Below are 144,179 nucleotides of genomic sequence, written 5' to 3'. Positions count from 1 at the left end.
ATATAAGTATATACATATACAGTATATTTACAGGGAACACACAGTCCCAAAAGACCACAATGTAAAGGCACTTTTCAGTGTGTTTTTTTTTTTCTAACACTCCACACCCGCCAACTTTAGCCTCCAAAAACTGCTTAGTTAAGTTAAAAAAAAAGTGACATCACACATTTTTTGGGGGAGCAATTGGGTGACATTTAAAAGACCTTTTTGAGCGCTAATTACAATAACCAGCCACTTGTGATGGCTGGTTATTTATTGTGTACCGGTAAATGAGCGAAATTGCTAGTTTGTGAGCTTGTGATAAATTAACACTCCACTTGTAACCTAGCCCAAAATCTGGTATTACAAGTGGATGTTAAAAAAATGTTTATAGAATCTTAAGGCGGCTGAGATTTGTTTAGCGAGGGGCAGTCTGCAGAGCCTTAGATACAAGGTAATCACAGAGGTAAAAAGTATATTAATATAACTGTGTTGGTTATGCAAAACTGGGGAATGGGTAATTAAGGGATTATCTATATTTTTAAACAATACAAATTCTGGGGTAGACTGTCCCTTTAAGTCGCCTCCCAGTCTTTTCCTCTCGAGCAGCACGCTGGGCAAGTAAAAAGAGACAGCCTTTCATATTCAGCCCACTTCTCTCTATGTTAAACCCCTTCTTTTTTCTAACACCTGAGACCTCATATCTTTGAGCCCTTAACTTTTTTGTACAATCATTTTTTTAAATCTATTTTATCAGCCAGACCTCATGAGATAATGAAGGGACTGTCTGGTATTTGTCTAGTACTTTTGGGTTAGGCCTCAGTGCTTTGTCATTGGGATTGTGTCTTCAACAACAACAAAAAAGAAAATGAGGGAAAGTGGAATTATAATATATATAAATCTAGTATAAGAGCAGGGTTACTTAGGATTTAGACAGTAATAAATGAAGTCTCCTTCGAGGACAATCACATACATAGGTAGGTATGCAGAACAGCTTCCCACGCCAATCAAAACAATAGTTTGTACAAATTTTTCAAAGCTTTCATTAACCTTCTATTATGTCATGCCATTGAGCCACGCATAATTAGAATTAAAATAGAATCCTATATAATAAAAGGCCAAGTGTGTTTTTCCAAAGCTAACATGCGCAGTAGAGACTGTACGAGGACAAACACACCTGGCCTTTACCGCAGCGTGGCACGAGACAGCTTCAGGAAGCTCCAGCACTCTCAGCTGTTATGTTACAGCCGAGAGCTGGAGTTCCTGAAGCTTCAGGAATCTGCTGCATTTGGAGCAGGAGCACGATCGTTGTTCGGCTTCCATATGAGGGCAGATGCCTGATCATTACAGACGGGGACACTGTGTGTGTCAGCAGCTGTGGATCATGCAGGTTGGAGGGTTATGGGGGATCCTACACTGCAGAAAAATAAAGAGATAGAGCGAAAGGGATAGAGGGATAGAGATAGAGATATAGGGAAAGAGGGATGGAAGGATAGAGATAGAGGGATAGAGATAGGGGATAGGGATATAGGGATTGGGATAGAGGGATTGGGATAAAGGGATAAGGGGATAGGGATCGAGGGATGGGGATAGGAATAGAGAGATAGGGATAAAAGGATAAAAGGATAGGGATAGAGGGATAGTGACAGAGGGATAGGGACAGAGGGATAGGGATAGAGAGATAGGGATAGAGGGATAGGGATAGAGGGATAGGGATAGAGGGATAGAGATAGAGGGATAGGGATAGTGGGATTGGGATAGAGGGATAGCGATTGAGGGATAAGATGATAGGGATAGAGGGAAGGGGATAGGGATAGATGGAAAGAGGGATAGGGATAGAGATAGATGAGAGGGATAGAGGGATAGTGTGATAGGGATAGAGTGATTGGGATAGAGGGATAGGGATTGAGGGATAAGGAGATAGGGATAGAGGGATGGGGATAGGGATAGATGGAAAGAGGGATAGGGATAGAGATAGATGAGAGGGAAAGTGTGATAGGGGTAGAAGGATAGGGATAGAGGGATAGGAATAGAGGGATAGGAATAGAGGGATAGGGATTGAGAGATAAGGGGATAGGGATAGAGGGATAGGGATAGAGGGATAGGGATAGAGGTATATGGATAGAGATAGAGGGATACAGATAGAGGGATAGGGATAGAGGATATGGATAGAGATAGAGGGATACAGATATAGGGATAGGGGGATAGAGATAGAGGGAGGGATAGGGATAGTTGGATATGGACAGAGATAGAGGGATAGAGATAGAGGGATATTGATAGAGATAGAAGGATATAGATATAGGGATAGCAGGATGGAGATAGAGGGAGGGATAGGGATAGAGGGATAGGGGGGTAGGGATAGAGGGATATGGATAGAGATAGAGGGATACGGATATAGGGATAAAGGGATAGGGGGATAGAGATAGAGGGAAGGATAGGGATAGAGGGATAGGGATAGAGGGAGAGGGATAGGGATAGAGGGAGGGATAGGGATAGAGAGATAGAGGGATATGGAAAGAGGGATATGGATAGAGGGATAGGGGGATAGCAATAGAGAGACAGGGATAGATGAATAGAGGAGAGGGATAGGTATATTTCTTTACTTAAACATTTTGGCCCGTGTACACAGGCTTTAACACTAGGGGGCCAATTTATCATGTGTCTGGCAGACATGATCCGCTGTAGCGATCATGTCCGGCAGACATCGATAAATGCAGACAGCATACGCTGTTGGCATTTATCATTGCACAAGCAGTTCTGGTGAACTGCTTGTGCAATGCTTCCCCCTGCAGATTCGGGACCAATCGGCTGCTAGCAGGGGGTGTTAATCATCCCGATCATATGAGATTGGGCAGATTGATGTCCGCTGCTTCAGAGGAGGCTTAAGAGTTAAGGAGCAGCGGTCTTGACACCTGAAGGCTTGTGCGGAAACAAGGGGTATACTGCCCCATTTGGGCCATGATAAATTGGCCCCTAGTTATCTATATGTCACGCACATGGTTGAAAGGTTTATGAGGAAACTAAAGTATATATTTAGGCTTTTACATTTATGGTATAGAACAAGCTGATTGATCTGAGATGTGTACAAATTCTGTAAGATCTTAGCTGAAAATTGTTACTGGATACTTCCTAGATCTTGAGGTTTTGGGGTAGATTTATGAACTGTCTAGCAGACATGATTCTCTACAGCGAATCATGGCCACTCGGCATTGCTAAATGCCAATTGGTCGATTGCAGGGGCTGTCCATTATCCCGATCAGATTGGGATAATTTCAATCCAACACCTAAATGGTGGCAGACAGGTTAAGGAGCAGTGGTTTTATGACCGCTGCTTCTAAACTTCCGTTTCAGGTATCCTCTGCTTCATAAATGTAGCCCATTCTGTTAATTGTTATAGTTGCTTGTAATGATTCATAAATATATTTGTGTCAATTAATATTTGATATTTATGGATATTGTTTACTCTGTCAGGTAATCCAGATTAAGAGGCCTATTTATCAAGCCGTCAACCGCAAATACGCTGGAATGCCGCAGCATAATTGTGGAGAGCTTGATTCGCCTCATTTAGCAAAGCCTACGGACCGGGAAAAGTTGAAATTTGTGATGTAACATACGATCCTTATGTCATTACAGATGTTCCGAATGCAAATTCGGCACTATCTGACTACTTTTGCAAGTTATCAAATTTCTACCAGGTACGCTCGCCACTATTCCGGCCTAGGGTACCTGGTTTTCAATCCGCCTCCCTGGAGGCGGCGGATGCCATAGGAATCAATGGTAGTTTGAAAGCAGCGAAAGCTCATGTTCGCTGCTGCCCGATATCCCATTGATTCCTATGGGAGAATAATAGTTACGTTTACACCTAACACGCTAACATGTACCCCGAGTCTAAACACCCCTAACACCCCTACACCGCCGCCACCTACATTATACTTATTAACCCCTAATCTGCCTCCCCCTACACCGCCGCCACCTACATTATACTTATTAACCCCTAATCTGCCTCCCCCTACACTGCTGCCACCTACATTATACTTATTAACCCCTAATCTGCCTCCCCTTACACCGCCGCCACCTACATTATACTTATTAACCCCTAATCTTCCTCCCCCTCCACCGCTACCACCTACATTATACTTATTAACCCCATACTGCTGCCCCTACACCGCCGCCACCTATATAAAAGTATTAACCCCTATCCCGCCGCTCCCGGAGCCCACCGCAACTAAATAAATTTATTAACCCCTAAACCCCTGGCCTTCCACATCAGTACCACTTACTAAACCTATTAACCCCTAAACCGCCAGCCCCCCACATCGCCATAAACTAAATTAACCTATTAACCCCTAAACAACCCGCTAATTGTACATTAAATATTAACTCATCCCTATCTTATAATAAATTTAAACTAACCTTTAGATTTAAATTAAACTATATTAAACTAATAATTAACCTACCCTAACTATTATACTAAAATTACATTAAACTATATTAAACTAATAATTAACCTACCCTAACTATTATACTAAAATTACATTAAACTATATTAAACTAATAATTAATCTAACAATTGTACTAAAATCGCATTAAACTACCAATTAAATATATTATATATTTAAAAACCTAACCCTACTCAAATAATTTAAATCTACAATTGCAAATTACAAAGTTACAAAAAGCTAACAACTAAGTTACAAAAAATAACAAACACTTAGTTACAAAAAAAATAAACACTAACTTACACAAAATAAAAAATAAATGATCAAATATTTAAACTAGTTACACCTAATCTAAGAGCCCTATGAAAATTAAAAAGCCCCCCAAAATAAAAAAAACCATAGCCTACAATAAACTACAAATAGCCCTTAAAAGGTCCTTTTGCGGAGCATTGCCCCAAAGAAATCAGCTCTTTTACCTGTAAATAAAAAATACAAATACCCCCCAATAGTAAAACCCACCACCCACACAACCAACCCCCCAAATAAAAACCTAATCTATAAAACCTAATCTGCCCATTGCCCTGAAAAGGGCATTTGGATGGGCATTGCCCTTAAAAGGGCATTTAGCTCTTTTTCAAAAGCCCAAACCCTAATCTAAAACTAAAACCCACCCAATAAACCCTTAAAAAAAGCCTAACACTTACCCCCGAAGATCCACTTACAGTTTCTGAAGATCCGACATCCATCCTCAACGATGCGGCAGAAGTCCTCATCCAAGCCGGCAGAAGTCTTCATCCAAGCGGGCCAACGTCTTCATCCAACTGGGCATCTTCTATCTTCATCCATCTGGTGCGGAGCGGCTCCATCTTCAAGACATAAGGCGCGGAGCATCCTCTTCTGACGACGATTTCTTCCGAATGAAGGTTCCTTTAAATGATGTCATCCAAGATGGCTTCCCTTAGATTCCGATTTGCTGATAGATTTCTATCAGCCAATCGGAATTAAGGTTGAAAAAATCCTATTGGCTGTTGAAATCATCCAATAGGATTGAGCTCTCATCCTATTGGCTGATCAAATCATCCAATAGGATTGAGCTTGTGTGACACATAAAATATATGTGCACAATTGTATAATGTTTTATGACATTTTCATGCTTCATATTGAAAGATGTTTGTTTAATTGTATTTTTTTATATGGTGCTTGTAATAATTTTCTATGAAAATGCAACTCTCTGTTGTGAGAGCATAGGACTCCTATTTTGAAATAATTTACTATGAGAATGCAACTCTCTGTTGTGAGAGCATGGGACTCTTATTTTGACATGGACTTATGATCCTGAAGGATTGTGGGAGATTATAGGTGGAGCAATGAGACTGTTTTTGTTTTACCTCATAACCATTGAGGATTCTGTGAAGCACACACCCATTCTCCTTATTTCCTGTTTAACAGGTATGCCTAAAGAAATACCACACAAAACACTTCAGGTGTAAAAGAGATATTTTATGTACAGCTTTATTACATGTGCAAAATGTCAGATGGGAGAAAATAAGAGAGATATGTTAACATTTCTGTATTTAATGAATCAGTTGATCTGTAAATATGTCTGAGGTAATCAAAATAAGATTGTAAGGCTCCAGTTACTTCTAAATTATTTTATTAAAGGGCCATAATACCCAAATGTTTAAACACTTGTTTGTGATGCAGTATAGCTGTAAAAAGCTGACTAGAAAATATCACCTGAACATCTCTATGTAAAAAAGAAAGATATTTTACCTCAAAAGCTCATCAGTAGCCACATCCCATTGTAAAGGAATTCTAAGCAGCAAATCAGTATGTCTGTCCTGGGACAGCCAAAGGAGTGAGCTTATGTGCACTCTCATCTTATTTCCCTATTCAGCTTAAGGAAATCTCATGAGATCACAGTAAAAGAGTTCATGACCTCAGCTGCTTTTCATTTTTTTTTTGTTTTCTACCTGCAGCTGAGCAGTAACTGAGTATAACTTTTTACACAGAACTTACTCTGCTGAGCTGAGGATATTGTGAGGTAAAATATCTTCCTTTTTTACATAGAGATGCTCAGGGGATATTTTCCTGTCAGCTTTTTACAGTTATACTGCATCAGTTTCAAGTGATTTAGCATATGAGTATTATGTCCCTTTAATGTATTGTTCATTCCAGTTACTTCTAAATTATTTTATTAATGTATTATTCATTCCAGTTACTTCTAAACTTTATAATGTTAATGTTAATATATAGGGGGGTAGTTATCAAGCCGTCAATCTCAAATACGCTGGAATTCCGCAGCGTATTTGTGGCGAGGCTGATTCGCCTTAGTTATCAAAGGCTAGAGACCGGCAAAAGTAGAATTTTGTGACGTAAGCTTCGAACCGCCAGACTCAGTCCGACACAGATCGATTCTTACGTCACTACAGATGTTCCGCACACAAGTGCGGCACAATCTGACTACTTTTGCTAGTTATCAAAAAACTAGCAGGTACGCTCGGCACTTTTCCAGCCCTGCGTACCTGGTTTTCAAACCGCCGCCCTGGAGGTGGCAGATCCCATAGGAATCAATGGGAGTCTGACCATAGCGAAAGTTCATGTTTGCTGCTGCCAGACATCCCATTGATTCTTATGGGAGCTGTCTACACCTAACACCCTAACATGTACCCCGAGTCTAAACACCCCTAATCAGCCCCCCCTACACCGCCGCAACTAAATAAATGTATTACCCCCTAAACCGCCGCTCCCGGAGCCCACCGCCACTATAATAAACATGTTAACCCCTAAACCGCTGCTCCCTGACCCCGCCGCAACTATAATATATGTATTAACCCCTAAACCGCCGCTCCCAGACCCCGCCGCCACCTACATGATACCTATTAACCCCTATCCTGCCCCCCCTATACCGCCACCCTCTATAATAAATATATTAACCTCTATCCTGCCGATCCCGGACCTCGCCACAACTAAATAAATAGTTTAACCCCTAAACCGCCGCTCCCGGACCCCGCCGCATCCTATATTAAACTTATTAACCCCTTCCTGCCCCCCCCCCACCGCCACCACTGTAATAAAATTATTAACCCCTAAACCTAAGTCTAACCCTAACACCCCCCAACTTAAATATTAATTAAATAAATCTAAATAATATTTCTATTATTAACTAAATTAATCCTATTTAAAACTAAATACTTACCTTTAAAATAAACCCTAATATAGCTACAATATAAATAATAATTATATTGTAGCTATTTTAGGATTTATTTTTATTTTACAGGCAAATTTCAATTTATTTTAACTAGGTACACTATCTAATAAATAGTTATTAACTATTTAATAGCTTACCTAGCTAAAATAAAGGGATATTTACCTGTAAAATAAATCCTAACCAAAGTTACAATTACACCTAACACTACACTATACTTTAATAAATTACCTGTAAAATAAACCCTAAGATAGCTACAATATAATTAATAATTACATTGTAGCTATTTTAGGATTTATATTTATTTTACAGGTAACTTTGTATTTATTTTAGCTAGTTAGAATAGTTATTAAATAGTTATTAACTATTTAATAACTACCTAGCTAAAAGAAATACAAAATTACCTGTAAAATAAATCCTAACCTAAGTTACAATTAAACCTAACACTACACTATCATTAAATTAATTAAATAAATTAACTACAAATAACTACAATTAAATACAATTACATAAAATAACTAAAGTACAAAAAATAAAAAAAGCTAAGTTACAAAAAATAAAAAAAATAAGTTACAAACATTTAAAAAATATTACAACTATTTTAAGCTACTTACACCTAATCTAAGCCCCCTAATAAAATAACAAAGCCCCCCAAAATAAAAAATGCCCTACCCTATTCTAAATTTAAAAAGTTCAAAGCTCTTTTACCTTACCAGCCCTTAAAAGGGCCTTTTGCGGGGCATGCCCCAAAGAATTCTGCTCTTTTGCCTGTAAAAGAAAAATACACCCCCCCCAACATTAAAACCCACCACCCACATACCCCTAATCTAACCCAAACCCCCCTTAAATAAACCTAACACTACCTCCCTGAAGATCATCCTACCTTGAGTTGTCTTCAGCCAGCCAACCCACCGATGGAACCGAAGAGGAGATCCGGAGCGGCAGAAGTGATCCTCCAAGGGGCGCTGAAGAAGTCTTCCATCCGATGAAGTCATCATCCAGGCGGCGCTGAAGAAGTCTTCCATCCGGGCGATGTCATCTTCCAAGCGGCGCTGAAGAAGTCTTCCATCCGGGCGATGTCATCTTCCAAGCGGGAAGGATGACGTCCCTTCAATTCCGATTGGCTGATAGGATTCTATCAGCCAATCGGAATTAAGGTAGGAAAAATCTGATTGGCTGATTGAATCAGCCAATCAGATTGAAGTTCAATCCGATTGGCTGATCCAATCAGCCAATCAGATTGAGCTCGCATTCTATTGGCTGTTCCGATCAGCCAATAGATTTAATTAATATTTAAGTTAGAGGGGTGTTAGGGTTTGTGTTAGACTTAGGTTTAGGGGTTAATAATTTTATTACAGTGGCGGCGGTGTAGGGGGGGGCTGGATAGGGGTTAATAAATTTATTATAGGTGGTAACGGTGTAGGGGGGGCAGGATAGGGGTTAATAAATTTAATATAGGTTGCGGCAGGGTCCGGGAGCGGCGGTTTAGAGGTTAAACTATTTCTTTCATGTAATTAGCAAGAGTCCATGAGCTAGTGACGTATGGGATATACATTCCTACCAGGAGGGGCAAAGTTTCCCAAACCTCAAAATGCCTATAAATACACCCCTCACCACACCCACAAATCAGTTTTACAAACTTTGCCTCCTATGGAGGTGGTGAAGTAAGTTTGTGCTAGATTCTACGTTGATATGCGCTCTGCAGCAGGTTGGAGCCCGGTTTTCCTCTCAGCGTGCAGTGAATGAAAGAGGGATGTGAGGAGAGTATTGCCTATTTGAATTCAATGATCTCCTTCTACGGGGTCTATTTCATAGGTTCTCTGTTATCGGTCGTAGAGATTCATCTCTTACCTCCCTTTTCAGATCGACGATATACTCTTATATATACCATTACCTCTACTGATTCTCGTTTTAGTACTGGTTTGGCTTTCTACTACATGTAGATGAGTGTCCTGGGGTAAGTAAGTCTTATTTTCTGTGACACTCTAAGCTATGGTTGGGCACTTTTATATAAAGTTCTAAATATATGTATTCAAACATTTATTTTCCTTGACTCAGGATGTTCAACGTTCCTTATTTCAGACAGTCAGTTTCATATTTGGGATCATGCATATGAATACATCAATTTTTTTCTTACCTTAAAATTTGACTTCTTTCCCTGTGGGCTGTTAGGCTCGCGGGGGCTGAAAATGCTTAATTTTATTGCGTCATTCTTGGCGCTGACTTTTTTGGCGCAAATTTTTTTTTCTGTTTCCGGCGTCATACGTGTCGCCGGAAGTTGCGTCATTTTTTACTTTTTTTGCGCCAAAGGTGTCGGCGTTCCGGATGTGGCGTCATTTTTGGCGCCAAAAGCATTTAGGCGCCAAATAATGTGGGCGTCTTTTTTGGCGCTAAAAAATATGGGCGTCACTATTGTCTCCACATTATTTAAGTCTCATTATTTATTGCTTCTGGTTGCTAGAAGCTTGTTCACTGGCATTTTTTCCCATTCCTGAAACTGTCATTTAAGGAATTTGATCAATTTTGCTTTATATGTTGTTTTTTCTATTACATATTGCAAGATGTCCCAGATTGACACTGAGTCAGAAGATACTTCTGGAAAAACGCTGCCTGGTGCTGGATCTACCAAAGTTAAGTGTATCTGCTGTAAACTTGTGGTATCTGTTCCTCCAGCTGTTGTTTGTAATGAATGTCATGACAAACTTGTTAATGCAGATAATATTTCCTTTAGTAATGTTACATTACCTGTTGCTGTTCCGTCAACATCTAATACTCAGAGTGTTCCTGTTAACATAAGAGATTTTGTTTCTAAATCCATTAAGAAGGCTATGTCTGTTATTCCTCCTTCTAGTAAACGTAAAAGGTCTTTTAAAACTTCTCATTTTTCAGATGAATTTTTAAATGAACATCATCATTCTGATTCTGATAATGGTTCCTCTGGTTCAGAGGATTCTGTCTCAGAGGTTGATGCTGATAAATCTTCATATTTATTCAAAATGGAATTTATTCGTTCTTTGCTTAAAGAAGTCTTAATTGCATTAGAAATAGAGGATTCTGGTCCTCTTGATACTAAATCTAAACGTTTAAATAAGGTTTTTAAATCTCCTGTAGTTATTCCAGAAGTTTTTCCTGTCCCTGATGCTATTTCTGAAGTAATCTCCAGGGAATGGAATAATTTGGGTAATTAATTTACTCCTTCTAAACGTTTTAAGCAATTATATCCTGTGCCATCTGACAGATTAGAGTTTTGGGACAAAATCCCTAAGGTTGATGGGGCTGTCTCTACTCTTGCTAAACGTAGTACTATTCCTACGGCAGATAGTACTTCCTTTAAGGATCCTTTAGATAGGAAGATTGAATCCTTTCTAAGAAAAGCTTACTTATGTTCAGGTAATCTTCTTAGACCTGCTATATCTTTAGCGGATGTTGCTGCAGCTTCAACTTTTTGGTTAGAAGCTTTAGCTCAACAAGTAACAGATCATAATTCTCATAGCATTGTTAATCTTCTTCATTTGTGATGCCATCTTTGATATCATTAGAGTTGATGTCAGGTATATGTCTCTAGCTATTTTAGCTAGAAGAGCTTTATGGCTTAAAACTTGGAATGCTGATATGTCTTCTAAGTCTACTTTGCTTTCCCTTTCTTTTCAGGGTAATAAATTATTTGGTTCTCAGTTGGATTCTATTATCTCAACTGTTACTTGAGGGAAAGGAACTTTTTTACCACAGGATAAAAAATCTAGAGGTAAATTTAGGTCTAATAATCGTTTTCGTTCCTTTCGTCACAATAAGGAACAAAAGCCTGATCCTTCACCCACAGGAGCGGTATCAGTTTGGAAACCATCTCCAGTCTGGAATAAATCCAAGCCTTTTAGAAAACCAAAGCCAGCTCCCAAGTCCACATGAAGGTGCAGCCCTCATTCCAGCTCAGCTGGTAGGGGGCAGATTACGATTTTTCAAAGAAATTTGGATCAATTCAATTCACAATCTTTGGATTCAGAACATTGTTTCAGAAGGGTACAGAATTGGCTTCAAGATAAGGCCTCCTGCAAAAAGATTTTTTCTTTTCCGTGTCCCAGTAAATCCAGCGAAGGCTCTAGCATTTCTGAAATGTGTTTCAGATCTAGAGTTGGCTGGAGTAATTATGCCAGTTCCAGTTCTGGAACAGGGGCTGGGGTTTTATTCAAATCTCTTCATTGTACCAAAGAAGGAGAATTCCTTCAGACCAGTTCTGGATCTAAAAATTTTGAATCGTTATGTAAGGATACCAACATTCAAAATAGTAACTATAAGGACTATCCTGCCTTTTGTTCAGCAAGGGCATTATATGTCCACAATAGATTTACAGGATGCATATCTGCATATTCCGATTCATCCAGATCACTATCAGTTTCTGAGATTCTCTTTCCTAGACAAGCATTACCAGTTTGTGGCTCTGCCGTTTGGCCTAGCAACAGCTACAAGAATTTTTACAAAGGTTCTCAGTGCCCTTCTGTCTGTAATCAGAGAACAGGGTATTGTGGTATTTCCTTATTTGGACGATATCTTGGTACTTGCTCAGTCTTCACATTTAGCAGAATCTCATACGACTCGACTCGTGTTGTTTCTTCAAGATCATGGTTGGAGTATCAATTTACCGAAAAGTTAATTGATTCCTCAGACAAGGGTAAACTTTTTAGGTTTCCAGATAGATTCAGTGTCCATGACTCTGTCTCTGACAGACAAGAGATGTCTAAAATTGATCTCAGCTTGTCGAAACCTTCAATCACAATCATTCCCTTCGGTAGCCTTATGCATGGAAATTCTAGGTCTTATTACTGCTTCATCGGACGTGATCCCCTTTGCTCGTTTTCACATGCGACCTCTTCAGCTCTGTATGCTGAACCAGTGGTGCAGGGATTACACAAAAATATCTCAATTAATATCTTTAAAACCGATTGTACGACACTCTCTGACGTGGTGGACAGATCACCATCGTTTAGTTCAGGGGGCTTCTTTTGTTCTTCCGACCTGGACTGTAATTTCAACAGATGCAAGTCTGACAGGTTGGGGAGCTGTTTGGGGGTCTCTGACAGCACAAGGGGTTTGGGAATCTCAGGAGGTGAGATTGCCAATCAATATTTTGGAACTCCGTGCAATTTTCAGAGCTCTTCAGTCATGGCCTCTTCTAAAGAGAAAATCGTTCATTTGTTTTCAGACAGACAATGTCACAACTGTGGCATATATCAATCATCAAGGAGGGACTCACAGTCCTCTGGCTATGAAAGAAGTATCTCGAATACTGGTATGGGCGGAATCCAGCTCCTGTCTAATTTCTGCGGTTCATATCCCAGGTATAGACAATTGGGAAGCGGATTATCTCAGTCGCCAAACGTTACATCCGGGCGAATGGTCTCTTCACCCAGAGGTATTTCTTCAGATTGTTCAAATGTGGGGACTTCCAGAAATAGATCTGATGGCTTCTCATCTAAACAAGAAACTTCCCAGGTATCTGTCCAGATCCAGGGATCCTCAAGCGGAAGCAGTGGATGCATTGTCACTTCCTTGGAAGTATCATCCTGCCTATATCTTTCCGCCTCTAGTTCTTCTTCCAAGAGTAATCTCCAAGATTCTGAAGGAATGCTCGTTTGTTCTGCTGGTGGCTCCAGCATAGCCTCACAGGTTTTGGTATGCGGATCTTGTCCGGATGGCCTCTTGCCAACCGTGGACTCTTCCGTTAAGACCAGACCTTCTATCGCAAGGTCCTTTTTTCCATCAGGATCTCAAATCCTTAAATTTAAAGGTATGGAGATTGAACGCTTGATTCTTAGTCAAAGAGGTTTCTCTGACTCTGTGATTAATACTATGTTACAGGCTCGTAAATCTGTATCTAGGAAGATATATTATAGAGTCTGGAAGACTTACATTTCTTGGTGTCTTTCTCATCATTTTTCCTGGCATTCTTTTAGAATTCCGAGAATTTTACAGTTTCTTCAGGATGGTTTGGATAAAGGTTTGTCTGCAAGTTCCTTGAAAGGACAAATCTCTGCTCTTTCTGTTCTTCTTCACAGAAAGATTGCTAATCTTCCTGATATTCATTGTTTTGTACAAGCTTTGGTTCGTATAAAACCTGTCATTAAGTCAATTTCTCCTCCTTGGAGTTTGAATTTGGTTCTGGGGGCTCTTCAAGCTCCTCCGTTTGAACCTATGCATTCATTGGACATTAAATTACTTTCTTGGAAAGTTTTGTTTCTTTTGGCCATCTCTTCTGCTAGAAGAGTTTCTGAATTATCTGCTCTTTCTTGTGAGTCTCCTTTTCTGATTTTTCATCAGGATAAGGCGGTGTTGCGAACTTCTTTTAAATTTTTACCTAAGGTTGTGAATTCTAACAACATTAGTAGAGAAATTGTGGTTCCTTCATTATGTCCTAATCCTAAGAATTCTAAGGAGAGATCATTGCATTCTTTGGATGTAGTTAGAGCTTTGAAATATTATGTTGAAGCCACTAAGAATTTCCGAAAGACTTCTAGTCTATTTGTTATCTTTTCCGGTTCTAGGAAAGGTCAGAAGGCCTCTGCCATTTCTTTGGCATCTTGGTTGAAATCTTTAATTCATCATGCTTATGTCGAGTCGGGTAAAACTCCGCCTCAAAGGATTACAGCTCATTCTACTAGGTCAGTTGCTACTTCCTGGGCGTTTAGGAATGAAGCTTCGGTTGATCAGATTTGCAAAGCAGCAACTTGGTCTTCTTTGCATACTTTTACTAAATTCTACCATTTTGATGTGTTTTCTTCTTCTGAAGCAGTTTTTGGTAGAAAAGTACTTCAAGCAGCTGTTTCAGTTTGATTCTTCTGCTTATAATTTCAGTTTTTTTCATTATAAGATTTAAACTTTATTTTGGGTGTGGATTTTTTTCAGCGGAATTGGCTGTCTTTACTTTATCCCTCCCTCTCTAGTGACTCTTGCGTGGAAGATCCACATCTTGGGTAGTCATTATCCCATACGTCACTAGCTCATGGACTCTTGCTAATTACATGAAAGAAAACATAATTTATGTAAGAACTTATCTGATAAATTCATTTCTTTCATATTAGCAAGAGTCCATGAGGCCCACCCTTTTTGTGGTGGTTATGATTTTTTTTGTATAAAGCACAATTATTTCAATTCCTTATTTTTTTATGCTTTCGCACTTTTTTCTTATCACCCCACTTCTTGGCTATGCGTTAAACTGATTTGTGGGTGTGGTGAGGGGTGTATTTATAGGCATTTTGAGGTTTGGGAAACTTTGCTCCTCCTGGTAGGAATGTATATCCCATACGTCACTAGCTCATGGACTCTTGCTAATATGAAAGAAATGAATTTATCAGGTAAGTTCTTACATAAATTATGTTTTATTTAGTTGCGGCGAGGTCCGGGATCGGCAGGATAGGGGTTAATAACTTTATTATAGAGGGCGGCGGTATAGGGGGGCAGGATAGGGGTTAATAGGTATAATGTAGGTGGCGGCGGTGTCCGGGAGCGGTGGTTTAGTGGTTAATACATTTATAAGAGTTGCGGCAGGGTCTAGGAGCGGCGGTTTAGGGATTAATAACTTTATTTAGTTGCGGGGGGCTCCGGGGGCGCCGGTATAGGGGGTAGAACAGTGTAGTTTAGTGTGGGTGCTTAGTGACAGGCTAGCAAGAAAGCTGTCAAAAAGCCGAAGAGCAGCAAGATCGGATGAGTGATAATTATCACCGTCCGCTGCTCATACCCCGTACTTGGTGCGCGGCTTTTTGACAGCTTTTTTGATAACTTAGGCGAAATTTTGCAGGTCCGCGGCGGCGATGGTAGGCGAGCTTAGGCGGGCGTATTGAACCGGCGAAGGCAAGTAAAGTAGACGCGTTGATAACTACCCCCAAAATGTGTATTGGTAACAGCAATGTCTGACACAGAGACAGTTATTTACAGTTAAATGTATTTTATATGCAGATAATTTCAGATATATTATTGTCTTCTATTAGAAAAGATTTATTACATGTCCTCCTGTTATGTATGGCATTCCCTTGTATAGATAAGAATGTAAAGTTTGTGAGATTGATTTACATGAAAAGTGATAGAGGAATACTGTAGGGAAAAATGAATACGTGCATGTTTAATATTTATGATAAATAAGCACAAATTACGTTACTTGGTTATTAAGATTGCAAAACTTTATTGTTTAAATGTAATTACAAAACTTTATTGTTTGAATACAATTGCAAAACCTTATTGTTTGAATACAATTGCAAAACTTTTATTGTTTGAATACAACTGCAAAACTTTATTGTTTGAATACAATTGCAAACAAATATATGTTTAACAAATATAATCATTGAGGATTCTGTGAAGTACACACCCATTCTCCTTATTTCCTGTTTTAACAGGTAACATTTAATCTGCTTACTGGCCTCCTGAATGGGGTCTGTAACACTCACGTTCTATTGGCTATTCCAATCAGCCAATAGAATGCAAGCTCAATCCTATTGGCTTATTGGATCAGCCAATAGGATGAAAGCTCAATCCTATTGGCTGATTGCAACAGCCAATAGGATTTTTTCAACCTTAATTCCGATTGGCTGATAGAAATCTATCAGCCAATCGGAATCTAAGGGACGCCATCTTGGATGACATCATTTAAAGGAATGTTCATTCGGAAGAAGACGTTGTCAGAAGACGATGCTCCGTGCCGGATGTCTTGAAGATGGAGCTGCTCTGCGCCGGATGGATGAAGATAGAAGATGCCTTATGGATGAAGACTTCCGCCCGGTTGGATGAAGACGTCGGCCCGCTTGGATGAAGACTTCTGCCGGCTTCAATGAGGATTTCTGCCTCTTCGTTGAGGATGATGTCGAATCTTCAGAAACTGTAAGTGGATCTTCGGGGGTTAGTGTTAGGCTTTTTTAAGGGTTTATTGGGTGGGTTTTAATTTTAGATTAGGGGTTGGGCTTTTGAAAAAGACCTAAATGCCCTTTTAAGGGCTATGCCCATACAAATGCCCTTTCAGGGCAATGGGGACCTTAGGATTTTTAGATTAGGTTTTTATTTGGGGGTTGGTTATGTGGGTGGTGGGTTTTACTGTTGGGGGGGGGTATTTGTATTTTTTATTTACAGATAAAAGAGCTGATTTCTTTGGGGCAATGCACTTTTAAGGGCTATTTGTAGTTTATTGTAGGCTAGGGTTTTTTTTTTATTTTGGGGGGCTTTTTTATTTTCATAGGGCTCTTAGATGTGTAATTAGTTTAAATATTTGATCATTTATTTTTTATTTTGTGTAACTTAGTGTTTATTTTTTTGTAACTTAGTGTAACTTTTGTGTAAAACTTAGTGTAACTTAGTGTTTGTTATTTTTTGTAACTTAGTTGTTAGTTTTTTGTAACTTTGTAATTGTAGATTTAAATTATTTGAGTAGGGTTAGGTTTTTAAATATATAATATAGTTAATTTAATTGGTAGTTTAATGTAATTTTAGTATAATAGCTAGGATAGGTTAATTATTAGTGTAATATAGTTTAATGTAATTTTAGTATAATAGTTAGGGTAGATTAATTATTAGTTTAATATAGTTTAATGTAATTTTAGTATAATAGTTAGGATAGGTTAATTATTAGTGTAATATAGTTTAATTTAAATCTAAAGGTAAGTTTAAATGTATTATAAGATATGAATGAGTTAATATTTAATGTACAGTTAGCGGGTTGTTAGGTTTAGGGGTTAATAGGTTAATTTAGTTTATGGTGATGTGGGGGGCTGGCGGTTTAGGGGTTAATAGGTTTAGTAAGTGGTACTGATATGGGAGGCCAGGGGTTTAGGGGTTAATAACTTTATTTAGTTGCGGTGGGCTCCGGGAGCGGCAGGATAGGGGTTAATACTTTTATGTAGGTGGCAGCGGTGTTGGGCGGCAGATTAGGGGTTAATAACATAATGTAGGTGGCGGCGGTGTAGTGGGCAGAAGATTAGTATGTAATAACATAATGTAGGTGGCGGCGGTGTAGGGGGCGGCAGATTAGGGGTTAATAACATAATGTAGGTGGCAGTGGGCTCCAGGAGCGGCGGGATAGGAGTTAATAACTTTATTTAGTTGCAGCGAGGTCCAGGAGTGGCGGGATAGGGGTTGTGTATTCAGGTCTGCGGCCGCGATGTTAGGCAATGTCAGGCGAGAGTATTGGTGCCGTTGAATGCAGCACAGTTGACGGCTTGATAAGTAGGCCTCTAGATGTTGTCAGAGGTTACAAGATAATTGGGGCATACAATACCTACACTTAAAAAAATAATTATGTTATGTATATTTTAACACTTTACTTCAGGTCTCCAAAGGTGCTAAATTTTCCAGTGCTATTTTGTGCTGCATTGGTGTGCAACACTTAAAGGGACATGAAACCCAATTTTTCTTTTTCTTTCATGAAAGTACATACAGTTTTAATCAACTTTCCGATGTACTGCTTTTATCAAATTTTCTTAGTTGATCTCCTTTATTAGAAAGTATATCAAGGTATGCTCAGGAGCATCTATTTACTACTGGGAGCTAGCTGCTGATTGGTGGCTACACATATATAAACGAGAGAAGAGACAGATGCGCCACATGGCCCAATATTGTTTGATCCACAAAGATTATACGATCAGGTTGTGTTATATTAGACTCACAATCTTAGGAGCACTCCAGTTAGTGCAATGGGAGCAGTCTGGGATCTATAACAGTCACCCAGCAGACCGACCTCTTGGAGTAAAGATGGATAATCTGTGATGAAAATACAAGAAGACACAAAGGTGCCTATATGGCCTAGTACAGTCTTATACCAAGGAGCAGTAGTATATGTGGTAAGATATATACTCACAATAGGTGATGCATCTCCATTGATGCTATTCAGACAGGAAGGGATCAATACAGTCACCCAACAGACTATGACAAGGCTTCCAAAGGAGGCAATCAGCAAAAGTCCAGTGGACCAATATAGATCCAAATAATACACAGTAGCAAGTGTTTTAGATAAAAAAGTATTAAACTTTACTAACAAAGATTAAAATCAAGCATCACGTTTCTCAGCAGCTAGCTGTTTCATCAGGCTTATAAAATATGACTTAAACACTTGCTATATTTGAACCACATTTCTATTAGTATGATTAGCAACACCCGTGAGAGGAGTGGCTAGAGGCAAATCCCTCATGGTTGAGCCTATCAGCATTCAATATATAAAAATGACAGACATAATTCAAAACAAACTTAAATGTTAATACATCACAATTAAATCTATCAGCATTCAATCTATTAAAATGACAAACATAATTCAAAATAAACTTGAATATTAGTATATATTCACAATGTAAGTTTATATTTCTCACAGTTGTTATCCTATGGATATTCATTATACAAAGGCCATTGTTTGATATCTCCAAATAGTGTGACAGTTGTTATTTATCGGTTGTGCAATGTATTTTAAAAAGTTTAAACCAAAAATCCCTATTGGTGGAATAAAACTGAGGACTAGATGTCTTTCATAACCCTTCAGCTTTTTCTATACTTACTTGATAAAAATCTATATATCGATGTCTAAGTTGTCTGAGTAATGGCGTGTTTTTATACATGCTAGCATTCCCTACTAGTCATTGCGCATGTGTGTGATGTCATCCGTCAAACACTGTGCTCTATTGTATCTCCAAACGTGTTAAGACACTGTAATGCACCGATGCCGCGTGTAAATATAACCCAACTGTGTTATGGACTCTCTAATGGGTCTGATCTTACTCATAATGACTTTTTTAGAAAAGGTACTGTATGTACCGATATAGAGCGTCGTACCTTTAGGATACCGGGATTTGAATGGTCAGGATAGGCTGTGTGCAGACATATCAAATCAGCCAATCACAAGTAGAAGCTTCACGGGGGGTATGTCTATCGGCTAGCGAATCAGTTCTAGATGTATACACGACAACAGGACTGTGATATAATTGTAAACATATGGCTTATGTCAAAAATAAATATTGACCCAACTTACCAACGTGATAGTGACTGGAGCTTACATTGAAAAAAGTGTCAGTAATGATTCCGTAGCGAAGTGACTGCAAAGTATATTGTATTATACTGGCTGTGTGTAGACGTATCAAATCAGCCAATCACAGGTCGAGACGTCACGGGGGGGTATGTCCATTGGCTAGTATTTTCTATATGTAATTACGTCAAAGGGACTATAATGTGATTATAAACATAAGGCTTATGTAAAATATATAATATTGACCCAACCTATCAGTGTGATATTCATGCCTAGAAATTAAACTAAAAAGAGTGTCAGTGTTAATTCCGTAGCGATCTAACTACAGGGTGTATATATCTCTAATGTGAAGTGTGATCAGTTAGACTAAACTCAGGCTCCAACGTGATAAAAACCAGTGTATCTAAGTGAAGGAATATATAATGAGCTAGTGTAATACAATTTACCGTGTATGTAATTAAATCCTAAAACGGGTGCTACTAATTAAAATTCTGCGGATCCATTGATCTTACAATAATTATAGAGACTCAAAATGGAATTGTTATAAATTAATTGATGTGATAAAAAATCGGACCCCTATGGTGATAGTGAGACTAATATTCGTGTATGATATTATTATATCTATGTAGGAATATAGTGACAGATATGATCATGACATTAGTGTTATGCCATTAGAATAATGCTATATAATGCAAAAATTGTGTTATCTATATAGGTATGAATACAAGAAAGTTCTTTATAGTGTTATGTCATTATAAATAGTGAGAGTGGCAATAATATTATTGGCAAAAGAGATAAAGTGATAATAACTGAAAGTGAATAAAAACCTAAATAAGATATATATTCTCACGAAATCCTTGTGTGATCTCTCAAATATATGTGTGTATTATAATATATTACGCATTCTTGTTAGTAGAGAACTAACTTAACGATGCATATTACTATAAGATTATATCAATACTGATATGCTAGGAATATATAAATATAGTGTTTAAAAAAAATGTAGGGTAAATAATATTTACCTATAAAATTGTTAAAGATAAGCTAGATGCTAGTATATGAATCTAAACCTACTGTCAAGGGAAATAAGTCAATTATAGGGATGGCAACTATGGCGGATATATTCAAAAACTATATATAATGTTCAGGAGATAACTCCTCTCTATTTATATGATGACAAATCATGTGTCCCAAGATGTTCAGATTAGATTGTACTGATAATGGAAACATTGTACCAACATCCCCTCAGTATACCTTAATATAAATTAAGGAAAAGATACCAACAGGTAAGGCCACAATAGGTGCCAATAGATATCACTGAATAAGATTTGTAACGCCTGTATGTAATGTCAAATCACCTTATCATATATCAAAAGCGGCTAGATCCACACATTCGTTTAGACCATCTGGTACTAAAGAATGTAATTTATGTATCCAGTAGGTTTCTCTACAACGTAAACTGAGAAGAGGGTTGTGACTATTCCGGGAGATTTGCTCGATGGGTAATATAGATAGTGTTTTCGCAATTCCTTTGTGTGAAAAAGCACAATGTCTAGAGAGGCTATGTTTGAGGTATTTCCTCTTGATGTTATAGATATGTTCACTCCAACGTTTTCTAATGGTGCGGCTAGTGCGCCCTACATATTGAGCCCCACAGAGACAGTTCACTAAATAAACAACATAAGTAGATTCACAAGATAACCTCTTACTAATTTTGAATTGTTCCCCTGTTTAGTGTGAAGAAAATGTCTTAGTGCCACTTTTGATGACTCTACACATATTGCATTTGCGCTTCATACATTTATATACCCCACTCTGGGGAATAAAATTGCCTAAGAAAGTCCTATTTAGGCCTAACTGATGATTAGCACCCATAGCCTTATCTCTTACAATCTTGCTAGGGGCCAATTTATTTTTGAGGGTGGGTGCCCTTCTGTAGACTATTCTAGGTTTGGAGGGAATAAGCTTTTTGAGATGTGGATCATCACAGATTATGGGCCAATGTCTTAATATAGTTTTTTGAATCTCACGATAATTACTGTTGAATCCGGTAATAAATACCGGTGTTTTGTTATATTCAGCAGATATTTTTTCTTTAGACCTTTTTTGGTTCTTATCTGATGTCAGGTAAGTGTTTCTATCGTCATGTAATGCCTTAAGGTATCCTTTCTGGATAAGATCCAAGGGATAACCCTTTTCCAAAAACCTATCCTTCAAAATCAGAGCTTGTTTTTTATAACTTTCAACAGTTAGTTCTTAGTTCTGTTGATGTGTTCAGCTAGCTCCCACTGGTTAATTTTAGCTCTTTCAACAAAGGATACCAAGAGAATAAAGCAAATTTGATAACATAAGTAAATTGGAAAGTTGTTTAAAATAGTATATTCTATCTGAATCATGAGAGGAAAAAAATGTTTGGCTTTCATGTCCCTTTAATTCACCACTTTTAATATGTGTGATAATAGCGCACCCTACGGAATCCAGTACAAGTATAGGGCTTGCTAAACAAGCGTCAGCCGCCTTAAGATTCTCTGATGAACATTTTTTTAACATCCACTTGTAATATCAGATTTTGTGAGCACTATTATTTTCACAAGTTCACACTAAAGATAACCCAGACTGTGCTTTCGGTTGCACTAATACTTGTAATCTAACCCAATACTGGGGACAGCATGAAGGAAACCTGCACACCTCACTGTATACTGTATATGGAGAAGGCTTATTTAAAGGGACAGTATACTAAATTTTTATTGTTTAAAAAGATTATTTAGTATATATTCTGAGCAATACAATGCTGGCACATGCCCCTCTGTTGGTCATCCTTTCACACACAGCCTTTTCTGGATCCTATCCTTTGGTTCATAGAGAAAAAAACAAACCTAATAATGTTTACTTACCCATATTGTTACGCTCTATATACAGTTAACTGCTCTGGTGTACACTCGTTTTGATAGACCCCAGGCTTATATTTATATATACATACAGACCCACGTTGCTGTATATATTTATAGCCCCATTACTTTTTATACATTATGATTCTTGTATATTCCCTACAAATATCTTTAGAGTTCAACATAGTTTGGACATGCTATATGCTGTCTCATTATACGTCTTCATTTACATAATATGTCTGCTATCTACAGCTAGAACTTAAACCCATATGTAGCACAGGTCTGATTAGTTATCATTTTGTCCTGCTCTTCAGATAATGTGCTGGATCTAATTCTAAGTCAGAAGCTCTTTATTGTTCTTTGTAAAACTACTGACTAGAATTAAGTATGGTACAGAATCATACATTGCAATTATGTGATACAAATATGCACGTGCCGTTTTTAGAGGCCAAAAGAATAGCCTTTTTTTTTATCTCATTCTAAGTAATCGTCGCTGGAAGTGCAGTTATAGGACATGGTCAGTATAATAGTTAGTCACGGTCAAGAATATGATGAGATGGATAAATTTTTCCAATGTCTGTATCTCTCTGGTATCAATCAGATTTTAAATATAGTTGTGTAACCCAGTTTACCACAATGTTGAGAAATGTATACTCACATTCATTACCAAGGAGCAGAATTAGTTAGATATTGTGAAACTTTAACGGAATACATTTTTACCAATATAGTTGACCTGTCTTCGGGTATAGGGCCCATGCCCAGATGACAAGGTCTATATTTATAAGAGGGATTAAAATGGTTTCCCTATATCACAGATTGGATGTCACCATATCGTGGTTTTGAGCCGACATCGGTTCTCTATTACCTTATAGCCATAGAGATATTTATGATGTTGGTTTCTTTTAATCACAAAAGTGGTAAACTCATACTAAGTTGGGGAAATTTGAACATGATAGTTCCTTTAATTAATATAGATATTGGAATACACATGTAAATGACCATACTACAAATATGTTACATGAACATGTTTTATTTCTATTATTATTTATTGGACACATTCTACCACCCCACCCCCCCTCTATACTGTGTTCTGGTGCCTTCTATTTTATCCAGAAACTTATTTGCGGTTTCTTTCGTAAACACCGCATTTAATTTCATCTAAATATATCCCTAAATTGATCATTTGTTTTTTTTTATTCACCTGTTTGGTTTTCATATAATGCGATAAAAAATAATATAATATCTCTCCAACTAGATACCCAAGCTTAAGTGGCTCATTTATGTTCTTATTTAAACTTTTAGCTCCTTTATATTGAGATCTACTGTACACTACTCATATTTTTATAACATAGGTTTTGCATTTGCGTAGACTTCTCCAAAGAACTAAACAAAAATGAAGTATTTCAATTTAGATATTTCCCCAATTGCAGTCATTAATACTATAAGATACAATCAATATTTTATATTTGTCATCTTTAAATCATATAGTGTATTAGATGGTATGATCTATTGTAAAACAACCTTCATCTTTGAATTTTGTATAACCTATCATCTGGAAACAGTCCATACCCTTTATATCTCATGTATACTGTAAAATATTACATGATGTGAACCCTTTTCTCTTTATGTTGTAATATTTGAAAAAATCCAATAAAAACTATTTTAAAAAAAGGGGAAAAAAAAGATAGATTATATCTTTATTAGCCATTCCCCAATTTTGCATAACCAACACTGTTATATTAATATACTTTTTAACCTTTGTGATTACTTGTATCAAAGCCTCTGCAGACTGCCCCCTTAATTTAAATCTTTTAACTGACTTGCATTTTAGCCAATCAGTGCTGACTCATAAATAGCTCCACAAGAGTGAGCACAATGTTATTGATACGGCACACATGTGCTAGCACTATCTAACTGTGAAAGCTGTCAAAATGCTAAGAGGCTTCAGGGGATTCAAAATTAGCATATAAGCTTACCTAACTTTAGCTTTCAACAAAGACCACCAAGAGAGTTGTTTAAAACGACATGCCCTTTTTGAATCAAAAGTTTAATTTTGACTAGCCTGTCCCTTTAAACAGCTGGGAACAAAAGAAGTTCACCAATGGGCTGCTTTCCAAAATCTACTTTCTTGAGTAGTGACCTTTTTTGCTTCCGTATAAATAAATAAGTCCCTGCACGTAAGCATTCATTCATGGTTTAACATCTGCGCTTGATATCGTTTCATTTAGACTGGTGTGGCGATATTTGTGTATCAGATATGATGAATGTTTCCTTTAAATCATATACAAGGAAACAAAGATGGTGTTTTATCCATTTAGAACATTTATTTAAGAACGTATGACGACAATCAAGTTCACACAACAAACAAGACTTTCTACCCCAAAAAGCAGACATGAATTTTATTTCTCATATTGTGCCAAAAAAAGCAAATTTGATCACATTATCAGCATTGACTTTCATTGACTTCAGTAGAAATCCTGATAAGTGCAGAAACCTGTGGCACACGACCAACACTTATCTTAATATTGTTTAGTGTACAAAAAAATTCAACAAAGGAAGCATAAAGAACAGATTGCCAAACTCCAATATTATTGAGAAGGTAAAAATGCCAGAAAAAGTAAAGAAATGTTACCAACATACATACAAGATAACTTTATTAAAGGGATAGTAAACACCACTAACATCTCTATTTATTCACAAAATACATAACCTATTAACCATTATCCACATACCCCCAATAGTGAAGAACATCATCACACATAAATATCCTTATCGTTATCAGCTAAATATTGGTGTCCAAAATGGCCCCCAAACTCCTCCTCCCTCTACCTTCTTCATCCAGATTCAATTTTTTTCTTCAATACCTCTGCTCGTTCATGCTGTTTTCAAATGTGTCATCACGCAGTGAAGATGACATATCAACGTTATTGGCACGGCAATGCGCATGTGCACCACAATTATTTCCCCTAGTTTCATTACCGTATGTGCAGAATAGATCGATACCCTGTGTACTTTTCTGCTCCAGCCATAAATGCAAAGCACAGAGAAGTAGTTATCTGATGGTTCCGGTTTCCCCCGACATCGCGTATGCGCAAATTCGGCAGGTGACATGTGATCCGATGAAGCAAGCGCTACAGTCCATGAACGGAAAGAATTGATTTGTGAGTCGCTTACTAGAGGTGCATGTGGAATAAAGGTTAGGAAGTAGTATCCTTAGGGGCTGAGTTTGGGGGCCATTTTTAACGGTCTGGATGCACTGTTTGAATTGACTATGAGACACAATACGATGTGAAGAGGTATATTAAAATGTTGCAGACTACTCAGCAGGTTCACAACTATTGAATAAGGTACATTTCTATGGAGTGTTTACTGTTCCTTTAAGTAGAGATGTGCACAGTGATAAAATTTGTTTCGGTTCATTTCGGACCAATTTGGATTTTTTTGAATTTCGGATTCAGATCGATTCGAATTCGGATACATTTGAATGCATTTGTTTCTGATTCATTTGAATTCAAATAAATTTGGATGTATTTGTTTTCGGATTCGATTAGTAAATTCTGAAGTTTAATACTATTTCAAATTTGAATGTTACATTCGAATTCAAATGTAGCATTCAAATTCGATTACATTTATTAAACACAGTTGTAGACTAGAAATACTATTTCGAATTTGAATGTTACATTCGAATGTAGCATTCAAATTCGATTACATTTATTAAACACAGTTGTAGACGAGAAATACTATTTGGAATTAGAATGTGACATTCAAATTCTAATATTACATTTTGAATGTAACGAATAAATCCGAACTAATTCGGATTTATTCGGTACAAATGCATTCGGATTAATTAACGCCTAGATTATGAGTTTTGTCGGTAAAAACTTGCAGAGCTAACGCTCCTTTTTTTTCCAGCGCTCCCTTAAGCCAACGCTGGTATTTCAAGTTTTCTGAATGGCTGCGTTAGCCTCAGAAAAGTGAGCGTTGAGCTAAATTTAGCTCCACTTCTACCCTCAATACCAGCATTGCTTAAGGTAGCGGTAAGATGGAAAAACGTGCAACACCTGCAAAAAAGCAGCGTTCAGCTCCTAACGCAGCCCCATTGTTTCCTATGGGGAAACACTTTCTAAGCCAATCAGATTTTTCTTACCTTAATTCCGATTGGCTGATAGAATCCTATCAGCCAATCGGAATTCGAGGGACGCCATCTTGGATGACGTCATTTAAAGGAACCTTCATTCGTCGTTAGTCGTCGGGAAGAAGAGGATGCTCCGCGTTCGATGTCTTGAAGATGGACCCGCTCCGCGCCGGATGGATGAAGATAGAAGATGCCGCTTGGATGAAGACTTCTGCTGGATGGAGGACCTCTTCTGCACAGATCAGATGAAGACTTCTGCCGCTCCGGATGTCCTCTTCTGGCCCATCGGTGCCCGGGTGGGGGAACACGGCTCAAGGTAGGGTGATCTTCAATGGGGTAGTGTTAGGTTTTTGTAAGGGGGGATCGGGTGGGTTTTAGAGTAGGGGTGTGTGGGTGGTGGGTTGTAATGTTGGAGGGGTCTTGTATTTTATTTTACAGGTAAAAGAGCTGATTACTTTGGGGCAATGCCCCGCAAAAAGCCCTTTTAAGGGCTGGTAAAAGAGCTGATTACTTTTGTAATTTAGTATAGGGTAGGGAATTTTATTATTTTGGGGGGCTTTTTTATTTTATTAGGGGGCTTAGATTAGGTGTAATTAGATTAAAATTCTTGTAATATTTTTTTATTTTTTGTAATTTAGTGTTTGTTTTTTTGTAATATAGTTTAGTTTATTTAATTGTATTTTAGTTTAGATCATTGTAGGTAATTTATTTAATTAATTTATTGATAGTGTAGTGTTAGGTGTATTTGTAACTTAGATTAGGATTTATTTTACATGTAATTTTGTAATTTTTTTAACTAGGTAGCTATTAAATAGTTATTAACTATTTAATAGCTATTGTACCTCGTTAAAATAAATACAAAGTTGCCTGTAAAATAAATATAAATCCTAAAATAGCTACAATGTAACTATTAGTTATATTGTAGCTATTTTATGGTTTATTTTATAGGTAAGTATTTATTTTTAAATAGGAATAATTTATTTAATTATAGTACATTTATTTAGATTTATTTAAATTATATTTAAGTTAGGGGGGTGTTAGGGTTAGGGTTAGACTTAGGTTTAGGGGTAAATAACTTTATTATAGTAGCGGCGACGTTGGGGGCGGCAGATTAGGGGTTAATAATTGTAGGTAGGTGGCGGCGATGTTAGGGAGGGCAGATTAGGGGTTAATAAAATTTATTATAGTTTTTGCAAGGCGGGAGTGCGGTAGTTTAGGGGTTAATACATTTATTATAGTTGCGGCGATGTCCAGTCGGCAGATTAGGGGTTAATAAGTGTAGATATGTGGCGGTGACGTTGGGGGGGCAGATTAGGGGTTAATAAAATTTATTATAGTTTTTGCGAGGCGGAGTACGGCGGTTTAGGGGTTAATACATTTATTATAGTGGCGGCGATGTCCGGTCGGCAGATTATGGGTTAATATGTGTAGATAGGTGGCGGCGACGTTGGGGGGGGGCAGATTAGGGGTTAATAAATATAATATAGGTGTCGGCGATGTTAGGGACAGCAGATTAGGGGTTCATAGCTATAATGTAGGTGGCGGCGGTGTCCGGTTGGCAGATTAGGGGTTAAATACTTTTATTATAGTGTTTGCGATGTGGGGGGGCCTCGGTTTAGGGGTTCATAGGTAGTTTATGGGTGTTAGTGTACTTTGTAGCACTGTAGTTAAGAGCTTTATGTTCTGGCATTAGCCCATAAAACTCTTAACTACTGACTTTTTTATGCGGTAGGAGTCTTGGAGGTAGAGGCTGTACCGCTCACTTCTTCCAAGACTCGTAATACCGGCATTAGGCAAATCTCATTAAAAAGATAGGATACGCAATTAATGTAAGGGGATTTGCGGTAGCCAAAAGTCACGGAAGAAAAGTGAGCGGTACACCTGTACCTGCCATACTCGTAATACAAGCGGGCGTTTCAAGACATGTCTTGAAAAAGGCCCTAACATAGGGCTGAAACACGTAGGCAAAGTTTGAATAAGATTTGTGAGGCTCAACATACTCCTAGGACCACGGTATTTGGGTGAGTCAATTAACCAATAGACTATCACAAAGGCATTTTTGTATAGCGTTTTTTATTTCTTTCTATAGGTCTTTGTCTTGACTTCGGATTGGGACATAGGACTGGATATCTTTTAGGATTACCGTTGTTTATACCCTGGATTCAAATATAAACACTTGGATTCTGTTATAAACTGGGACTTTATTTTGGACAGTTTGGTTTGTTAGATCCAACTGGATCAACATTGGACATCCTAACATTATTATTTGTTTATTTATCTGTTTAGTATTTTATTATACTATTCTACATTAATCGATTAACATTATCTGATTTAAACTTTATTCACATTTAGGGCTATTTCTTGTATTAGACACTTATGTGTTTTATTTTTTGTGTATAAACCCACCTTTTAACTTAATTGGTTTAATCTGTTTAGTTAATAACCCACCCTGATAATTACTTTTATCACTGTTTTTTGTAATTTCATCACTGGAATTGAGTTTCTTTCACTGATATTTGTATTTTAATATTTTCACACTATTTTTGATCATACCGGTATTGATTTTTTTTTTCCCCCTCTTTTTTGGGACACTCACATTTTTGTCCACTAGAATTTTTTAAGAGATCTTTATAAGGCACATATTGATCTTTTATGGTATCTATCACTTATTTTTGCACACCAAATAATTTTTCTAATTAAATTAATTGATTTCATATGGTGTTTACTACCTAGCTCTTCTGGAATATTCATCCACTTATCAGTATAGTTTAGGGATCATAAAAATCCACTCTTTTTAGTTTTTTTCGTTGTCTAATTGTTTTTACCATTCTCATCTTTTTTTATTTGTATAATTGGTCTGCCTTGTTTTTATGATTTTAACTTATGTTGATTAAATATTAGATCTTAATTTTTAATCCACTACTCCCAAGATTTATTGATTGCTTGTTGGGACATTGCACTTTAGACACACCCTGATAACACAGCGGTGTATTAATACTCGCAACCTGTTTGTATACCTAAGCCTTTGGAGCTCCTATATACCTTTTACATGAGGAAGCAGCTCAGTTTTGGACAAATTGAGTTGGAGGTAGTGTGAAGACATCCAAGAGGAAATTGCAGAGAGGCAGTCAGAAATCTGGTTGAGTAAAGAGGGAGAGATATCAGGAGAGGAAAGATAGATTTGGGTATCATCAGCATAATCGTGGTACTGGAATCCAAAGGAGGCTATAAGTTTTTCAAGGCAGGATGCATAGAGAGAGAAAATCAAGGGGCCCAAGACAGAGCCTTTTTCGGTACTTCAACTGAGAGAGGCATAGGATCACAAGATATGTTGTTAAAGGAAACTGAAAATGAGCGGTTTGACGGATATGGTGCAAACCAGGAGAGGGTTGTGTCTCGGATGCCAAATGAATGTAGTATTTTTAGGAGGAGAGGATGGTCAACTGTGTCAAAAGCTGCGGACAGGTCAAGAAGAATTAGTAAGGAGTAATGGCCTTTTGCTTTAGCTGATAACAGGTTATTTGTTACTTTAGCAAGAGCGGTTTCTGTTGAGTGTTTAGGGCGGAAACCAGATTGTAGTGGATCAAGTAAGGAGTTAGATGTGAGAAATTGAGTTAGCCGATTATATATTATAGACTAGTCATTCCAATCATTTTGAAGCAAAGGGAAGTAAGGAGACTGGTCGATAGAAGGCGAGGAGGGGTCAAGCAAGGGCTTTTTTAGGATTGGTATGATTGACGCATGCTTGAATGTTTCAGGAAATGTGCCAGCGGTGAGAGATTGGTTAAAGAGATGAGTTAGGGTAGGGGTTAGTGAAGCAGAGAGAGAGGGAATAAGTCGTGAAGGAATAGGGTCAAGTGGGCAGGTTGTGAGATGAGCCAAGGATAGGAGTGCAGAGACTTCTTCCTCTGTTACAGGAGGGAAGTAGCATAGATTTTTGTTAATAGAAGGGGTGGGTAGGATTGCTGGGTTTGAGGCGTGTGAGGTGCAGATCTATTTTGTAATGGTGTAAATTTTATTTTTGAAGTGAGCAGCAATAATCTGAGCAGTGAGGTTGGTAGTGGGCGGGGCAGGCAGACGTAGAAGGGAGTTAAAGGTTGAGAACAGCTTTCTGGGGTTGGATGACACAAGGGAGGAAAAATAGACTTGTTTGGCCAGGCTGAGCGCAGAGTTGTAAGACTTAAGGGTGAATTTATAATGCTGGAAATCAGCACAGGTGCGTGATTTCCTCCACTGCCATTCAGCAGCCCGTGAGCATTGCTGAATATATCTGGTCTGTTTAGTGTGCCACGGTTGCCATAGAGTGAATCTCCGAATTCGGAACTAAACAAAATGCACATGTCTATTATTAAGTATTAGGAAATAAAGTCCACACACACACACAATTAGTATTAGCCTGAACCAAGAGAGTTCATAATATCTCCACAATAAGTCAGAGTAATAATAGTCAATGCAGTTGCTATCAGATGATAATATCAAAATTAGTTTGTAACGAAATATTGTCTATATTAGTTATATTGAGCAAAAAAATAAGCAACCTATCAAAAGGTATGCTGCGATTATGCAGCAGTAATAATTCTATAGAAAGCAACTTTACAATGGACTAGTGATTACAGTCTGCAATTAGTTTTGCCAACTATTAGTGGTTTGTCTCCTAAATACATACAGTGAAACTTCTAAAGAATGTCATGGATAGCATAGTTAGGTTAACACTGAACTCGCCAAAAAAGCCCTTTCTATAGCAGGAGCTTGTATTAATATTACTCTGACTGGTAATTCTTTAAATCAAAGGATTGCTTTGTTTGAACGAACTGGGTAAGTGGATAAAACTTGAGGTACTATGACCCCGTGAGAATGCCCCTGACACGCATTTCACATAATGCTTCCTCGAAGGGGTACGCGCCGGTCGAAATTGGCAGCTATTATTTACATCGTAAGCCCGCCTCAAGGCTATGATTGGACCCTTGTTGGTGATTAATTGGAACGTGATATGTTGTTTAATTTGACAACCAGGATTGGTTAACCCAGTGTTTTTCAACCAGTGTGCCACAGCACACTAGTGTGCCGTGAGAGATCCTCAGGTGTGCCGCGGCAGACTGAGAACAGTGTGACATATTTTTTAAATTTTGCTTGTTTTGATGTGACAGGCTCATCAGGCAGACATGCAGGCATCATTTACAACCATGACATATTGACATTCATTCACAGACAATCATTATGATGTATAATATATGCTGTATTAGGCTACAATGTGTGATTTTGTAAAAGTTTGGGATGGTGGTGTGCCGCAGGATTTTTTAATGTAAAAAAGTGTGCCACGGCAAAAACATTTTTGAAAATCACTGGGTTAACCAATAGGATTTAACCTAATGACATTGATAACTGACACTGATGGACATAGTGTTTATATTGTAAGTCATTACGGGATTGGCTGATCATGTTTACATTCCGTTTGCACGATCAGTTGGGATTTCTGGTAACTATTTTGAGAAGGATCAGCAATGCACTACTGTTTTTTAACTGAACACATGGGTGAGCCAATGACAATCGGTATATATATGCAGCCACCAATCAGCAGAGAGAACCTAGGTTCTTTGCTGCTCCTGAGCTTAAATAGATAAACCTTTCAGCAAAGTATAACAAGAGAAGGAAGCAAAATAAATAATAGAAGTAAATTGGAAAGTTGTTTAAAATTGTATTCTCTATCTAAATCATGAAAGAACACTTTTAGGTTTCCTGTCCCTTTAACAAACTTGATGCAGAAATTAAACAACAAAATGATTTATTAAAATAAATTGAAGAAAAATGTAATTTTGTTGATAAATATCAAACATATCAAAAAGAACTTGACAGACTTAAAAGTGAACTAATACAAACTAAAGAGATATGGGTGATTTTAAACATCAGAGAGTTTATAAGTGGAGATACCATACCTCCAACAGACCTAGATACAACAGACACCTAATAAGAGAGGACAATAATGGCATTGATACTGAAACTGACATCTCAGACAATGAAAATAGCAGGACAGGGGAAACTGAGACAATATCCTGAAATACAACAGAAACAATAAATAACCAGAATTCAGTACCCACTTCCAGCCAATTAAACAACTAAACTTTTTTAGCAATAAGTCAAACACCGCAACAGGCGTCCAATATAATACCCATGCCAAAAACAACAAGGGGAAATAAAAGGAAAAACACAGACCCACAAAGACAAAAAAGAGAGAAATGAGCCCATTCACGAAAATCAGGAGCAACTCCTAAGAATAATTAATCTTACTAAACATACACTCCCTCAGACTCATGAACAAGTAGTCTCGAAAGGCTTAACCTTTTGCCCCACAAACAAACTTAATACATTTAAGATAACTAAGGACAACCAATTATTTTCCTGTAAACTGCTATTAAAAAATATATATTCCAATAAAAATGACCCAAATCTGACTAAGAATGATCTTGAAACCTTGCAGGATCTTGGAGATTTATTAGAGGTAAGTGCTTCAGACTCCCAATGTAATCAATGGAAAAAGGATTTGAAATCCAATTCCACTTATATGCCCCTCTATCTATATATCCTCAAGTAGAAGTGTTTTAACAAATTGTCTTCAAGAAAATAGAACAATTGCCCATTTATAATGTCAATAATAACCTCTCATACTCTGAAAAAATGGCACTCAAAGAAATTAAATCTTGGACGGACACCATAATCAAGCCCTCGGATAACGATGACTAGTCAAAGATAACTGCATCACAGAGGCTATGACACAACATTCTAATCAAGACTATAAAAGACTGTTGTTAAATCCTCGTTCAGAATATTTTGATCAATACAAAAGACTCATTGTGCAAACATGGAATAATAAAATAATAACTACCGAAGAGAAAAATGTCCTTATTCAAAACAATTCAATCCTGGCCACAATATATTTCTTGCCTAAAGTACATAAAAATCTCACCAACCCCCTGGAAGACCCATAGGGGCCAAATTATCAAGCTCCAAATGGAGCTTGATGCCCATGTTTCTGTGCCTTCAGGCTCGCCAGAAACAGCAGTTATGAAGCAGCGGTCTAAAGACCGCTGCTCCATAACCTGTCCGCTTCCTCTGAGGCTGTGGTCTTCAATCCTCCAGATCCTATACGATCAGGCTGATTGACACACCCTGCTAGTGGCCGCGAATCTGCAGGGGGAGCCATTGCACAAGCAGTTCACAAGAACTGCTTGTGCAATGATAAATGTAGACAGCGTATGCTGTCGGCATTTATCGATGTGCGGCGGACAAAATATGCTTCATCGTATCACTTTCGTCCGCACTTTAATAAATTGGCCCCATAGTGTCTGGTAACAACAATTTGACTGAAGCAGCAAGTAGATATGTGGAGCAGAGACTTAGGGAATATTTAACAACCATTCCCTCCTATACACGAGACACAATGGAAGTTTTACAGATTTTACAAAACCTACATCTCAAAGATGACACATGGCTTGTTACAGCTACTTTATCTCCACGAACCAATACAACAATGAAGAACACAATGAGTTTATTGTCACACTTTTAAAATATGTACTAACACATAACATCTTCACTTTCAAAGATAATTTCTTTTTGCAAGTGCAGGGAACTGCAATGGGCACATCATGTGCACCTACGTATGCTAATCTGTTCCTAGAATCCTGGGAACAGCATTAAGTGTTCACACAGGGCCGGTGCTAGGATTTTTGGCCACATAGGCGAGGATACATTTTGCTGCCGCCCCCCCCCCCCCCCATTACATGTGGGAGTGTATGTAGAGTGTGTGTGTGTGTATGTATGAGGGTGCTGTGTGAATACATGTACATATATGTATATGTATGTGTGTGCATGCAGAGTGTGTGTATAAGGGTGCATGTGTGTATATGCATGTGTGTGTGGGTGTGTATGTAGAGTGTGTGTGTGTATGAATGAGGGTGCCATGTGTATACATGTGCATATATGTGTGTATATGTGTATGTATATGTATGTGTGTGCATGCAGAGTGTGTGTATAAGCGTGCATGTGTGTATATGCATGTGTGTGTGGGTGTGTATGTAGAGAGTGTGTGTGTGTGTATGTATGAGGGTGCTGTGTGAATACATGTGCATATATGTGTGTATATGTGTATGTATATGTATGTGTGTGCATGCAGAGTGTGTATAAGGGTGCAAGTGTGTATATGCATGTGTATGTGGGTGTGTATTTAGAGTGTGTGTGTGTGTATGTATGAGGCTGCTGTGTGTATACATGTGCATATATGTGTGTATATGTATGTGTGTGCATGCAGAGTGTGTGTATAAGGGTGCATGTGTGTATATGCATGTGTGTGTTGGTTGTGTATGTAGAGTGTGTGTGTATGTATGAGGGTGCTGTGTGTATACATGTGCATATATGTGTGTATATGTGTATGTATATGTATGTGTGTGCATGCAGAGTGTGTGTATAAGGGTGCATGTGTGTATATGCATGTGTGTGTGGGTGTGTATGTAGAGTGTGTGTGTATGTATGAGGGTGCTGTGTGTATACATGTGCATATATGTGTGTATATGTGTATGTATATGTATGTGTGTGCATGCAGAGTGTGTGTATAAGGGTGCATGTGTGTATATGCATGTGTGTGTGGGTGTGTATGTAGAGTGTGTGTGTGTATGTATGAGGGTGCTGTGTGTATACATGTGCATATATGTGTGTATATGTGTATGTATATGTATGTGTGTGCATGCAGAGTGTGTGTATAAGGGTGCATGTGTGTATATGCATGTGTGTGTGGGTGTGTATGTAGAGTGTGTGTGTATGTATGAGGGTGCTGTGTGTATACATGTGCATATATGTGTGTATATGTGTATGTATATGTATGTGTGTGCATGCAGAGTGTGTATAAGGGTGCATGTGTGTATATGCATGTGTATGTGGGTGTGTATGTAGAGTGTGTGTGTATGTATGAGGGTGCTGTGTGTATACATGTGCATATATGTGTGTATATGTGTATGTATATGTATGTGTGTGCATGCAGAGTGTGTGTATAAGGGTGCATGTGTGTATATGCATGTGTGTGTGGGTGTGTATGTAGAGTGTGTGTGTATGTATGAGGGTGCTGTGTGTATACATGTGCATATATGTGTGTATATGTGTATGTATATGTATGTGTGTGCATGCAGAGTGTGTGTATAAGGGTGCATGTGTGTATATGCATGTGTATGTGGGTGTGTATGTAGAGTGTGTGTGTGTATGTAAGTTGCGACTCTAGGAACAAAATATAGGGGGGGCACATAAGATACCATAGTCAAAACTGGGGGGGCACTAATTTTAACTACTAAATCATACCACTGAAAATAATAATAATAATAATAATAATAAAGCTTTACACAACCAACATTGTTATATTAAAATACTTTATAACATTTAAACCTCTAAACTTCTGTCTGTTTCTAAGCTACTACAGACATCCTCTTATCACATGCTTTTCACAACAGGGGACTGCTAGTTCATGTGAGCCATATAGACAACATGGTGATAATGCCGTGGGTTGTGCCCCCTCCCCCCCAATAAAATGTTATATCCTCACACATACGTATTACATACTCTTTCATTCTCTCACACACTGTCACACAGTCACAGATACACTGTCTCTCTCTCTCTCTCTTTATCTCTGTCTCTCACACACACCCATATATTGTCTCACACAAACACATAGAAACACACTCTCTCTCTCTCTCTCTCTCACACACACACACACATAGAGAGAGATACATACACACACATCCACACTCCATACACACATCCATATACATACACACATTAATACATACATATACATAAACATACACATATACATACATATGTACACACACATACATACATATAAATACAAACACACAGTTACACACACACACACGCACACACATCCATACACATACACACAAACAGAAACATGACAATACAATTACAACAGTCCATATTTTTTTCATAAGAGGATATATAGAAAATAGATGTCTGTTAAATTAAATAATAGAGCAGTATGGAAAAAAAACAGAGCACAATTCAGGGACCTACCTAAGCAGACTTTTTGTGCTGCAGCCCGGCCCTAATTCCTCCACTGATGGAGCAATTCTGAGGAAAAGTTAGATTTAAAAAATGGTAGGAATATAAAGCAGAAAAAGTCTCAGCCTGCTGTTTAATGGGCCCCATCCACTCAGACCCCGTGGCACCGGCTGCTAGATGTTCCACCCCTCGGCCCCTGATTATTCTGATTTACTGCAGGATTTCTGTGCAATATATATATATATATATATATATATATATATATATATATATATATATATATATATATATATATATATATATATATATATATATATATATATATTAAAGTAACCACTGTCTTTTGTACTTGCCTGTCAGCCCAGATCTTCGTCTTTGACTTTCTGCCTGCTGATGCCACTTCTTCCCGCTCTATAGCTCAGTCTTCTGTCCTGTCCTGCACAGCACTTGGCTGGCTCCTCCCTCTTCCCCATGCCATGATTGCCATTACATGTCATGGGGTAAAATTGGAGTCAGCGCTGCCACCAGCCTGTGCTGGTGTTGAGGCAGCATGAGGCGTGTGCTGTGTGTGCGGGACCAAATAATTGCAATGTCAACTCAATTGAATAATTGAAAGAGTTGCCGGTCGGTCAGCACTGCAGGCCAGGACTTCACTGGGAGTCGCGCTGCCTTTACCCTTAGGCTGCCGCTTAGCCTCATGATCATCATCATCGTATCTCTCAGTGTGTCAGCAAAGGATTTAAAAAATAAAAATTGAACAGACAGTAAATATATACACAAACACAATTTAAAAATAATAAATACTCTCACAGATACTCCTGACTCTCACTCATCCCAGACAGTCCCTCCTGGTCCTCCAGAATTATAAAAGTGCCGGGGCAGGCAGGGGGGCAAGCCATTTTCATGGGGGGGCAAATGCCCCCCCTAGCCCCCCCTGTAGTGACGCCACCAGTGGCGACTCTAAGAACAATATATAGTGGGGGCACATAAGATACCACAGTCAAAACTGGGGGGGCACTAATCATTTTCACCACACAGACGCATACACATATACACACATGGCACACGCTCACACAGCACAAACAGATTAAGTCATACTCAAAACACTCAAATCAGAAGCATCTATTGTAATGCTAAAGACATACAATAGATGCTTTTGCCTTGTTATTTTTCTCTGCACCTCAGTTGTGTGTTTAGGTTTTAATCTGACACCTAAACAAACAATTGAGGGGCAGAAAAAAAAGCAATGAAAAAAGGGCAACAAAAACAGAATACGTGCAGAAAGTAGAAGATATTAGTTAGCAAGCAACACTGTGCAGCCGGCTGCTGAAGAGTCTGGCAGATTTGGATTTAAAAGCACATATTGCTGCTGAAGAGTCTGGAAGATTTAGATTTAAAGGCACATATTGCTGCTGAAGATTCTGGCAGATTTAGATTTAAAGGCACATATTTGGTTAATATCCTTTTAACCTTGTTTTTTCTCTCTCTTCTGCTTCTCAGTTTTATGTTTAGGTCTCTGAGAACTAAAGGAAACAATTAAGGGGCAAAGAAAAAAATCAAGGCAAAAAGGATATTAACAGGAGATATGCAGAAAAAATAGAATAAGTTAAGTAACACTGGAGCAGCAGCCAGGCCTAAAAAATCCCCCCCTTGCCCTATATGTTTACATCACTGTTGTAATACTGAGCAGATTCTAAGAATAAAAAACCCACATTCTTACCTCCTGCTGCAAATATCTGAAGTGCGGCGGAATAGGCTGAACAACTTTTGAAGGCAGGTTCCCGCGCTTAGCGCTATACTCCTCCAGTGACAGTTACCTGATACTCCTCCAGTGACAGTTACCTGATACTCCTCCAGTGACAGTTACCTGGCTCTGTAATAGCACTGCAGGGCTTGGTCTGCACTGCAATGGCATGCACTTTACTGCTCATGGGCTTTAAGAGAGAGGGGTTAAAGAGTAATAGCCAGCGCTAGGCCTGACACCATCCCGGTAACTCACTGCACGCCTGGGTTCAGCACCAAGGCGCTTGTAATTTCTGCCTCCTACTGCAAGCTCCTTACAATGCCTTCTTCCCATTGGTGTATACTTACCGTGGCTCTACCTTCCTATTGGCCGGCACTTTTACCATACCTCTCAACATTTAGTGGGCCACTTTTCTCCGTTACCCGCGTTCTGCTGCTGCGCCTTCCCCCCCCCACGGGTACTACTATACACACACACATTTATGCACACACATTCATACACACATATTTACATACATACACATCACTCTGATCCGCCCTTCCCAGTAACCTATATACAGATAACAATACAGAGTACCATTATTCCTCCCTCACAAGTCACAAACATAGCCCACTCCCCTGAAAGACCCCTTTTGTTTAGAGAGAGAGAACTTAATTAATTTGTGCAAATTATTTCTGATTCTGTAGAAAGGTTTTTTTGTATCTTAAATTGTGTCGATGACTTTTGAGAAAGTCAGGACGTTACCTGACGAAACGCGTAGAGACTCTCCTCTTGGCTCTACCACGTCCCTGGTAATACTGGCTCTTACTTTGAAGTATCCCCTGGTCCGGTGCAGTTTTCCTGTGGAGTTTCCGGAGGTGCCTCAGACGAGCACAAGGACAGGGTGACAGATTGTAAACCCTCCGTAACCGGCTAAGGACCTTGTGATGTGATGATTGTGCCTGCTAATATTTTACATTTTGTACGTGCAATTGATTGCGCTTTTATCTGTGCTTGAATTAAACAATATTACTCTTAGAGTGGGATGCGCTCTGTTTCTTTTTGTATTCTTACAGTTCGTTCTTAAGAGCAGGAGCACCCACGCATTTACTTTTTGTTGGGAAGTATTTCTACATTTTATGTGTGTTATATAAGCTTCCTACATCTGATTTTATGTACATCAATGCTTTGATTGTTTATCACTTATTGCATATATATATATATACTTAGTGTGTAGTGACACCTATATTTTACTCATACTGGTTTGAAATATCAAATAGAGCATTTCTGTTGCCCTTGAGAATATCGTCTCACAACATTTACTTGCCTAGGAGTGGAATAGCGCAGCTTTTGCTGTATGTTTAGTTTTCTATGATGTTAAATAATAACATTATGTTAATTTCATTAATTGTTATAGTTGAGTTTAACGAAATAAATAAAGAACATAATGTTAAATAATAGTTGAGTTTAACGAAATAAATAAAGAACAGAATGTTCCGATTTCGGCCGAGGGCAGATACGCTCCAGAGTGCTCTGTTCTAATCAGAGCCTCGGGCACCGCAACTGCCTCTGGGAACCTTACCATGGGTCCCAGACCGCACGTCTTGAAATTCTCTGTCTGGGAAATTATCTATCTATCTATCGAATCTATAATAAATAGGTAGATTAAATAGATAATTTCCCAGACAGAGAATTTCAAGACGTGCGGGCTGGAACCCATGGTAAGGTTCCCAGAGGCAGTTGCGGCGCCCGAGGCTCTGATTAGAACAGAGCACTCTGGAGCGTAACTGCCCTCGGCCGAAATCGGAACATTCTTCGGCTTCTTTTTCATTAAACAGTTTACATGAGAGAAACAAACTTTTCCAACTTTAACTACACGGAAGCAGTTAATGTGCACATTACCTAGGTAAAGTGCAGATTTTGCACTTTAACTGAGCAAATCAGTTAATCTGCAGATTAGCTAGGTAATGTGCACATTAACTGTTTCTGCACTTTAACTGTAACATATATATATATATATATATATATATATATATATATATATATATATATATATATATATATATATATATATATATATATATATATATATATATATATAAAATGATAATGCATTGTACAAAACCTAAAACAACAATAGGACTATATAGGCTGATAGTACCTGTAAGTAATACCTCATTGTAATTTAAAAATTAATAAGTAAGGCTTTTTTAATTATCATTATGTGATTAAATACTTTGCATTTGTATGTTTACCAGAGCACATAGAAAATACTTTACTGCATTTATGTGAGGAGCAATTTATGGGCTTTGGTAAAGAAGTTGAAATTATATATATATATATAATATATAGGTATATACTATATGTATTGAAAAAATAATTGCGATATCCCTCAAGAGATCCACATGCATCAATTATACTTATTTACACTTTTATACATATATGTAGTGGAATAGGACCTTATATCTTTAATATATATTTTAATATACCAATTTCCCTCAAAGAGAGAAGGAAAAAAGTAAAATATTTAAAGGACTTTTATCATGTGTCATTTCTTAATAATCTACTCAAACATTTGTAATTACAGGGAATTGTACAAATAAAACGTAACTTTTACTAAAAATAAGTTAAAAGCTCTATTTTTTTTCCTTCTCTCTTTGAGAATATTGTGTGTATTAATATATGTGTATTAGTGCTCTCATATAAGTTAAAACATACCTTGCAGAATCTGGCATATTAGAGCTGAGATGGTAATCACTAGTTCCCATCCGGTTAAAGAACCTGTGATGTCACAGCAGGCAGTGACTGCTGCAATCAAATTCTGCAGATTTTTTTTTTACGAAGAAAAAAAATGTATTCTGATGATCAGCTCTGCCTAACTACCTTCTGCTCTCTGTTCTATTTAATGTGATCACTGTACTTAATGTAATCACGTAAGAAGCAAGGGGTATTTAGCTGGGTGGTAACTAGCTGCTAATCTTGCATTATGGTAGAAGCAGCTAGATCCTAGAAGAAATCTATTTTTTTTTTTAAATGTGCTGAGCGCTAGTGACAGATGGGGTAATGCAGGACTGAAGCAGGCAGTCTCACTGGGACAACAGGACAGACCTGAGACCTCTAAATTCGGACCTGTCACACACAACCCAAGACTATTGGAAGCATGGCAGACAAATTTGTTTTAAGGGACACTGAACCCAAATTTTTTCTTTCGTGATTCAGATAGAGCATGCAATTTTAAGCAACTTTCTAACTTACTCCTATTATCAAATTTTCTTTATTCTCTTGGTATCTTTATTTGAAATGCAAGAATGTAAGTTTAGATGCCAGCCTATTTTTGGTGAACAACCTGGGTTGTTCTTGCTGATTGGTGGATAAATTCATCCACCAATAAAAAAGTGCTGTCCATAGTTCTGAACCAATAAAAACAGCTTAGATGCCTTCTTTTTCAAATAAAGACAGCAAGAGAATGAAGAAAAATGTATAATAGGAGTAAATTAGAAAGTTGCTTAAAATTGCATGCTCTATCTGACTCACGAAAGAAAGAAATTGGGTTCAGTGTCCCTTTAATTCGGTGAGGGGGGGGCACTTGGAGGGGCAAGGAATAATCAAGGGGGGGGGGGGGCAATTGCCCCCCCCCCCCCTGCCCCCCTGTAGTGACGCCTATGGTCATTATATAGTGCTTGGTGTTATTATACTGATGCAAATACCACTGACCCTATAACCAGCCCTCCTCTGACTATACCCATGTGCCAGTGTCACTACTGTGTCATTATATAGTGCTGGGTGTTATTATACTGATGCAGATACCACTGACCCTATAACCAGCCCTCCTCTGACTATACCCATGTGCCAGTGTCACTACTGTGTCATTATATAGTGCTGGGTGTTATTATACTGATGCAGAAACCACTGATCATATAACCAGCCCTCCTCTGGCTATACCCATGTGCCAGTGTCACTGCTGTGTCATTATATAGCGCTGGATGTTATTATACTGATGCAGATACTACTGACCCTATAACCAGCCCTTCTCTGGCTATACCTATGAGCCAGTGTCATTACTGTGTCATTATATAGTGCTGGGTGTTATTATACAGATGCCGATACCACTGATCATATAACCAGCCCTCCTCTGGCTATACCTATGAGCCAGTGTCACTACTGTGTCATTATATAGTGCTTGGTGTTATTATACAGATGCAGATACCACTGATCATATAACCAGCCCTCCTCTGGCTGGTATGGACACCTTGCCTATCCCTGCCAGCACACACATATCACACATACATACACACAACACTCACATAAATGCATACACAACACACACACACACACATGTATCCACCTATGCATAGTTATACATACTTACAAACATACACCCACACACACACATACATACATACACACACACACATAGAAACAGTCACATAAATACATACACACACATATACTACTACACACATTACTACACACACACACACATAGAAACACACACACATACATACACAGACACACATAGAAACAGTCACATAAATACATACACACACATACATTACTACACACGCAGACATATAGAAACACACACACACATACATTACTACACACACACACATATAGAAACACACACACACATACATACACACACACACATACATACATACATACATACACAGACACACATAGAAACAATCACATAAATACATATACACATACATTACTACACAGCACACACATACATACACACACACATACATATATACACACACATAGAAACAGTCACATAAATACATACACACACATACATTACTACACACACACACACATACATACATACATACATACACAGACACACATAGAAACAGTCACATAAATACATACACACATACATTACTACACATACAGTACATACTTACACACACACACATAGAAACACACACAGACACATACATACACACACCACGCACATGCATACATAAATACATACACACACATACATTACTACACACCATACATACATGCACAGACACACATAGAAACAGTCACATAAATACATACACACATACATTACTACACATACATACATACACACACACATAGAAACACACACAGACACACCACGCACATGCATACATAAATACACACACACACACATACATTACTACACACACATACATACATGCACAGACACACATAGAAACAGTCACATAAATACATACACACATACATTACTACACATACATACATACACACACACAAAGAAACACACACATAGAAACACACACAGACACATACATACACACACCACGCACATGCATACATAAATACATACACACACATTCACAAATAATTTGCAAGTGTTTCTATTAATATAAAAACATATATATGAATGAACTAGCTGAGGTGGAAATCTATAATGTGTAATTTACTAAATAAGAGCACAATTTTATGACTTATGAAGTACTGAACTTCCTAATTTCACCACAGATGATCATGATACTCTACAAGAACTGCTTTCTCTGCACATGCTCTGTTTTTTAATTCCAAATGTTATTTCCCAAGCAATTGGCTTCAGCAATACCTGTATATAAAGTCTGTGGGCATATGTGAATCAGCTTAGTCACAGTGTTTATATGTAGGTGTCTTTATGTGGAGGTATCTGGAAAACCTAAAGGAACAGCAGACTCAAAAAAAGAAGTTTATGATTCGGATAGAGCATGCAGTTTTAAACAACTTTCCAATTTACTTCTAATATCTAATTCCCTTTGTTCTCTTGGCATCCTTTGATGAAAAACATACCTAGGTAGGCTCAGGAGCAGCAGTTCTGTTGAGTAGTGGCTGCACATATATGCCTCTTGTCATTGGCTCACCTGATGTGTTCAGCTAGCTCCCAGTAGTGCACTGCTGCTCCTTCAACAAAGAATATCAAGAGAATAAATTAAATTTGATAATAGAAGTAAATTGGAAAGTTGTTTAAAAACAAATGCTCTATCATGAAAGAAAAATGATTGGTTTTATGTGCCTTTAACAAGCAAATAACAAATATCAAATAATAGATAGCCATCAACCCCTTAAAGGAATACTCTAGTCAAACAAACTTTTAGATAGAGCCTGCAATTTAAAGAAACTTCCTAATTTACTCCTATTATCAATTTCCCTTCGTTCTTTTGGTATCTTTATTTGAATATATGATTAGGAATGCCCATTTTTGGTCCATCACCTGGGTAGAGCTTGCTGATTGGTAGCTACATTTAGACACCAATCAGAAAGTGCTACCCAGGTGCTGAGCCAAAAATGGGCCGGCTCCTATGCTTACATTCTTGCTTTTTTAAATAAAGATAAGAGAATGAAGAAAATTTGATAATAGGAGTAAATTAGAAAGTTGCTTAAAATTGCAGCTCTATCTGAATCATGAAAGTTTAATTATGACTAAACTATCCCTTTAATTTGTTACAAAACTAATTTGTCTAAAAATCACCACACACCTACAAATCTAATTTAGAAACATTTCTGAATTGGTATCCTTTTAAATAAATGTTAGATATTTATTGGTTGTCTGTCTAGGTATTATTAACAGAAAACGTGTTTATTTTATTTTGTAACTGTTTTAGAATTGTGTAATATGTTCTCGCTTTATACATTAAAATGATAATAATAATAAATCATATGCAAGTCAGTTAAAGGGACAGTCTAGGCCAAAATAAACTTTCATGATTCAGATAGAGCAGGTAATTTTAAACAATTTTCCAATTTACTTTTATCACCAATTTTGCTTTGTTCTCTTGGTATTCTTAGTTGAAAGCTTAACCTAGGAGGTTCATATGCTAATTTCTTAGACCTTGAAGTCCACCTCTTTCACATTGCATTTGAACAGTTTTTCACCACTAGAGGGTGTTAGTTCACGTATTTCATATAGATAACACTGTTATCAGGGAGCAGGCACTGATTGGCTAGACTGCAAGTCTGTCAAAAGAACTGAAATAAAGGGGCAGTTTGCAGAGGCTTAGATACAAGATAATCGCAGAGGTTAAAAGTATATTATTATAACTGTGTTGGTTATGCAAAACTGGGGAATGGGTAATAAAGGGATTATCTATCTTTTAAAACAATACAAATTCTGGTGTAGACTGTCCCTTTAATCAAAACAGATTCAGAGAACATTCAAGGTGCAAAGGCTTCAAGGAAGTATTTATGTTATTATTATTTTTTTGTCCTTCTTAATTTCGTCAGCAAAACCACTTGTCTTGGTTTTTCCCCTTGCAGACTGTACCTGCAACAAAATTCCCCTTTACTGAAAGGTGCACAAAGGGAAACTCCTACAAGATCATATTTCAACAGTACAAAAACAATTCCAGCTCACTGAGTTCAGTTCATTTCAAATCTATAAAACAGAAGGACCTTATAGAAGGATTTACCTGCAAAAGGCAAGTGGCAGAATTGACCTGTGAGTATCAAACACACTAAGACACTCAGTTTGAGTGACAGCTCCTACCTGTATGGAGTTTACTAAATAGAAAAACCTGTGAAGAACAATTAAGTTTGAACTAAAGTATAGATTTATGGATGGACCTGCAAAATTAAATGTATTTTTTACCAGTTCTTCAGTTTCAGGCTCTGCTTTAATCACTGTGGAGAAAGTCATAGTTGTGGAAATATATTTTGAAGTATTGTTTGCAATTATGTAAATCAGTTTAATGCTTAACAGGTTTACAAAAAGGAACTGCGGAAACCAAAGCCACGTTTTACTTTTTTTTGGTTGAAATTATTTGACTGAAAGGAGCTAATGTGTCACAATTATGATGCATTATTCTGGTTGTCACTGTGTATTACAGAACAGTCAGTGATTCAGTGTAAAAATACCTTCTGCAAGAAACAGGAATAAAATGTATACAGTGTTTATAAATCCAGACAATAATTTTATGCAGACTGTTTACATATGTATTGTCTAATTTTTCTAAGTAGGACCTGATTTTGGTAGTTTGGTTAAAATTATTTAGTTTGAAAATATACATATATATATATATATATATATCATTCTTATTACTTGCTAACCATTGAATTGTTATAGTAGACTTAACAGTAAAGCATGATGAGTTCTTGATTAATGCACTTCAAGGTGTCTGAAAGGTGGCAGTGTGTAGTTTTTTTGTTGGCTTTGGTGTTTTTGTATTTTTGTAAATATTGTGTAGGATTATTAAAGCATTTTAAAGTGTCTACACTGCAGTGTTGATTCATGAGTAGGTTATTGCGCTAGATAGTGCTTTGATATGGGCAGTGCTGGATAAGATCTGCTTTTGTATATACTTTTTTTTTATCCAGGTCTCCATTCACCAAGTGTTAAGTAAAAGGGGTACACTTGTTTATTATTACTAAAGAGGGGACACTTTCTGCCCCTTGCCCATTTTTAACCCCATGTGAGCTGATTTATTTTGGTAAAATATATATTAGACAGGTTCATTCAGATTCAAACAAATGGAGAAAAAAAAAATTCTATTTGTTGCGTTTGTCCAAAAACAGTAGACAAGTGTCCCATAATGGAAAAACAAATATGTGAATGTATGCAACAACAAAAACTTTATTTGTTTGTGCGGTTAAAGCCATTGCTCTAAATGAGGGAGAGGGGTTTCTGCAGAGTTCAAAACCTCAAATGTACATTTATTATAATCTTTTTTTTTTTTTTGCAAAATTCTGTAGCACTATTTAGGCTGCAAAGGCTTTAAATGGTCCAATTTACACGATTCGATAACAATTTGGCATTGTCCTTGTCAGTTGATTGGTTTCTGTGTCAGCCAATAACATTTAAGCTTCACCTCTGTTCTTTGCTGATTTAAAACTCACAAGTGACTGGGGATGTGTACCCACTCCAGTCTGAGATTGCAGTCCAATATATATACACACACATTTTAATGGATCATCAAGAGTTAACTTTTCGGAATGCCACATTCTGTAATGTAACCACTCCCATTTGAGAAATGTGCTTAGTTATATAACTCAGGTGTAAGAGGTGAGATTTTCTGTAAATTCCTAATTAACCTTTCTCTGTGGCCCTCTTTTAAGATGGGACTCCATTCAAGAGTAATAAATAGTTGAAATACTAGAAATCCTTGTGGTTTGTCCTTTATTCCTTAGGTAACCAGAATATTTCCATTCACCTTAACATGGTTATACTTATCTTGTTATTTTTCTTATTAATTATGATTTTAAGGTTTCTGTAGCAGCAACTCAAAATGTAAAATGTATTCTATATAGCACGTACTGGTTTATATTGTAATCTAGATGACCTGATTACAGATTAAAAACTATCCAAAAGAAAGACCTAAACGAACTCAATTCATATAAATAAAATATATATTTTTATTCAAAGAAGGTTAAAAACAGAGCAACCCCTCTATGGTGTCTGGGACTTTGCACTCTCATTTTCTCCCTTTTATGTGTTCTCAATGGTCCATTTTAACAGCTGGAATGTACTTAATTGTTCGCAAACATTTAATTTACTTTTATTTTCTTATTTGAAATAGTTGAGTTTGCCCATAGAAACCACCACCTACACTGAAAATAAAAATTATAACAAAAATATTATCTGTAGAAAAGCTATGTAAACAGGAAACTATAGCACTAATTAATCTCCCAGTGGGGGTGTAGGAGAGAAAGATGTTCCTGTTTAAAGAGCAGGTTGTGCTCATGGAACCCCCAGCCATAATTTGCATTTTAATACCTAATTATTTAGGCTGTGTATTTAGATGTACAAAACATTAGCAGATCTGCTTTACCTGCAGGGTCAGCCCATTTTTTGCATGCCCCTTAGAACAACAGGTGATGTTTTTTTTCATGAGCAAAAACAGCTGTTTCAAATATAAAAATTATGGTGAATTAACAATTTCTTGTACATTTAATACTCTGCAGTCCGTATTAGCAAGTTATTTAGGACACATTAAGGGGAAACTAATTTTACACTACAGTGTCCTTTCAAGTATATATACACAAATACTCCAGTGTAATTTGTAACATGTTGCTCTAACCTTTTCACAGACTCCAGATCCTATGAAAACTATAAGAGACAAGAAAGTCAGGGTGTACTTGTTTATCAGTGACGTCTGCTTATGTGTAGCGCTAGCTGAATGTTTTCATATGATTGGAGACTTACTCATACCAAAACACCTGCTCTGTACTTGATACAAAACTGTGATGCAGATAGACTAACTGAATTTATAGGGACACAAAAGTCAAAATTAAACTAAATTATAATTATAATCAAATGTATATCTTTCTATGTGTATCCTTAGCTCATTTCCATGAGTGCATATCTAGGTAAGTTTAGAAACAGGAAAAAGTATTGAGCACCATATGGCAGCAATGTTTGTAACAATGTTTATAAGAATATTATACATATAGTGCATAAGACACATGCACGTCTGCTCCTGAGCCTACCTCAGTATGCTGTCATGGAAATTAAGAAATTACAACTTAGAATACAAAGAGAAAGAGGTGAGTTTACTTAGGTTGAGACTGTACACAAGCAGCAACCTAAATTAGTCTGAGTCAACTGGAATAGATAAAAAGCTCCAAGTCAGTTATTATTTCAGTTATAAAGGCATCCAATACAGGCAACTTGTATGTTCCAAGTTGGTCCAAATCAATAAAAAAAAATAGACAATTTCTGATTAGAATTATAGCAAGTTGGCTGTCTACAAATTATTGACTTCATTGACAACTGACATGAGGTCAACATTTTCAGCTGGCTTTAGGGCTTTTTAAGATACTCTTCTTCATGTACCAGCTTGCTATATTATTATTATTATTATTATTATTATTATTATTATACTTTATTTATAAAACACCAACATATTCCGCAGAGCTGTCCATGGGTACAATTAATTTAAATAAAACAATGATATAAAACTTGTAAGAGACAAGACAATATTTTACAAACACAGAGGAATTGAGGGCCCTATTCCCGTGGGAACTTACAATCTAGAAGAGTAGGAGGTTTAGAAACAGAAGGTGAAGACTGCAAGATTGAGAAATATGTTAATGCAGAGTTAGATGAGGGAAATGTTAGGTAAGTGAAATTCATTTATTACTGAGTTGGGTGGTAGGCTTCTCTGCAAAAACGTCTTCAGGGAGCATTTAAAAGAAGAAAGATTAGGGGATAGCCTGACAGCACGAGGGAGAGTGTTCCAGAGGGTAGGTGCTGCACGTCAGAAGTCCTGCAGTCTAGCATGGGAAGAGGTGATAGTTGAAGATGCAAGGAGCAGGTTATTATTGGATCTTAGTGGGCGGGCTGGATTATACTTGTTGATTAGAGAGGATAGGTAGTGGGGACTGGCGTTGGTTGAGAGCTTTGTATATAAGGGTGTGAATTTTGAATTTAATTCTGCTGTGAATGGGGAGCCAATGAAGGGACTTGCAGAGAGGTGCAGCACATACAGAGTGATGGGAAAGGTGGATTAGCCTGGCAGAGGCATTTAGGATGAATTGAAGGGGGGAGAGGCGGGAAAGAGGAAGGCCAGTAAGTAGGTTATTGCATTAGTCAAGTCGGAAAATAAAAAGGGAGTGGATTATTTGCTTTGTGGTGTTAGCGCTCAGAAAAGGGCAAATCTTGGAAATATTGCGTAGGTGGTTGTGGCAGGATGAAGAAAGCGATTGGATGTGGGGGCAAGTGTAATTCTGAGGCAACGGACTTGGGGCAATAGGTTAGACTTTACAATAACAAAAATACAGGCAAATATTATGTATCAGATTAATTTGTCAATTATAAAAATGGGAGATTTAAACAAAGAGATAATTAAATACAATTGATAAAAATGCAAATACACCCTCTTTATATACATTTTAGACACACTTTACCTGCAATTATTTTTTCGATATAATACAAAAGAAACTATAAAGCTGGTTTGAAGTTATTTAAATCATCACTGAGCTGTTTAAAATTGGTGCAAAGTTAGTTAACGATAAGAAAATAAATTACAGCCAATTATATACAAGTTTAGGCCACTTGGTTCACAAGTTTGGTAAAGTGTGGTCAATTTTTCCAACCAAACTTTTTTTTTGCAAAAGTGAGTTGGACAATCAGGGATTAGTGAATAGCTCCCATAGAGATCTGTTGCAGATCCATGTCTACGTTTTGGGCTTAGCTGGCTAAGAACAAACAAGAGAGTTGGGTTATACATTACAATTACAGACTGGTAACTCATATGTCAGAATATATTGTTATCTGATGTTTTAACACGTATTGTAAGTTGTATGTGAATTCATATCTGCAAAGAATATTGCAATGAATAAAGCACCTTTATTTTGTCAAATCGATTCGGATGTTTTCGAATTTCGGTTCGGATCGATTAGAAATCGGGAAAATTTTAATGAATTTGTTTCGGATTAATTCGGATTCAAATAAATTCGGCTGGATTCGGTTCGGTTCGATTCGGAATTTCGGTATGTATTAGGTGGGATGTGCTGTGTATTAGACTAGTATTATGTACTGTATATTAGGTGTAACCCATAGCAGAGTGATATAACCTAATATACTGTACAATACTAGTGGCCATCCGAATGTAACGAATAAATTCGAACTAATTCGGATTTATTCGGTACTACTGTAATTCGGAAATTCGAATCGATCCGAATCTCCGAATTTAACAAATTCGTCCGAATTTCAATTGGGAACGAATTGAAACGCACATGTCTATTTTATGTTTTTTTATCTTTTTCACTGATTTCTCTGTCCCCAATTGCTACCCAATCACAAGCTAATACACACATATAGGATTTAGACACAAATTGTTGTTTGCTTGTGTACAGTTATGGAAAAGTTTTCTTCTCAGCTTCTTTCTCTTCCTTTAAAGGGACACTCAAGTCAAAATAAACTTTTATGATTCCGAAAGAACATGCAGTTTTAAGACACTTTCTAATTTATTTCCATTATCAAATTTTGCTCAGTCTTTTTGTATTCACACTTTCTGTGGAACAAGATCCTACTGAGTATGTGCAAAAGCTCACAGGGATTACGTATACTAGTCTGTGATTGGCTGATGGCTGTCACACCATACAAGGGGCCGGAAATGGGAGAAAAAATAAATTTGTCAGAAAAAAATCTACTGCTTATTTGAAACTCAGAGATAGGGGCCGATTTACTAACTGTCGGATGGACATGAGCTGTCAGCATTTCACATTTCACAAGCAGTTCTGGTGAACTGCTTGTGCAATGCCGCCCCCTGCAGATTCGCGGCCAATCGTCCGCTAGCAGGTGGTGTCAATCAACCCAATCATATGCGATAGGGCGAATTGATGTCCGCCACCTCAGAGGAGGCGGACGAGTTAAGGAACAGCTATGTTAAGACCGCTGCTTCTTAACTTATGTTTCACGCGAGCCTTCACAGCTGCATATAGCAGCATTCAGGGGTAAGAAAAAAACGCCCCCTAAGTGTTATTACATTGTCTTTTTATTATGCACTTGTTAATAATGTAGTTCTACTAAAGTGAGTGGTTCTTTAAGGTGGTTTACTGCTGATACAGCATAGTTCATTAATGATTCTTATCTCTGTCTAAATGCTAAATATTAATGTACTTTATATACACAATAATATTTACACCCATAGTACATTTTTTAATCATGAAAGTTGAAGCAAACTGATAATACACTTTAAGAAAGCAAGTGACACAAGTGACAAGGTGAGGGAGAGGAAAACACTAGTTCACAGAAAAGTTAATTAAAGTATTAAAGGGACACTGAACCCAAATTTTTCCTTTTGTGATTCAGATAGAGCATGAAATTTTAAGTAACTTTTTTAATTTACTCCTATTATCAAATTTTCTTCATTCTCTTGGTATCTTTATTTGAAATGCAAGAATGTAATTTTAGATGCCGGCCCATTTTTGGTGAACAACCTGGGTTGTTCTTGCTGATTGGTGGATAAATTCATCCACCAATAAAAAAGTGCTTTCTAGAAGTCTGAACCAAAAAAAAGCTTAGATGCATTCTTTTTCAAATAAAGATACCAAAAGAATGAAGAAAAATTGATAATAGGAGTAAATTAGAAAGTTGCTTAAAATTGCTGCGCTATCTGAATCACAAACATTTTTGGGTTCAGTGTCCCTTTAACCCAAACCTCCCTAGAAGAGGGAAGGGGAACAAACATAATTTCACATGTATTTTAAAGCAAAAGGCAGCAAAATAAATATTGAATGTAAATTAGAATAATGTTACATTTTATGTGATGTTAAATTTAATGTTCAATTAACCTTTAAATGAAAGGTCTATTTTAAATTAAAGGGACACTAAACCCAATTTTTTTCTTTCATGATTCAGATAGAGAATGCCATTTTAAAGCAACTTTCTAATTTACTTCAATTGTAATTTTTTTTTCATTCTCTTGCTATCTTTATTTAAAAGCAGGTATGCAAAGCTTATGAGCTGGCCCATTTTAGATTCAGCACCCAGGATAGTGCTTGCTTATTGGTGGCTACAATAAGCAAGCATAATCCAGGTTCTTAACCAAAAATGGGTCAGCTCCTAAGCTTTACATTCCTGCTTTTTATTTTTATAAATATAGCAAAATAACAAAGAAAAAATGATAATAAGAGAAAATTAGAAAGTTGCTTAAAATTGCTGCTCTATCTGAATCATGAAAGAAAACATTTGGATTTAGTGTCCCTTTAAAGGGACAGTCAACCATAGAATTGTTATTGTTTTAAAAGATAGATAATCCCTTTATTACCCATTCCCCAGTTTTACATAACCAACACAGTTATATTAATACTCTTTTTACCACTGTGATTACCTTGTATCTAAGAACCTTCTTCCAGCCCCCTGATCACATGACTGTGACTGTTTATTATCTATTGTCTTAAATTTAGCATTGTATTGTGCTAGATCTTAAATAACTTTCTGTGCCTGAACACAGTGTTATCTATATGGCCCACGTGTACTTTCTGTCTCTTTGTGTGTGATAAGCATGTGATAAGAGGCAGCCCTCAAAGGCTTAGAAATTAGCATATGAGCCTACCTATGTTTAGTTTAAACTAAGAATACCAAGAGAAAAAAGCAAATTTGATGATAAAAGTAAATTGTTAAGTTGATTAAAATTAAAAGTCCTATTTGAATAATGAAAGTTTAATTTATACTAGACTGTCCCTTTAAGTATTGTTTATCACGCCTAACCTCATTCTTTCTTGGCAGGAAACTGATACAGAATGTTGACAAAAAGACGTTCATTATCAGTCTCAGGTAGGTAATCATCATAAAACACTTGGGTCACGTTACAAAGTACTAAATTGTTGCAATTTGAGTGCACTTATTTACTAATTAACTCGTCAGCTTGGTGTTTCTAAGAATTATTTATTATTTGAGTTTTCTATGGAAATAAAATATCATAATGCTCTATTTCATAGCAATGTCTGAGAAGTTTAATTTTGCTAGAAGAGACAAAAATTCATAACTTTAAAACTAGCTCTATTCAGTTTGAATGATTTGAAATTTAAAGGGATATGAACCCAAACAAATATTTCATGATTTAGGTAGAACATACAATTTTAAACAACTTTCCAGTTTACTTAAATTTTTAAATGTGCTTAATTCTCTTTTTATCATTTGTTGAAGGAGCAGCAATGCACTACTGGTTGCTGACTGAACACATGGGTGAGCCAATAACAATAGGCATATATATGCAGCCATCAATCATCAGCTAGAACCTAGGTTCTTTGCTGCTCCTGAGCTTTCCTAAATGAACCTTTCAGCAAAGGATAGCGAGAGAAGGAAGGAAATTAAATAATATAAGTACATTGGAAAGTTGTTTAAACTTGTATGTTCTGTCTAAATCATGAATGTCTAACTATGGCTTTACTGTCCCTTTAAACCATTATCTTCCCTTTATTAGACACAGTTGGTTTGGGCAAGTAAAATGCAAACATATTGCTCATTTGTGAGCCTTGTAACAGCATATACTGCAAAAGAGTCCAGCCATAATACTGACCATCCAAAGGAATCATTTTGGTAATAATTATTTGGTTCATCCTGAATAATGTCAACAATTTTTCATACATCATAATTATCCTGTTGTAAAGAATATCTAAGGTGAATCATGTATTGTACTTTGTAAGTAAGAGCCACAAAAATTATTGTATAGCCAATGGGCAAATCTAGGTAAGAATCCCCCATTGCTTTTCTCCAGAAGTATTCTGTATACAAGGTTACCAATGGACCAGAGAACTCTGAGTAAAATATGCAAATTAGATACATCTCATGCTTTTATCTTCACACTGGCTTAAATGATTATTGCTTTTGCCCTGGAAATAAGCTTCACTTATCAAACATATCTTCTGCTGATTACAGCTGAGTTTGGAATGGTTGTCCAGAAGTGGTTTTCATTTTGCTGCACCTACCCCGTAAGGGGATTTCTATGGTTAAACAAAGTGCTGGAAGCAGAAAAAGAATATTGTGTTCGTAGCTCATTTGCATATCTTACCCAGAGTTCTCTGATGCATAGGTAAAAATCTTTACAGTATACTTTTGGGGAAAAGATACTTGCAGATACAATAGTTTTTTTGTGGCTATTACTTTTATGAAACATAGGATTTTAATCTCATGCTTTTATTTTTACCATAATTTAAATAATTTAGTGTTCTATTTTTTCTTAATCTAATTTTCAGAAATATCTGAGAATAACATTATCAGAAAAGGGAGTCTGATTAAGTCCCCCCCTGCATATATTTTTGGAAACAAGGTAATGTGATGGATTATATTGTATTTGTTTTTGGCCTAAAAGTTGTCAAATTTTTCAAAACGATTTGCATCCAAAACTGATAGATGAACTGTCCTGTAATGAAGAACGTACCAATCAAATATGTGCAACAAAAAACAATTGTTAAGACCATTACTCTAAAGCAGGAAAGTAATTTAAGCTATTTATGCAGGAACGGCTTTGACAGTTCACATTTACATTATTCAATAACAATTTAACTGTCATTTGATTGATTCCTGTGCCAGCCAATAAGTATGTAAGTTTTACTTTTGTTCTTGACCAGTCCTTAGTGCTTAATGCACTCTTGACTTAGTGTACCACCGGCTTATTGCACTCTTGGCTTAGTCTACCTCTGGCTTAGTGCACTCTTGGCTTAGTCTACCCCCGGCTTAGTGCACTCTTGGCTTAGTCTACCACCGGCTTATTGCACTCTTGGCTTAGTCTACCATCAGTTTAGTGCACTCTTGGCTTAGTCTACCATCAGCTTGGTGCACTCATGGCTTAGTCTACCATCAGCTTATTGTACTCTTGGCTTAGTCTACCACCGGCTTAGTGCACTCTTGGCTTAGTCTACCACCGGCTTAGTGCACTCTTGGCTTAGTGTACCATCAGCTTAGTGCACTCTTGGCTTAGTCTACCACCGGATTAGTGCACTCTTGGCTTAGTCTATCATTGGCTTAGTCCACTCTTGGCTTAGTCTACCAATGGCTTAGTGCACGCTTGGCTTAGTCTACCACTGGCTTAGTGCACTGTTGGCTTAGTCTACCACTGGCTTAGTCCACTCTTGGCTTAGTCTACCAATGGCTTAGTGCACGCTTGGCTTAGTCTACCACTGGCTTAGTGCACTGTTGGCTTAGTCTACCACCGGCTTAGTGCACTCTTGGCTTAGTCTACCAATGGCTTAGTGCACGCTTGGCTTAGTCTACCACTGGCTTAGTGCACTGTTGGCTTAGTCTACCACCGGCTTAGTGCACTCTTGGCTTAGTCTACCACGGCTTAGTGCACTGTTGGCTTAGTCTACCACCGGCTTAGTGCACTCTTGGCTTAGTCTACCACCGGCTTAGTGCACTGTTGGCTTAGTCTAGCACCGGCTTAGTGCACTCTTGGCATAGTCGACCACCGGCTTAGTGCACTCTTGGCTTAGTCTACCACTGGCTTGGTGCACTGTTGGCTTAGTCTACCACTGGCTTAGTGCACTCTTGGCTTAGTCTACCAATGGCTTAGTGCACTCTTGGCTTAGTCTACCACCGGCTTAGTGCACTCTTGGCTTAGTCTACCACCAGCTTGGTGCACTGTTGGCTTAGTCTACCATTGGCTTAATTCACTCTTGGCTTAGTCTACCACCGGCTTAGTTCACTCTTGGCTTAGTCTACCACCGGCTTAGTGCACTGTTGGCTTAGTCTACAACAGGCTTAGTGCACTCTAGGCTTAGTCTACCAGCGGCTTAATGCACTCTTGGCTTAGTCTATCACCGGCTTAGTGCACTCTTGGCTTAATCTACCACCGGCTTAGTGCACTGTTGGCTTAGTCTACCACCGGCTTAGTGCACTCTAGGCTTAGTCTACCACCGGCTTAGTGCGCTCTAGGCTTAGTCTACCACTGGCTTAGGGCACTCTAGGCTTAGTATACCATCAGCTTAGTGTACTCTCGGCTAAGTGTAATATCAGTTTAGCGTACAAGTGATATCTGACATTAATTTTACTCTGAGCTCCCATAGAATTTTATTAGGTGAGGAATTTATCACACCTGTGCTATCTCACATGCAGATTTTAGTGTGCCCTAGACCAGTGATGGTTAACCTTGACCCCCCTGATGTTTTGGAACTACATTTCCCATGATGCTCAACTAGACTGCAGTGTGCCTAAGCATCATGAGAAATGTAGTTTTCAAAACATCTGAAGTGCCAAGGTTAGTCATTGCATCCCTATACTATCACTAGAGTGATAAAAAAACAACTTAGGACTTAATGGAATCACTATTTATTGTGCTCAAGCAACGTAACGCACTATGGCACTGTTTTTGTTCTCCACTTGGGACCTTTACCTTTATGGGGAATTCAAATTTGATTTTAATGTCCCTTCAAAGTTAGCTCATATTGCAGCTGTTACCGTAATACAAAAAATAGGGAATATAGTGGTACTCAAATATTATTATAAATATTTAAATTTATACTGCAATGTGCAACCGTAATACCTTGTAGAAACCATAAAAAGTATGCCTTCTTGTCTCATTTTGTTTATGGTTTTTCTTTTTATTTACTTTGTAAATTGTAAAATATGTTATATTTCAGAATTCATGGAAAACAAGAAGTTTTGCACTGTGGACTGCTCCCGGGGACGTCTACAAACTATCATACTATATGAATTCAACTAAAGAAGACCCAATAGGCAGCATTATGATAAGCGAGTATGTGTTACCCAATATGTACAATAAAAAAAAAAGATTCATTATACCAAAGAAAAGGACGTTTAAGAATTAAAAGGAGAGTAAACATAGGTGCAAAATTATTTAACATTTGGCTAGTGGTACCTGTGAAAAAATTAAGAAAATTACTTACCTTCATCGTTTTCCTTACCTGCTCTGCTTTTTTTTAAAAAAAAAACCTTTCACAGGCTCGCTATCTAATCGCAATGCACCCTTGTGTGCCGTTCAACAGAATGTTGTGCGCTCCTGTGCTGGGAAAAGCTGTTGGCAAAAAGGTACACTGTGAGTAGACAGCGAGCCCGAGACAGTTTTAAAATAAACAGCAGAGAAGAAAAGTACGATGATTAACGTAAGGTAACTTTTGGGGGGTTAAATGTTTAATTGTCTTTATTTTTTTCACAGGTACCGTCACATTATGTCAGATTCAGAATTGTGTAGCCAAGAAATTTTCTTTTTAGACAAAATTTTTGTAACGAATATTCGGGGAGATTTGTTTCCCTGAATATTTGTTGGCTCCCCTTTTCGTTTTTTATTTAGTTTAAAATGAAATGAATACTGAATATTCGTTAAACATTTACATTAGTTTCCATTAAGATAAATCTAAATGCTCAAAGTTACAGGTAAATATTCACCTTAACTGTATACTTATCTTTTGCTTGTTGGAGAATGCGTTAACCCATTCCTCTTCTTGCCAAAGCCCCATGCACACTATCAGCAGGATTAACACCCTTGGTTCCCAGGACCTGCAAATAATTTAGTGTCTGTCCTGTTAGCCAATCGCACTAATCCTCCTGTTAGTGAGTCTGGGGCTCTAGCAAGAAGAGGATTGGGTTAGTGCGCTCTCCGGCAAGCAAAAGGTAAGCATTAACCCTTTAAAAAATTAAAGGAAACTAATACTGACAAAATGTGTCTGTATTTATTTGTTTTCTTTCATTTTCATTGGTGTATTAATTTGGATATTTGTTTTCGTTACGAATGTGCATTCATGGGAAAACGAAAGTACATCTCTAGTAACATTAATACCTAAGTTTACTGTCCCTTTAATGAAAGCACCACAAATATTTTAGGTTATTTTACTATTGTTTGCATGTATCAGAGTGGTTTGCTGTTCAAATGCTGACAATATGGGGCATATTTATCTTTTACACTTTCACAGAACAGCACCAACATTTAAATGAACCTTTTTTTTCAAATAATATCAGGTGACATTTAATGTAAACCAATCTAAAAGCAGTAACATAATCAAGCTTTTATTCCACTGAGGCTTTATTTAAACTTAATTTAGTTGCTATTTACAGACAACTATCAGTTTTATGTGACGTTTATTTAGAAACACACATTAATTAGCCAATTTGTAAACTGACTTGTAAACTGAGCTACATAAACTGGAATCTGCGTTGTTTATATATATATATATTTGGTTTTTCTTTGGCTTTAATTGACTTTGCACTGACTTCAAAAAGTACATAAAAATATACATGTATTTAAAAAACTAGTCAGTATAAAAATTAAAATTAGAAGACTATGTTTTGCATTTCAATAATTTTATTTAATTGTATCTCTGTGTAAATAGAAATTAAATGAGCATATTGGTTAGTCATAAGTACAAAAAATAAAATTTCCAAATCTAATATTCCTTGGGTCTGACACACTGAACTAAACTTGGTTACGGACCATTAAATATAGTAAAATTGCATAATCCAAAAGGACATAATTAAAAACAATGAAATAGCATTTACTCTGAATTGTAAATAAGCAGTAGATGTTTTTTCTAACACATTTCAAAATTTCCTTTCATTTTCTGGCCCCTGTATTATGTGACAGCCATCAGCCAATCACACTGTGAACTCTTGCATATGCTTAGTAGGAGCTGGTTTATATAAAATGTGCATATAAAAAACATCAGAATTAGATAATGGAAATAAATTAGAAACTGCATGTTCTATCTGAATCATGAAAGTAAAATTTTTACTTTAGTGCCCCTTAATAAGTTAATCACATATATGCCTACTTCCGGTTTTAGATATTGCATACTCAAAATCTTTTTTTGTTTAAAAGGGACAGTAAACACCTTAAGATTTTTATATAAAATGCTTAGTTATACATAATGAAACAACTTTGCAATATACTATCATTATTTATTTTACCCCTTTTCATGTAATTTAGCTCTGAAAGTTGTGCAATTTCTAATTCTCAGAACTTGGAATGCACCTGCTAACTTCTCAAGTCTAACCCTGCTACATATCTGCCCCTAATTGTCTTTAACTAATAACAACTGCAAAAAAGTTGTACTTTATACTGACTTCATGACTGTGTTGAGCCTTGTTGTGTGCAGACTGAAGCCCGGATTGGCTTCTCTACATAAGGCAAATAGTGGATGAAGTTTGGCTATTGAAAAGCAATTACAGTAAAAATTATTTTATTTTGTTTTTAAAATGTTTAGACTTGTGTGATATGTTATTCTGTAGCAGCACAACAGATTAGTTTTGTAATAAGACTATGGGCTCTATTTATCAAGGTCTGGCGGACCTGATCCGACACTGTGGATCAGGTCCGCCAGACCTCACTAAATACGGCGAGCAATACGCTCGCCATATTCAGCATTGCACCAGCAGCTCACAAGAGCTGCTGGTGCAACGCCGCCCCCTGCAGACTCGCGGCCAATCGGCCGCCAGCAGGGGGTGTCAATCAACCCGATCATATTCGATCGGGTTGATTTCCGGCGATGTCTGTCCGCCTGCTCAGAGCAGGCGGACAGGTTATGGAGCAGCGGTCTTTGTGACCGCTGCTTCATAACTGCGGTTTCTGGCGAGCCTGCAGGCTCGCCAGAAATACGGAACTTGATAAATATGCCCCTAAATCAGCTTTTTATGTGAGAAAAAGTATTTTAATCCTTAGGCTTTCCCCTTCTTTAACACCCCTGCAATTCTTAGCTGTAACCCTCTCTGGCTGCCAGTGATTTAGAAAATAATACAAATTACAAACATATGTTAAATATTTCAATTGTAATTGTGTAAGAAATTGTAAAGTCATATTTAACAGAATTCTTATATTTATTTTTCTTTTCTACAGAATCCAAGAAATTAGATGTGGGCTCACAAAAGAGGAAAATAACGAAGCTTTTGTAAAATGGTTTAACTGCTCGGAGCAGAATGTGCTCTGCCTAAAAACAGAAAAACGCAAATACTTCCTAATTGGGTAGGTTTTACCCTTTATAAGCAAATGTGTAATTATTAAATGTGTATCTGTGCAGGGATCATGCTTGTTCTCTGCTGGGCTTTTTAGTCAGCACAAAGGAGTGGCAGCACAAAGTGCAACAGACACTTGATTAATACAGGGTTACAGATGTAATATATTTGTAACCAATAAACTCAAATATCAAATTCAGTTTAAGAAAACACACATGCACACACACACATGCGCACACACACACATACACATACAGACACACATGCTCACACACACATGCGCACACACATGCGCACGCACGCACACACACACACATACACACATGCTCACACACACATGCGCACGCACACACACACATACAGACACACATGCTCACACACACATGCACACACACACATGCACACACACACATATACACACACATATACACATGCGCACACACACACATACATACACACATGCGCACACTCACACACACATGCACACTCACACACATATACACACACTTGCACACTCCCACACACACACATACACACACAAACACACTGACATACACACTCATACACGCACACACACACGCACACACATACACTCACAAACACATACACACACATGCGCACACTCACACACTGACATACACACACATGCGCACACTCACACACTGACATACACTCACACACACATACACACACACTACATAAACACAAATACACACATGTGCGCACACACACATGCACACACACACATACACGCACACACTGACACACACACACTTACACACACTTACACACACTTATATACACACACACATACACACTCACACGCACATATATATATATACACACAAATACACACAAGCGCGCACACACAAACACACATGCACACACACTGTATATTAAAAAAAATCTAAAATAAAAATAAGATAGGATATAGTCCTAATATCTTTCTACTTTGACACGTAGTATCCACAAAATGTAACCTCAGGAGGAAAAGGTGAACATAGCATGATTCTGTTGATAAGTAACAGGGTAAATAGGAGCTATAACTGAGCTCTTGGGATAGAAGCGTTAGAGCTGTAACTCTCCTTTCCAGGGAGGTAACCAGGCAGGTAACTGTTAACGTGTTGTAGAGCTGTGTTTGTTAATCCCTCACTCACAGGTGAATGAACTTGCAAGGAACGAATGGATGAGTATAAAAATATCATACATTTATTAAAATCTCAGAGATTCATTTTGCACGTACATGTGACATCACAAGAGGTGGGACTTATTACACAGACTGGCTGCTTCCAATATCGACTGTTAAAGGGACACTGAACCCAATTTTTTTTCTTTCATGATTCAGATAGAGCAGGCAATTTTAAGCAACTTTCTAATTTACTCCTATTATCAAATTTTCTTCATTCTCTTGCTATCTTTATTTGAAAAGCAAAAATGTAAGTTTAGAAGCCGGAACATTTTTTGGTTCACAACATGGGTTTTAATACATTTATGATATTCTTATACTCTACAGCTCTAGCACTTATATCCTGAGAGCTCAGTTATAGCTCTATTTAATGTGAGTTAAGTCACTACTTTTTGCCTTGTTACTCATCAACAGAATCACGCTATGTTTACCTTTTCCTCCTGAGGTTACTTGGATATTTCTTGGATACTACGTGGAACTATGTTAGTACTTTAACCTTTTTTTTTTTAACTATATTTTTATTGATTTTGTGCAATAAATTGTACAACCAGATAAAACGTAACAGGTAAATCCCATCCATTAACAATAGTGAAAGAAAGTTGCCAGCAGTTATTGATACATAACAACAGAAACAGTAAGTGAATAAATACATTCTAGGATAGGGAGAGGGGGGAGAGGGAGAAGAAGGTCCATTGCATAAGGGGGGGGGGGATAATTGAAAGAGTTTGTAAGTTCCTTGTAATTAGGCTATTTTGAGGTCAGAGGTGTCATCCATTTTTAAGGTGAATTCAAGGGTGCTCAGGGCTATGTTCCTGTGTTTGGGGTAGGATTCTGGTATTGTTGTAGGGTTGTCTCCCAATAAAATTGTATGTCGTCTAGCTTTTGAATTTTATAAAACTCATATTCCTCTATGGTCAGTGTGTCTGTGATATGATTGATCCATTCTTGGGTCGGAGGGATAGTATGTTTCTTCCAGGAGCTGGCCAGCAGTACCTTTGCTGAATTAGTTATGAATTGCATTAGTCTAAGCCTTATTTTGCATGTGTGTTTAGGGTAGAGATTTAAGAGAGCAATGCATGGGTCTAGTGTGAAATTTGTGTTGTGAAATAAGAGCCTTAGCAGCTTTTCAACTTCAGTCCAGTAGCTGGACAGCAGTGGACATGTGCACCCTATGTGGCGCATGGTGCGTCTCTGGTTACAGACTCTCCAACATCTGTCTGAGAGTTGAGAGAATAGATATTTTAAACGGGAGGGGGTAAGATACCATCTTGTGATTATTTTGTAATTTGATTCTATAATCTTTGTGGAGGTAGATAACTTTCTAGTATTTGTAAAAATTTGGTCCCAGGATTTTGGGTCTAAATCTTTGCCTAGTTCTCTATGCCAGCTTGGTATGTATGGTGGAGAAACATCCTTTCTTATTTTTATTTTTTAATACACAGTGTTAGATTTCTTTCATTTTTTATATACTTTGCTGTTTATTGTTTTGGACATTGTAACACTGATCATGTCCGCTGCACATCGATAAATGCCGACAGCATACGCTCTCGGCATTTATCATTGCACCTGCAGTTCTTGTGAACTGCTGGTGCAATACCGCCCCCTGCAGATTTGCAGCCAATCAGCCGCTAGCAGGGTGTGTCAATTAACCCGATCGTATTCAATCGGGTTGATTTCTGTCGATTTCTGTCTGCCACCTCAGAGCAGGTGGACTGTTTATGGCTTCATAACTTCTGTTTCTGGCGAGCCGGAAACACGGGGCATTGAGCTCCATACGGATAAATATGCCCCATAGTAACATTTATTTGCACATTTTTCACTATATATTTTCATTATTTATTTGATTCCCTTTTCTAGAAATGTAACTCAGAGAATGGCCTCTCCGTGTACCCAAGATTTCTTTATCTTATCTCAATTTGTGCAGACAATGGTTGTGTGAAATGTTAAAGGGGCTTTAAACCCTGATAAATTACATTTCTTTATTTTGCTATATTTCAAAACCGCTATTGTTTGCACGTTATTTTTCCCTCATTATCCTCAGCAACATAGATTTGATACTGACAACCTGGGTTTTAACATAGCAGCATTGTGTAAAGAAAATAAGGCACATTATAGAAACTAGATCTTTACACTTATTTCTTCAATGTTTAACCTTTTAAAGCCGTTATGCCGTTCCATTCCGTCATAATTAGACTGGGCTTTAAAGCCGTTATGACGGAATGGAACGTCATAACTAACGGCTGTCCTGAAGCCTTCTGTGCTTCAGGGATTTAATCGCGGTCTGGAGGGCGTTCCTAGGATTGTAGGGACGCCCCCCAGATGCGATCCAATAATTGAAATCTCGCGATCGTATGCACGATCGCGTAGTTTCAATTTGTCTACATCGGAACAGTTGTTCCGATGTAGGCACTTTAACCCTGTCACGAAAGGGTTAAACAAATCATTTATTTTGAATATATATATATATTATCTACAATTATTATTAGATTAGACTACATTTTATTCTAAATACATCATGTACCTATAATGTATCATCCCAAATATCAAATGTGTCAGCTGCCTTGAATCAATACGTTTTTTTTTATATTGTTTGTATCTTCTGCAGGAATGATGCCCAGGAATGGTATAGCTCTATCTATAGTGTTTGGAATCCTAATGTAAGTATCTTCATACATTGGCATAGCCCAAGACACTGTTTTGACTGCACTGTGAAATAAATATATAAAATGCAACAGTCAAGAGCAAAGAGCTTAAGACCGTTAGACCCTTAGTCTGATTTTCAAATGAGAAGTAATATTTTTTCTGACAGTTAGTTTCATTTGTTTTCCTTCTGGATCATGTGACAGCCATCAGCCAATCACAACATACATATACATTTATACTGTGAATTCTTGCACAAACTCAATAGGAGCTGGTGTCTCAGAAAGTGTAAATATAAAACTATTGCACATTAAAATAATGGAAGTGAACTGGACAGTTGCTCCTTTAAAATTCACTGGTCTCTAAAATGCTTAGCCATTGCAGTGACACATTACTGTTTCTTGTTTCTGTGAATAAAGGAAATGTGCAAGTGGGCTGCTATCTTTTGGCTATTTACACTATCTAGTATCATTATTGTTATAATGTTTGTATGTGAGGTACAGTTATTTAAACATTAAAGGGACACTAAAGTCAAAACTAAACTTTTGTGATTCAGATAGCGCATGCGCTTCTCAATTTACTTCTGTTATTACATTTTGCACATTTTATATTTGCACACTTTCTGAGGCACCAGCTACTACTGAGCATGTGCAAGACACACATTGTATTCTGTAGGTATATGAGTCTGTGGCTGGTTGATAGTTGTCACATGATGCTGCAGGGGACCGGCAAATGGAAGCAAAATACATTTGTCAGAAAACAAAATCTACAGCTTTTTTAAATTTCAGACAGAGTTCTACAGCATTGTCTTTTTTATTAAGCCCTTGCTGATTATACAATTCTAATGTATTTAATGGTCCTTTACATATTGTACTATAACATTTTCTCTCTTTTCCCAGTGATCCATTTTACAAATAGCCCATTTATAATTTGAAATAGTTAATTTTGTTTTGTGAAATTGCCACTTATATTTAACAAGAGTAGCTGCCAAAATCATCTTCAAAGTGGGGAGTGGGAGAGAGACCAATCCATGTGAAAGGCTGCTTCCTGCAGCAACTTTGAATACAATCACCTGCTTTTTCGGAGTGCATTGTCACTTTAAGGGAATTGAGATACATTAAATTCAGCAACATTAAAGGGACAGTCTACACCAAAATTATTATTGTTTGAAAAGATAGATAATGCCTTTACTACCCATTCCTCAGCTTTGCACAACTAACATTGTTATATTAATATACTTTATAACATTTAATCCTCTACATTTCTGCCTATTTCTAGGCCACTACACAGAGCGTCTTATCACATATTTTTTATTATTAGATTTTTACAAGAGACTGCTAATTCATGTGGGCCATATAAACAACACTGTGCTCTATCCAGTGGAGTTGTGCAGGACACAGCATTAATTGGCTAAAATGCAAGTCAATAGATAATAAATAAAAAGCCATGTGATCAGGGGGCTGTCAGAAGAGGCTTAGATACAAGGTAATCACAGAGGTAAAAAGTGTATTAATATAACTGTGCAGAAGTTATCTATCTTTTTAAACAATAAACATTTTGGAGTAGACTATCTCAGAAAATTATTTAATATCAGTTTGTGCAATAGTTTCTAATTGGCTGCTGATATGATCGAGTTGAAGCAACATGAAACCCTTTGGGATTGCAATATAAAATGTATAATTATGCTTAGTAAAAAAAAATGTATTTAATGTTTAATGTTCCTTAAATGGTGGAATAATTGTGTGTGTTTTATTTATAATTAGAGTTCTGAGGCTGCTGCAATGTCTAAATTCCACGTGCCGCGCAAACTTCAGGTACAAGACTCTTTTTTAATATCATTTTTACCCAAACAAAAATGAAATCAGAAATCAATGCTCTGTTGTTGAGGTCTTTCTCCAAATACTGATTTGAGCTACACAATTTCTCTGATGATATAAATAGTGAAATAACTGTATTTTTGTTTTCATTAGACTCCTGATGATGAATTAGTGTCAAGATTCCAAGTGTCGCCCAATCTTCAGGTATAAAACCCTCAGTACTAGTCTGATTTATACTCAAGCAACACACTGATACATTATGCAATATAATTTGATTCTTTTAATGTTAATCCAGCGGGGGGGGGGGGTAATAACTTGTATTTAGTATTATGTTTTTTGTTTTTTTTTACTAATTCAACATAAAAGTCCCTAGTAAGTAAACTACATATTTTAAACTGAACCTACATTGCATCTTTAATGTATACTATATATATATATATATATATATATATATATATATATATATATATATATATATATATATATATATATATATATATAGCAAAAAGAGGATTAAATAAAGTAGCGCTTAAGAGTTAATATCCCTTGCCTTCTTCGCCTACTACCTACTTCCCAGATAGAAAGGTGTGTAAAGTGCAAAAGTTATGGAGATTAGGCGCTTAATCTGCAAAAGGGATAAAGGTGTGTATGGAAGTCGTTAGCTAAATATGTAGAAAAAAACTGGACCTTTGGGCAGGATAAATGAAAAAAAAATTTACAATTTATTTTCAGAATAAAAACATCATATTACCAAAATAAAATAAATCCCAATTCCTAAGTGTTTCAACTGTTTGGAACATTTCATTTCCACAAATTAAGCTCACTGAGGATACGAAGGGGTAACTGTGAAACCGTAATTTATCACAACATAAATATAAGAATAAAGAACATAGCCCTCAGTAATTTACCTACAATTACACTTACCAGTGTTTTGATTAACTTTTTAGACACGCAAAATCACAACCAATATCAGTAAACAGCCATTGTGGGGATACCATTTATAACCGGTCTTGCATTTAAATTGTTTTAACAACTTGTTAGTTTTTGCTACATATTTGTAATTTTAAATTTGATGAAATATAGATATAAAATAGAGGCAAATATTATTAATTGTGTAGAAGTAAAAGAATACATTCTATCTAATATCTCTGAACAAAGTATAGAAAACGAAAGAGCAGATAAACCTTTTATTGGTGTATGAAACAAATGTATATTCAAATTTTAGAAATTTTATGAATTGATCGATATATTGTTGCAACACTTAGGAATTGTGATTTATTTTATCTTGGTAATATCATGTTTTTATTCTGAAAATAAATTGTAAAAAAATGTTTTCATTTATCCTGCCCAAAGGTCCAGTTTTTTTCTACATATTTAGCTAACGACTTCCATACACACCTTATGTAAAATAAATATAAACCCTAACATAGCTACAATGTAATTATTAATTACATTGTAGCTATCTTAGAGTTTATTTTATAGGTAAGTATTTAGATTTAAATAGGAATATTTTAGTTTATAATATGAATTAGATTTATTTAATATGAATTTAGTTAGGGGTGTTAGGGTTAGATAGAGTTAATATAGTTTATATAAATACTATGGTAACTATATTAACCCTAATATAATTAGGGTTAATATAGTTAATATATATAATGTAATAACTATATTAACTATAATATACTTAGGGTTAATATAGATAATATAGCTGGCGGCCGGGTAGGTAGATTAAATTAGGGGTTAATAATTTTAATATAGATGGCGGCGGTGTAAGGGGTTCACATTAGGGGATAGATCAGTTAGATGGTGGCGGTTTTAGGGGTTCACATTAGGGGATAGATCAGTTAGATGGTGGTGGTTTTAGGGGCTCACAGTAGGGGGTTAGTTTATGTAGATGGTGGTGGTTTAGGGGTTAAATACTTTATTAGGGATTGCGGCGGGGGATCGCTGTTGACAGGGAGATAGACATTGTGCATGCGTTAGGTGTTAGGTTTTATTTAGCAGATCGCGGGTGACAGCTAGATAGACATTGCGCATGCGTTAGGTGTTAGGTTTATTTAGCAGCCAGTTTAGGGAGTTATGGGGCTCCAATAGTCAGCGTAAGGCTTCTTACGGCTGCTTTTTGTGGCGAGGTCAAAATGGAGTAAAATTTCTCCATTTTCGCCACGTAAGTCCTTACGCTGTATATTGGATACCAAACTGCGCGGGTTTGGTATACTTGCCTATGGCCCAAAAAACTACGGGCGACGGCAGAAATATGCGCGTGTAACTTCTAGGTTACGCCGTATATAGGATACCAAACCCGCGCAAATATTGGCGTCGCCAGCTTTTGCGAGCGACGATTTTTATTGGATCGACCCCATAAACTCTAAACCAGGGGTATCGCAATAATTTCAGAATTATCCCAAGAATAAAAGCTTGAATAACTTTTTAAAGTAAATCACTTGAGATTTGCTACCTCAACTTCCAATTACACAGAGTGAAGTCTTAATACACTTTGGGTGCTCCCTATGTAAGATGTGGTGGCAGACAACATAGAACTCTTTCTCGCGTTATATTACTGTACAATGAATTTACAGGGCAGTGAAAAACCATTACTGCAGAGAATATAAAGTCGTCAAATCTGTTACAGGATTAGGTGGGAACATTAAAGGGACATTATATACCTCTTTGTTTTGTGTAAATTTGTGCTTTGTGCCATGATCCATAGAGAGGCCAAATAGCAAAATCTGGAACCTACAAATACAAAATGCTGCAAATGACCTAATCCAGCTATTTGATTTTCAGTATATGTAGGTTACAGAATTTGCTTTTTGGTCGATCTAGGGAATGTAGGGCAAGCAAATGTTTACACAAAATCAAGAGGTGTTAATGTCCTTTTAAAACAGCATTGAACTCACATTTTTTTTATGTTTCATATTAAAGAGAACATTTCATACTGTATTAAATACATACATTGCTTTCTATTATGAAAAATGTATCTCCTGTGCTGAATCAACCAACTTTTTCCATGTTAGCTGTCTATTAGCCAGTGAGCAATACATACCTAGGTATCAGTTGCACCAAAGCATGTAATTTCTGCTAGTTTAAACAGTTTGTGAACTTTTTTCTTCATGCCGATAAAAATAATGTCTTAATTCTGCTCTTTTTAATATAATATAAATAATATAAACATACTGAGCCCTGTGTCCCTTTAATAGGAGAAAGACGATCTAAAGCTATTTATAAAAGGTTAATATGCAGTAAAATATATTAAAACTATACTCATACCTTTAACTATTATATAGGTAAAATGGTTCTCTCTAATAGCTTTGCATGCCGCAATATCACTGTATGCTTAAGAATGCCACATGCAATATTGTGTCAGGAAAACGCTGCAACGGTAGACATTATTCTAGCCGCTGCTTTAGCTCTATAGCTGCAAAATGATGTTTAATTCAATTAGGGCCGGATACCATAAACATATAAGTGAAAAACCAAAGCCTGTTTGTTTACTTTCTTTTTCAGGATAGATACTCCTACCCTACAAATAACCCGTCCTCTGGAATTTACGTACCTATAGTAAGTCACTGTTTATTTGCATTATTATTATTTATTACTTAGAAAGCACAGATATATTCCCTAGCGTGGCAGCAAAAGGTACAATAAATATTAAAAGAACACAAAAGCCAAAACTAAACTTAAAAGTTTTACATAGAGCAGGCTATTTTAAAAATGTTTCAATTCTGTTATCTCTTGAGGAAGAGCATACTAGATAGGCTAAGGAGCTCGCATGTGTTTATGAGAACTATATGTATATGCAAGCACAGCTGCTGTATACTTATCTAAATGCAGGCACCTTACCTATGCTTACATATGCTCTTAAACAAAGGATGCAAAGTAAACAAAGTCAATTTGATATTAGAAGTACAATTGAAAGCTTTTTAAAATTTTATGTCGATCACGAATGTTTAATTTTCAATTTCATGTCACTTATAGCCCAATAAGGGCAAGATTACGAGTGGAGCGTTATCATTAGCGTGAGGAGTGTAACGGAGATTGCAGTGTTTTTTACGCTCAAATCCATATTACAAGTGGTGTGCTGTTTAAATTACTGCAGATTTGTTTACACAAACTCGCTGTAATTTATACTCCCCATATTTTCTATGGATGACAATGTCCGCTCATATTACAAGTTGAAATTAAATGTGATTGCTCAAACGCAGTTGCATTAAACGCTCAAACTTTTTACAAGACCTGAACAGTCACATAAAGAATTTGGCCGGAGGACACAGTTGCACTAAACTACTTTATTAACCTCTAAACCACCACACACCCACATAGCAAACTACCCCACTACACTATTAACCCCTAAACTGCCACAACACCCATCACAAATTACCCCACTACACTATAAACGCCTAAACAACCACAACCCCTATCACAAAATACCCTATAACATCTAAACCCCCAACCAGTTAACCCCCCTAACCTAAAACCCCTTAAGTTACCCAAAAAAAAGACACGCAAAGAGCAGAAATCGTACAGATTCAGAGTGCGAGCGGGAGCGGTAATTACTTCTCCACTCATACTCTAGCTTTAAAAAGTGCTGAATGCAGACATCTTTAATATTTCAAGGGTATGAAAGCTAAAGTGTGGTTTGCTAGTTGTACAATATATTTGATTTAAACATCTTTATTATGTGAGTTACCCAAATGGAGAATGTGTTGCTGTATAATGTCTAATACCTTTTGTAGAATAAAGTGTAGAACAAAGTGATCTGTTTTGAACCGTTTATTTAATGGACACATGTTTGCAGAATACAGAGAGACCGAGGTGTAACACAGACCCAGTGCAACCGTCTGGATGTTCCTACCCCAATATAATTTCACCTGCTGACTCAGGCACCCTGGTAAGACCTTATATTTACTATGTGCTTATCTCCTACCAAAACATATTATTATTAACAATTTTTTTTTCTTTCAAGTCATTGTACTCACATATTTATTTGTGCAATCTAAATGAGAACACTTTCTATTTGGGGCTTTCCTGTTGTAGATAAAGCATTGGTCATACTAGTACTGTGTAGGCTTGTTCTTCACTGCCAGAGCTCTGGAAATACTTCCTGTTTGTTTCAAATGAAATTTCAACAGAATTGAATTGACCTTTTCTCTTGTTAAGTGTAGTCAGTCCACGGGTCATCCATTACTTATGGAATATATCTCTTCCTAACAGGAAGCTGCAAGAGATCACCCAAGCAGAGCTGCTATATAGCTCCTCCCCTCACATGTCATATTCAGTCATTCTCTTGCAGCCTAACTAAAGATAGGTCGCTGTGAGAGGTCTGTGGTGTTTTTTTAACTTAGTTTATTTCTACAATCAAAAGTTTGTTATTTTAAATGGCACCGGAGTGTGCTGTTTGTTCTCAGGCAGCATTAGAAGAAGAATCTGCCTGCGTTTTCTATGATCTTAGCAGACGTAACTAAGATCCACTGGCTGTTCTCATCTGAGGAGTGAGGTAACTTCAGAGAAGGGGAATAGCATGCAGGGCCCCCCTGCAAATGAGGTATGTGCAGTAAATTATTTTTCTGAGGAATGGAATTGACTGAGAAAATACTGCTGATACCAATGTAACGTAAGTTCAGCCTTAAATGCAGTGATAGCGACTGGTATTAGGCTGATGAGTGTGTGTACACTGAATGTATTTTTCTAAGGAATGGAATTGACTCTGAAAATACTGTTAATACTGAAATAATGTATGAGCCTTAACTGCAGTAAAAGTGACTGGTAGCAGGCTTATTAATAACAATTCATAACTTTTCAAATGTATGTTTAAAACGTTTACTGGCATGTTAATCGTTTTTTGTGAGGTACTTGGTGATAAAACTTATTGGGGCATGATTTTTACCACATGGCCATCTTTGTTTTCTGCATAGAAACAGTTATCTGAGCTTCCCCACTGTTGTAATATGAGTGGGAGGGGCCTATTTTAGCGCTTTTTTGCGCAGTAAAAATTCAGTCACAATCTGTCTACTTCATCCTCCATGATCCAGATCGTCTCTAGAGAGCTCAGGGGTCTTCAAAATTCATTTTGAGGGAGGTAATCAGTCACAGCAGACCTGTGACAGTGTGTTTTGACTGTGATAAAAAACATAATTTATGCTTACCTGATAAATTCCTTTCTTCTGTTGTGTGATCAGTCCACGGGTCATCATTACTTCTGGGATATAACTCCTCCCCAACAGGAAATGCAAGAGGATTCACCCAGCAGAGCTGCATATAGCTCCTCCCCTCTACGTCAGTCCCAGTCATTCGACCAAGAATCAACGAGAAAGGAGTAACCAAGGGTGAAGTGGTGACTGGAGTATAATTTAAAAGATATTTACCTGCCTTAAAACAGGGCGGGCCGTGGACTGATCACACAACAGAAGAAAGGAATTTATCAGGTAAGCATAAATTATGTTTTCTTCTGTTATGTGTGATCAGTCCACGGGTCATCATTACTTCTGGGATACCAATACCAAAGCAAAAGTACACGGATGACGGGAGGGATAGGCAGGCTCATTATACAGAAGGAACCACTGCCTGAAGAACCTTTCTCCCAAAAATAGCCTCCGAAGAAGCAAAAGTGTCAAATTTGTAAAATTTGGAAAAAGTATGAAGCGAAGACCAAGTTGCAGCCTTGCAAATCTGTTCAACAGAGGCCTCATTCTTAAAGGCCCAAGTGGAAGCCACAGCTCTAGTGGAGTGAGCTGTAATTCTTTCAGGAGGCTGCTGTCCAGCAGTCTCATAGGCTAAACGTATTATGCTACGAAGCCAAAAAGAGAGAGAGGTAGCAGAAGCTTTTTGACCTCTCCTCTGTCCAGAATAAACGACAAACAGGGAAGAAGTTTGGCGAAAATCTTTAGTTGCCTGCAAGTAGAACTTGAGGGCACGAACTACATCCAGATTGTGTAGAAGACGTTCCTTCTTTGAAGAAGGATTTGGACACAAGGATGGAACAACAATCTCTTGATTGATATTCCTGTTAGTGACTACCTTAGGTAAGAACCCAGGTTTAGTACGCAGAACTACCTTGTCTGAGTGAAAAATCAGATAAGGAGAATCACAATGTAAGGCTGATAACTCAGAGACTCTTCGAGCCGAGGAAATAGCCATTAAAAACAAAACTTTCCAAGATAACAATTTTATATCAATGGAATGAAGGGGTTCAAACGGAACACCCTGTAAAACGTTAAGAACTAAGTTTAAACTCCATGGCGGAGCAACAGCTTTAAACACAGGCTTGATCCTAGCTAAAGCCTGACAAAAGGCCTGGACGTCTGGATTTTCTGACAGACGCCTGTGTAACAAGATGGACAGAGCTGAAATCTGTCCCTTTAATGAACTAGCTGATAGACCCTTTTCTAAACCTTCTTGTAGAAAGGACAATATCCTAGCGATCCTAACCTTACTCCAAGAGTAACCTTTGGATTCGCACCAGTATAGGTATTTACGCCATATTTTATGGTAAATCCTTCTGGTAACAGGCTTCCTAGCCTGTATCAGGGTATCAATAACCGACTCAGAAAAACCACGTTTTGATAAAATCAAGCGTTCAATTTCCAAGCAGTCAGCTTCAGAGAAGTTAGATTTTGATGTTTGAATGGACCCTGTATCAGAAGGTCCTGTCTTAGAGGTAGAGACCAAGGCGGACAGGATGACATGTCCACTAGATCTGCATACCAAGTCCTGCGTGGCCATGCAGGCGCTATTAGAATCACTGATGCTCTCTCCTGTTTGATTTTGGCAATCAATCGAGGAAGCAGCGGGAAGGGTGGGAACACATAAGCCATCCCGAAGTTCCAAGGTGCTGTCAAAGCATCTATCAGAACCGCTCCCGGATCCCTGGATCTGGACCCGTAGAGAGGAAGTTTGGCGTTCTGGCGAGACGCCATGAGATCTATCTCTGGTTTGCCCCAACGTCGAAGTATTTGGGCAAAGACCTCCGGATGAAGTTCCCACTCCCCCGGATGAAAAGTCTGGCGACTCAAGAAATCCGCCTCCCAGTTCTCCACTCCCGGGATGTGGATTGCTGATAGGTGGCAAGAGTGAGACTCTGCCCAGCGAATTATCTTTGATACTTCCATCATTGCTAGGGAGCTTCTTGTCCCTCCCTGATGGTTGATGTAAGCTACAGTCGTGATGTTGTCCGACTGAAACCTGATGAACCCCCGAGTTGTTAATTGGGGCCAAGCCAGAAGGGCATTGAGAACTGCTCTCAATTCCAGGATGTTTATTGGAAGGAGACTCTCCTCCTGATTCCATAGTCCCTGAGCCTTCAGAGAATTCCAGACAGCGCCCCAACCTAGTAGGCTGGCGTCTGTTGTTACAATTGTCCATTCTGGCCTGCTGAATGGCATCCCCCTGGACAGGTGTGGCCGATAAAGCCACCATAGAAGAGAATTTCTGGTCTCTTGATTCAGATTCAGAGTAGGGGACAAATCTGAGTAATCCCCATTCCACTGACTTAGCATGCACAATTGCAGCGGTCTGAGGTGTAGGCGTGCAAAAGGTACTATGTCCATTGCCGCTACCATTAAGCCGATCACCTCCATGCATTGAGCTACTGACGGGTGTTGAATGGAATGAAGGACACGGCATGCATTTTGAAGTTTTGTTAACCTGTCTTCTGTCAGGTAAATCTTCATTTCTACAGAATCTATAAGAGTCCCCAAGAATGGAACTCTTGTGAGAGGAAAAAGAGAACTCTTCTTTTCGTTCACTTTCCATCCATGCGACCTTAGAAATGCCAGAACTAACTCTGTATGAGACTTGGCAGTTTGAAAGCTTGAAGCTTGTATTAGAATGTCGTCTAGGTACGGAGCTACCGAAATCCCTCGCGGTCTTAGTACCGCCAAAAGGGCACCCAGAACCTTTGTGAAGATTCTTGGAGCCGTAGCCAATCCGAATGGAAGAGCTACAAACTGGTAGTGCCTGTCTAAGAAGGCAAACCTTAGATACCGGTGATGATCTTTGTGAATCGGTATGTGAAGGTAAGCATCTTTTAAATCCACTGTGGTCATGTACTGACCCTTTTGGATCATGGGTAAGATTGTCCGAATAGTTTCCATTTTGAACGATGGAACTCTTAGGAATTTGTTTAGAATCTTTAAATCTAAGATTGGCCTGAAAGTTCCCTCTTTTTTGGGAACCACAAACAGGTTTGAGTAGAACCCTTGTCCTTGTTCCGACCGCGGAACCGGATGGATCACTCCCATTAATAACAGATCTTGTACACAGCGTAGAAACGCTTCTTTCTTTATCTGGTTTGTTGACAACCTTGACAGATGAAATCTCCCTCTTGGGGGAGATAATTTGAAGTCTAGAAGGTATCCCTGAGATATGATCTCTAGCGCCCAGGGATCCTGAACATCTCTTGCCCAGGCCTGGGCGAAGAGAGAAAGTCTGCCCCCCACTAGATCCGGTCCCAGATCGGGGGCTCTCGGTTCATGCTGTCTTTGGGGCAGCAGCAGGTTTCCTGGCCTGCTTGCTCTTGTTCCAGGACTGGTTAGGCTTCCAGCCTTGCCTGTAACGAGCAACAGCTCCCTCCTGTTTTGGTGCAGTGGAGGTTGATGCTGCTCCTGTTTTGAAATTCCGAAAGGGACGAAAATTAGACTGTCTAGCCTTAGCTTTGGCTTTGTCTTGAGGTAGGGCGTGGCCCTTACCTCCTGTAATGTCAGCGATAATTTCTTTCAAACCGGGCCCAAATAAAGACTGCCCCTTGAAAGGTATATTAAGTAATTTGGACTTAGAAGTAACATCAGCTGACCAGGATTTTAGCCACAGCGCCCTACGTGCCTGTATGGCGAATCCTGAGTTCTTAGCCGTAAGTTTGGTTAAATGTACTACGGCCTCCGAAATGAATGAATTAGCTAGTTTAAGGACTCTAAGCCTGTCCGTAATGTCGTCTAGCGTAGATGAACTAAGGTTCTCTTCCAGAGACTCAATCCAAAATGCTGCCGCAGCCGTAATCGGCGCGATACATGCAAGGGGTTGCAATATAAAACCTTGTTGAACAAACATTTTCTTAAGGTAACCCTCTAATTTTTTATCCATTGGATCTGAAAAAGCACAGCTATCCTCCACCGGGATAGTGGTACGCTTAGCTAAAGTAGAAACTGCTCCCTCCACCTTAGGGACCGTTTGCCATAAGTCCCGAGTGGTGGTGTCTATTGGAAACATCTTTCTAAATATTGGAGGGGGTGAGAACGGCACACCGGGTCTATCCCACTCCTTAGTAACAATTTCAGTTAGTCTCTTAGGTATAGGAAAAACGTCAGTACTCGCCGGTACCGCAAAGTATTTATCCAACCTACACAGTTTCTCTGGTATTGCAACGGTGTTACAATCATTGAGAGCTGCTAAGACCTCCCCTAGTAATACACGGAGGTTCTCCAATTTAAATTTAAAATTTGAAATATCTGAATCCAATCTGTTTGGATCAGAACCGTCACCTACAGAATGAAGCTCTCCGTCCTCATGCTCTGCAAGCTGTGACGCAGTATCAGACATGGCCCTAGTATTGTCAGCGCACTCTGTTCTCACCCCAGAGTGATCACGCTTGCCTCTTAGTTCTGGTAATTTAGACAAAACTTCAGTCATAACAGTAGCCATATCTTGTAATGTTATCTGTAATGGCCGCCCAGATGTACTAGGCGCCATAATATCACGCACCTCCCGGGCGGGAGATGCAGGTACTGCCGCGTGAGGCGAGTTAGTCGGCATAACTCTCCCCTCGCTGTTTGGTGAAATTTGTTCAAATTGTACAGATTGACTTTTATTTAAAGTAGCATCAATACAGTTAGTACATAAATTTCTATTGGGCTCCACCTTGGCATTGGAACAAATGACACAGATATCTTCCTCTGAGTCAGACATGTTTAACACACTAGCAATAAACTTGCAACTTGGTTATAATCTTTTTTAGCAAAAACGTACCGTGCCTCAAAGAGGTACTAAACGATTAAATGACAGTTGAAATAATGAACTGAAAAATAGTTATAGCATCAAACTTTAAACAACACAACTTTTAGCAAAGGTTTGTTCCCATTAGAAAAATAACAATAATTAAATTTGACATAAAAATTACAGAGCAACGTTTTTATTCACAGTCAATATAAAATTCTCACAGCTCTGCTGAGAGAATCTACCTCCCTCTAAAGAAGTTTGAAGACCCCTGAGATCTGTCAGAGATGAACCGGATCATGCAGGAAATATAAGAGTAACTGACTGGAATTTTTTGATGCGTAGCAAAGAGCGCCAAAAACGGCCCCTCCCCCTCACACACAGCAGTGAAGAGAAACGAAACTGTCATAATTAACACCAAACAACTGCCAAGTGGAAAATAATGCCCAAATATTTATTCACTCAGTACCTCAGAAATGTAAACGATTCTACATTCCAGCAAAAACGTTTAACATGATAAATACTTATTAAAAAGATTAGTGACTTTTAACAGAGTAGTTCCGGTGAAATACCATCCCCAGAATACTGAAGTGTATACATACATGTCATTATAACGGTATGGCAGGATTTTCTCATCAATTCCATTCAGAAAATAAAAACTGCTACATACCTCAATGCAGATTCATCTGCCCGCTGTCCCCTGATCTGAAGCTTTTACCTCCCTCAGATGGCCGAGAACAGCAATATGATCTTAACTACTCCGGTTAAAATCATAGTAAAAAACTCTGGTAGATTCTTCCTCAAACTCTGCCAGAGAAGTAATAACACGCTCCGGTGCTATTGTAAAATAACAAACTTTTGATTGAAGTCATAAAAACTAAGTATAATCACCATAGTCCTCTCACACATCCTATCTAGTCGTTGGGTGCAAGAGAATGACTGGGACTGACGTAGAGGGGAGGAGCTATATGCAGCTCTGCTGGGTGAATCCTCTTGCATTTCCTGTTGGGGAGGAGTTATATCCCAGAAGTAATGATGACCCGTGGACTGATCACACATAACAGAAGAAACGTTAATTATTAAATTGTTATCCGTTTTTGGGTATTAAGGGGTTAATCATCCATTTGCTGGTGGGTGCAATCCTTTGCTAACTTAATACATTTACTGTGAAAAATTGGTTGCTATAACTATTTTGGTTCATTGTTATTTCAACTGTGACAGCTTTTGTGCTTCTTAAAGGCACAGTAGCGTTTTTTATATTGCTTGTAAATTTATTCAGAAAAGTATTTCCAAGCTTGCTAGTCTCATTGCTAGTCTGTTTAAACATGTCTGACACAGATGAATCTCTTTGTTCACTATGTTTAAAGGCCAATGTGGAGCCCAATAGAAATTTGTGTACTAATTGCATTGATGTTACTTTAAATAAAAGTCAATCTTTACATGTAAAGAAATTATCACCAGACAACGAGGGGGAAGTTATGCCGACTAACTCTCCTCACGTGTCAGTACCTTCGCCTCCCGCTCAGGAGGTGCGTGATTTTGTGGCGCCAAGTACATCAGGGAGGCCCTTACAAATCACTTTGCAAGACATGGCTACTGTTATGACAGAAGTATTATCTAAATTGCCAGAATTAAGAGGCAAGCGCGATAGCTCTGGGTTAAGGACAGAGCGCGCGGATGAGGTGAGAGCCATGTCAGATACTGCGTCACAATTTGCAGAACATGAAGACGGAGAGCTTCATTCTGTGGGTGACGGATCTGATCCAGGGAGACTGGATTCAGAGATTTCTAATTTTAAATTTAAGCTTGAGAACCTCCGCATATTGCTAGGGGAGGTATTAGCGGCTCTGAATGATTGTAACACGGTTGCAATTCCAGAAAAATTATGTAGGTTGGATAGATACTATGCGGTACCGGTGTGTACTGACGTGTTTCCTATACCTAAAAGGCTTACAGAGATTATTAGCAAGGAGTGGGATAGACCTGGTGTGCCTTTTTCCCCTCCTCCCATATTTAGGAAAATGTTTCCTATAGGTGGAGGGAGCAGTTTCTACTTTAGCTAAGCGTACCACTATCCCGGTGGAGGATAGTTGTGCCTTTTCAGATCCAATGGATAAGAAATTAGAGGGTTACCTTAAGAAAATGTTTGTTCAACAAGGTTTTATCTTACAGCCCCTTGCATGCATTGCGCCTGTCACTGCTGCGGTGGCATTCTGGTTTGAGTCTCTGGAAGAGGCCATTCGCACAGCTCCATTGGATGAAATTATGAACAAGCTTAAAGCACTTAAGCTAGCTAACGCATTTGTTTCTGATGCCGTCGTACATTTAACCAAACTTACGGCTAAGAACTTCGGATTCGCCATCCAAGCGCGCAGAGCGCTATGGCTTAAATCCTGGTCAGCTGACGTGACTTCTAAATCTAAATTGCTTAATATTCCTTTCAAAGGGCAGACCTTATTCGGGCCCGGCTTGAAAGAAATTATAGCTGACATTACGGGAGGTAAGGGCCATGCTCTACCTCAGGACAGGGCCAAATCAAAGGCCAAACAGTCTAATTTTCGTGCCTTTCGTAACTTCAAGGCAGGAGCAGCATCAACTTCCTCCGCTCCAAAACAGGAAGGAGCAGTTGCTCGTTACAGGCAGGGCTGGAAAGTTAACCAGTCCTGGAACAAGGGCAAGCAGGCCAAGAAACCTGCTGCTGCCCCTAAGACAGCATGAAGAGAGGGCCCCCTATCCAGAAACGGATCTAGTGGGGGGCAGACTTTCTCTCTTCGCCCAGGCTTGGGCAAGAGATGTCCAGGATCCCTGGGCGTTGGAGATCATATCTCAGGGATATCTCCTGGATTTCAAAACTTCTCCTCCACGAGGGAGATTTCATCTTTCAAGGTTATCAGCAAACCAAATAAAGAAAGAGGCGTTTCTACGCTGTGTACAAGACCTCTTACTAATGGGGGTGATCCACCCAGTTCCGCGGATGGAACACGGGCAAGGATTCTATTCAAATCTATTTGTGGTTCCCAAGAAAGAGGGAACCTTCAGACCAATCTTGGACTTAAAAATCCTAAACAAATTCCTAAGAGTTCCATCATTCAAAATGGAAACTATTCGAACCATCCTTCCCATGATCCAAGAGGGTCAGTACATGACCAATGTGGACTTAAAGGATGCCTACCTTCACATACCGATTCACAAGGATCATTATCGGTACCTAAGATTTGCTTTCCTAGACAGGCATTACCAGTTTGTAGCTCTTCCCTTCGGATTAGCTACGGCTCCAAGAATCTTTACAAAAGTTCTGGGCTCACTTCTGGCGGTACTAAGACCGCGAGGCATAGCGGTGACTCTGTACCTAGATGACATTCTGATACAAGCGTCAAGTTTTCAAACTGCCAAGTCTCATACAGAGATAGTTCTGGCATTTCTGAGGTCGCATGGGTGGAAGGTGAACGTGGAAAAGAGTTCTCTATTACCACTTACAAGGGTTCCCTTTCTAGGGACTCTTATAGATTCTGTAGAGATGAAAATTTACCTGACAGAGGCCAGGTTATCAAAACTTCTAAATGCTTGCCGTGTCCTTCATTCCATTCCACACCCGTCAGTAGTTCAGTGCATGGAAGTAATCGGCTTAATGGTAGCGGCAATGGACATAGTACCATTTGCGCGCCTGCATCTCAGACCGCTGCAATTGTGCATGCTAAGTCAGTGGAACGGGGATTACTCAGATTTGTCCCCCCTACTAAATCTGGATCAAGAGACCAGAGATTCTCTTCTATGGTGGCTTTCTCGGCCACATCTGTCCAAGGGGATGACCTTTCGCAGGCCAGATTGGACGATTGTAACAACAGACGCCAGCCTTCTAGGCTGGGGCGCAGTCTGGAACTCCCTGAAGGCTCAGGGATTATGGACTCAGGAGGAGAAACTCCTCCCAATAAATATTCTGGAATTAAGAGCAATATTCAATGCTCTCCTAGCTTGGCCTCAGTTAGCAACTCTGAGGTTCATCAGATTTCAGTCGGACAACATCACGACTGTGGCTTACATCAACCATCAAGGGGGAACCAGAAGTTCCCTAGCGATGTTGGAAGTCTCAAAGATAATTCGCTGGGCAGAGTCTCACTCTTGCCACCTGTCAGCGATTTACATCCCAGGCGTGGAGAACTGGGAGGCGGATTTTCTAAGTCGCCAGACTTTTCATCCGGGGGAGTGGGAACTTCATCCGGAGGTCTTTGCTCAACTGATTCATCGTTGGGGCAAACCAGATCTGAATCTCATGGCGTCTCGCCAGAACGCCAAGCTTCCTTGTTACGGATCCAGGTCCAGGAACCCGGGAGCGGTGCTGATAGATGCTCTGACAGCCCCTTGGGTCTTCAACATGGCTTATGTGTTTCCACCATTCCCGATGCTTCCTCGTTTGATTGCCAAGATCAAACAGGAGAGAGCTTCGGTGATTCTGATAGCGCCTGCGTGGCCACGCAGGACCTGGTATGCAGACCTAGTGGACATGTCGTCCTGTCCACCGTGGTCTCTGCCTCTGAGACAGGACCTTCTAATTCAGGGTCCTTTCAACCATCCAAATCTAATTTCTCTGAGGCTGACTGCATGGAGATTGAACGCTTGATTCTATCAAAGCGTGGCATCTCGGAGTCGGTTATTGATACCTTAATACAGGCTAGGAAGCCTGTTACCAGAAAAATTTACCATAAGATATGGCGTAAATATTTATATTGGTGCGAATCCAAGAGTTACTCATGGAGTAAGGTTAGGATTCCTAGGATATTGTCCTTTCTACAAGAGGGTTTACAAAAGGGCTTATCTGCTAGTTCGTTAAAGGGACAGATTTCTGCTCTGTCTATTCTTCTACACAAACGTCTGGCTGAAGTTCCAGACGTTCAGGCTTTTTGTCAGGCTTTAGCTAGGATTAAGCCTGTGTTTAAGACTGTTGCTCCGCCGTGGAGCTTAAACTTAGTTCTTAACGTTCTTCAAGGCGTTCCATTTGAACCCCTTCATTCCATTGATATCAAGCTGTTATCCTGGAAGGTTCTGTTTTTGATGGCTATTTCCTCGGCTCGAAGAGTCTCTGAGTTATCTGCCTTACATTGTGATTCTCCTTATCTGATTTTTCATTCAGACAAGGTAGTTCTGCGTACTAAACCTGGGTTCTTACCTAAGGTAGTTACTAACAGGAATATCAATCAAGAGATTGTTGTTCCATCACTGTGTCCTAACCCTTCTTCAAAGAAGGAACGACTTTTGCATAATCTGGACGTAGTCCGTGCCCTGAAGTTCTATTTGCAGGCAACTAAAGATTTTCGTCAAACTTCTTCCCTGTTTGTCGTTTACTCTGGACAGAGAAGAGGTCAAAAGGCTTCGGCTACCTCTCTCTCTTTTTGGCTTCGTAGCATAATACGTTTAGCCTATGAGACTGCTGGACAGCAGCCTCCTGAAAGGATTACAGCTCATTCTACTAGAGCTGTGGCTTCCACCTGGGCCTTTAAAAATGAGGCCTCTGTTGAACAGATTTGCAAGGCTGCAACTTGGTCTTCACTTCACACTTTTTCAAAATTTTACAAATTTGACACTTTTGCTTCTTCGGAGGCTATTTTTGGGAGAAAGGTACTTCAGGCAGTGGTTCCTTCCTGCCTTGTCCCTCCCTTCATACGTGTACTTTAGCTTTGGTATTCCATAAGTAATGGATGACCCGTGGACTGACTACACTTAACAAGAGAAAACATAATTTATGCTTACCTGATAAATTTATTTCTCTTGTAGTGTAGTCAGTCCACGGCCCGCCCTGTCTTTAAGGCAGATCTAAATTTTAATTAAACTCCAGTCACCACTGCACCCTATGGTTTCTCCTTTCTCGTCTGCTTTGGTCGAATGACTGAATATGACATGTGAGGGGAGGAGCTATATAGCAGCTCTGCTTTGGGTGATCCTCTTGCAGCTTCCTGTTAGGAAGAGATATATTCCATAAGTAATGGATGACCCGTGGACTGACTACACTACAAGAGAAATAAATTTATCAGGTAAGCATAAATTATGTTTTTAGTGCAAAATATGTGTAGCACATTTACTGCCATTTTATATGTGTTATAGGAACTGTGTATAAAATCTTTTTAGCACAATATCTAGGACATTACATGAAGAATGCAAACTTTACAAATCACTATGCATGTAGACAGCCAATTGTTACAAATTCAGGTTTTAGCTTCATGTATATTGCAGACATTCTTGAAATTCCTTACCACCAATTCCATTTTCTGTATTTATTAAACTTTCCAAAAAACAGAACCACCAACAATGATCTCTTTGTTTGAAATCACACATATAGAGCCATATTTAATCTATTATTAGCATGATTTATGTTTAAAGGGATATAATGCTAGATATAATGATGTTTCAAAAGGAAAGATTAGGCTGAGCATTATAGATAGGCGTATTTTTTCATAATTACATTAGTTTTTCAATATGGAAGAAAATATTGTTTCCCTTATTGAATCTTGTTTCCTGAGAACAATTAGGCACAGGTAAATAAGTGCAAACAATGCCTGTGTGAAATATAGTAATATCAAAGTCCCTTTAACATCGAGACTAGATAAGGGAAACCTAGGTTTAAACATGGTGGCACCCATTACTTTTTAGAAATTTCAGGGAATTTAAAATCTCACAATATTTTAATTATTAAAAAAAGGGAAGAAAATGAAAGTGTATATACTATACACAATTTGCGGCACATAATTAAACCTTTTTATTACAATATTGAAAATATGCTGCAATTTAACAAAAGGTGAAGTAGCTACATGAGGTTTTGATAAATACAAAAAATCAGTAACACAAAACAAAATCATGTGATTGCAATACTAGATATATTTGTTTTTACTCCACCCAAAACAGCAGCAGATTATGAAGAGCTACCATAAACTGCATTCAACATAATGTAGCACTTTATTGCTGTGTGAAACGTACAGGTTTGTCTTGAGTGCTTAGGTCATCAGCTATGTATGTTAAATAATAAATTCATTTATATGCCACAGAGTATCATTTCTGAATCAAGCGGGCATGGAACTCTGGATTACTTCACTGATCCTGAATATGAAAGCCCTGATGAGGAAGAAGCAGAAGACATATACGATGTACCAAGTAATAAACCTTTGGTAAGATTTTCTTATTTATTTACTATCTGTGAAATGTCATTCACCTTTTTGTATGAAGCCAGAACTTGCAAGTTACAGGCTGAATCCTACAAAATTCCTCATTAAAGCCTATACATTATTTGGCAAGATTTTCTCAAGGATGTGATCAGTTTCTTATTGTTGCACCCAAAACTCAAAGGTATCATCTGCTCTGAATCTGCACAGTAGCCCCTATTTTAGATGTCCAGTGCCAAACGCAGAGCATGGAGAAAAACAATATAACGGAGGACAAACTATTGTCAATGTTTTGCAGCCCCATATTTGAAACCTATTTGAATGTGATATCCTTCTCTCAACATCCACAAATATACTTGTACTTGCTGTGTACAAGATCATTAAAAATGTAAAGTGGTTAATGAAAAATAGCCTGGCACAACAAAATCCTAAGGTAATGTGGGAAAATAAAAATGAATCTATGTGTATCTACATGTATTGGGCTTATAAAATGAATCCCATTTTAAATACACAAAGAATCAGGGTGACAAAACTTGAACCACAAAGGATATATGTAAGATATGAGAGTTACTGGCTAGGGAATACCTTATGCTGATAATATTTTAACCCCTATTCTCCCTTTGACCCCTTTTTCACTAGAATATAAAAAAGGAAATAACCTGCAAATACAATCTACACTGGCACCTCTGAGGTTTGGGGCACACTTTCCTTTCCATGAGAGCATACTAAGGTAGTCTCAAAAGCGTGCACTTGTTTTAAGCACTGTATAGCAACTTTCATACAGAGCTCAAGACATATTCACACACCCCTTTATCAGCTGAATATATAATAAAAAGGGTTGCTTATCATTTTTTTTTTCGCTTTTAGTGCAAGGGTAATAAGTATGATGTTTCTTCTTTTCCTGTAGTATTTGAGTTATTCTACTGCTGCCTCAGAGCCACAGGAATTCAGTGATGCAGAGAGCATTCCAAGCATTACAGATGACGTTTACGTGATTATGAATTCTATGTAAGTTTGCAACTGTAAAATAGTTGCATTGGCAGGATTACATTTAAAAAAAAAATGTATAAATGTAAAATAGTTTAATATTGAATTCTAAAGGTTGAATTTTAGGAATATTAAAACATTTTTAAAATACTTCTTTGAAAGTAAATGAATATATAACACAATATTTAAAACATACCCCCCAACCCTCCCGCATCATGGCCACAGCCAATTGGTGTCTCTGTTTTAAAGGATTAACCAAACCCTGCCCACACTCCATCCTGACACGTTCAGACTCGATCCGGACATGCCCACAACATAAAAATCTTAATAGAGCAAATAAATGTAATATTGAGATAAAAATACAAAGTAATAAATCGTATTGTTTAATCCTATTAAAGTTGTAACAAAATTGTTCTGCAAAAAGGGTATCCCTTGAAGACATAGTAAAACTTGCCTTTCTAGAATCTTATGAGACATTTCACAGTACTGGATAATCATTTTTAGCTGATCTCATCTGAGCAGAGAGCTTAAGAGAATCAGACCCTATGTGTTTAACTCCTATAAAAGCATTAGACACATAGTTAAAGTCCTGCTTGGGAGCTGTAGACAACTGCTGGTCCTGAGCAATCACTGCCAGTGATTGACAGGGTTGTATGACTGTCGATGTTGAGTGGCTCACCAACCGTATCTGCTTGGGACCAGCAGTTCTCTGTGACCCCTGAGCATAACTAACTATGTGTTTAACCCTTTTAAACACATATACTTGATGGGTCACTAGTGCTAAAATTACGTGCTGTAATGAATTGGATCATGTATTTTGTACTACAATGCCCCATTAAAATGTTAACTGCACACATGAAATTATATTATTGGTTAAGTCACAAACCTCAACATTGTTTTAACTATGGGTATTTTGTTTTGTTTTTTTTGTTATCTGCAGTAATGTCTCTGATCCCCAAAAGCAAGACACTGCAATAGCTAATGAACTTCCAGAGGCAGAATTATCTCATGAGGAGTTTAAAAAACGGTATGAGCTGCTATTATTGTTAACTGTGAGAATAAGATTAGTAAAGCCAGCACTGTATCTGATACATTAAATTAATAAATTGACATGTAAACATGTCAAAATATTTTTTTGAATAAAACATATATGTTAAAGGGACATTCCATCCAAAACTGGAATCCACATGGATTAATTTCAGTTTTAAATAGAAGCATGTTTGTAATACACTATGTATTAGCAAAAATACTTCTTATAAAAGCTATAGCTGTTTCAAAAGTGTATTTAAGTATGCACCGTGCACCAGCACTTTAAAGACAGCACATGATCAGAGAGCCTAAGGTGCTTGATCATCTGGTAATGACTCAATTTGTTCATTGCTGACATGATACAAACCCCACTGGTGCTCTGAGCCACTGCAGTATTTAAAATGCGGTTGCACTGAGAATATCTAGCTATGCTTCACAGTGATAACGTTTACTATATACATGTGTATTACAAATGTGTTTCTATTTAAAAAGATGTAATTCATCTATGTGCATTTAAATTTTGACCGGATTGTCCCTTTAAATCTGTTTAGTCTGATTTGGAAATGAACAGAAACTCCCTGTTTTACATACTGGCTATAAACTGTGTTAAACAAACCTTCTACATATGTATTGGTAGAGACATCTTGTAATTACCAGACATTTCTGTTGTTTTGCTACAGGATAATATATTAGCCAAGTCTAAATATTTTTAAACCAAATTATCATATTTTTATTGCAATTATTTTTCATTAGCCAAACTCCACCCAATATTTGCCTTATTTGTAGGAGCCAATCTGGGCTTTAGTCAGCAGACAACAAGGCTAGCTACTGTCATAAAGTTAGTATAAAATTAATTGTTTTGCAGTTGTTGCCTATTAATGCCAATTAGGGACATATATGTAGCAGGGTAAGCCTTGCAATGTCAGCAGGGTGCATTTCAAGTCCTGAGAATTAGAAATTGCTCAGTTTCCAGAGATAAATTACATAATAAGGGAACACAATAAATAATGAAAATATATTGCAAATTTGTTTAATGACGCATAACTAAACATTTTATATAAAAATCTTCAGATCGCTACTGTCCCTTTAAACACTTTTTTTTTTCTCAATACAGGAACATCCATTTTACAAAAATGTGTAATAAATTTTAAAATGCAGTTTTAGACGAAATATGACTTTAAAGCACACTGTAAAACTGGTTTCCCCTTCATGTGTTCCCAAAGACTTTTTAAAAGTAGCTACAAAGTATAAAATATATGGGAAATTGATCCTTTAGGTTTATTATTGTATATGAAAATGTTTTTGCTGATTGAAAAGAACATGCCAATATAAATGATCTAAGTCTGCAGAAATAGAAGACCTCATAAACATATCTATCTCCTTATACATTAAGGCTTCCTTATTTCCTTATAGTCAATACTATTACCTATCTTTTCCACTGGGAACTGTATTGCTGCTTGGTGCCATTTGTTTACATAACTTTTCTATAGAGTATACTAAAGTATTCATATTTTTATTATAGGTTGTGGTTTTAACAGTCAAAATGTATTTAAAATGACAAAATAAATGTAAAGGAGCTATTTTAATTCGCCAATAGCATATTTATTACACTTCAGTGTGTAAAACAGATATTTGGTAACACATTAAAGCAAATAAAAATCTTCAGTACAATATCCACAAGTCAAGTCTTAAAGGAACATGAAACACAACATTTTTCTTTCATGGTTTTGGTAGATCATACAATTTTAATCAACTTTCCAGTTTACTTCTATTATCACATTTTCTTCATTCTCTTGATATGCTTTGTTGAAGGAGCAGCAATGCACTACTGGTTTGTAACTGAACACATGGGTGAGACAATGACAATCGGTCTATATATGCAGCCACCAATCAGCAGCTAGAACCTAGGTTCTTTGCTGCTCCTGAGCTTTCCTAGATAAACCTTTCAGCAAAGGATAACAAGAGAGGGAAGCAAATTACATTTTAAAAGTAAACTACACACTTTAAAATTGTATTCTCTGTCTAAATCATGAATGTCTAATTATGACTTTATTGTCACTTAAATTATTAAATCCATAATCACTTTAGGCTCTGTTGTGTTTTGAGGATTATAAAGTTATTACATAATAAATGATGTGATAGAAAGTGACAACAGAATCAATTTCTACTTAATTTAGTTTGCAAGAAGATGAGAAGAAATTTTCCCCACCAAAGCCTATCAGAAAAGCCAAGGCAACGCAAGATGGAAGCACGCCAAGCAAAGTGAACAAAGTACCTCTGACCTGCATGGTGTTGTAAGTCCTTAAATCTCTAAACCAAGCGCAATCTTACTGGTCACTTAAAGGACCAGTCAACACATTCGATTTGCATAATCAACAAATGCAAGATAACAAGACAATGCAATAGCACTTAGTCTGAACTTCAAATGAGTAGTAGATTTTTTTTATAACAAATTTCAAAGTTATGTATATTTCCACTCCCCTTGTACCATGTGATGGCAATCAGCCAATCACAAATGCATATACGTATAGTCTGTGAATTCTTGCACATGCTCAGTAGGATCTGGTGATTTAAAAATTGTAAATATAAAAGACTGTGCACATTTTTTTTAATGGCAGTAAATTGAAAAGTTGTTTAAAATTACATGCTGTATCTGAATCATGAAAATTTAATTTAACCTGAGTGTCCCTTTAAAGGATCACTAACCACAGTAGAATAGCATAATCAGTAAACACACAATAAAAACTGTTTAAATTTCAAATGATTAGATTTCTTTCTGATAAATGTTATAAGTTAGTTCTATTTTGCCTCCCACTGCATCATGTGACAGCCACAAGCCAATCACAAAATGCTTATAGCTATATATTGTGTGAATCTTGCACATGCTGAGTAGGACCTGGTGCCTCAAACTGTGCATATAAAAAGACTGTGCACCTTAAAGTGATAGTAAATCCTAGCACTTTTGAAATGGAAGGAGACTTTCAATCTTGATGTATAAAATACTTCATGCTGAAAGTTCCTTTATTTGTCTGAATTGTTCGCCGCATTGAGCTCTTTAGACAGCCAACAACACAATGCTATTTTTCATTGAGGTGACGTTTCCACCACTTAGCAAATAGCTGTGCGGGTCAGCTGGCAATATGCCAGATAGCTAGCACGCTATTGGCTAAAATCACCTCAGTGATAAAATAGCGTTCTGCCGTGAGTGACCTGAGGTGTTCAGCGCGACGACAGCTGCAGACAAATAAAGGAGCTTTCAGCATGAAGTATTTTATACTTTATGACTGAAAGTCCCCTTTATTTGTTGCACTGGTAAATCCTTGCGTTTCAAAAACGCTAGGATTTACTATCACTTTAAGATAATGGAAGTGATTTGGAAAGTTGTTTAAAATTGTTCCATCTTAATAATGAAAGTTTAATTTTCACTTGAGTGTCCCTTTAATAGTTTGTGTATTAGACAATCAGCAGAACAGTATCAGTGCTATTAATCAAGCTTACAGGCAAATATGCATGAAAAATGTGTGAAATACTGCATCCTCCATATTTGTTGCAGGAAACAATCTGAGTGTGCATTTTTTCACACTTGAGGCAGCCATATTGCCAGGAATTGCTATTGAAAAATCTGATCTCAACCGCCCACACAAATCCAGGTCTAATCACACTACAAAAGTTCTCAATCTGCTTGCTGGAGATTTCCTTTGTAAAAAATGGAGCAAACCGAGTCAAGCTGGCGGCACACATGGTTTAGGGCACTCATTCTTCATCACAGCACCACGCAACAATAATTACGTATAGCTGTAGGGATTAGTTTTTCATTGGTCTACAGTACACATCCTTTACCCTATGGGCGTGTATTGTTTGCAAAATACACGTGCACTCCTGCAGTGGATCTCTTTTAAACTTGATGTATATAGATCTCTGTACATATCCTAGGATCTAACTATATTCAGAGATGATTTCAAGGAGGAAGGTTGGGGCATGTGCAAGAGTTCACAGTATATACGTATATGCATTTTGTGGTTGGCAGATAGCTGTCACATGATATGGGGGAGGGAAAATTACATTTGTTAGAAAAAAAATCTACTAATCATTTGAAATTCAAATTCAGACCAAGTGCTTTAGCATTGTCTTTTTGTTATGCATTTGTTGATTATATAATTCTTCTGTATTTAATTGTACTAAAATAGTTCAAAACATGAATTGAGAAATAAAACCAAAATATTTGCTGCATTATTTTGAAAAGCATAATTTTTACATTTTTAATCACATGATTATCAATTAAAGGGACACTAACGTCAAAATTCATCTTATGAGTCAGATAGAACATGCAATTTAAAAAACTACCCAATTTGCATTCATTATCAAATTGTGCACAGTCTTTTTATATGTATACTTTTTGAGGCACCAGCTCCTTCTGAGCATATGCAAGAGTTTACAGTGAACACGTACATAATTGGAAATTTAACAACCAAATATAAGTAATTTCTATATCTTGGCCCATACCCTGGGTAATACTTACCAGTGAGACCCCCCTCTCTAGAGGGGTATGGACAGAATTATCCACTCCCCTCATTTACTATAAAAGCTTCTAGTAGGACATCACCCCTTCCTCCTTCTAGAAATGTCCAGCCAATAACAGGTGAACCAAGCAAGGGAGAAGCCTGGTAAGTTATACCCAGTGTATGGCCCAAGATATAGAAATATATATTTGGTTGTTAACTTTCTAATTATCTTGGCCCTCCTGGTAATAATTACCAGTGAGAGAATACAAAGCAGATATAAGAAAGGGTGGGAAATAAATTCATAACAAAAGGAAATACTGCAAAAAACTTCAAATGTTTATTCGATTACAACAGAAGATAATATTTTACGGCCAAATTTGGCAGCAGCAGACTGACGAACATCTAATTTATAATGAGGGATGAAAGTGTTATAAGATTTCCAAACTGCGGCTTGACAGATTTCCTCAGGAGAAGCATCAGCTTGAAGTGCCCAAAAGGTTGATACAGCCCTAGTAGAATGAGCCTTAAGCCCTTCAGGTACCTGTTCCCCTTTTTGTTTACAGGCTCTGATAATAGCCTGCAAAATCCAGCAAGAAATTGTTGATCTTGATGGAGCTTGACCCTGACGAGGGCCTTTGGGAGCAACAAATAATCGTTCTGTCTTACGAATATCTTGAGCCCTTTGTCCTGATGAAAAACAATGTTTGTTTCTTTTACTGACAGAGCTTGGAGTTCTGACACTCGCCGAGCTGATGTAATAGCCACCAGAAAAATGTTTTTTGACTTGAAGATTGGAGACACCTCCCTTAAGGCACCTAAACTCATTGTTCCTACTTGAAATTGTAGGTATGCTTCAGCTGTCCTGTCTGTGAGGATTTTCACTGCCTTTCCTATCAGTAGTTGCTGAAAAGCACGAAGAGCCAAGAAGACTGCCCTGATCTTCAGGATGTTTGACGGAAGAGACTGCAATTGTTTCTCCCATGTTCCTTGAGCGAATTTGCCTTGGCAATGTGCTCCTCATCTGGTCTTACTGGCATCCATCTGTACAAGGATCCAGTTCGGCTCTTGAAGAGAAAGTCCCTTTAATAGGTTCTTGATCTTTAACCACCAAAGGATGGATATTTTCAGACTTGCAGGTATTCTGATAAGCTGGGATAGGCCTTTGTCTCGTTCAAATTTTTGTAGAAAGTGTATCTGAAATGGGGGCATTCTCCACCTTGCCCATCTCACCATGTGAATTACCAAGGACATATGCCCCAGAAGTTTCATCCACTGACGAGCTGTGAGATATTTGACATGACGAAAGAGCTGAAAATATTTCAGAAGAAATTTGATGCAAGCATCTGGAAAAGAAACAACCTCCTTTTGAGTGTTGAACTGTGCTCCTAGGAACACTAGTTCCTGACAGGGTTGAAGCTGGCTCTTTTGGAAATTTATGTTCCAGCCGTAATCTTGAAGAAACTTCAGTAGGATGGCTTTGTGAGCATAGGCCTGTTGAGGTGAATTTGCTAAGAGAATAATATTGTCTAGATAATGGATGATGAATAATCCTCTGAAGCGGAGTTCTGCTATGAGGGGCACCAAAACCTTTGTAAAGACCCTTGGAGCAGTAGAGATTCCAAAGGGAAGAACTGAAAATTGAAAATGTCAGTGTCCGACCATAAAACAAAGGAACTTTCTGTGCACTTCTGCAATGGGAATGTGGAAGTATGAATCCTTGAGGTCTACGAAAAGCAAATAGGTTCTTGGAAGGATGAGATTGATTACTGAAAGAACAGACTCCATCTTGAAGCTTTGAACTTTTAGAAAAGTATTGAGAACACGAAGATCCAGAACAGGCCTTTCAGGAACCGTCCTTTTTTTACCAGAAAGAGAGGTGAATAAAACCCTTTGCCTTGAGCTTGAATTGGTACCTGTTGGATAAATGGACTACCTATAACAGGAGACAAGAGGGCGCCAAAATAGGTTGATATCGTCGATACAAAAACAAGCACTGAAGGTAACAGTGAAAGTACTCACAAGCGGAGCGGCACTAAGATGTGCCCGAAATCGCAAGCCGGGATCTCACAGTCGCCCGGTAGACCACATACGGCAACAGCTACCAGCCGATCACGTGATTCCTTCAACGAATCAGGACCAGATCTGCGTCCACACCTTCCTCCCAAGGCTCCAATCGTCAAGGGTATTTCGAGGGGGTGTATTGACGATGTGTGTTATCGATGCCCCAAAAAACAATCGCTCAAATTTGTTTTAGGCAGTTCAGAAAAAAGAGGAGACCAGCTCCAAAAGGGTAAGAGTAAAACAAATTTATTAAAATGTTTAAAACCAGCAACGCATTTCTCGGCTACACAGAGCCGTTTCATCAGGTTCACATAGTGGATACCCAGACCTCTCTGAAATTGTGTAGCCTTCCTCCTAGTGGCAAGGTCTGGGATGACCCACCATCAATGTTTTCTAGACTGAAAGGAAGGAAAGGACTTACCACGTCCCCTGCCTCTAAACTGAAAGTTGGATCTTCCTTCTTGAGGTTGAAAAAGTTCTCTTAGAGAGGTACTTTTAAAATGTTGATACTGACCACGTTGCCTGTGGGCAAAAGAAAACTCTCTATGGCCTCTGGTTACCTGTGGGAGAAAATTACTCTTACCTCCTGTACTTTTAGATATCAGTGCTTCGAATTGCTTGCCAAACAACATATCCCTTTCAAAGGGAAGACCTGGGTTTTCTTCCCAATGTCGTAGCCATAGGGCCCTTCTTACAGGTTTTGCAGTAGCCATGGATTTAACATTAAGTTCCAAAATATTAGCAGAAACCAATTTTAAATTTGAAAGAAAATGTAACATTTTCATTTTCTTGCAAAGCAAGACCACACCTCAGAAGCTTTAAAGGTAGAAAAAAGAGCAAGCAGAGGATGAAATAAGGCCCCTTGTTGTAGATAAAGTCTCTTTAAATTTTGCTCCATTTTTTTATCCATGGCATCTTTAAATGATCCTGCATCATCCACAGGAAAAATCATCTTTTTGAGAGTCTAGCGATTGCAACATCAATTTTAGGAGGGGAAACAAATTGGGTAAGTAAATTCTTTTTCAATGGAAAATTCTTATATATTTTATGAGGAACAGCAGACTGTTTATCTGGCTTTGAAAAGACGTTCAAATATATAGACTTCAGGTTATCAGAAACAGGAAAGAACTGATCTGGGGTTGAATCTGTATTAAACCAGTCAGATGTTCCCTGAGACTGTTCATCTTCAATGCCCAGGGAACTCTTAATCCATTTAATAAACTCAGAAATATTTGAAGGTCAGATTCTAAATCTTCACCATCAGCATTTAGCAAATTATTCACAGAACCCTCAGGTGATTCAGAAAAGCTTCCACCATAAATCTGCCCAATACACACTTTACAAAGTTTCTTGTCTTGCCAGCAATGATTAGCACAAAGGGAACAGGTGGGCATAGACTGGGCTGTATCACTAAGAAAAAAGCATAACCAGCCATAAATAAATACATATTATGTACATAAGGCATTCAAGATACACACATAGAAAACAATTTATACCTTATAGTTGCCCCTGATTCCTCCTGGGCTGTAGTGGCTTGAGGCTGGAGCTGAGACTGATCATTCTCATCCTCCATGTTAATGCTGAACACATAACAAAATATATTAAGACCCAGAAGCTTATAAAACAAATGTATCCCCTTTTTCTTATAAATTATTTGTGTGCCAAAAACTAGTGCTATAGCACTTACCGGAAAGTTTCAACAATGCCGGTTCACAAAACTGAAAGAAAGTATCGGTACTTTCATGGGGAAGGAGAAACAATCTCTGTTAAAGGCTGTGCCGAGGCTTTGAAGGATTCTCACGTGCATGATCATGACAGCCCTTAGACGCGGCCCCCGCAATGTCCCTTACCGATGACGTCACAAGGAAACCGTAAGGAACGGTATTCCCACTGCCTATCTCCATATCAGTGACCGCAATCACAGAAGTAGTGGCGCCAGACAGCTGGAAGGATCATCAGCTCAAATATGCAGCTAAGTAAGATATATGCACAAAGGGAAAAAATCTTGCAGCCCAGAAGATAGAAACGGAGAGGGACTCCTAGCCCTGTCCACCTAGCAGGCTGGACAGAACTAAGAGGAGGAAGGGGTGGTGTCCTACTACAAGCTTTTATGGTAAATGAGGGGAGTGGATAATTCTGTCCATGCCCCTCTGGAGAGGGGGTCTCACTGGTAAGTATTACCAGGGGGACAAGATAAGTCTATGATATATCAGTTGGCTGATGGCTTTCACATATGATAGTGGGGGCAGGGAAATGGAAGGAAACTTTGAAATTTAAAAGGAAAAAAAAACTACTGCTCATTTGAAATTCAAAGTAAGTGCTAGTACATTGTTGTTTTATTGTGTATTTGTTGTGTATGTAATTTTACTGTATTTAAGGTTCCTTTAATTTGTGTTGTAGCGAAAACAGAGAGCTGATTAAACAAGACATTACAGTGCCGAAGGAGCATTTGAAGACATACCTGACTCTTGAAGATATTGGTGATCGTATATGGTGGGTATTGAATTATACTAGTCTGCAAAAATATATTATTTAAAGGACACCCTTCCCTTTTTCCATAGTACATTTTGATATATTTAAAGGGACATTTAAGTTATTTTTATGCATTGAAAATTATCCTGTGATAATTGTGTGTTTCAAATGTTCCCAAAGAGGGTGGATCATACTCCACAGACACCACAAAACTGACCTAGCTACATGTTACACAGTGACTGCATGAGCTTGTCTATATTATTATCATCATCAATAATCCATAAAGCAGGCCCAGACTGACCAAAAAGGGCATTACAGGGCATTTGCCCCTTGGGCCGGACAAGTTATGGGCCGGAATCTGGTGCCTTTGCCTCACCCAGATTTGTATTTTGTGTGTCAACTTCAGACAACTTCACACCTGGGTAGGTAAATAGATGTGTCTTTTTACCTAGTGTCTGCCTGTTCTCTGTCTTGTAGCATATCCCTGCAAAATACTACCTATTTGTAAATTGCTCCCATTCTGCACTTCAATAAAGTGTTATCAAATTCCATAGCGCTAGCAAATGCAGATAAATACATATACCAGACGAAACAAAACCTGTACCAAATTGATCACAGCAAACAAGATAAACATACTCAAAAGTTTTTTTAGTCTCTGGACTGTAAAACTAAAAAATAAGCAAACAAAATCACAGTTTCAAAATATTTTATAATCAAAACTTGTGCGATATGGTGTTTATTTGCTGATATGTCCTGAGAATAACCCCTGATTATATATAAGGCAGAGAATCAGGTAGTAGTGTATGTTAATTATCTACCCTAGTGACAAAAGCGCCATTGTGGCACTAATGGTTGTGCAACCCGATCTACTTCATAATCAAAATGTTGTAATCCTTTCTTTCTTATTCTGTCTTCATGGCAGCTTTTATTAAAAAAATAAAAAAAATATTCTCCTTTCTCTCATCTGAATAGAACAAGAATGACTGGAAAAATAGTTTGTAAAGTGCCTCTTCTGTGCCCTCATGGTTTTTGTTACTTGTTTTGTGGAATGCGCACCAGCTGCACCTACGTGCTCAGTGAGTTTGCTAGCAGCAAAGGCAATTGTAAAAAAAGAAAATAATGCGGAAGTAATTATTTCTGTTATAACTGATTAAGTCAAGGAGAAACCGATAAATACAGAGATTACAGCATTTGCTTTGTAAACACTAAAAAACTTAATCAAATTATTTAAAGGAACATTAAACTCAAAATATTTCTGTCTACCAGCAATATTTACATATGTTAAAAAGATTTTTGCATAAATAAAGTTCACTTTAAAGCTGTTTATTTTGAATTTTAAGCCACCAGGAAGTGTATAACTGCTTTGTGGGATAGAATCTCATTGGCTGATAATTCCCATTGCTTTATTGGTGGACTGTGACTTCCTGCAAGTATTTTTTTTTTTCTAAATAAAATAAGATTCATTTTACTAAAAAAACAAAAAACTTTAATATATTATAAAATGTCCTCTTGGGGGTGTAAACAAATTAAAAGTCTAAGTTTAAAATGTTGGTTGCCACGCAAAGCCGCAAGAATATTTTTAGACAACCCAGGGAGGCAAAGCTGAAGGGGCATCAACTGTGTTCTGCCCATTTTACATTGTAAAATATACAAGGGGGGGGGGAGAGCAAAGTAACCTCATAGGAGTACAAATTGGGATACAGAAGAGAAGTAAGAGTAAGTGAAGGTATAAAGATAAAGTTACATTAAAGGGACCTTGTACTGTAAGATTAGCTCCTTGTTAATTATCAATTTTACCTGCTGGTGAGTATAAAATTGTGTAGAAATAGGTAATTTAACTTTATTTTGTCATTTGAAATATCTATATATATATTTTGCCTGTTGAAATCACCACCAATACTGAAAATATGAAGACTGCAGTATTCTATACAGAAAAGCTATGTAAACAACATCATATTATTTTAAGACTTATCTTTGCTTTGATTTCCTCATTGTATTCAAATAATAAACAGCTAGATTACGAGTTTTGAGCACTATAGGGATTTTAACCAACGCCACAAAAGCGGCGTTATTTCACCTCCCTATAGCACTGCTATTACAAGTTTACAAAAAGCAGGTTTGTGCGGGCAATATGGTGGCGTTGAGCTCCATACCGCACCAAAATCAAGCGCTGCTTTGACGTGCTTGTGCACGATTTTCCCATAGACATCAATAGGGAGAGCCGGCAATAAAAAGCCTAACATTTGCGATTGCAGAATGAAAAGCTCCGTAACGCAGCCCCATTGATGTCTATGGGGAAAAGGAAAAGTAACGTTAAAACCTAACACCCTAACATAAACCCCACGTCTAAACAACCCTAATCTGCTGCCCCTAACATTGCCGCCACCTACATTACAGTTATTAACCCTTAATCTGCTGCCCCTAACATCCCCGCCACTTACATTACACTTATTAACCCCTAATCTTCCGCCCCCAATGTCGCCGCCACTATACTAAAGTTATTAACCCCTAACCCTAACGTAACCCTAACCCTAAAGTAACCCTAAGCCTAAATCTATCCCTAACCCTAACACCCCCTAACTTAAATATAATTAAAATAAATCTAAATAAACCTTACAATTATTAACTAAATAATTCCTATTTAAAACTAAATACATACTTACCTGTAAAAAAAACCTAAGCTAGCTACAATATAACTAATAGTTATATTGTAGCTATCTTAGGTTTTATTTTTATTTCACAGGTAAGTTTGTATTTATTTTAACTAGTAGACTAGTTATTAAATAGTCATTAACTATTTACTAGCTACCTAGTTAAAATAAATACAAAGTTACCTGTAAAATAAAACCTAACCTGCCTTACACTAAAACCTAACATTACAATAAAATGAAATAAATGAAATTAATAAAATACAATTCACTAACTTACAAAAAAAATAAACACTAAATTACAAAAAATAAAAAACGAAATTATCAAAAATAAAAACGAATTACTCCTAATCTAATAGCCCTATAAAAATAAAAAAGCTCCCCCAAAATAAAAAAAAACCTAGCCTACACTAAGCTGCCAATGGCCCTTAAAAGGGCCTTTTGCGGGGCATTGCCCCAAAGATACCAGCTCTTTTACATTGCAATAAAAAATACAAACAACCCTCCAACAGTAAAACCCACCACCCACCCAAACCCCCCCAAATAAAATAAACCTAAGCTAAACATTGCCCTGAAAAGGGCATTTGGATGGGCATTGCCCTTAAAAGGGCATTTAGCTCTTTTACGAATTGCCCAAAACCCTAACCAAAAAAAAAAAAAAACACCTAAAAAAAAACCTAACACTAACCCCCGACGATCCACTTACAGTTATCGAAGACCGGACATCCAGTCCAATTTTCAGATTTTTTTAATTACATGATAAAAGGGGTCAATATAGAATGAAAGTATATTTGCAAAACTAAACATTTTATATAAAAAGGTGTTAACTGTCCCTTTAATTACCACAGAATTACAATGGATAAAAGATCTGATTTGTTGATTTATTTAATTTAGTAATTCCATACAAGATACCTTACAACCTTTGTATCTCCCTTTTCAGTGTAAGCCAATGGAATGGTCCAAAGGAGATTGGATGCCTGTTCAGCCACGGGGATCAATTGTATGCAATAAATGATATAAAGCTGGGAAAATGTGAGAGCTTTCGTAGTTTGTTGAACGATACTTTAAAAAATGAGGTAGGTTTAGAAGGGATCAGGATCATTTCTGCTCCTGATGTCATAACATTTATTCAAACCTATTTTCTGCCGGGTTATGGGCCATTGGGAATGAGAAGTAAAAGTGTCAAAAACTGCTAAATTGTAAAGGTCTCAGCAGAAATGTGCAGGAAAAGCAAGTTCTACTGATAGTAACTATGTCTGAAATGTGTCATCTGAATAATTCCAGTGTATTAACTAGGATAATTTTCATTAGAATAAACTGTTTCAAATGGTAAAACTATAAAAAAAAAAGTATATAAATAATAGAGATTCTACAGGAATCAGTAGATTATATTTCTGTTTTATTAATGGGACAGTAAAATCAAAATTAAACTTTAATGTTTTAGATAGAGCATGCAGTTTCCAATTTTCTTCTGTTATCAAATATGTGTATCCTTTGTTGGAAAGCATACCTAGATGGGCTCAGAAGAAACCATGCACTACTGGGAGCTAGCTGTTGACTGCAAATATATGCCTTTTGTCATTGGTTTAACCTATGTGTTCAGCTAGCTCTCAGTAGTGCATTTTTGCTCCTGAGCCTACTTAGGTTTCCTCTTCAACAAAGGATGCCAAATGAAGAAAGCACTTTTTATAATAACAGCTCTATCTGAATCATGAAAGGTTAATCTTTACTATCTCTTTAATGTATTATCTGTAGCTCAGCAATGACAATACCATGAAATAAAAAGGTTGCATTAGCTCCACAACATATTGAGACCACTAAAGACACCACTATCAATCTTGTATTTAACAAAATGTGTTATTAAAGGCAACTTTTAAAAGAAATAACCACTTGTGTAATTTGTCAACAGGTGAAACTCACAATTTATAGGCACGCTAATGCGCAAGTTTTTCACGTACAAGGATGTACTGGGCAGTGCTCCTGACAAGATTCTAAGGTAGGAATGAAATTTGTAATTGTAGTGCTGGCTTAGCTTAGACAATAAATGCAATTTTATTTAACGTGTGGAAGTAATAACAAAACACATTGGGCTCCATGTACTAAGAGGAGGGCGGACAGCTTCTTAACTCGCGAAGCTGTCCGCCCGCCTCCGCTACACACGGGCAGCGGATCTATTGATCCGCTTGCCCGTATGTATCATTACACACTCAGCGGAGTGTGTAATGCCCGCCCCTTCAGTCGCGCGACCAATCACGCGACTGAAGGGACTGTCAATCACCGAGAGCGAGCAAGCTCTCGGTGATTTTGCTTCGCCACCTAAGAGGTGTCGTAGGGTGTAGGAAGCAGCGGTCTAATGACCGCTGCTTCTTACATTGCGGGAAGCAGGCTCGCATATGCGAACCTGCCCCGCAAAGGCTCCGGAGCAGCTTTCGCTGCTTCGTACATGGAGCCCATTGTAAGTAGTATCCTACACTATTCTTTCTGTGTAAACAAATACATTACAATTTGTGAGAAAAAGATTCTTGGCGACAATGGAATCTATTTGAGATCATTATAATATGCAGATGTCGTCTCATAATGAGCTCTACCTCACATGCAATAGATAAAGGGACATTACTATAAAATTTATTTTCCCTTAAACGGATACTGAACCCAATTTTTTCTTTCATGATTCAGATAAAGCATTACATTTTAAGCAATTTTCTAATTTACTCCTGGTATCATTTTTTTTCTTTGTTCTCTTGGTATCTTTATTTGAAAAAGCAGGAATGTAAAGCTTACGAGCTGGCCCATCTTTGGTTCAGCACCTGGGTACAGCTTGCTGATTGGTGGCTAAATGTACCCACCAATCAGCAAGCGCTATCCAGGGTGCTGACCCAAAATTGTGCCGGCTCGTAAGCTTACATTCCTGCTTTTTCAAATAAAGATACCAAGAGAACGAAGAAAAAATGATAATAGGAGTAAAATAGAAAGTTGCTTAAAATTGTATCCTCTATCTGAATCATGAAAGAAAAAATGTGGGTTCAGTATCCCTTTAATGTCTTCCAAATTACTTGTTATACCTACTGCAGATCATTAAATGTACAGGAAATTTCTCCTTCATGTTTATTTTTGTATTTTAAACCATCACTTGTTGCTCTAAAGAATGTACCCATAACAATGGGCTGAGCCTGCAAGTAAAGTACATCTGCTAATGTTATCTATGTTAGGCTAATTATAGATGGTGGGAGTTGAATGAGCTCAGCCAGCTATTTTAGATACAAAGGGGCCTATCTATCAAGCTCCGAATGGAGCTTGATGCCCCGTGTTTCTGGTGAGTCTTCAGATTCGCCAGAAACAGCAGTTATGAAGCAGCGGTCTAAAGACCGCTGCTCCATAACCCTGTCCGCCTGCTCTGAGCAGGCGGACAGGAATAGCCGCAATTCAACCCAATCGAATACGATCCATTTGATTGACACCTCCCTGCTGGCGGCCGATTGGCCGCGAGTCAGCAGGGGGCGGCGTTGCACCAGCAGCTCTTGTGAGCTGCTGGTGCAATGCTGAATACGGAGAGCGTATTGCTCTCCGCATTCAGCGAGGTCTTGCGGACCTGATCCGTACTGTCGGATCAGGTCCGCAAGACCTTTCATAAATAGAGGCCAAAATCTCTCTCTCTCCCTATTACCTTCTAGGAGATTAATTAGTGCTATTGACTCCCGTTTACATATCTCTTCTACAGAGAAAACATTTGTTACTTATGCTTTCAGTATAGGTGAGGATACATCAGACAAAAGCAGCTATTTCAAATAATTAAATAAAGGTGAAGGATTTGTTTCTTAAACAATTAAATACACTCCAGCTGTAAAACTGTTAAAGGGACACTAACCCCAATTTTTTTCTTTCGTGATTCAGATAGAGCTTGCCATTTTAAGCAACTTTCTAATTTACTCCTGTTATCAATTTTTCTTCGTTCTCTTGCTATCTTTATTTGAAAAAGAAGGCATCTAAACTAAGGAGCCCGTCAATTTTTGGTTTAGACCCTGGACAGCACTTGTTTATTGGTGCTGTCCAATCAGCAAGGACAATGCAGGTTGTGAACCAAAAATGGGCCGGCTTCTAAACATGCTTGCTTTTCAAATAAAGATAGCAAGAGAATGAAGAAGAAGAAAGAATTGATAATAGGAGAAAATTTGAAAATGTCTTAAAATTGCATGCTCTATCTGAATCATGAAAGAAAACGATTGGGTTCAGTGTTCCTTTAAGGTCTAGCCAGTCCACTCCCACCTTAAGGCTATTTCTCTTTTTCTTTTTTCTTTTTTTTAATAGATGATACCAAAATCTGAAGCTGTTAATAATATTATACAATTGTGCACTTGATTTAGCTGAGGACTATGTTACCTCTCTACTCTTTATAAACAAACTGTATATGTCATGATATGCTCTAATTATTCTTTTATTGGTTGTAGTCTTATATTTTGAAAATTAAGAATAATAAATAAAAAAACATTTAAAACATGAAAATTTAGAACAAATACAAAAAAGTGCTAACAGCATATCAGATCTCTTTTTTGTTTTGTTTCATTCTTAATCACAGAGATCTGTTTTCATGCAAGAGATCATTTCACGTAGAATTGGATGTTAAAAAAATGTGGCGAGATCTCATCCACACCTGCAATGCAGTAGACCGGTTATTATCATTTCACAAGGTTAATGACGCGCCTTCTGGTAATCCTTGATTAAAGTGCCCATCTTTTTATATGAAGAATTTATCAGCGTCCAGAGCCACAATTAGAACAAAGCATGGATGGTACGGCTTTGATTAAAGCATTGATTTTGGTCTACAGGTTGCGCACAACTATGAAGACTATCTGCATTGAACGTCTTAGGAAGTGTCTTTCATTTTTACAGAAATACTTTTTTTATCTTCTATCCAAATGTTTATTGATGTGCGTCAAGAAATTTCACAATGGTACAGGAGAATATCCTTACAGAGCAATATTAGTGTAATGGATCAAAAACCCAAACTGAAGGGTAAACGTTAAACTGACTGAAAAACTATCACTTTATTGCAAGTGAAGTCATTGTATGATTATTGGATCTATTCCTGCTGAAGTAGAAGAATTTAAACATTTATAAGGAATTATACATCCAAGAACCACTTTTTTTCTCTCTTAAATATAGCAAAATAGTCATACGTGATGGACCAATTGATTTTTATCCGCCGCTGCATATTTAATTACATATACGTTACAAATTGTCTTGTAAAAGTTGGCTGGTTTTATATGTATATTTAAATCTTGTATTGAAGTTCACCATATACACAATTACTATGTTTATACATCTATTTAAAAATGTTCCAATTTAAATTTCTTTGCACATTGTCAGCAACCCTGCAAATTTGTCCCGTGGAAATGTGCTTCTCATTTAGCTGCACATTTATGAGTGCAATACAAATTCATATTTTACACATAAAAGAATACTTTTCATTTTACTATTTACAACATTTTAAATGTAAAAATCTAGTATGTTATTAAAAAAAAAAAGAGTGATCTAACAAAAACCTAGCTCCTCATTTGCTAGTTCCTATAGGGGAGTTCAACCTTTTCACTGGAGGGGCCAAACGGAAATTGTATTTATCTTAGCGAGCCAGTGAAAACATTTTGAAATACTGGTAGTAGAACTAAAATGTATACCATAGTTATATTAATAACTTCAAATAAGCCATGTTTAGCTTGATAAATGCCACTGTTTTTAGTTAAACAAGTTTCTTCCTCCTATTTCTTTATCCGTACACATTTGTAACTTAGATATAACTATTTCCATGAAAAAAAAATCTGGTTCAAACATACACATAATTCAGTTCGGGGAAAAGGGCCATATAATATGCATTGGGGGGCCATATAGCCCCAGGCCTAAGGCTGGACAAACCCCACTCTATACTAATAAAAATAATCACGTGCTGTTGAGTTTGCATGGCTTTGCAAAAACAATGTAAAAATTAAACCTACTAAAACGTTATGTCCCTTAAAATTAACTTTTTTTCACTATAATTCTACTACCATGCAACTGTCTTTAATGGGACTTTGTATTCACTAATTTCATATCATGAAAGATCAACAATGAAACTTGTTCTCAAAGTTAGTTTACTGAGCAAAAAGTAATACACACTGGGGTTTTATTTTATTTTTTATATTTGTATTTTAAAGAAATAAATGCATTTTGAGCACAATGTTTCTTTAATGTGAATTGAGCAGAAGTTCAGTTAAACATGACACATTTGTACTAATTGATTACAATTTGTTAGAAATTCCTGGGCTCATAAACCAAAAACGCTAGGGTTTAACATCAGTGGCATTAAAAGAATAAATTATATTATAGGTAAAAAATGTAACTGTTTTCTACTTGAATCTCCATTAATGTTCAGGGAATTGTAATTAAAATAACTTTTTTACCGTTCCTGCTGCATGATATAGAAAGGGGTGCAGTAGGCTATTTGCAGCTTAGTCTAAGGTAAGACTTTAATATGACTAAGGTGTAGACTGACTGTCCCTTTAATATGTGGGATAATGATGTTACATTATTAAGAAGGAAACAAAAAGTGATTTATTTTGTAATAGATCTAATTTATGTGTGCATATGTATCTTTTTATACTTAGTTAACCCTTTGGTTGCTTTAGTACACTGTAGTGTAGCATTCTGTGGCAGCCAATGTGTTAAACTTTTTTACAACACAGATACTTCTATACTATATTTTTGACCACATATATTAAGCCACTAATTAATTCAGTTGAGCTCTTGGTAATTTCAGTACCGTGCTCTATCTGTAATCCCTGCTATGAAAAGTTTGATTGCTGTACATAGACCAGGGGTGTTGTATAATACTGTGTATTAATATGTATGTTAGATATAACTACAGTATGGAATTGTTTTTCCAGCTTCATAATAAAATTTAAAAAAAATTAAATGTTGTTATTTATTTTAAAGTATAAGCAAATACAGACACATACAACCTGCTCTTTCCTTGTGCTGGAATTATCCTAAAAACAAGCACAGCCCTGGGTTAAATCTTTAGTAGGCATCAAACCCTAACAGATTATGCCCCTTCCTTAAAGGGACAGTAACAACTGAAATTCTAATATAAAATGCTTAATTATGCATAGTAAAACTATCATTACTTGTTCTGTTATTTTGAAGAAAAAAACAACAAATGACAAGATACACAAGCCTAGCCTTGCCACAACTTCCTAATTTGCAGTTTGTAATTGTATCATGTCTGTTGAAGTCAAAGAGAGGCAATAACCTTATCTTCTCAAGACTCAAGTCTGGATTTGCTACTCCAAATAAGGAAAATGGTGGCTGGAGTTTGACTATTAAAAAGATTATTGCAGCAAACAAGGTGTTAATGTGTTATATCAACAACCAGACTGACTCTAAAGATAGGAAGACTTCACAAAAATATTGTAGATACAGAGTCCCTTTAACTATTGTCTGCTGCTGCTTGTCTTTTTAAGAAACATTGGTATCTATACAGAGTTGTGCAACCAGTCCTGGCACTTGCATAAGGCCGTCTCGGCAGCCGCCTTAGGCGCCCAAGCAAGGGAACGCAATCTTGGAGCGGCAACATTGATATTTTTTTAAATATTTTTTTTATTTAGCCAGCAACATTTAGTGTGCATATTTTGTTTTCCGTTGCTGCAGAGCGCAAACTGCTGAGCGATAGGGGCCACGCCAGCATTAACACAGGTGCGAACAGTGTGATTCACAGTTTCACAGCGCAGTGCACAAAGTGTTGGCTGCCAGTGAAAACAAACTTAGCCTGCATGTTAGTCTGTAGTTTGTACGTCACGTGCAGAGCCCAATGCTGGAATGGAAGTGTCAAGTCCACCAGACACCGGGTCCTGTGCAGCAATGCTTGGTTCCAACACAGGTGTTACATGTGCTGCCCTCCCTTACTCTCCCACTGGTTTGTACAGCTGCGCTCCCACCCAGAGAACTTCCACCAGCTACAGCCCCATCACGAACAACGACATGGCCACTGAGGGAGAACATATCAATATGGGGGTAAGTCCTCCTGGGGCGGTGGCTGTATGATCTATCTCAGTGTCACTCACACTTTGCCCCCTCATTCACTGTCACTGGCAGTACTAATCAATTCAATTTAGGTGTAATTTTAAATATATCTGTGTGTATATGTATGTATATATATATATAATTGTTATGCAGCACAACCACTGTCTGATTTGCTATGCAGCACAACCACTGTCTGATTTGTTATACAGCAAAACCACTGTCTAATTTGCTATGCAGCACAACCACTGTCTGATTTGCTATGCAGCACAACCACTGTCTGATTTGCTATGCAGCTCAACCACTGTCTGATTTGTTATGCAGCACCACCATTGTCTGATTTGCTATGCAGCACTACCACTGTCTGAATTGGTATGCAGCACTATCACTGTCTGATTTGCTATGCAGCACTACTACTGCCTGATTTGTTACGCAGCAGAACCACTGTCTAATTTGCTATTCAGCACTACAACTGTCTGATTTGCTATGCTGCACTACAACTGTTTATTTGTTATGCAGCACTACCACTGTCTGATTTGCTATGCTACACTACCCCTGTCTGATTTGCTATGCAGCACTACCACTGCCTGATTTGCTATGCTGCACTACTACTGTTTGATTTTAATTTAGCCACCAATCAGCAAGCGCTACCCAGGTGCTGAACCAAAAATGGGCCAGCTCCTAAGCTTACATTCCTGCTTTTCAAATACCAAGAGAATGAAAAAAAAATGATAATAGGAGTTAATTCGAAAGTTGCTTAAAATGTCATGCTCTATCTGAATCATGATAGAAAAAAATTGGGTTTCATATCCCTTTAACTAGCAATGTGATTGTAGGTAAAGGAGGGGAGACGGCAAAATGTATCCTCGCCTGTGTGGCCAAAATCCTAGCACTCGCGCACAAACCCAATCGCATATCCTCATATGCGCTAACCCGACATGAAAATATGAATATTTCACATTCCAATGTTCTTCACATAGCAGAATATGCTCTACTTATTCATAAATACATATTTCTACATATATGGTGGTATTTTAGTAACATAGTAGATTAGGTTAAAAAGAGACTGAAGTTCATTGAGTTCAACCTATACAAATATAAAATACTTACAAAAAGCTCCAGTTAACATTAAAAAATCCCACTAAAATGTGACACATTAAATACAAGCAATCATATCCATGAATTTTGTTACTAGACAGAAATGTATCTAAACAATTTTTAAATGTATCTAGGGTATTAGCATTCACTACCTCCTTTGATAATGAGTTCCACAATTTTATTGCTCTTACAGTGAAAAAACGTTTCCGTTGCAGGAAATCTCCTTTCCTCCAATCTTAAATTGTGACCTCTTGTCACAAACAATTTTTCTCCTCATAGCTTAAATTCTCCATTCCCCTTATTAGCTTTGTGGCGCTTCTCTGAACATTTTTCTAGTTCTGCAGTATCTTTTTTTGCAATTGGTCCCCAGAACTGCCCTCCATACTTAAGGTGAGGTCTTACCAGGGATTTATATAGTGACAGAATTATGCTTTCCTCCCTTGAATCAATGCCTCTTTTAATACATGCTAGTATCGTATTAGCCTTTGAAGCCACTGCCCTGCATTGTGCACCCATCTTTAGCTTGTTATCTATTACTACTCCCAAATTCCTTTCCTCCTCTGTTTGGCTAATTCTTGTCCCATTTAAATAATAAATGACCTGCTTATTTTTACTTCCAAAATGTAGAAACTTGCATTTTCCAGTATTAAATCTAATTTTCCATTTACCTGCTCATACTTCTAATTTTTGCAGATCTCTTTGTAACGAAAGTTCATCCTGCGCTGACCTAATGACCTTACTTAACTTTGTATCATCTGCCAAAAATAGAGTTGTCGCTATTTAATCCTTGCTCCAAGTCATTAATAAAAATATTAAAAAGAACAGGGCCTAGGACTCCACTGATTACATTTGTCCAATTTGAGTATGATCCATTCACTACTACTCGTTGCTCCCTATCTTTCATCCAGTGAGCTATCCCCAGTCCCTTAATTTTGTGCATTAATCTCTCATGTGGCACTGTATCAAACACCTTTGCAAAATCTAAGTATATCACATCAACTGATTCCCCTTTAACTATCACCTAGATTTAGAGTTCTGCGTTAGCCGTCAAAAGGGCTCCTAATGCTGCTTTTGGCCGCCAGCTGGTATTTAGAGTCAGACAGGTACAGGTCTACCGCTCACTTCCCTACCGCGATTCCAGGCTACCGCAGATCCCCTTACGTCAATTGCGTATCCTATCTTTTCAATGGGATCTGCCTAACTCTGGTATTTGGAGTCTTGGGAGAAGTGAGCGGTAGACCCTCTACCGACAAGACTCCAACCGCAAAAAAAAGTCAGTAGTTAAGAGCTTTATGGGCTAACGCGTAAATATAAAGCTCTTAACTACTGTACTCTAAAGTACACTAACACCCATAAATGACCTATATACCCCTAAACCAAGGCCCCCCCACATCGCCACCACTGTAATACATTTTTTTAACCCCTAATCTGCGGACCGGACACCGCTGCCACCTACATTATCCCTATGAACCCCTAATCTGCTGCCCCTAACATCTCCGACCCCTATATTATATTTTTTAACCCCTAATCTGCCCACCCAACGTCGCCGCTACCTAACTACACTTATTAACCCCTAATCTGCCGACCGGACCTCGCCGCCACTCAAATAAATGTATTAACCCCTAAAGCGCCGCACTCCCGCCTTGTAAACACTAGAATAAATAGTATTAACCCCTAATCTGCCCTCCCTAACATCGCCGCCACCTACCTACAATTATTAACCCCTAATCTGCCGCCCGCACCGTCGCCGCTACTATAATAAATTTATTAACCCCTAAACCTAACTCTAACCCTAACACCCCCCCTAGCATAAATATAATTTAAATTAAATAATATTCCTAAAATTAACTAAATTATTCCTATTTAAAACTAAATACTTACCTATAAAATAAACCCTAATATAGCTACAATATAACTAATAGTTACATTGTAGCTATTGTAGGTAATTTATTTAATTAATGTAATGATAGTGTAGTGTTAGGTTTAATTGTAACTTAGGTTAGGATTTATTTTACAGGTAATTTTGTAGTTTTTGTTTTTTTTAATAATACATTTTTATTGAGGTTCTTTTCAAAACAAACAATCATTAATTGTAAACACATAATAAAAAGAAGAATAAATTGTTACAGAGTAAGCTGCCAAAACAAAATCGTATAGATATATAAAACAGTTAAATGACAAATTACCCATTAGATATAAGCAATAAACTCTGCTCAAACATTATACCTACTATAAGATAGAGGCGGCCATTTGTAGACCGCAAAGGTACGGTAACATAGTAGAAAGCAGGTAAGCAGTGATGTGACAGGGCCACTCGTGGGCCCCTATTGGAGAACCTCTATTTTATGTATTTTTAAAACTATATTTAGGATATATTTAAATAAAGCTCACAAGAAAATAGCTTCAAGGAAAAGCAAAAGTTGAAATATGCGAGCAGCAAAGTAAGTTGAGAATATTAGATACAAGCTAGACGAAAAGTATGTAGCAAAATATGCTAAGGCTATGGTAAAATCTGTTAAGGATATGTTAATGCGCTGCATAAATTAAAAGACTTTAGGATGCGGTATAGACTAGAGAACCGCACTTTTAATTCACCTAAACTAGGTGATATATTATTACGTGGGGGGGGGTGGTGGTCAGACAAACTATGGTTTCATATATATATATATTATACATTTTTACTACAGCTGGTATTAGTTCCATCAGTTCGAGTGTCTCTATCCTCAGCATTTCTCACTTAGCATCATACACTTTGAATATATTATACACGGCTCAACAAGGGTGATCCCTATTTATGTTGTTATATGATAGGGAAACTTTTAAATGTAGAAATGTCATATTTTGGCATAGATTTAGCGATGATATTTTGATCATCTGGGATGGGAGTGAAGATTTATGGGAAACATTTGTGGATGATAGAAACACTAACAATATGAATCTAAAATTCACCCATCATTTAAATAAAAATCAAATTGACTTTCTGGATGTGACTATTCACTTTCGGCTAGATTACGAGTTTTGCGTTATGAGTGGTGCGGTACTAACTTGCACGTTATTGTCACCGCTCACTTCCCTAAAGTGCTGGTATTACAGGTTTTTATAAACCCAGCGTTAACAGGCAAGAAGTGAGCGTAGAGCAAAATTGTGCTCCATACCGCACTCCAATACTAGCGCTGCTTAAGTCAGCAGTGAGCTGGTTGTATGTGCTCGTGCACGATTTCCCCATAGACATCAATGGGGAGAGCCGATGGAGAAAAAGCCTAACACCTGCAAAAAAAAGCAGTGTAAATCTCAGTAACGCAGCCCCATTGATTCCTATGGGGAAACACATTTTATGTTTACAACAAACACCCTAACATGAACCCCAAGTCTAAACACCCCTAATCTGCCGCCCCCGACATCGCCAACACCTACATTATATTTATTAACCCCTAATCTGCCACTCCGGACATCGCCGCCACCTACATTATACTTATGAACCCCTAATCTGCTGCCCCCAACATCGCCGCCACCTACATAATGTTATTATCCCCTAATCTGCCGCCACCACTATAACATATTAACCCCTAAACCACCATACTCCCGCGTCACAAACACTAGTTAAATATTATTAACCCCTAATCTACCTCCCCTAACATCGCCACCACCTACCTACATTTATTAACCACTAATCCGCCGCCCCCAACGTCGCCGCCACTATACTAAAGTTATTAGCCCCTAAATCTAAGTCTAACCCTAATACCCCCTAACTTAAATATAATTAAAATAAATATAAATAAAAATTACTATCATTACCTAAATAATTTCTATTTAAAACTAAATACTTACCTGTAAAATAAACCCTAAGCAAGCTACAATATAACTAATAGTTACATTGTATCTAGCTTAGGGTTTATTTTATTTTACAGGCAATTTTGTATTTATTTTAACTAGGTAGAATAGTTACTAAATAGTTATTAACTATTTACTAACTACCTAGCTAAAATAAATACAAATTGACCTGTAAAATAAAACCTAACCTAAGTTACACTAACACCTAACCTAACCCTACAATTAAATAAATTCCCTAAATTAAATACAATTAACTAAATTCAAAACAATTAGCTAAATTACAAACAAAAAACACACTAAATTACAGAAAATAAAAAACAAATGACAAGATCTTTAAACTAATTACACCTAATCTAATAGCCCTATCAAAATAAAAAAGCCCAACCAAAATAAAAAAAACCCTAGCCTTAACTAAACTACCAATAGCCCTTAAAAGGGCCTTTTTCGGGGCATTGTCCCAAAGAAATCAGCTCTTTTACCTGTAAAAAAAAATACAAACAACCCCCCCCAACAATAAAACCCACCACCCACACAACCAACCCCCAAATAAAACCCTAACTAAAAAAACCTAAGCTGCCCATTTCCCTGAAAAGGGCATTTGGATTGGCATTTCCCTTAAAAGGGCATTTAGCTCTATTGCGGCTCAAAGCCCTAACCTAAAAATAAAACCCTCCCAATACAAGCTTAAAATAATCCTAACACTAACCCCCGAAGATCCACTTACCGGGAGAAGTCTTCATCCAAGCGACAAGATGTCCTCAAGATGGCAGAAGTGGTCCTCTAGACGGGCAGAAGTGGTCCTCCAGATGGGCAGAAGTCTTCACCCAGAGAGCATCTTCTATCTTCATCCTTCAGACGCGGAGAGGCTCCATCTTCAAGACATCCGGCGCGGAGCATCCTCTTCAATCGACGTCTTCTTGCTGAATGAAGGTTCCTTTAAATCAGTGGTTCTCAACCAAAGTGACCTCAAGGCCCGGTTAATTTGAGCTGGACATGTCCAGGGCCCGGTAGTTTTTAATATATATAATATATATATATATATATAGTTATATAGTAAGTAGCAGAAGCGGGCTGATCAGTCAGGCAAATAGAACTTGGGCAGAGGGACCAGCAAGTAGGGGGCCCTCAAATGGCATCTCCACGGATCCTGGTGCGTTCCTTAAAGGGACACTGAACACAATTTTTTTTCTTTTGTGATTCAGATAGAACATGCAATTTTAAGCAACTTTCTAATTTACTCCTATTATCAATTTTTCTTTGTTCTCTTGCTATCCTTATTTGAAAAAGGCATCTAAGCTATTTTTTGGTTTAGGACCCTGGACAGCACTTGTTTATTGGTGGGTGAATTTATCCACCAATCAGCAAGAACAACCCAAGTTGTTCACCAAAAATGGGCCGGAATTTAAACTTACATTCTTGATTTTTAAATAAAGATACCAAGAGAATGAAGAACATTTGATAATAGGAGTAAATTAGAAAGTTACTTAAAATTTCATGCTCTATCTGAATCACAAAAGAAAACAATTGGGTTCAGTGTCCCTTTAAGCTGGAGTTTTCAGTTGCCCTATCAGTAACTAAGCAGTTAATGGGGGTTTAGTGGGGGCCCTGGAGTGTGGGGTCCTGCCGGGGGTCTGTTGCTGTGAGGGCCATGGAATGTGGGGTCTGGCCCTGAAGGTTGGAGGCCCTTTCTCTGGCCCTTAATGTTGGGAGTCCTGGCACTGGAGGTTGATGGGCCTGTTGGGGTTAGGGCAGGGAGGCTACCATGTTCATTTGCATAGCATTGAATATATTTGAGTCAGTGTGAGACAGTTTTCCTGGGGCCTTGATTGGTCTGTCTGCCCCTGGTGTACAGTGGGGGCATGATAGGTCGGGGCCCACCAGCAGGGCTATCACGGCCCGGTACTGGGCCACGGCCCGGCTGTTGAGAAACCAGGCTTTAAATGACGTCATCCAAAATGGTGTCCCTTAGATTCTGATTGGCTGATAGAATTCTATCAGCCAATAGGATTGAGCTTGCATTCTATTGGCTGATTGGAACAGCCAATAGAATGCAAGCTCAATCCTATTGGCTGATTGGATCAGCCAATAGGATTGAAGTTCATTCCTATTGGCTGATTGCATCAGCCAATAGAATTTTTCTGCCACAAATTTGGTTATAAATTGATCTGCACTAGGAAGCGCCCCTTCTTTTCTCTTGTCTTTTCAGAATAAATGAAGATCCACTACAAACCTTTTACCTGGTGTAATTGGAGGGAGCAGCAATTTGCCTTTGTTTTTTGTATATGAACCCTATATTTTGTATGATTCTTGGTGTGCTATTTTCTCACTAAGCCAAGTGTGATTGTTTATGGTGCTAAGTTATGAATACGCCACAGTGTGATTGTTTATAGCATTAGCTATTCTGGCACCCCTGTATAAAGGACTGTGATCCTGACAAGTTTAAGAACCTGGATAGAGATACTCTCATAAATGGGGGAAGATATAGGAACACAAGTAGCAATGAAAAAACACGAGTGCTAATGGAGTATGTAGTAATAAAAAGGTACCTAACAGGAATAAGAAAGCCACTAGGGTAAAGTTTGTTACTACATTTAATGATGGATTTTGGAGGATAAAAAAAACATCATGAAGAAACACTGGTGAATCCTACAAAAAGATCCATAACTAAAATATATATTTGGAGATCAACCAGATATCACTTTTAAGAGAAATCAAAATTTAAAACATCTACTTGGACCTAGTGCTTTAAGAAATAGAAAAAGAAAGAATACCAATACAATTATTTCAAACACTAAGGGGTTCTACAAATGTCAAAGGAAAAATTGTGTTTGTTGTGAACATATACACAAAAACAGTAGATACAATAAGTTTATAGAGAAGCTATTAAATTGCAAATCAGATTATGCCGTGTACATGCTGGAATGCAACTATCAACAACCACTGAGGTACACAGGTCGCACAAAACGGGGTCTTGAATTTAGATGCTTAGAACACATGAAGAATATTGAGACAGGTACACTGAAAAACCCACTTATCAATCACTTTTCGAAATTTCATAATAAAAATAAGAATGACTTTTATATCAAAGCCATCGAACAAGTACAAAAGGGGTCCAGAGGAGGAAATAGAATGATTGAGATACGTAAGAGAGAGACCTTCTGAATTTACTCCCTTAATATACATTAGAACCCTGCAGTCTGAACAGGGACATTGACTTAGCAGCCTTTCTGTAGAATGGGGAAAAAATACAAATAAGTAAATAACTCCATGGGTACATAGTATGAGCATAAATGAGATATGATGATAAGTATATGTACATCTAGGTAGGGACACAATGTTAATGGAATAAATTGTATCAAGCTGCATGAAGTAGAATGGCAGTATTACTAAATGGTCTCATATCTAACGTTGCACCTTACTGCTGTGTAGAAAAAGAGATAGAATTTCCTGGGCATAAAAGCTAGGATGAAATCTGGTATAAGGAAGGGTATGGAGATACAACATTTAAATATGTTATATGAATAACTATCTCTAGTAATGGCTTGTTAAGAATAATATTGCCAAGTCCGTTTCTGTACATATGTTTATATAGAGGAAGGCCGTGTGAAGAAAATAAGTTTTCATTTTTGTATGAATGAGGCTAGCCTTGTGGATAATTAAGGAATATTGTATAAAGATTATATAATATCTTGTGCTAGATGAAATAGGGGGCATATAAGTATAAATATATACCGAGAATCATGTTGACAGAAAGAAAGATGGTGGCCAGAGCATACATGCCCGGATCTAACACGCTACAAATGAGGAGTAAGAGGGGGGTGGCCCTTACCTCTGATGAAGCAACCAACAGAGTTGCAAAATGCGTTAGGCTCTGCCCCCCGCCTATCACTATACACTCGATACACTTGGCGAAATAAGGAGAGACAGAGGTGTGTGAGTTTACAAACCGAATGCTCGTCCATTCACGCCAATAGATCTTATAATATATTTTTAAATTGGGAGCAGTGACTCCGCTGTGTATGAGATTTTATATCTTGTGGACTTTGCATATGCTTGCTTTTATGGTTATGTAATCTGCACTGAATACATTCACATTTTATTTATCACTCACTGAGTATTGATCACTCATCTGCCCATCCCTATTCTAATAACTTTAACCCCTCTTCCACCACAGAGGTGCACGTATCAGTGCAGCAGCAGCTGACATCTGTGTACTAGCAGCTGATAATGTTGGAGACACAATGTGGAGAAGTGGAATAAGAGGACTGCATGGTGAAAGAAAGGGAGTGGCGGGCAGATAACTTTATAATCAGAGCGACCTACATACCTCATAACGTATGAGGTTAATACACGTGTGTGAACTGATATTGGTTTACTTCTATATGTGATACAAGTACAAACATACTGTACTAGGAGCAGCCCCCTGTGCGCTTGTCCCTCCTTCCAAAATCTCTATCCACTATCTGTATCTGTTGATAACATAATTAACCCAACTCCCGATGTCGTGTGCTCACACTTGACTCAAATCTTTCTTTCACTCCTCGCATTCAGTCTTTGGCCAGTTCCTACCGCTTCTATCTTAAAAACATCTCCAAAATTCAACACTTCCTCACACAATATATATAACTAAGATTTTAATTCACTCTCTCATCATTTCCCACCTTGCCTATTGCAACCCCATCCTCTCTGGTCTCCCTAGCTGCTGTATATCCATAATCCATAATGAATGCCTCTGTCCGGCTGATCTTCCTTACAGTGATAAAAGGAATATCACATTCCACAAAAACCTGTAGCTTTCTAACTGTAAAGAAAAAATCTAAAAACTTTTTCAGCTGAATCAATGGATGCCATCAAGATCAAACATCTATATATATATTTGATTATTTCTGATCATTTTAAGGTTGTGGTCGTTAACTGCAGTTATGCCTAAGGATACAATGGGGTAACTCTCATTTGGCATAGCATATTTCCAAAATTGACCCACAAATATACATATATTTTCAAAATAGACAACCCAAGGTATTGATCTTGGCCCATTTTGGTATATTTAATTTCATCATTTGGCTGTCAGATAACGAACTATTGTGACTGTGCCAGTTCTAAAAGTAGACTCTTTGGCTAGAAAAAGAGCTGAAAAAGTGATAAACTATAAGTAAAAATTTGGAAATATAAATTCATTATTTATGTTCTCCCATTTTCCTGTATATTATATTAATTGTGCTTTCTCTTAATTCTGAGAAAATACTTACTGCAGACTTTACAAGCCTAACCATATAACATATATGTCCCTAATTGACCCTTAATGCAAATATTGCTATGACAATGACAGTATCCTTGTCTGCTCAAATAACTCAATTAAGTCTTAACACGCAAGTATTTGGCTTGTCTCTCCCAGCAGGAATCAGATGTAAAATAATACTGCACTACGGTGTTCTTTTTTTCCTCTAAGGGTTTATGATTTCAGAAGGAATATAAGAGCATTATGTGTCATCCAAAACAATTCAAAAATTAGATTATAACTTGGTAAATATCAATTTATATTGTATTTTAATGTGCAGATTTATATTTACACGTTTTTACATAGCTAAGGAAAACTTTGCTGTAAGTTTTAGGGAACATATAATATCAGCACAAGGTTTGCAAAGATAGCTGAAAAACAACATGGAAAATGCAATGGCAGAGACTGCACAGAGGGGAGAGACAGAGAGAGAGAGAGAGAGAGAGAGAGAGAGAGAGAGAGAGAAAACAAGGTGGAAAGAAAGAACAAGAGGGAAAGAGAGAAAGAAAACAAGAGGGAAAGAGAGAGCAAGGGGGGTGCAGAGAGAGCACAAGGGAAGAGAGAACAAGTGAAGAGAGAAAGAACAAGAGGGAAAGAGAGAGAAAGAAAGAAATAAAGAGAGAAAAAGAACAAGGTAGAGAGAGAGAGCAAGGGGGGAGAGAGAGAGAGCAAGGGGGGAGAAAGATAGAGGAAGAGGGAGAGAGAGAGAGAGAGAGAGAGAGGGAGAGAGAGAGAGAGAACACGGGGAGAGAGAGAAAGAGAACAAGGGGAGAGAGAGAGAGCAAGGGAGAGAACAAGGGGAGAGAGAGAGAGAGAGAGAACAAGAGGGACGGAGAGAACAAGGGGTTAGAGAGAGAGAGAGAGAGAGAGAGAGAACAAGGGGAGGTAGAGAACAAGGGGGTGGGAGAGTACAAGGGGGGAGAGAACAAGGGGGGAGAGAACAAGGGGGGAGAGAGAGAGAGAGAGAACAAGAAGGAGGTAGAGAACAAGGGGAGAGAGAGAGAGAACAAGAAGGAGGTAGAGAACAAGGGGAGAGAGAGAGAGAACAAGAGGGAGGGAGAGAACAAGGGGAGAGAGAGAGAGAGAGAACAAGAGGGAGAGAGAGAACAAGGGGTGAGAGAGAGAACAAGGGGGAGGGAGAGAGCAAAGGGGGAGGGAGAGAACAAGGGGGAGGGAGAGAACAAGGGGGAGGGAGAACAAGGAGGAAGAGAGAACAAGGGGGAGAGAGAGAGAACAAGGGGAGGGAGAGAGAGAACAAGGGGAGAGAGAGAACAAGGGGGAGGGAGAGAACAAGGGGGAGGGAGAGAACAAGGGGGAGGGAGAGAACAAGGGAGAGGGAGAGAACAAGGGAGAGGGAGAGAACAAGGGGGAGGGAGAGAACAAGGGGGAGGGAGAGAAAACAAGGAGAAAGAGAGAGAACAAGGGGAGAGAGAGAGAACAAGGGGAGAGAGAGAGAACAAGGGGAGAGAAAGAGAACAAGGGGAGAGAGAGAGAACAAGGGGAGAGAGAGAGAACAAGGGGAGAGAAAGAGAACAAGGGGGAGGGAGAGAACAAGGGGAGAGAAAGAGAACAAGGGGGAGGGAGAGAACAAGGGGGAGAGAGAGAACAAGGGGAGAGAGAGAGAGAGAACAAGGGGGAGGGAAAGAACAAGGGGGAGAGAGGGAGAGAACAAGGGGTGAGAGAGAAAGAGAACAAGGGGGAGGGAGAGATTTCAGAAGGAATATAAGAGCATTATGTGTCATCCAAAACGATTCAAAAATTAGATTATAACTTGGTAAATATCAATTTATATTGTATTTTAATGTGCAGATTTATATTTACACGTTTTTACATAGCTAAGGAAAACTTTGCTGTAAGTTTTAGGGAACATAGGTTTGCAAAGATAGCTGAAAAACAACATGGAAAATGCAATGGCAGAGACTGCACAGAGGGGAGAGACAGAGAGAGAGAGAGAGAGAGAGAGAGAGAGAAAACAAGGTGGAAAGAAAGAACAAGAGGGAAAGAGAGAAAGAAAACAAGAGGGAAAGAGAGAGCAAGGGGGTGCAGAGAGAGCACAAGGGAAGAGAGAACAAGTGAAGAGAGAAAGAACAAGAGGGAAAGAGAGAGAAATAAATAAATAAAGAGAGAAAAAGAACAAGGTAGAGAGAGAGAGCAAGGGGGGAGAGAGAGAGAGCAAGGGGGAGAGAGAGAGAGAGAGAGAGAGAGAGAGGGAGAGAGAGAGAACACGGGGAGGGAGAGAAAGAGAACACGGAGAGAGAGAGAGAACAAGAGGGAAGGAGAGAACAAGGGGAGAGAGAGAACAAGGGGAGAGAGAGAACAAGGGGAGAGAGAGAACAAGGGGAGAGAGAGAACAAGGGGAGAGAGAGAACAAGGGGAGAGAGAGAACAAGGGGAGAGAGAGAACAAGGGGAGAGAGAGAACAAGGGGAGAGAGAGAACAAGGGGAGAGAGAGAGAGAGAGAGAGAGAGAACAAGGGGAGAGAGACAACAAGGGGAGAGAGAGAGAACAAGGGGAGAGAGAGAACAAGAGGGAGGGAGAGAGAACAGAGAGAGAGAGAACAAGGAGAGAGAGAGAACAAGGAGAGAGAGAGAGAGAGAGAGAGAGAGAGCAAGGGGAGAGAGAGAAAACAAGAGGGAGGGAGAGAACAAGGGGTGAGAGAGAAAGAGAACAAGGGGGAGGGAGAGAACAAGGGGAGAAAGAAAGAACAAGGGGAGGTAGAGAACAAGGGGGAGGGAGAGAACAAGGGGGGGGAGAGAACAAGAGGGGAGAGAGAGAGAACAAGGGGGAGAGAGAGAGAACAAGGGGGAGAGAGAGAGAACAAGGGGGAGAGAGAGAGAGAAAAAGGGGGAGAGAGAGAACAAGGGAAGAGAGAGAACAAGGGGGAGGGAGAGAACAAGGGGAGAGAGAGAGAGCAAGGGAGAGAACAAGGGGAGAGAGAGGGAGAGAGAGAGAACAAGAGGGACGGAGAGAACAAGGGGTTAGAGAGAGAGAGAGAGAGAGAGAGAGAGAACAAGGGGGTGGGAGAGAACAAGGGGGGAGAGAACAAGGGGGGAGAGAGAGAGAACAAGAAGGAGGTAGAGAACAAGGGGAGAGAGAGAGAACAAGAAGGAGGTAGAGAACAAGGGGAGAGAGACAGAGAGAACAAGAGGGAGAGAACAAGGGGAGAGAGAGAGAGAACAAGAGGGAGAGAGAGAACAAGGGGTGAGAGAGAGAACAAGGGGGAGGAGAGAGCAAAGGGGGAGGGAGAACAAGGAGGAAGAGAGAAAAAGGGGGAGAGAGAGAGAACAAGGGGAGAGAGAGAGAGAGAACAAGGGGAGAGAGAGAACAAGGGGGAGGGAGAGAACAAGGGAGAGGGAGAGGGAAGGGAGAGGGAAAGAGAGAGAACAAGGGAGAGGGAGAGAACAAGGGGGAGGGAGAGAACAAGGGGGAGGGAGAGAACAAGGAGAAAGAGAGAGAACAAGGGGAGAGAGAGAGAACAAGGGGAGAGAGAGAGAACAAGGGGGAGGGAGAGAACAAGGGGAGAGGGAGAGAACAAGGGGGAGAGAGAGAACAAGGGGAGAGAGAGAGAGAACAAGGGGGAGGGAGAGAACAAGGGAGAGAGAGGGAGAGAACAAGGGGTGAGAGAGAAAGAGAACAAGGGGGAGGGAGAGAACAAGGGGAGAAAGAAAGAACAAGGGGAGGTAGAGAACAAGGGGGAGGTAGAGAACAAGGGGGAGGGAGAGAACAAGGGGGGGGGAGAACAAGAGGGGAGAGAGATAGAACAAGGGGGAGAGAGAGAACAAGGGGGAGAGAGAGAACAAGGGGAGAGAGAGAACAAGGGGGAGGGAGAGAACAAGGGGAGAGAGAGAGAGAGCAAGGGAGAGGGAGAGAACAAGGGGAGAGAGAGAGAACAAGAGGGACGGAGAGAACAAGGGGTTAGAGAGAGAGAGAGAGAGAGAGAGAACAAGGGGGAGGGAGAGAACAAGGGGAGGTAGAGAACAAGGGGGTGGGAGAGAACAAGGGGAGAGAGAGAGAACAAGAGGGACGGAGAGAACAAGGGGTTAGAGAGAGAGAGAGAGAACAAGGGGGAGGGAGAGAACAAGGGGGTGGGAGAGAACAAGGGGGTGGGAGAGAACAAGGGAGAGGGAGAGAACAAGGGGGAGGGAGAGAACAAGGAGAAAGAGAGAGAACAAGGGGAGAGAGAGAGAACAAGGGGAGAGAGAGAGAACAAGGGGAGAGAAAGAGAACAAGGGGGAGGGAGAGAACAAGGGGAGAGAAAGAGAACAAGGGGGAGGGAGAGAACAAGGGGGAGAGAGAGAACAAGGGGAGAGAGAGAGAACAAGGGGGGAGAGAGAGAACAAGGGGGAGGAAGAGAACAAGGGGAGGTAGAAAACAAGGGGAGGTAGAAAACAAGGGGGAGGGAGAGAGCAAAGGGGGAGAGAGAACAAGGAGGAAGAGAGAACAAGGGGGAGAGAGAGAGAACAAGGGGAGAGAGAGAGAGAGAGAGAGAGAGAGAGAGAGAACAAGGGGAGAGAGAGAACAAGGGGAGAGAGAGAACAAGGGGGAGGGAGAGAGAACAAGGGAGAGGGAGAGAACAAGGGAGAGGGAAAGAACAAGGGGGAGGGAGAGAACAAGGGGAGAGAGAGAACAAGGGGAGAGAGAGAGAACAAGGGGGAGGGAGGAGAACAAGGGGAGAGAGAGAGAGAGCAAGGGAGAGGGAGAGAACACAGGGGAGAGAGAGAGAACAAGGGGGAGGGAGAGAACAAGGGGTAGAGAAAGAGAACAAGGGGGAGGGAGAGAACAAGGGGGAGAGAGAGAACAAGGGGAGAGAGAGAGAGAACAAAGGGGAGAGAGAGAACAAGGGGAGAGAGAGAGAGAGAACAAGGGGAGGGAGAGAACAAGGGGAGAGAGAGAGAACAAAGGGGAGGAAGAGAACAAGGGGAGAGAGAGAGCAAGGGGAGAGGGAGAGAACAAGGAGAGAGAGAGAGAGAACAAGGGGAGGGAGAGAACAAGGGGAGAGAGAGAGAACAAAGGGGATGGAGAGAACAAGGGGAGAGAGAGCAAGGGAGAGGGAGAGAACAAGGGGAGAGAGAGCAAGGGGAGAGAGAGCAAGGGGAGAGAGAGAGAGAACAAGGGGATGAGAGAGAGAAACAAGGGGAGAGAGAGAACAAGAGGAGACAGAGAGAAAAAGAGGGAGAGAACAAGGGAAGATAAAGAGAGGGAGGGAGAGAGAACAGGAGGGAGGAGAAAGAACAAAAAGGGAGAGAGAACAATAGGGAGGCAGAGAGAACAAGAGGGAAGCAGAGAACTAGGGGATACAGAGAGAACAAGGGGGAGGGAGAGAACAAGGGGGAGGGAGAGGACAAGAAGAGAGAGAGAGAACAAGGGGGAGGGAGAGAACAAGAGGGAGGGAGAGAGAACAAGAGGGAGAGGACAACAATAGGGAGGCAGAGAGAACAAGAGGGAGGCAGAGAACTAGGGGATACAGAGAGAACAAGGGGGAGGGAGAGAACAAGGGGGAGGGAGAGGACAAGAAGAGAGAGAGAGAACAAGGGGGGAGAGGGACAAGAAGAGAGAGAGAGAACAAGGGGGAGGGAGAAAACAAGAAGAGAGAGAGAAGAAGAGAGAGAGAGAGAACAAGGGGAAGGGAGAGAACAAGGGGAAGGGAGAGAACAAGGGGAGAGAGAGAACAAAGGGAAAGAGAGAGAGAACAAGGGGAGAGAGAGAACAAGGGGGAGGGAGAGAACAAGGGGAGAGAGAGAGAACAAGGTGGAGGGAGAGAACAAGGAGAGAAAGAGAACAAGAGGAGACAGAGAGAACAAGAGGGGAGGGAGAGAACAAGGGAAGATAAGAGAACAAGAGGGAGAGAGAGAACAAGAGGGAGGGAGAGAGAAAAAGAGGGAGGCAGAGATAACAAGAGGGAGAGAGAGAGAACAAGAGGGAGAGAGAGAGAACAAGGGGAGAGAGAGAACAAAGGGAAAGAGAGAGAGAACAAGGGGAGAGAGACAACAAGGGGAGAGAGAGAGACAACAAGGGGAGAGAGAGACAACAAGGGGAGAGAGAGACAACAAGAGGGAGGGACAGAACAAGGGGAGATAGAGATAGATAGATAGATAGATAGATAGATAGATAGAGAGTGAGAGAGAGAGAGAAAGAACAAGAGGGAGGCAGAGAGATAGAACAAGAGGGAGATAGAGAACAAGGGGGAGGGAGAGAACAAGGGGAGAGAGAGAACAAGAGTAGACAGCGAGAACAAGAGGGAGAGAACATGGGAAGATAAAGAGAACAAGAGGGGAGAGAGAGAACAAGAGGGAGGCAGAGAGAACAAGAGGGAGGCAGAGAGAACAAGAGGGAGACAGAGAACAAGAGGGAAGGAGAGAACAAGGGGAGAGAAAGAGAGAACAAGAGGGAGTGAGAGAACAAGGGAAAATAAAGAAAACAAGAGGGGGGAGAGAGAAGAAGAGGGAGGGAGAGAGAACTAGAGGGAGGGAGAGAGAACTAGAGGGAGAGAGAGAACAAGGGGAGAGATAGAGAACAAGAGGGAGGGAGAGAAAACAAGGGGAAAGAGAGAACAAGAGGGAGGGAGAGAACAAGAGGGAGGGAGAGAACAAGGGGAGAGAGAGAGAACAAGAGGGAGGGACAGAACAAGGGGAGATAGAGATAGAGAGATAGAGAGAGAGAAAGAACAAGAGGGAAGGAGAGATAGAACAAGAGGGAGGGAGAGAGAGAACAAGGGGGAGGGAGAGAACAAGGGAGAGAGAGAGAGAGAGAGAGAGAGAGAGAGAGAACGAGAACACAAGGGGGAGGGAGAGAACAAGGGGATAAAGAGAGAACAAGAGGAGACAGAGAGAACAAGAGGGAGGGAGAGAGAACAAGAGGGAGGGAGACAGAACAAGAGGGAGGCAGAGAGAACAAGAGGGAGAGAGAGAGAACAAGAGGGAGACAGAGAGAACAAGAGGGAGGGAGAGAGAACAAGAGGGAGACAGAGAGAACAAGAGGGAGACAGAGAGAACAAGAGGGAGGGAGAGAGAACAAGAGGGAGACAGAGAGAACAAGAGGGAGGCAGAGAGAACAAGAGGGAGAGAGAGAGAGACCAAGAGGGAGGGAGAGAGAGAGAGAGACCAAGGGGAGGAAGAGAGAGAGAGAGACCAAGGGGAGGAAGAGAGAGAGAGAGAGACCAAGGGGAGGAAGAGAGAGAGAGAGAGAGACCAAGGGGAGAGAGAGAGACCAAGGGGGAGAGAGAGATCAAGGGGAGAAAGAGAGAACAAGAGGGAGGGAGAGAGAACAAGAGGAGGGAGAGAGAACAAGGGAAGAGATAACAAAGGGAGAGAGAACAAGAGGGAGGGAGAGAACAAGGTGAGAGAGTACAAGAGGGAGGGAGAGAGAGAACAAGAGGGAGGGAGAGAGAGAACAAGGTGGGGAGAGAGAGATAACAAGGGGGAGAGAGAGATAACAAGGGGGAGGGAGAGAACAAGGTGGAGGGAAAGAACAAGGGGGAGGGAGAGAACAAGGGTAGTGAGAGATAACAAAATGAGAGAGAGAGAGAGAGAGAGAGAGAGAACAAGGGGGAGGGAGAGAACAAGGGGAGAGTGAGAGAACAAGGGGAGAGTGAGAGAACAAGAGGGAGGGAGAGAACAAGGGGAGAGTGAGAGAACAAGAGGGAAGGAGAGAGAGAGAGAGAGAACAAGAGGGAGGGAGGAGAACAAGAGGGGAGAGAGAGAACAAGGGGAGAGAGAGTGAACAAGGGGAGAGAGAGAGAACAAGAGGAGAGAGAGAGAACAAGAGGGAGGGAGAGAGAACAAGGGGAGAGAGAGGGAGAGAACAAGGGGAGAGAGAATAAGAGGGAGGGAGAGATAGAACAAGAGGGAGGGAGAGAGAGAGACAAGGTGGGGGGAGAGAGAGAGAGAGAGAACAAGGGGGAGGGAAAGAACAAGAGGGAGAGTGAGAGAACAAGGGAAGAGAGAGAGAACAAGGGGAAGGAAGAGAACAAGGGGAGAGAGAGAACAAAGGGGAGGGAAAGAAAAAGGGTAGAGAGAGAACAAGGTGAGAGAGAGAACAAGGGGGAGAGAGAGAGAGAACAAGGGGGAGGGAGAAAACAAGGGGAGAGAGAAAACAAGGGGAGAGAGAAAGAACAAGAGGGAGGGAGAGAACAAAGGAAGAGAGAGAGAGAGAACTAGAGGGAGGGAGAGAACAAGAGGGAGGGAGAGAACAAGAGGGAGGGAGAGAAAACAAGGGGGAGAGAGAGAACAAGGGGGGGGAGAGAGAGAACAAGGGGGGAGAGAGAGAGCACAAGGGGGGAGAGAGAGAACAAGAGGAGAGAGAGAGAACAAGAGGAGAGAGAGAGAACAAGAGGGAGGGAGAGAGAACAAGGGAGAGAGAGAGAACAAGGGGAGGGAGAGAACAAGGGGGAGGGAGAGAACAAGAAGAGAGAGAGAACAAGGGGAAAAAGAGAGAACAAGGGGGAGAGAGAACAAGGGGGAGAGAGAACAAGGGGGAGAGAAAACAAGGGGGAGAGAGAACAAGGGGGAGAGAGAACAAGGGGAGAGAGAGAACAAGGGGGAGAGAGAACAATGGGGGGCTAGGGGAGAGAACAAGGGGAGAGAGAGAGAACAAGGGGAGGGAGAAAACAAAGGGAGAGAGAAAGAACAAGAGTGAGGGAGAGAGAGAGAGAACAAGAGGGAGGGGAGAGGGAGAGAGAGAGAGAGAACACGAGGGAGGTAGATTACAAGGGGAGAGAGAGAGAGAACAAGGGGAAAGAGATAGAACAAGGGGCAGGGAGGGAACAAGAGGGAAGGAGGGAACAAGAGGGAAGGAGAGAACAAAGGGAGAGAGAGAACAAGAGGGAGGGAAAGAACAAGGGGGAGAGAGAGAGAACAAGGGGAGAGGAGAGAGAACAAGGGAGGGAGAAAACAAAAGAGAACAAAGAAAGATAGAGAGAAGAAGAGGGAGGGAAAAGAAGAAGAGGGAGGGAAAAAAACAAGAGGGAGGAAGAGAACAAGGGGAGAGAGAGAGAACAAGAGGAAAGAGAGAGAACAAGGGGGAGGGAGGGAACAAGGGGAGAGAGAGAGAGAACAAGAGGGAGGGAGAGAGAACAGAGAGAGAGAGAACAAGAGGCAGGGAAAGAACAAGAGGCAGGGAAAGAACAAGGGGAGAGAGAACAAGAGGGAGGTAGAGAACAAGAGGAGGGAGAGAGAGAGAACAAGGGGGAGGGAGCTAACAAGGGGAGAGAGAACACGAGGCAGGGAGAGAACAAGAGGGAGAGAGAGAACAAGAGGGAAAGAGAGAACAAGGGGAGAGAGAGAGAACAAGGGGAAAAAGAGAGAACAAGGGGGAGAGAGAACAAGGGGGAGAGAGAACAAGGGGGGAGAGAGAACAAGGGGGAGAGAGACAAGGGGGGAGTGAGAGAGAGAGAGAAAGAGAGAGAGAGAGAGAGAACAAGGGGGAGGGAGAGAACAAGAGGGAGGGAAATTACAAGGGGAGAGAGAACAAGAGGGAGGTAGAGAACAAGGGAGAGAGAGAGAGAGAGAGAGAGAGAGAACAAGGGGGAGACCGGGACAGAGAGAGAGAGAACAAGGGAGGGGAGAAAACAAGGGGAGAGAGAAAGAACAAGGGGGAGGGAGAGAACAAAGGAAGAGAGAGAGAGAACAAGAGGGAGGGAGAGAGAGAGAGAGAGAACAAGGGGGAGGGAGAAAACAAGGGGAGAGAGAGAGAGAACAATGGGAAAGAGAGAGGACAAGGGGGAGGGAGGGGAACAAGGGGAGAGAGAGAGAACAAGAGGGAAGGAGAGAACAAGGGAAGAGAGAAAACAAGATGGAGGTAGAGAACAAGGAGAGAGAGAGAGAGAGAGAGAGAGAGAGAAACAAGGGGGAGGGAGAGACAAGAGGGAGGGAGAGAACAAGTGGGAGAGAGAACACTAGGCAGGGAGAGAACAAGTGGGAGAGAGAGAACAAGAGGGAAGGAGAGAACAAGGGGAGAGAGAGAACAATAGTGCTGTAAAGAGAGCGCAGTTCTGTTTTGCAGTACTATTTGTATTTCAATAGATATTTTCATGTTATATATGTGTGTATATATTAAAGCTGACTTTTTGTTCACTAAATCCTGAGAGTGCAGTATTTTTTAAAGTATATACATATAGAACATTGGAATGTAAAATATTTACAGTAAATACATAGTTAAAACCATTATTAAATATTAATATTGAACAAAAATGCCTTTATATGTTTATTTTTTTTTAGTTTAATTTGATTGTGCTGAAAAGAATCTGTTTACTTTCAACTTTCATACGCATACTATTTCTGTTCCCGAGAAATACCCCACAAATTTTTTATACAGAAAAGAACCATCTCTGACGAAATGCCCTGAATGTATATGAGGGCTGCCATGTTCATGTATTTATTAAAGACAAGAATGGAAATGCAACAAATTAAGGGTTAACAGGAAACCATAGGGTCCCAGCCAGCACCTGCCCTCTAGGATAGGGAAGGTAAAGAGAGCGGAGTAATGTGTTCTTGCAGGTGCTTGAATCTTATAGGAAGAAAACCAGTTCTGGAACCTTAGCTTTACACCCAGTCATAAAAGAGTTAAACTGGTAACCTGTCCAGTAAGTAAATATTTTCAGCCTTAAGCACAGTTAACATCAAGCTGTATAGCCTCATGTGTCACAGTCATATATCGAAATAATCTGCTAAATTTCTAATACTGTGCATTTAGAAAGTATTCAGACCCCTTCATTATTTTCACATTTTATGTTGCAACATTATGCTAACCTGGCTTAATTATTTTCCCACATAAATCTACACCCCCCATAATTACAAAGCAAAAAACAGGTTTTTGTTAACTATGCAAATTTATTTAAAACACACACAAAAAAAGAACTATTACATTGACATAAGTATTCAATCACTTTGCTATGACATTAGAAATTAAATTGAATGTCAAGTTTGATGAATCAGTGCCCGGTTTTTAAAAACCCTATTAAAAACAGGGGCACTTTCATTCATCAAACTTTACATTTCACTCGTTTTGTTAAAGAGCACAATGGCCTCCATAACAACCTGGACTCTTCCTAGAGCTGGCCATAATGAGCAATCGGGGGATAAGGGCCTTGGTAAGAGAGGTGGCCAAGAACCACTCTGTTTGAACTCCAGAGATCATATGTAGAGATGGGATAATCTAACAGGACAACCATAACTGCAACACTCCACTGATCTGGGCTTTATGGCAGAGTGGCCAGACGGAAGCCTCTCCTCAGTATAAGACAGATGAAAGCCTGCTTAGAATTAGCAAAAAAATAGCAGCTGAAGGATTCTCAGACTGTGAAAAACAAGATTCTCTGATCTGATTAAACAAATATTAAACTGTTTGGCCTCAATTCCAAGTGACATATCTGGAGGAAAACATAATTTATGCTTACCTGATAAATTCCTTTCTTCTGTAGTGTGATCAGTCCACGGGTCATCATTACTTCTGGGATATTAACTGCTCCCCTACAGGAAGTGCAAGAGGATTCACCCAGCAGAGCTGCATATAGCTCCTCCCCTCTACGTCACTCCCAGTCATTCGACCAAGGACCAACGAGAAAGGAAAAGCCAAGGGTGAAGTGGTGACTGGAGTATAAATTAAAAAATATTTACCTGCCTTAAAAACAGGGCGGGCCGTGGACTGATCACACTACAGAAGAAAGGAATTTATCAGGTAAGCATAAATTATGTTTTCTTCTGTTAAGTGTGATCAGTCCACGGGTCATCATTACTTCTGGGATACCAATACCAAAGCAAAAGTACACGGATGACGGGAGGGATAGGCAGACTCTTTATACAGAAGGAACCACTGCCTGAAGAACCTTTCTCCCAAAAATAGCCTCCGATGAAGCAAAGGTGTCAAATTTGTAAAATTTGGAAAAAGTATGAAGCGAAGACCAAGTTGCAGCCTTGCAAATCTGTTCAACAGAGGCCTCATTCTTGAAGGCCCAAGTGGAAGCCACAGTCTAGTAGAATGAGCTGTAATTCTTTCAGGGGGCTGCTGTCCAGCAGTCTCATAAGCTAAACGAATTATGCTACGAAGCCAAAAAGAAAGAGAGGTAGCGGAAGCTTTTTGACCTCTCCTCTGCCCAGAGTAAATGACAAACAGAGAAGACGTTTGTCGGAATTCCTTAGTTGCCTGCAAGTAAAATTTTAGAGCCGGACTACATCCAGGTTGTGCAGTAGACGTTCCCTTCTTTGAAGAAGGATTTGGGCATCAAGAAGGAACAACAATCTCTTGATTGATATTCCTGTTAGTAACTACCTTCGGTAAGAACCCAGGTTTAGTACGCAGGACTACCTTATCCGAATGAAAAATCAAATAAGGAGAATCACAATGTAAGGCTGATAATTCAGAGACTCTTCGAGCGAGGAAATAGCCATTAAAAATAGAACTTTCCAAGATAACAACTTTATATCAATGGAATGAAGGGGTTCAAACGGAACGCCCTGTAAAACATTAAGAACAAGGTTTAAACTCCATGGTGGAGCAACAGTTTTAAACACAGGCTTAATCCTGGCCAAAGCCTGACAAAAAGCCTGGACGTCAGGAACTTCTGACAGACGTTTGTGTAACAGAATGGACAGAGCTGAGATCTGTCCCTTTAATGAACTAGCAGATAAACCCTTTTCTAAACCTTCTTGTAGAAAAGACAATATCCTAGGAATCCTAACCTTACTCCAAGAGTAACCTTTGGATTCACACCAATGTAGGTATTTACGCCATATCTTATGGTAAATCTTTCTGGTAACAGGTTTCCTAGTCTGTATTAAGGTACTAATAACTGACTCAGAAAACCCACGTCTTGATAAAATTAAGCGTTCAATTTCCAAGCAGTCAGCTTCAGAGAAGTTAGATTTTGATGTTTGAAGGGACCCTGTATCAGAAGGTCCTGTTTCAGAGGTAGAGACCAAGGCGGACAGGATGACATGTCCACCAGGTCTGCATACCAAGTCCTGCGTGGCCACGCAGGTGCTATTAGAATCACTGATGCTCTCTCTTGTTTGATTCTGGCTATCAATCGAGGAAGCAACGGGAAGGGTGGAAACACGTAAGCCATCCTGAAGTCCCAAGGTGCTGTCAGAGCATCTATCAGGACTGCTCCTGGATCCCTGGATCTGGACCCGTAACGAGGAAGCTTGGCGTTCTGTCGAGACGCCATGAGATCTATCTCTGGTTTGCCCCAACGTCGAAGTATTTGGGCAAAGACCTCCGGATGAAGTTCCCACTCCCCCGGATGAAAAGTCTGACGACTTAAGAAATCCGCCTCCCAGTTCTCCACTCCCGGGATGTGGATTGCTGACAGGTGGCAAGAGTGAGACTCTGCCCAGCGAATTATCTTTGATACTCCATCATAGCTAGGGAGCTTCTTGTCCCTCCCTGATGGTTGATGTAAGCTACAGTCGTGATGTTGTCCGACTGAAACCTGATGAACCCCCGAGTTGTCAACTGGGGCCAAGCCAGGAGGGCATTGAGAACTGCTCTCAATTCCAGAATGTTTATTGGCAGGAGACTCTCCCTCCTGACTCCATAGTCCCTGAGCCTTCAGGGAATTCCAGACGGCACCCCAACCTAGAAGGCTGGCGTCTGTTGTTACAATTGTCCAGTTTGGTCTGCTGAATGGCATCCCCCTGGACAGGTGTGGCCGAGAAAGCCACCATAGAAGAGAATTTCTGGTCTCTTGATCCAGATTCAGAGAAGGGGATAAGTCTGAGTAATCCCCATTCCACTGACCTAGCATGCACAGTTGCAGTGGTCTGAGGTGTAAGCGTGCAAAGGGTTACTATGTCCATTGCCGCTACCATTAAGCCGATTACCTCCATACATTGAGCCCACTGACGGGTGTTGAATGGAATGAAGAGTGCGGCAAGCACTTTGAAGTCTTGATAGCCTTGTCCTCTGTCAGGTAAATCTTCATTTCTACAGAATCTATAAGAGTCCCCAGGAAGGGAACTCTTGTGAGTGGAACGAGTGAACTTTTCTTTTCGTTCACACTTCCATCCATGTGACCTTAGAAATGCCGAGTACTAACTCTGTATGAGATTTTGGCAGTTTGAAAAGCTTGAAGCTTGTATCAGAATGTCATCTAGGTATGGAGCTACCGAGATTCCCCGCGGTCTTAGTACCGCCAGAAGAGCACCCAGAACCTTTGTGAAGATTCTTGGCGCTGTAGCCAATCCGAATGGAAGAGCCACAAACTGGTAATGCCTGTCTAGGAAGGCAAACCTTAGGTACCGGTAATGATCTTTGTGAATCGGTATGTGCAGGTAAGCATCTTTTAAATCTACAGTGGTCATGTACTGACCCTCTTGGATCATAGGTAAAATTGTCCGAATAGTCTCCATCTTGAACGCTGGAACTCTTAGGAATTTGTTTAGGATCTTTAAGTCCAGGATTGGTCTGAAAGTTCCCTCTTTTTTTGGGAACCACAAACAGATTTGAGTAAAACCCCTGTCCCTGTTCCGATCGTGGAACTGGATGGATTACTCCCATTAACAAGAGCTCTTGTACGCAGCGTAGAAAAGCCTCTTTCTTTGTCTGGATTGTTGACAATCTTGACAGATGAAATCTCTCTCTTGGAGGAGAGTATTTGAAGTCCAGAAGGTATCCCTGAGATATTATCTCTAGCGCCCAGGGATCCTGAACATCTCTTGCCCAAAGCCTGGGCGAAGAGAGAAAGTCTTCCCCCCACTAGATCCGATCCCGGATCGGGGGCCCTCAATTCATGCTGTTTTGGGGGCAGCAGCAGGTTTCCTAGTCTGCTTGCCCTTGTTCCAGGACTGGTTAGGTTTCCAGCCTTGTCTGTAGCGAGCAACAGCTCCTTCCTGTTTTGGTGCAGAGGAAGTTGAAGCTGCTCCTGCTTTGAAATTACGAAAGGAACGAAAACTAGACTGTCTAGTCTTGGCTTTGGCTTTGTCCTGAGGCAGGGCATGGCCTTTACCTCCTGTAATGTCAGCGATAATCTCTTTCAACCCGGGCCCGAATAAGGTCTGCCCTTTGAAAGGTATATTAAGCAATTTAGACTTAGAAGTAACATCAGCTGACCAGGATTTTAGCCACAGCGCCCTGCGTGCCTGAATGGCGAATCCTGAATTCTTCGCCGTAAGTTTAGTAAGATGTACTACGGCCTCCGAAATGAATGAATTAGCTAGTTTAAGGACTCTAAGCCTGTCCGTAATGTCGTCCAGAGTAGCTGAACCAATGTTCTCTTCCAGAGACTCAATCCAGAATGCCGCTGCAGCCGTGATCGGCGCAATGCATGCAAGGGGTTGCAATATAAAACCTTGTTGAACAAACATTTTCTTAAGGTAACCCTCTAACTTTTTATCCATTGGATCTGAAAAAGCACAGCTATCCTCCACCGGGATAGTGGTACGCTTAGCTAAAGTAGAAACTGCTCCCTCCACCTTAGGGGACCGTTTGCCATAAGTCCCTTGTGGTGGCGTCTATTGGAAACATTTTTCTAAATATCGGAGGGGGTGAGAACGGCACACCGGGGTCTATCCCACTCCTTAGTAACAATTTCAGTAAGTCTCTTAGGTATAGGAAAAACCTCAGTACTCGTCGGTACCGCAAAATATTTATCCAACCTACACATTTTCTCTGGTATTGCAACTGTGTTACCATCATTCAGAGCCGCTAACACCTCCCCTAGTAATACACGGAGGTTTTCCAGTTTAAATTTAAAATTTGAAATATCTGAATCCAGTCTGTTTGGATCAGAACCGTCACCCACAGAATGAGTTCTCCGTCCTCATGTTCTGCCACCTGTGACGCAGTGTCTGACATGGCCCTAATATTATCAGCGCACTCTGTTCTCACCCCAGAGTGATCACGCTTACCTTTTAGTTTCTGGTAATTTAGCCAAAACTTCAGTCATAACAGTAGCCATATCCTGTAATGTGATTTGTAATGGCCGCCCAGCTGTACTCGGCGCTACAAATATCACGCACCTCCCTCTGAGCGGGAGATGTAGGTACTGACACGTGAGGCGAGTTAGTCGGCATAACTCTCCCCTCGTTGTTTGGTGAAATTTGTTCAATTTGTACAGATTGATTTTTATTTAAAGTAGCATCAATACAGTTAGTACATAAATTTCTATTGGGCTCCCACTTTGGCATTGCAACAAATGACACAGGTATCATCTTCTGAATCAGACATGTTTAACACACTAGCAAATAAACTTGCAACTTGGAAATACAATTCCAAATAGAATAATATTAAAACGTACTGTGCCTTTAAGAAGCACAGAAGATCTATGACAGTTAAAAATTAATAAATTGAAACAGTATAGCCTCAATCCTTGTAAACAACACAACTTTAGCAAAGGTTTAATCCCATTAGCAAAGATAACAATTTCTGAAAGCAGGAAACAAATTACAGAATAAAAGTTTTTATTTCAGTCAAACTATAATTCTCACAGCTCTGCTGAGAGAAATTACCTCCCCTCAAAATAAGTTTTGAAGACCCCTGAGCTCTGTAGAGATGAACCAGATCAAGCAGGGAATACAATGAGTTGCTGACTGAAATATTTGATGCAAAGTAAAAGCGCCCCTCCCCCACACACACAGCAGAGAGGGAGAACAGAAACTGACAGAAAAAACATATTTAAGCAACTGCCAAGTGGAAAAATGGTGCCCAAAACATTTATTCACTCAGTACCTCAGCAAATGAAAACGATTTTACATTCCAGCAAAAACGTTAAACATAATTTCTAGTTATTAAACAGCTTTATGTACTTCTTACAGTGTAAATTCTAGTGAAGTACCATTCTCCCAGAATACTGAAGTGTAAAGTATACATACATGACATTATATCGGTATGGCAGGATTTTCTCATCAATTCCATTGTCAGAAAATAAAAACTGCTACATACCTCTATGCAGATTCATCTGCCCGCTGTCCCCTGATCTGAAGTTTACCTCACTCCTCAGATGGCCGAGAACAGCAATATGATCTTAACTACTCCGGCTAAAATCATAGCAAAACTCTGGTAGATTCTTCCTCAAACTCTGCCAGAGAGGTAATAACACACTCCGGTGCTATTTTAAAATAACAAACTTTTGATTGAAGATATAAAACTAAGTATAATCACCATAGTCCTCTCACACGACCTATCTAGTTGCTGGGTGCAAGAGAATGACTGGGGAGTGACGTAGAGGGGAGGAGCTATATGCAGCTCTGCTGGGTGAATCCTCTTGCACTTCCTGTAGGGGAGCAGTTAATATCCCAGAAGTAATGATGACCCGTGGACTGATCACACTTAACAGAAGAAACCAGGCACTGCTCATCACCCGTGCAATACCATCCTAGTGGTGAAGTATGGTGGTGGTGTGCATCTTGCTGTTGGGGGGCGTTTTTCAGCGGCACGGACTGGTCAGGGTTAAGGGAAAGCAGAAAGCAAACACAATACCTAAGCTACACAGCTAAGACAGCGCAAAGAGTGGCTTAAAGGCAAACTGGATGTCCTGGACTTGAACCCAATCGAACGTCTCTGGAAAGACCTGAAAACAGTTGTCCACCGATAGTCCCCATTCAACCTGAGAGAGGTGGATCTGCCGAGAAGATTCAGGAGTGCAAAGCTTGTCGCATCATACCCAAAAAGACATTAGGCTTTAAATTGCTGCCAGATGCTTCAACTAAGTACAGAGCTAAGGGCCTGAATACTTACGTCAATGTGATATTTTTAGTTTTCTCTTTTTAATAAATTTGCAGAGTTAACAAATTTAGTTTTAGCGTTGTCAATATGGGGTATAGAGTGCAGATGTGAAAAAAAATTAATATATATATAAGGTTGCAACATAACAAAATGTGGGAATATAGAGAACCCCCCAGGATTCAAATAGAACCATACACTTTTATACAACTTTTCAATTTATTTCGACTTATCTAATTTTACTTTGTCCCTTTGGTATTCATTGTTGAAAAGCATACATAGGTAAGCTCAAGAGCAGCAATGCACTACTGGGAGATAGGTGCTAACTGGGGGCTGCACATAAATGCCTCTTGGTCATTGGTTCACCAGACATGTTCAGCTAGCTCACAGCAGTGCAATGCTGCTTCTTTAATTTCAGGATACCAAAAGAATGAAGCAAATTAAATGAGAGATGTAAATTGTAAAGTTGTTTGAAATTGTATGCTCTATCTGAATCATGAAAGATTTGTTTTTTCAGGGATTTTATGCTCCTTTTACACACACACACACACACACATATATACACACATTAAATTTTTTATATATATATACACACACAGATTATATACATTATATATACTGTATATATATATATATATATATATATATATATATATATAGACACACACACACACACAAAAAGGATTCTTGTAAGCTACCTTTTGTGTAGCATAGAATATAAACCTGCAAGTCTGTCAAAAATCTGAAAAAGGGGACCGTCTGCTGAGGCTTAATACAAGGTAATCACAGAAGTAAAAAAAAAAAAAGTGTATTAATATAACCATGTTGGTTATGCAAAATTGGGGAATGGTTTATAGAGATTATGCTTTTAAACAATCAAAGCAAAAATGTATGCTTACGTGATAAATGTATTTATTTCTTGACACGGTGAGTCCACGGATCATCAGTTATTACTGTTGGGAATATCATTCCTGGCCAGCAGGAGGAGGCAAAGAGCACCACAGCAAAGCTGTTAAGTTTCCCCTCCCTACCCACAATCCCCCAGTCATTCGACCAAAGGAAAGGAGAGAAAGGAAGCCACACAAGGTGCAGAGGTGCCTGGGGTTTATATAACAAAAAACTGTCGGAAAAAAACAGGGCGGGCCGTGGACTCACCATGTCAAGAAATAAATCAATCAGGTAAGCATAAATTTTGTTTTCTTTCAAATGACACGGTAAGTCCACGGACCAACCAATACCCAAGCTAGAGGACACAGATAAGGGAGGGACAAGACAGGTAACCTAAACAGAAGGCACCACTGCTTGAAGAACCTTTCTCCCAAAAGAAGCCTCAGCCGAGGCAAAAGTATTGCATTTATAGAATTTGGAAAAAGTGTGCAAAGATGACCAAGTTGCAGCCTTGCAAATCTGCTCCAGGCTAAACAATATCTGCCACATAGCATTTAATAATAATTTGATAAAGACACATTTGATTATTTAATAGTAGAACATCCACGCACACCAGGAATGTACACTCTGCCATAAATTCATAAAAATCTATTAGAACCCCTGGGGCGTCCAATTGTAGCAAGTACAGACTCTGTATTGAACAATGTATATCTTTTTAGATCGAATTTTGAGACCATATGATGAAACTTCTAATTCTTTTATAAATGATACAAGTGACTTCCTGAAAAAGGTTGATACATTGGTATTGGAGTCTGATAAAAAATATTCTATTCAGCTTAGATGTAGAGAGCCTCTACACTTCAATTGCTCATGAAAGTGGGATAAGCGCTGTCAAAGCAGTGTTAAATTCGGATAACACTTATTTAAAGCAACATATTGATTTTATATCTCAATTATTAGAACTTATTCTTTATTGCAATTACTTCCTGTTGGAAGATGACTACTTTTTACTAACTCAGGGAACTGTAATGGGGTCCAACATCGCCCCTAATTATGCTAATATTTTCATGAACATTTTTGAAGAGAAGTTTGAAGGGGTGTTTTGGAGGGGTGACGTTGGATCTCTACTAGATTTTGTCAAGGATTTGAATAGTGCTACTGGTAGTATCAAATTTAAATTAATATGGAATGAAGATAGTATTTCATTTTTAGATACTAGAGTTAGTAAAAATGGGCTATCATTGCAAATAGATCTTTTTCGTAAAGAGACAGACCGGAATAGTCTGCTCCATTATGACAGTGCACTAGGTTCTGTAATAGAGGTTATCCCCCTCATTAATAGATAGAGAAATAGAATACACTAGATCATTGTCTAGAGAAGCTTTATTGAGCCAAAAGAAAGACAAAAATACGAAGATCATTAATATTCTTGTATCTGAATATAATGCACAATCTGCTTTAATACATAAAATTATTAGGAAACACTGGCCCGTTTTATCTGAGTGTAATCCAGGAGTTAAAGAATTCCAATTTCCACCAATGTCAGCATATAAGCAAGGCTTAAATTTAAGAAAACTTTTTAAAAGCAGATATTGGCCCAAGTAAACTAATCAGACAAGGTGTAATAGGCAATAAGAAAGAAGGATGCTATCCATGCCTTAATTGCTCTTGCTGTAATAACATGATTAAAGGCTCTGTATTCTATCACCCTATAACTGGGAAAAAATTTGATATTAAAAGGTTATCACTCATGTTATACACAATTTGTTATATATATGATTAAATGCCCTTGTGGACGTGGCTATGTCAGAGAGATGACAAGAAACATCAAAGACAGAATAATAGAACATAAAAGTAGTATTAGAACAGGGAATAAAAAAGCCCCAGTAGCACATCACTTCATTAAGATGGGTCATTTAATAAATGAATTGAGATTTCAGATTATAGAAAATGTACCTAAACCCCGAAGAGGAGGGGATAGAGAATTGCTGCTGAAACAGCGTGAAGCTATTCCCTTATAGTAGTTTGAAATTAAATTGCATATGTAAATACTCTATTTTTTGATGAAATTTTTGTATGTGAATTGATGAATTTTGTTAAATAGGCTGTTTGCTATCCAGATTATTAGGAGTTTGGTAAAATGTTTTTAATGTTTATAATATACCTATTCAGATTTGTATAACCTTAAGGGTTAAATAATTAATTGGCCCTCTAGCGCCATCTAGTGGTATATACCTATATATAGAAAGAAATCATTATGTTTGAGAGCATGATTAAGGGAGTTAATCCCGAAACGTCGCTGCTACTTGTCACTGTGTAAAGTAACCTAAGAAATCTATCACTTGCTGTCACTCTCTGTGGAATTATTGAGGATATTGTTGGAGACTGGAGTGAGTTTCCCGAGTGACTTGCAACTGTCCGTTGAGTGCTGGACTGAACTGCTTGTATTCAAATCTGTTCCAGGCCCAGGGCGAAGAAACAGCCCTCGTGGAATGAGCTGTGATTTTCTCAAGAGGTTGCTGTCCAGCAGTCTCATATGCTAAGCGAAAAACACTCTTCAGCCAAAAGGAAAGCAAAGTAGACATATCTTTCTGACCCTTGCGTTTCCCGGAAAAACAAAATGCAGAAGACTGACTAAAGTCTTTAGTCACCTGAAGATAGAATTTTAGAGCTCGCACAACATCTAGGTTATGCAACAAATGTTCCTTATGAGAAGAAGGGTTAGGACACAATGAAGGAACAACAAATTTCCTGATTAATATTCTTGACCGAGACAACTTTGGGCAGGAAACCAAACTTAGTACGCAGAACCACTTCATCAGAATGGAAGATGAGGAGAATCGCACTGAAGTGCCAAGTGTTCAGAAACTCTTTCAGCAGAGGAAATAGCAACAAGAAATAAAAACTTTCCAAGATAATAACAATATCTTATGAATACATAGGCTCAAAAACGGAGTCTGCTGTAAAACTTTAAGAACAAGGTTAAGACTCCAAGGAGGGGTAACAGATTTAAACACAGGCCGGATCCTGACCAAGGCCTGACAAAACGATTGGACATCTGGCACATCCGCCAAGCGTTTATGCAACAAACTTGACAATGCCGAAATCTGACCCTTCAGAGTACTTGCCGACAAACCCTTCTCCAGACCGTCCTGGAGAAAGGACAAAATGCTAAGAATCCTGACTCTACTCCAAGAGTATCCTTTGGATTCACACCAATACAAATATTTACGCCAGATCTTATAGTAGATCCTACGAGTCACAGGCTTACGAGCCTGGATCAAGGTCTCAATGACCAACTCTGAAAACCCATGCTTAGATAAAATGAAGCGCTCAATTTCCATGCAGTCAGCTTCAGAGAAATGAGATTTGGATGAAGGAAGGGACCCTGAAGTAGAAGGTCCTTCCTCAGAGGGAGTCTCCAAGGTGGAAAGGATGCCATTTCCTTTAGATCTGCATACCAGATCCTGCGAGGCCACGCCGGGACTATGAGAATTACCGACGCCCTCTCCTGCTTGATCCGAGCAATGACTCTTGGAAGGAGAGCGAATGGAGGAAACGGGTATGCTAGACTGAAGTGCCAAGGAACCGCCAAAGCATCTATCAGAGCTGCCTGCGGATCCTTTGACCTCGAGCCGTACCTCGGGAGCTTGGCATTCTGCTGAGAAGCCATGAGATCCAGTTCTAGCTGCCCCCATTTGAGGGTCAAACTGGAAAAACACCTCCGGATGAAGTTCCCACTTCCCAGGGTTAAAAATGTCTGTCTGCTCAGAAAATCTGCTTCCCAACTGCCCAATCCTAAGATGTGGATCACAGAAAAACAGCAGTTGTGGGTCTCTGCCAACTGAATAATTCGGGACACTTCTGTCATGGCCAAGGAACTTAGAGTTCCCCCCGGTGGATTGATGTAAGCCCCAAGGTTATGTTGTCCGACTGGATCCCGATAAACCAGGCTAAAGCGGAAGCCAGACCAGAAGAGAATTGAAGATCGCTCTCAGCTCCAAGATGTTTATGGGCAGAATCGACTCCTCCCGAATCCATAAGCCCTGATCCTTCAACGAGCTCCAGACTGCTCCCCAACCCAGAAGGCTGTCATCCATGGTCCCAATCACCCAGACGGGTCAGAGGAAGCAAGTTCCCTGGGAGAGATGGTCCTGAGACAGTCACCATGGAAGAGAGTCTATTGACGCCTGATCCTGAACTATACGCAGAGATAAATGGTCCCTGTTCCATTGTCTGAGCATGCATAACTGCATAGGTCTTAGATGGAACCGAGTGAATGATGTCCATGGAAGCTACCATTAGACCAATTACCGCCACATATTAAGCCACTGGACGGCCGAGGAGAAGACTGAAGAGCAAGACAAGAGTCGAAAAATGAAATTTATGCTTACCTGATAAAGTTGTTTCTTTTACGATACGATGAGTCCACGGATTTCATCCTTAGGAGGCAAAGAGCACCACAGCAGAGCTGTATATATAGCTCCTACCTTCACTCCCACTCCAGTCATTCGACCGAAGTTAGGAAGAGAAAGGAAAAGCCAAGGTGCAGAGGTGACTGAAGTTTAACAAAAATAAGGACCTGTCTTAGAAAAAAACAGGGTGGGCCGTGGATTCATCGTATCGTAAAAGACAAATATATCAGGTAAGCATAAATTTCATTTTCTTTTACAAGATACGATAGGTCCACAGATTTCATCCTTACTTGTGGGATACAATACCAAAGCTATAATACACGGATGAAAAGGGAGGGACAAGACAGGGAACCTAAACAGAAGGCACCACTGCTTGAAGAACTTTACCTCTTCCTATCACTAACACAGGCAAAGAGAATGACTGGAGTGGGAGGAGCTATATATACACAGCTCTGCTGTGGTGCTCTTTGCCTCCTCCTGCTGACCAGGAGGTGATATCCCACAAGTAAAGATGAAATCTGTGGACTCATCGTATCTTGTAAAAGAAATCTTTTTTCTGACTTCCGTCAGAAATATCTTCATTAACAGGGAGTCTATTATGGTCCCCCAATACACAACCCTTGTAGATGGAATCAGAGAACTTTTTTCCCCGATTTCTCTTCCATCCGTGGGAGCGAAGAAAAGACAACAAGATCTCTGTATGAGAGTTTGCTTGTTGAAAAGATGGCGCCTGAACCAGAATGTTGTCCAGGTAAGGCACCACTGCAATGCCCCGGGACCGAAGTACTGTCAGAAGAGACCCCAGAACCTTTGAAAAGATTCTGGGGGCTGTGGCAAGGCCGAATGGAAGGGCCACAAACTGAAACTGATTGTCCAAGGCAGAGAATTTTAGAAACTTGTGATGATCCCTGTGAATGGGAACATGAAGGTATACATCCTTTAGGTCTATGGTTGTCATCAACTGAACCTCTTGCACAAAAGGAAGAATGGAGCGTATAGTCTCCATCTTGAAGGATGGCACTCTGAGAAACTTGTTTAAGCATTTTAAGTCTAGGATTGGTTGGAAAGTTCCCTCCTTTTTGGAAACTACAAACAGATTTGAGTAAAATCCCAGACCTCGTTCCTGAGGAGGAACTGGAACCATTACCCCCAGGGCAGCCAGGTCCTTGACACAATGTAAGAACGCCTCTCTTTATCTGGTCTACAGATAATCTGGAGAGGTGAAACCTGCCTCTGGGACGAAAAGTCTTGAATTCTATTTTGTATCCCTGGGAGACGCTGTCCACAGCCCAGAAATTCAGAAAATTTCTTATCCAGGCTTGAGAAGAAAAAAAAAAAAAAAAAAAAAAAAAAAAAAAAAAAAAAAAAAAAAGGATTCTGCCCCCTACTAGATCCGCTCTGGAGGAAGTCTTGCTTCTAAAGTTACGAAAATTACTCTGACACCCTTTCTGCTTATTCTTATCTTGAGGTAGAAAAGAACACTTTCCTCCAGTAATATCTGAGAATTGCCGCCAAACCGGGTCCAAAAAAGGTCTTACCCTTGTAAGGAATCGCCAAGAGCTTGGACTTAGATGAAACATCCGCAGACCAGGACTTCAACCACAAGGCTCGGCAAGCTAGGACCACAAAGCCATACATTTTGGCTCCCAGTTTAAGAAACTTGTAAGGAAGCGTCTGTAATAAAGGAATTGGCTAACTTAAGGCATTACTCTTGTCCTGGATCTCCTCAAGAGGAGTATCCGTCTGAAGAGATTCAGACAACGCATCGAACCAATAAGCCACAGCACTGGTAACAGTGGCGATACACACCGCAGGTTGCCATTGTAGACCCTGGTGGACATACATCTTTAGCAAGGCCCCCAATTTTGTATCCATTGGATCCTTAAAAGAACAACTATCCTCTATGGGAATAGTAATCCTCTTAGCCAAAGTGGAGATCGCTCCTACCTTAGGAACCGTCTGCCACAACTCCTTAATGGAGTCCGCTATAGGAAACATCTTCTTAAAAATAGGAGATGGAGAAAAAGGAATACCAGGTCGTTCCCATTCTCGAGCAATAATCTCCGTAGCACGGTCTGGAAACCGAAAAAACCTCCACCGCGGAGGGAACATCAAAGTACTTGTTCAATTTACTAGACTTTAGGGTTGAATACCATAGTGGTGTTGGAGTCATCCAAAGTAGCCAAAACCTCCTTAAAGGGACACTGTACCCAAAAATTTTCTTTTGTAATTCAGAAAAAGTGCATGCAATTTTAAGCAACTTTCTAACTTACTCCTATTATCAATTTTTCTTCGTTCTCTTGCTAGCTTTATTTGAAAAAGAAGGTATCTAAGCTTGTTTTGGGTTCAGTACTCTGGACAGCAACTTTTTTATTGGTGAATGAATTTATCCACCAATCAGCAAGGACAACCCAGGTTGTTCAACAAAAATGGGCCGGCATCTAAACTTACATTCTTGCATTTCAAATAAAGATACCAAGAGAATGAAGAAAAATTGATAAAAGGAGTAAATTAGAAAGATGCTTAAAATGTCATGCTCAATCTGAATCATGAAAGAAAAAATTTGGGTACAGTGTCCCTTTAAGTAATAATTGAAAGTGTTCTAGCTTAAATCTGAAGGATACCACTTCAGCATTAGAAGAAGGAATTACACTATCTGAGTCTGAGATTTCCCCCTCAGATGCTACTGACATGTCTCCTTCCTCAGGATTATGAGAAGGGACACTCTGGATAGCCACAACTTGATCAGAAACCTTACTAACTGATTCCTTAAGTTTCCTTTTACGCCTTCCCTGCAGCATGGGGAAAGCTGAAAAAGCTTTAGATACTGCAGAGGATACCTGGGAGGCAATGTCCTGTAAAGAAAATCCTACTGGATTGCAAGAGGAAACGCAGGGCACTGCATGTGGAGACTGAAAACGTTGGGACGCTTGAGGAGAAAGCTGCGGCATGTCTGCTTCAGGAGACACCTGAACAGCATTCGCCTGGGATAATGGTGGCTCATGGTCAAACATTTTATCTCTATAGCTTAAAGTTCTCTCAACGCATGAGCAAAATGGAACTGAAGGTTCCACCTGGGCATCAAAACATAACTGGCAAGCAGCAACTTGAAAATCCTCTTGATCCATCTTATGCAATAATAAGGATAAAGTGCAAAATAAAATAAAGTCTTTATTTAAATTTTTTTTTTAAACAAATTGACCCCAGGCAACCGAAAAAGCCTCAGCAGCCTTACTGAGGTGCCTACCTGTCCTGCAGCCCACGGAGTGACTTCTCTCACAGAAAAAACAATCCGGACCTGAAAAAGGCAGCGCAGTAAAATGGAGACCGGAGCAGCCGACAACTACGTCACAGCTCCGAGTCAGTTTCCAGTGTCGCACTGAAAGTGTGCCAAAAGGAGAACCGCTTCAACAAGGACCATCTCCTTTTCATGTACTGAGCGGTCCTAGTGGTTAAAGAGCTCCTAACTGCCTGAAACAAACTGACATGTTAAAAAAGTTAATGTCCGTAATAACAAACCGGAACTAACAGCCATCAAGAATCCCTGCTCCTCACAGTTTAACTGCCAATATACCCCAAATCTGAAGGTTTTTACAATAAAACTAAATGTCCCATTGATAACACAGCCCCTATAGCTGTAAAAAGTGCCAGATTCTCCTTTGCAAAAGAAAAATGTAATGGCACTTACCTGAAAATGGTGTCCGGCAGCAGGACAGCTCACCTGGTTTGAGAGGGTGCAGCACCTCACATGATCTTGTGAAGAAATAAAGAATATGAGTAAACCTACTCAGGCTTTCTGAATAGGGCAGCAAGTTCTTGAGAAAAACGCAGTGAGGATTGTACCCCACAAGTTACCAAGCGCTCAAAAGCCACCACTGCCCTACTGAAGAGACTGACGTGGACTAAGGCTAGAACCCAGAAAAGATCAGAGTAAGCTTAAAAATAATAAAATCTTGATTGAAGAAAACTTCTCAGACAACACCTAAACTTCACCTCCTCCTTGCACTACAGGCAAGAGCATGACTGGGGGATTGTGGGTAAGGGAGTGATATTTAACCGCTTTGCTGTGGTGCTCTTTGCCTCCTCCTGCTGGCCAGGAGTGATATTCCCAACAGCAATTGATGATGATCCGTGGACTCACCGTGACATTAGAAAGAAAATTCTAAAGTAGACTGTCCCTTTAATGATTGGCTCTCTGGATTTGGTCAATATTCACATAAGCTTGGTTATATTCGTTAACTATTTACACAGTTATTTTACATTATTTATCTGGCGTTTGAATAATGAAAGAATAATTTTGACTGTACTGTCCCTTCTTATGATAGAAGTTGGAAAATGGTTTAAAAGGGCATTCTCTATTATCCAGTTTAAAACTATTGGTATCCTTTGTTTGATTAAATGCAATGCACTTCTGGGAGCTAGAATGCTCAGTCAATGATGGCGCATTTAGGTGCAGCCACTTAAAAAGGGACACTGAACCTTTCATGATTCAGATAGAGCATGCAATTTTAAGAAACTTTCTAAATTTACTCCTATTAATTTCTTCGTTCTCTTGCTATCTTTATTTGAAAAAGGAATCTAAGCTAAGGAGACAGCAATTTTTTGGTTCAGCACCATGGACAGCACTTGTTTATTGGTGCTGTCCAATCAGCAAGGACAACCCAGTGTGTTCAACAAAAATGGGCCGGCATCTAAACTTACATTCTTGCTTTTCAAATAAGCATACTAAGAGAATTAAGAAAATTTGATAATAGGAGTATATTAGAAAGTTGCATCTGAATCACAAAATGGGTTCAGTGT

General features: G+C 39.1%; 1 protein-coding gene across 2 annotated transcripts; it reads left to right on the top strand.

Moving 5' to 3' along the window:
* Positions 1 to 45,762: 45,762 nt before the first annotated feature.
* PLEKHS1 (pleckstrin homology domain containing S1) lies at positions 45,763 to 105,112 on the top strand. Of its 2 annotated transcripts, none has more exons than XM_053692699.1 (18): positions 45,763 to 45,829; positions 53,581 to 53,628; positions 55,050 to 55,123; positions 57,432 to 57,547; positions 60,638 to 60,763; positions 64,545 to 64,596; positions 66,343 to 66,393; positions 66,550 to 66,600; positions 69,904 to 69,957; positions 71,195 to 71,287; positions 84,357 to 84,476; positions 85,378 to 85,478; positions 86,398 to 86,484; positions 88,664 to 88,780; positions 95,450 to 95,542; positions 99,110 to 99,245; positions 100,079 to 100,165; positions 102,743 to 105,112. In XM_053692699.1, exons 2-17 carry the CDS (start codon positions 53,595 to 53,597, stop codon positions 100,151 to 100,153), a joined length of 1,380 nt encoding a protein of 459 aa, XP_053548674.1. In that variant the 5' UTR covers positions 45,763 to 45,829; positions 53,581 to 53,594; the 3' UTR covers positions 100,154 to 100,165; positions 102,743 to 105,112. The 2 variants fall into 2 exon arrangements, with proteins under 2 accessions (XP_053548674.1, XP_053548673.1); XM_053692698.1 differs by having other exon boundaries at positions 45,774 to 45,849.
* Positions 105,113 to 144,179: the final 39,067 nt, after the last annotated feature.

This window comes from Bombina bombina, chromosome 9 (genome assembly GCF_027579735.1).
Source record: "Bombina bombina isolate aBomBom1 chromosome 9, aBomBom1.pri, whole genome shotgun sequence".
Lineage (NCBI taxonomy): Eukaryota > Metazoa > Chordata > Amphibia > Anura > Bombinatoridae > Bombina > Bombina bombina.
This window is presented reverse-complemented; position numbering and strand designations above follow the sequence as displayed.

Coding starts and splice junctions, on each gene's coding strand:
- PLEKHS1 (XM_053692699.1), top strand. CDS start 53,595: ATGTTGACAAAAAGACGTTCATTATCAGTCTCAG. Junction 53,629..55,049: donor ACGTTCATTATCAGTCTCAG/GTAGGTAATCAT, acceptor TCTAATTTTCAG/AAATATCTGAGAATAACATT. Junction 95,543..99,109: donor GATATTGGTGATCGTATATG/GTGGGTATTGAA, acceptor CTCCCTTTTCAG/TGTAAGCCAATGGAATGGTC.